The sequence below is a fragment of the Pituophis catenifer genome, unplaced genomic scaffold (genome assembly GCF_029215685.1).
Source record: "Pituophis catenifer annectens isolate HBS135680 unplaced genomic scaffold, rPitCat1.0.hap2 SCAF_2, whole genome shotgun sequence".
Classification (NCBI taxonomy): Eukaryota; Metazoa; Chordata; class Lepidosauria; order Squamata; family Colubridae; genus Pituophis; species Pituophis catenifer.
The window spans coordinates 158,142,153-158,264,626 of NW_027256882.1; the positions used below are offsets into that span (position 1 = coordinate 158,142,153).

The 122,474-nt window shown below is 40.3% G+C and overlaps 4 protein-coding genes, 1 non-coding gene and 1 pseudogene across 9 annotated transcripts; 3 read left to right on the plus strand and 3 right to left on the minus strand.

Moving 5' to 3' along the window:
* Positions 1–3,558: 3,558 nt before the first annotated feature.
* PTGES3 (prostaglandin E synthase 3) lies at positions 3,559–22,518 on the minus strand. The gene is made up of 8 exons (XM_070937879.1): positions 22,220–22,518; positions 12,643–12,756; positions 12,437–12,506; positions 11,525–11,623; positions 9,549–9,638; positions 8,913–8,975; positions 8,592–8,616; positions 3,559–5,010 (listed from the first exon to the last, which is right to left on the minus strand). Coding segments are annotated over exons 1-8 (483 nt in total). The 5' UTR covers positions 22,222–22,518; the 3' UTR covers positions 3,559–4,990.
* A 10,224-nt stretch (positions 22,519–32,742) lies between these two features.
* On the minus strand, positions 32,743–55,545 carry NACA (nascent polypeptide associated complex subunit alpha). Of its 5 annotated transcripts, none has more exons than XM_070937882.1 (11): positions 55,479–55,545; positions 53,459–53,530; positions 47,024–47,131; positions 44,608–44,685; positions 40,313–43,108; positions 38,304–38,389; positions 36,719–36,796; positions 35,116–35,262; positions 34,610–34,738; positions 33,457–33,579; positions 32,743–32,850 (listed from the first exon to the last, which is right to left on the minus strand). In XM_070937882.1, the coding sequence occupies exons 2-11, from the start codon at positions 53,526–53,528 to the stop codon at positions 32,836–32,838; spliced, it is 3,630 nt and encodes a 1,209-aa protein (XP_070793983.1). In that variant the 5' UTR covers positions 53,529–53,530; positions 55,479–55,545; the 3' UTR covers positions 32,743–32,835. The 5 variants fall into 5 exon arrangements, with proteins under 5 accessions (XP_070793983.1, XP_070793982.1, XP_070793981.1 ...); XM_070937881.1 differs by having other exon boundaries at positions 40,313–43,105; positions 55,399–55,489; XM_070937880.1 differs by having other exon boundaries at positions 55,399–55,489.
* Positions 55,546–58,607: 3,062 nt separating this feature from the next.
* Positions 58,608–79,491, minus strand: PRIM1 (DNA primase subunit 1). Its single transcript, XM_070934897.1, has 13 exons — positions 79,389–79,491; positions 76,935–77,092; positions 75,122–75,228; positions 72,933–73,006; positions 70,277–70,413; positions 67,854–67,915; positions 66,680–66,789; positions 65,473–65,549; positions 64,252–64,372; positions 62,633–62,702; positions 61,890–61,981; positions 60,333–60,431; positions 58,608–58,856 (listed from the first exon to the last, which is right to left on the minus strand). The coding sequence occupies exons 1-13, from the start codon at positions 79,489–79,491 to the stop codon at positions 58,837–58,839; spliced, it is 1,230 nt and encodes a 409-aa protein (XP_070790998.1). The 3' UTR covers positions 58,608–58,836.
* On the plus strand, positions 61,166–61,265 carry LOC139313542 (U6 spliceosomal RNA; annotated as a pseudogene).
* On the plus strand, positions 78,224–78,328 carry LOC139313535 (U6 spliceosomal RNA). The gene has a single exon (XR_011600137.1). It is a non-coding gene; the product is annotated as a U6 spliceosomal RNA (small nuclear RNA).
* A 4,031-nt stretch (positions 79,492–83,522) lies between the features above and the next one.
* Positions 83,523–87,256, plus strand: LOC139312793 (17-beta-hydroxysteroid dehydrogenase type 6-like). Its single transcript, XM_070937886.1, has 4 exons — positions 83,523–83,974; positions 84,376–84,634; positions 85,305–85,468; positions 86,400–87,256. The coding sequence occupies exons 1-4, from the start codon at positions 83,662–83,664 to the stop codon at positions 86,618–86,620; spliced, it is 957 nt and encodes a 318-aa protein (XP_070793987.1). The 5' UTR covers positions 83,523–83,661; the 3' UTR covers positions 86,621–87,256.
* Positions 87,257–122,474: the final 35,218 nt, after the last annotated feature.

A 122,474-nucleotide genomic window follows, 5' to 3' on the forward strand; every position in this document is an offset into this window, starting at 1 on the left:
CGGCAGTTTTAAATTTAAGCCCAATTGAGTGATGGATGGTATCTTACTCTGGACAATTTCTGAAGCCTAGAACAATAAATAGGAATTAGACCAATCCTTTCTGTTTACTTAGAAGTACATTTTATTTTTTTTGTTTATTTATAAAATTTATTGGCTTCCCATCTTATCATAGGGTAACTTACAGTTACAACTTAGTTAAAACATAAAATGTTAAAACCAAACCTTAAAACCAAAATCACATGGGGGGGGGCAGGGGTGGAGTGGGGGTGGAAGGTGAGATGTTATTACTCAATCAACCACCTCCATTGCGCTGTTCCCCCACTCAAGCCTTTAAGCCCTTAGGAAAAGTTAGGAGGGTTGAAGCCAACCTCACATTGGCTGGGGTGGGGGGGTGGGGGGGGGGAGAGATGTTCCAGAAGGCAGCAGCAGCAGCAAAAAAGGCCCTCTTCTGGACACCCACCCCCAGCAGGTGGAAGGGACCCGCAGCATACTTCCTCTCTCAGAACGAACCAATCCCAGTGGGGTGAGAAAATCCCTCAAGTAACCTGGACCCATTCTATGAAGGCATTTAAAGGTGATCACCAACACCTTGTATTGCACCCAGCAGACTGGTAACCAGGGCAGCTCGTGGAGCAGTGATGTTACAAGGGCCATTCTTGGGGGGCCCAAAACTACCTGCGCTGCCACACTCTGCACTAGCTGTAGCTTCCGAATGGATAGCTCCATTTAGAACTATTCAAGGAAGTTTAGTGGGATTACTCTTGGAAACCAAGATTACCACAAACATCTGTGAAAGTTCTTGGCTGTTCAGGTTTTTTTGCAATTTAGATGAATAGGGGATTTTTCCTATTGAGCCTAAATATCTGTAAACTGAATCATCTTCTCTCCGATAGAGGGAAGTGAAAGACAGCAAGAAGGGCATATTAATAAAACCCCTATTCCTGTCTTGTCTGCTGCATCTTTCTGAATGGTGAATTCTCATTCCCAGCTCCCATTCATCTGTGTTTTTTTCTTTTTTGGATCTGAAAGCCAGTTTTATAGGTAATCGTTTGGTATTAATTCCACAAAAAGTCATAATATTGTGACTGAGCACCACTGGGGAATATGTCCTTTCCTATTCCTTTTTTAAAGCTTATGTTAATATGTGCAATCCTGTAGAGCAGTGGTGTCAAACTTGCATTGTCATGTGATGTATTGTGACTTTTCCTTCACTAAACCGGGCATGGCCGTCACCAGTGTGCGGGCTGCGAGTTTGACAGCCTTGCTGCAGAGAATAAGGAAGATGACATAGATGGAAATATGCAAAAGCCATTACCAAAGCAAAGGAGGCTGAAACATTTTTTAAGTCCTAAGAAGGTAATGTTTAGAATTAGCTCAGGTGGACACTTTCCTGATTCACTCAAGTATAAGACGGGAGAGGACTTGCAAGATTCTGCTATTATAGCCAATCTCAAAAGTAGGCTTCTAGCTTCCCTGTAGAGTTGATATCTAGGTGCGACTGACAAATCCAAAATTATGTATTTATTTGGAAGTAGAATTTTGTTAAGTGATTCAATAGATGTATTTTTACATGAGAGTTTCTGGTAGTGTAGCATGCAGTTAACAAATGACAGAGTGGTCATATTTATCAGACCTTCCATATCCGTTGCCCTCCATCAGAAAGACTGGAGCAAAGTCCTTATCTTCCCACACTGGAAGGTGTCAGGCCTTCCTTAAAAAGGGAAAACTTTGTTAAGATATATTTGTCAGGATACAAGGAATCAAATGAAAAAAAAATATTGTAGAACTCTGAAATCATGATGAAAGAATTCCAGCAACTGTCATGTACCATATGCAAGCTAATACCTGTTCAGATTTTTCATTCCAAACTGAAGCCAAGTTCTGTTAGGTGGGAGGTAAACTTTCAATCTGGTCCTGGTCCAATCATGTATCAGGCTGCTTAATTTTGGCCAGGAAAGACTAGCTTTCCCACAAGAGCTGTTATAGTTCTAATCCTACAACAAATGATGTCAAAATACTGCAAAAACTGGCTTTATTTTCAGTATGACTGATCCAAATATATGAGGTGATAACATTTGCATATCATAACAATGTCATCTTTCCTCTCCAAATGCCTCTTCTGGTAGCATCTATAGCAGTGGGTCTCAACCTTCCTAATGCCGCGACCCTTTAATACAGTTCCTCATGTTGTGGTGACCCCCAACCATAAAATTATTCCTAAAACCATTGAAAATGTGTTTTCCGATGGTCTTAGGCAACCCGTGAAAGGGTTGTTTGACCCCCAAAGGGGTCCCGACCCACAGGTTGAGAACCACTGATCTATAGGGAGGCTGTGTCCCAAGAGATCAAAGCACTAGTTTGTCATCCCTTTGATGCATGTAGAATAGGGGTGGGATCATTACTATCATTGTGACTGTTTTGACTCCCTTTTTTAGGTATCTGTAGACTACAGGAAGTGAGGGACGGACTTGGAGTAGGAGGAATCTCAGAAAGTCAGATGTTTGGCAGTATTATTAAGGAGGTAGGAGAAAGGTAGACAGGATTTTTTAATACTTGGGTTACAACATGTACACAATAGGTAAGTTCTAGTCAATAAACCCGGAGGTGAGTGGGCTGAATTTGTGTGTGCTAGGAACCCAGAGCTGGGAAAATTCTGAGTCAGAATGTGAAGTTTGAGTTCAAAGGAGTGCTTTGAATTTTGCTGCTCAAGCCGCAACTTCTGCTTAGCTTTTGGTTAAAATAATTAGATATTAAGTGAAACGATTGCTTTGAAATTGGCTATAACGGCATCCATTTTGAATGAACATTCCTCATAGCAACTATTTTCAGAGGTAGCTCACAGCGGGTAGAGTTCCAACTACGACTGTTGGGGTTTTAGGTTAGTGCTTAGAAGGGAAGAAGAGCTGGATGAGAATCCAGCAGTTAAAGGGATTTGTAATTCAACAGAAGACATATTTTTATACTCCCCTTGAACAGCCAGATCTGCAACAAGAGATTTCAGGATTTTGCTAGATGATCATGAAAGAGGGTCTATTTCTGAGGAATTCAAATCTGAACTAAAGTATACAGTACCTTTGTTGTATCAACACTGAACAATTGCACACTACGTAGTCTTGTTGATCCAGAGAATAAAAGCCAAGCTGTTACTGAATATGCTCTCATGGAAGTCATGGCAGTTAACAATTTATAATTTATACCATTTATAAGCTCTGCTTATATGATAGCTACCCAAATGAGATGTGAAATATTTTTTTTGTCAGTACACACAGGCTGTTTATCCCACAAATGAAATCCAGCGAAACATCGACTTGACTAACCTTCAAACTAAAATAATATAAACTATCCCAATCCATAATTTAATTTTATAGTTTCTTCAATTCTTAGTTTAAATTACAGTTAAAGGTTTGTTGCCTAACCTGCTGGTGCTGAAATGGAAGGACGTTTGTCCAGGCTAGGAACTTATTTGCCAGCTTGTCAAGCAGAGAGATGACTTGTGCCAACTCTACATTCAAGATTGACTATGAAAACATATCCAGCTGAAAAGACAGGATTCCCCCCTTGATTTCCAAGTAATTTTATTCCAAATACCTTCGTCTGACCTCCATAAAATGCACATAAGATTACAGCTTAACTGAAAACACCAAAAACATTAACCAAAATATGGAACTGGGAACAGCATATAACAAGATCTTGGGGCAGAGTGCATTGAAACACACATTTAGAAATGCTTCTCTGTTCAGAATTAGAGTCTATATTCAATATTCTTCTGTAAATTCTTGTGCGTCAAACTGCAGTCACATATGCTCATTTTAAAAAATAAGAATTGCATAAATCATGTGTGAAATGCAGAAGCTCAACATTTTAAGGGATGACCGTTTTTATTTTAATCAAATTACAACACTTTTTTTAAATTGCTGTCAGTATTCAAAACTTACAAGTCCAATTTTGTTTAAGGGGAATCATTTGGGAATATTAATTTTTCCCCGCCTTCCAACAGCTTGAACAATCCTATATTATTATCCCAAACTTGAAATAAAAGTACTTCATTCCAACAAATAGTAAGAATACATGAAGTTACAGCCAGCCAGACAGTTGACAGTCATGAGAGTCTTCAACAGTTTATTAGAAATAATGTAGACATTAAAAAATCCCCACTGCTTTGAACACAAATTGAGGTTTTCAGGCTTATAAGCTGGTCAAAAAAACAAAAGATCCAATAGTGTATTAACATTTTGTCACTCGCTTTCATACCAACAGTGCAAATACAATTTGGTCTAAATGTACAGATTGATAAGCAACAATGTACAGGCTCCCATCTCCATCGCAAGAGATTTGTGAGCTCTGAGGATCAAACAACCAAGTGTACACGCTTCACCCATTTTAAATTTTAAAGGGGTCGCTAGTTTTAGCTAGGATATCTTGAACACTAACTAGTGATTAAATACAACAAAGTGAAAAGCATTAAACATTAGTGGAACATACCCTGAAGACACCCCTGGAGGTACAGTATTTTACCAACTTAAATTTCAAAAGCCAATTAGAACATTGCTTCAGCCAATTTTGTTCCAGCTACAAAATCGGAAACTTGAGTTGTCTGCAGTCCACAATGTAAGAGGGAAAAGTATACATTTACCACTTCATGTAAATTGAGTTTACCCATTGTGACATTTTACAATGAGGCAAAGAGACCTTATAAACCCTTTTATTGCAACTGATTTGACTGCCTATACCTCAGATATTTGTGTGATTGGGTTTTTGTTGTTCCTTTTTTGGAAGTCTGGAAAACTTTCATGCTAACATTATTGCCTCATGTAGCTTAAGACTGCCCTGAACAATGGTATGCACCAATCAATGAAGCTGCTTAAAACGGGTTGAAGATGAATTAAAGGATGCATTTTCTGTCTTTAGAGCTATCAACTCAGGAATTCTTATCTCAATTATGAAATGTTGTGATGAAGTCTTTCCCCAAACCCCAACATTTGTCAGTTTTTTATTCCAGGTCTGGCATTTCTAAAGGAAAAAGAGAAAAAGATATGGGTTGTGGCTTATAGCAATAGCCTAATTATTGTCAAGAAAAACATCTATAACTTTCAACCTCCAAAAATATGACAATATACCATTTCTAGTTAAGCTAGAATACACAAGGTTTGATAGCTTTCACAGAATATGTCCCGTTGCATACAGTTAATCCTCAACTGGTGTTTGGTCATTTAGCAACTGTTTGAAGTTTCAATGGACCCCAAAAAAGGGATTTATGAGCCAGAATCAACATTTCGATGTCCACCCCATGATCACATGACTGCATTATGGATGCCCAGCCCACTTTTGTGGCCATTTACTTCATTTTCCAGCAAAAGCCACCCTACAGTGAAGAATGAGTTCATGAAACAACTGTGCTATTTGCTTAACAACTGTTGCATTCTCTTAATGACTGCTGCAAAAAAGGTTGTAAAATCAGCCAGTCACATGACCCACTTCATGACCATCAACATTTCTGACTGAAATTGTGAATTCAATTATAGTCATAAGTCAATGACTAATCATATCCTTTCCCAAATGTGCTAAGGTCTGGATATATAATGGCAATTTCCCACTATGTTTTACATTTTCCAATTACAGTGCAAGACACACTAATCCTTTCCTATTCCTCCAGAATTATTATTCCACAGGACTGGGGGCCAGGGAAGAATAGATTGGTTTGCAAATACAAGAGAGGTTACCTAAACACCAAAGGCAGTCTTTATAGGCCCTTGTAGATTTTACATGGGCAATATATTTATAATTCCAACAAACTCAAAATGTTTATTACACTGATGGGTAATGCATAATAGTTTATGATATCACCTCTGCTAAACCACAACTTGAAAAAAGAAAGCCAATCCCACATTAAATATTGGGGGAGGAGCAGTTAGCTGTGAAAAGAGAATTCTACCATTTGGATACTAGTGAGTATTGTCAGGTTATAAGGAAAGGAACTCACTAAACATATAAATAAAGAAGGAAAAAATATAGGTGGTAAAAGAGATTCAATTCTAAACATAATAGTCTAACCTGGTAGATGTACTGATATCCACTCAAACCCTATATAAGGTACCTTAGTGAGCAAGGGTGATGTAGAATGTAAGCCTCAAGTACTACCTCTGCCCATGAAGTGTCAACAGACAGAGGAAAACTGAAAATAACTGTTTGCAGCACTAAAGGATTTGTAACCAAGTAGACCTCAGCAATAAAAATTATTTCCATGCTACCTAGAGTCATTTTATCAGTGAGATCAGCAGCATAGAAATTTAATAAACAGGAATAAAAAGAAATATGTTAAAAACCAATTAATGTTTTCTTACTAAAACAGATTTCCTGCTAGGCCTCAACTTTCATGCTTAAAATTACTGGCTCCTGGATCAGTGGTGAATGAGGAATTCAAAACTACAGTGATAAACCAACCAAAAACATATTACTTTTGAGCTCATTTGCCATTATTTGGTTTCCAAAATATTGGTCATTAATCTATAAAGCCCTGAACAACTTGGGATTTCATTTCCCAAAGTGGCCTTCTCCAATCTAATGTACTCTAAATCCTATCACCTGCTGAAATTTATAGGAGTGTGGAATCACTAACCCATGTGCAAAATCTATCCCAATGGTTGACTGATGATTTAAAATAGGTTAGAAAAAGTACTTGATACATAAGTTGCCTTATATACAGTGGATATTAAAAGTTTACATATCCACTAAAATGCCAATTTTTGAGATGTAAAAAAATCAGACTAAAAATCAGACATTTCAGCATTTTCCTACCTTTAATCTGGCATATAAACTGAACAATTAATAGAATATATAAGCTCGTGATGGCAAACTTATGGCACACGTGCCAGGTGGCACGCAGCGCCGTCTCTGATGGCACATGAGCCATTGCCCCAGTTCCGCTCTGTCGCACGTGCACAGCGCCACCCAGCTAGTCTTTGGGTCTCTGCCACACATGCGCGAGGGCCGGGACCCATGTGGGGGGCTGCGCGCACATTGTATTTTGGGGGGTCAGGTGTAGCCATCACTGATATAAGCAATACAAGCACATAAGCTGTACTTAAATCTTTTAAGGGGAAAAATAACATTAAAAATGAACAATAATGTACTTGCGTAAGTGTGCATACTCTTAAACTAATACTCTGTGGAAGCGCTTTTGATTTTATGATAGCACTCAGTCTTCTGGAGTAATAACTTATCACCACAGTACATCTTGCCCTAGGAATCTTTGCCCACTCTTCCTTGTAAAAGTGCTCTAAATCTATCAGATTGCAAGGGCATCTCTTGGGCACAGCCCTCTTCAGGTCACCCCACAGATTTTCAACTGGATTCAGGTGTGCCATTCCAAAACATCTTCTGGTGAAACCATTCTTTTGTTGATTTGGAGGTGCTTTGGAACACTGTTGTGCTGAAAGGTGAAACCCCTCTTCATTTTAGTAGAGGCCTGATGTTTTGTGTTGAAATTGACCGATATTTATAACTGTTCATAATTCCCTCCACTCTGACTACAACCCCAATTCCAGCTGAAGAAAAGTAGCCCCAAAGCATAATGCTGCCACCACCATGGTTCACTGTGGGTAATTAGATGATGTGCAGTGTTGTTTTTACACAAAACATCCTTTTTGGAGTTCTGGCCCAAAAATTCAATCTTGGCCTTATTGGATCATAGCATATTTTCCCACATGCTTTAGTTATTTGATGTAGGGTTAGGGCTAGGGTTTGCAAAATGTACTCAGGCTTGGATGTTTTTCTTTGTTTGAAAAAGGCCACCCAACCTAAAAGCCCAGATATATGAAGAATACAAGAGATTTCTGTCACATGTAGTGCACAATCACTACTTGTTACAGCTCCTTTAATGTTGCTGTAGGCCTCTTGAACTAGTTTTCTTCTTGCTTTTTCATAAATTTTGGAGGAATATCCAATTCTTGGTAATGTCACTGTTGTGCTAGATTTTCTCTCCTTGATGACTGTCTTCACTGTGTTTCCTGGCCTTGGAAATTTTTTTGTACTCTTTTCCTGACTAATACCTTCCAACAAGGAGATCCCTGAGGCAACTGAGTAAATGTCAGAATAATCCTACTAAAACAGCTGAACTTTATATGGGCTTGATCAGAGTCACTTCAATTGATGGCAGGTGTCTACTGATTACTATTTAATATCAGTTTGATTGTGATTGGTTAATTATGAACACAGACATAGCCCTACGCAACCATGTTATTGTATGCTTTTATTGTCATTTTTCCCCCTAAAAGGAAATTTGTTTTGCAATTGAATTGTACCACTTCTAAAGGTGGAAAAATTCTGAAATGATTTATCTTGGTCTGATTGTTTTTTTACAATTCAAAAACCTGACATTTAACGTGTGTGTAAACTTTTTATATTCACTGTACAAAGAACTTTTTAAAAAATAAAATTACCTACAACAGCAACATTAATTAACTATCCTTGATTGAAATAAAGGATGAGGTATGGGAGAAGCAAACCAGTAAATATTAACAAGTTCCCAGTATTTTCTTAATTTTACTAGAAGTAGAATACAGTAACTGAATGTCTTAAAGCAATCAACTTACTTTCATCATCACTATCTGGTGAATCCTGTAACAAAAAGAGACAAAGTTAACAAGTAAATTCAATGTACTGCTTTAAAAAGCCATATAGCAGTAGATATAAAAAATTATTCTGTGGCCTCCGTAAAAAAGCATTTTTAACATCAAATTTAATATTGCAAAATGTGCAAGTATCACTTTTGTTCCAAATTAAGTTCATGTAGGCATTTCCAAAAGAAGTTTCTAGTATGATGTCCACAGAAATTCCTATACACGTTTACATGGTGTTATCAACAATCATGGTTAATACTTCAGGTGAAATATGTCTTATAGAAAGCTACTCACATCATCTGCTCCATCTACTTCTGGCAAATCTACATCTTCATCACCACCCATGTTGTTCATCATCTAATTACAAAAGCAATATAATATTCAGTAAGGTTTCAGATTGTTGTTTTGGAACTGAGCAACCTAAAGCATGGGTGTCAAACCCGCCGCGTCACATTGCTGTCATGTGACATTTCACGATGTTTTTCCCCTTCGTGGAGCTGGGGAAGGTGTGGCCTGCGTGTGACCCATCCGGCCCGTGGGCTGCCATCCGGCCCGTGGGCTGCCAGTTCGACACACCTGACCTAAAGGAAGTTTTACTCCTTTTTATACCAAGAATTAAACTTTACCATCAATAATAGTGCTTAGTACCTATTAAGCCATCCTAAAGCATTGAAACCCTTTTCAGGTTCCAATCAATATCACAGAATCTCTCATGATCATATACATAAATGATTAAAATATCTCTTAAATAAAAATGAAATCATGTGAAACTGACATTCTTATGTGAAATTTCATGAGATCACTTCAGCCCTTTTTAAAAAAACAACATTCTGTGTTACAAATATATAAATGTTCTGCAACAGCATTATAATCAAGGACTCATTGAGGCCATGTTGTCAGCATTATTCTTATATAAAATATTCAACTTACTTCAGAAAAGCGATCAAAATTGGACATATCTTCATCAGAATCATCTTCCCAATCTTTCCAGTTGTTAAAATCCACACTAAGCCAATTGAGCTATGGATATAGAAAGTAAACATTTAAATTCAGGTTCTTTGTAATCAAGTGAGCATGTTAAATAATGTGAAAAGTTTAGGAACCTTCAAATGGAAAAATGCTTATTTGCTTCTCTTCTACTGGTAAGTTTTCCATCCTTAGGAAAACTAAGAGGAAAAGGAAACAAAATCACCTCCTCTCCACTTTGCTTATTAGAGCAAGCCTATATATCACCAATGACATAGAAGTCTTCTCTTCATTAATGCCTTTGCCATTGTATTGTAATTCCTTAGTATTTATAATTTCAATCTGATTATGAGAAAAGCAGTTTTAATAGGCCTGCCTCAACATTTATACTTACAAATATGTTCAACAAGTAAGGAAAGGAAGAATTAGACCAAAGACCACCCAATCTCTTTGTTAGAGAATGAATGTTGAATATGCACCATGGAACATGCAAGAAATGAGTTTGCACATGTGACTGCTTATAAAAGACATGGAATAAACACATATAGGACAGTTGTACAGTAACTGATAAATGTTCTAATCTCGAAACAACTGTTTCAAATGTTCTGAGTTTCAAACAAAGCACAGGAGTTTCATATATTGTGTTGTGATTTATTTCCAGGCAGGTAATATTTTATATTCAAACACAAAGACATACACGTTAAGGTTGTGTAAATGCAAAGCTTTGGACTGGTTGATTTGTTGAGCTTTGTTTCTTTTTATCTTATTGATGCTGTGCTTCAGGTTGCATTGTTGGTTTAAACTGGTTTGTTCTACTAGGCAGGCTTTACTCTATGTATATTTCCATGTCCTTTTTGTAATTTCTAAAATGCTTTTAAATATATCCAAGACTGAAGAATATCACTGTGGAATTGTCATTAGGCAAGTTCTCCTTTTAGCCTGTATTGAGCTTATGTAGTTTACTTTCCACTGACTCAGTTCTATATTACTACTTTTTTCAAAATGTGTTAGGCTGGCTGATTTAGAGCTTGGGACAGGTACTTATTATTGCATTGTACAATATAGGTAGTCCCCAATGAACGACCACAACTGAGCCCAAAATTTCTGTTGCTAAATAAGACATTTGTTAATATGCTAAATGAGACATTTGTTAATGACATTTGCCCCATTTTATGACCTATCTTGCCACAGATGTTAAGTATATCAATGTAGTTGTTGATTCACACGGTTAAGTGAATCTGACTTCCCCATTGATTTTGCTGGTCAGAAGGTGTCAAAAGATGAACACATGAACCTGGGACACTGCAACTATCATAAATATGAGTCAGTTGCCAAGCTCTAAATTTTGATCACATGACCATAGGGATGCTGTAGCGGTCATAAGTCGCTTTTTCCAGTATTGTAACTTTGAACAGCCACCAAATAAACTGTTGTAAATTGAGGACTACCTGTATATTAATGGAATATATAGAGGATTTCAATAAGCACACCTGCACTGTAAACTAAAAATTATTTTTAAAACAATAAAAAGTCATAACAAAGGCTATCATTTTATTAGCTGGGTGGTTTCTTTAGTTTTTCCTTCCTGGGGCAATGGAAATATATTATTATTTGAATTAAATGCTAAATGAAATAATGCCGAGATTAGTTCTCTTTGACCTATGTTAATGCATTTGCCAAGATTCTAGGTATTTAATTTAAGGAAGAAACTGCTGAAAACGGGATAACAAGCATGGGTTTTTAAAAATAATAAATCCAGGATGTTGAAGGATTTTAAATTTTGAAGCTTAGCTATTCTTTTCAAGCTCAATTAAAATATATTTCTATTTGATACATATCCCAACATGTAGGGCTGAGTATTCAAAAAATGCAAAGTGTGTTTAGAAGGAGGGCTTGTTTTAATAGAGTGGTACAAAATGGTACAGTGAAACAGTTTTTACCTTAGCTTTCTCTTTTGTTAACCGTGGCCATGACTGGCCAGATTCTCCTTTTCGTAAACAACATAAAACAGATCTGTCTGTTCTTTTATGCTTGGATTCCTAAAAAAAATTAAAAAGTTCCTTTATAATCAATGTATGTCTAGTTCTTATAACATGAGATAGAGTAAAACTATTCCTAGGTTATACTATAAAGAAATCAGATTTACCCAATTAAATGGCCTCCCACCACATATTGTTTTTTTATATAATTTGCCATTACATGGTTTTTTTGAATGTAAAAAAATACCATTTTAATACGAAAGTGAATTCAATCACATGGCTCCCAGCCTATAGTATAGTACAATAAAAATGATGCAAATGCATAAACATAATAATACACTATTGAAAATACATAAGATCAAAACTCAATTTCCAATTGTATAGAAGAGCTGCTCTGCTTAAATCCAACCTAATGAATTCCTGAACAGCACAAACTCTTCAATGTATATTACTCAGTGTTAACAGAGACAGCCACTAATAATTCTTTCCCAATAAAATAACCATGCAATCTGTAATTAGTCACCATCTCTCTAAGAGGAATGGCAGTAGTTGAGATGTAAAAGAAATACTAAATCAAGTGCATCAGTGAAGGGGTTTCAAACTAAAGTGCCCTGGAAATGAATAGCAGTAAAAAAAAAATCAAATATGTATGCAGAATTCCTTGTGGTAACACAGTTCTAGGAATTTTACAAACAAGCAGGTATATATAATGAGCTTTGTTAAAAATTTGGCATTATACAAATAAATGAGAATAAACAATAAGGATGAGAATTTGGCAGCTTAACTTTTCTACATAATCATAGGCTTGGCTGTCTAAAGTGTTAAAGCAGTGTTTCTGTTAAAACTAAATGTATGATTAAGAAAGGAACTTACGTTTGGATCAATGGAATTATAAAGATCAATTTCATTTAAATGTTTGTAGTTATCATTTCCTCCAAGACAACTGCAAGAAAATAAAAACCAAGTAGTCTCAATATCAACAAAAGAGCCAATGTATTCGTATCAATGCAGTTCATGCTCAGTTTTCAGTGGGAGTGGGCAGCTATAATAAATTTAGTGAAATAAAATGATTTACTTACGTGAATGTAAGTTTGACTTTGTCAAATTTTACATTAACATCTTTACTGTCTTCAACACAAAATTCAATAAAGACGTAATCCCTTCGGTCATACCACTTTGCTGAAGCAGGCTGCCTAAAAATAATTTGAGAATTAGATTAATACCTTTATCCAACAACCATCTGACATACAATAATACAATACAATATTGGTTGCTAATATAACTACTAATTTTTCATTTTCCCTGATTAGTTTTTTAAATACAGCCCTATTGTTTGTTGTTGTTGCTCTATATTTTACATGAAATTAAGACTGCTTACAAATTCTGTTTTAGTTTTGTAGAGTATACAATTATGGCAACTTGCAGTTTGGGACTGGACTAAATTGACTGTCAGTTAGGCCTCCCCTGCAGCTTTGGCTAAATGCAATAAGAGCAATAAAAGGAAGTGTTTTTCCTTTTTAAAAACTGCTTTAAGGTCAAGCATAAAAGTAGGCCAAAATCTATGGATGTATTTGAACAATTTGCAGTTGATCCCTCTCAGTCAAACTATTAAAATACAGAAACTGGAATTCTGTAGATGAGAATATTAATACTGAAACCAGAAAAAAGACAGTTTGTTCATTAACCAGAAGCTTGTCTACTGCATCCTCCATTCTTCTTTTGTCTCTAGACTGTTGAATATTGGGACTTGCATTAAAACAGCAACCCCCAACCTTTTTGAAGCCAAGGAATGGTTCTGTGGAGGGCATTTTTTCTGTAGACCAGGGGAGCGTGGTTTCACACATTGCCTAGATCCTGAGGGTATATGGATGAGGCCCAGTTTCTGGCAGGCTGTGGACTACTGCACTAAAAAATGGAAATTGAAATGAAGACTTCAACTTATCCTTAATTTATAACCATCTACTTTTGCCATATTTATTATAGGTAAAATTTAAATTTCCAAAGTTTGGTAGTTAAATAATCAGTTATCAGGTAGACTTTTTTTGGAGTGGGTGGGGAAGCACCATAATTTTTTATCTAGTTCTGAAGTTACCAGCATATATTTAGGAATCCTATCATTTTTATAGCTAAGTAAAGTATAAGTTAACCATTTCTCAAGTATAAGAAACTTATAACTTTTCTAAATAGAAAAGGAATGAAATTGAGAGGGAGGGAGGGAGGGAGGGAGAGACACACAGAGACAGATTACTACAGATATTCTTATAATGCTAGGAATATAAATATATATGTATCTTCTAAATCCTGACAAATTGAAAGTTATTTAGAAGATACAAGAATCTATAGCCAATTTATACTAAGTGGCACACAGCACTTTGTCTTTCTCCAAACGCTAATTCCTAAACTATAGATACGGCAGAATTTTTTCTTATTATAAACATCATATCCAATAAAAGAGAGTACATATAGTTCAGGGTTGAATTGTGAAGTCACTTGGTGCTCTTGGCTCTTGGTTATTTCCTTGCAGATGTTTCATTACCCAATTAGTTAATCATTCTTAGCTTTTTGTTGTCTCTTTTAGAGTCTGTGGATGGGATTTATTCTTATGTGTCTATTGATAGATGAACATACCTCAATGGCTTGATAACTAAACATAAACACTATTCAAAAGATAATATTTAAAAAGCTAAGGCGGAATAAAAAGACCAGAACACAGTATTTACAGCAGACAACACCAGACAATCAAGCAGATATAGAGTATTCTACCACAGGGAAAACCACACTCTTACCAACTGGGCAAGCAACTTTATAGAATCAAGGAGCAAACCCCCCACTCACCAGCACTGATGATGTTACCTAGTGGGGTAATGAAATATAAGAAAACAGCCAAGATCAAAGAGCATCAAAAACTCCACATATCTTCAGATTCCTTATTCAGGGAAACTCCAAGTAAGTGCTATAGAACTACAGCACAATTCTTACTGAGTTAGTTACTGCTAGTGAGAGATGAAGCATTCCTTCACATTTATGCTATTGTGATTCACATTAAGGTAATAAAACCTCTTGGTTCCACAATAAAGCAAATACATGGCGATGATCTGGACAATCCTTGCATTAATGTGCTAGCTCTAAGAACAGCTATGTAAATACTTTTAGGACTGGATTAGTTATGTTCATAAAGGACTTACAATGGGATCCTAAGTTTTACCCAGGAGACCAATTATACAGTCACATACCGTATTTTTCGGAGTATAACATACACTTTTCTCCCCATAAGAGAGGGTGAAAATTTGGGTGCATCTTATACACCGAATGTAGCCCCGCCCACACACTGGCCTCCTGGAAAATGGGGCCGCAGAGGCAGCAATAGGCTATGGCTGTGATAGTGAACCTATGGCACATGCGCCACAGGTGATTTTCAGGCCTTCTGGGCCCACTGGAAGTAGGGAAACAGGCTTGTTTCCTGCCTCCAGAGGGCCTGGGGGTGGTGGGGAAGGCCTGTTTTTTACTCTCCCCAGGCTCCAGAGCCCTCTAGGAGCCTGGGAAGGGCGAAAACGGCCTTCCCCACTCCCCCGGAGGCCAGAAACGACCCATTTGCTGACTTCCGGTCCCACCAGAAGTTGGCAAATGGGCTGTTTCAGGCCTCCGAAGGGCCTCGGGGGTGGGGGTGGGAGGCTATTTTCGCCCTCCCCAGGCTCCTAGAGGGGCTCTGGAGCCTGGAGAAAGCAAAAAAACGGGCCCACCATGCCATCGCATACCAAAAGCGTGGGTGCTCGCGTGCACGCATGGAATTATGGGTGGGGCATACGCGCCCCCTGCTTTTGGCACACGATGGCAAAAAAGTTAGCCATCACTGGCCTATGGCAATCCCTGCAGCCTGAAACAGCTGACCTTCGGGAGGCTGATCCAACTGACAATCAGCTGCTTGTGCTAATCAGGCTGTGCTGAAGCTGAAATTGAAATAGGCTGTTTGCTGCAAGAAGGCAAATTGCTGGGATGAAGAAGATGATTCCCCCCCCCCGTTTTCCTCTCCAAAAAAAGGTAGGTGCGTCTTATAGTCCGGAGCATTTTATACTCCGAAAAATAAGGTACTAAATATAGTGAATAGGAGGCAAATCTATAGAATGTCACAAATTTCTAACATACAACTTCTATTAAACAGTTACTCATGTCACAGCATATAGCTAAGTTTTGTTGCCATGGTCTTGACATAAACAAGACAAAGCCACCACTTCAAGAGAATTGCTGCAATCAAAGCAATAAGCATCAAAAGGCAGTATACAGCTATGCACAATTGCATCCTCTTTTACTGATTATTTTACACCAAGTTGAATACTTCATATTGACTCTGATGTACAATTACTACAAGGACAACCATTACCTTGAGACCAATGGTGCATTTTCTTTTTTAGAAGGATTCTTGAATCTGGAATTTCCATATTTAAAACAAAATCTGTTCAATTCCAGAATGGTCTTCAGATTGTCTTCAAAAAGATGAGGGATTTTTTTTTAAAAAGGCTATTTCGATTGTAGATTTTTTTTTTCAGAATTCTCTGTAATCCACAGAGGTGCAATAATCCAGAATTACTGTAAACTTTTTGCTTAGTGTTCGTAAGAACTGTGTTGCTCAGGTTGCCCAGTCACTTATTTCTTCTCAGTAGGAGGCAAAAACTTTCCATTATGCCTGAATTCTTGCAACTGTTGTGCCCTACAAACTAGACTGAAATTAAATTTGAATTTGACTTCTAATTCCTGGTTTGGGAAGGGTAAAACTAGTTTGCCTCCTCATTAATTTTTTATTGGTTTAGCAGAAAGAACCAAGTAGGGAGAATAGGGAATGGTAGAATTTTCAGCAATTGTGGCTTAATGTTAAATTCAGAGATTTTTGCTACTTTTAAGCATACTCAGAATTGGGACAAATTTGGAAGAACAATGCTACAGTTTTTCAAATATTTAATTCTGTAAGAATTTATATTTTAAAAAATTATACAGTCTATTTGTCCATTTAACCTTACTGTTCTAGTAAAGCCGCACAGAGTCCCTTGGGAGTTGGGCGGCATAGAAATGTGACAAAATAAAGAAATAAAATAAATAAATTTAAAATGTAACCATAATTCTAAAGTTTTATCAATGATTCTCATTTTAATTAGGACTTGTTTTGAAAAAAATGATGTGGAATATATTTAAGCCTTAAAACCATGTTAACATAATTATAAATGGGAAAAATACTTAAGACCTCAAAAAACAACTGGATTGCAAACAGGCATATTTTTATTTTAAATTATTAAGAATTTAAGTCAATTCAAATTGGGCTTAGAGTATCGGTAGGAGTTTTAATGTTTCAGGTTATATAAACTTAATCTTTCAATCAACTGCTACCATCACAGTTAAGCAATTTACTTTCCTTGATTATCAAGTAAACTTTTATCTTTAAGAAATCCTATTGCCTTGTTCATGAATTGTAGTCAACTAGATGCACAATATTATTTCCCCAATACTAAAAGAAGTCAATTCTATCTCAAATGTATTTCAAAAATTACTAAAAATATTTGGCATAACATGTAATTTTCAATAGTACAAAGTACTCCTTCATATTTTGACAAAGATTTATACTCTAAAAGCTGGAGCCTTTCAGATTACAATGGACAATCAGAGTTAGATTAAATATGATGCTCATAAAGTTAAACAATTTCAGTTTTTTGACGTCAGCATCATGCAATTATTGTTTAATTTCCTTTACCCCTTTTCTCACTTAAATTATTTGTGCAATGTATTAGTTTCTGAAATCTGTTATGGCTGAACAGTCAAAGCATATGGATTTTTTTCTCAGTTGTTAGGCCCTGTTGCCATTGTATAGGACCCATATAGCACCCATATTTTCTTATAGATGTATACATGTAGTCCTCGACTTATGATCATAATTGAACCCAAAATTTATGTTGCTAAGACTTTTGTTAAGAGAATTTTGCCCCATTTACGACATTTCTTGCCACATTTGTTAAGTGAATCACTGCAGTTGTCAAGTTAGTAACACAGTTGTAAAATCAATCTGGCTTCCCATTGACAAGCCAAGTGGTTCCCCACTTGGCTTGTCAGGTTGCAAAAGGTGATCACATGACCCATTGTAGTCATCATAAATGAGTCAGTTGCCAAGCGTCTGAATTATGATCACGTGACCATGGGGATGCTGCAATGTTTGTTAAGTGTGAAAAATGATTATGTCACTTTTTTATGTCATTGTAACTTTGAACACCCACTAAACAAACTGTTGTTAAATCAAGGACTACCTGTACTGCAAGAAGATCATTAATAGCAAGGGTTTTTTTTCTGAAAGCTTATCTAACACTACTGATATTCTTCAGTGAAGGGACTTTCCAAAATGGTTCAAAATAACTTTCTTATATGAAGTATTTTTAAGCACTCAAATGAGATTTAAAAATGCAAAACAATCAAACCCACTCTAGATATTGATGTACATTGCAAAAATAGAATTTGATATATTAACCAAGTACCAGAAATGTACGTGCTGCTATTCAATTCAAATTCAACAACATTGTGCCAGAAAGGAATTATTTTGATTTATGCTTTACATAGTTTAGGAAACAGTTTACCTATTGTCTCCTCAAGATTTAATTTAACAAATCTAACCACAAAATAACAAAAATAAAAAAATAAAAAAATACTGAGTTCATTTCCTGGACTTTAAAGCACCAGACTGTATATAGCTAAGATGCTTCGACTTGCATTCAGTAGGGTTAACAATACTAGATGATCTTTGAAATTATCCTTACAACAAGGACACAATTTTTGCTTGGAATAAAATAGAAAATAAAATCTGGTCAGTAGAAATTCAGTTACAGGAAGATTTCAACAAACTACCAAGCAACAATCTTATATAAAAACAAATGGCAAGAAATAGGTGTCATCAATACTTAAACCTCAAAGAAGTGAATAGTTACTTTTCACCCTGTTTTAAGAACAATACTTTAAATTTAAGAACTGTTAAGGATTACTGAAATATACTAATTTCGTCCTAATGTCATACTTTCAACTTCTTATATAATGACAAAACTATTGTTTTATAAGGTACTAAATTCTCATCATCCTAAATTCTCATTTGAATTGCTATATACAAGGTTACTATTTCATTCTGGAATACCTAGCAGCAAATACTGTTAACTGTAATTCAATACAACAGTAAATCTTAAAGTTGTGATGCATGTGAATTAGGGAAGGGAATGTGGAAACCACAGCATGTTCCATTTTCCTTACTACCTATGCATTCCCAACTTTTGACACATTTAACATTGGGACGTTATTTTGTACAGAAACTCCGTTCTTAAAGCCACAAGTTGGTACAACCCTGTAGGAGCATCCTATTTCTAAACTATGTTCCTAACAGCATTATATGACAGCAGCTAATGATTTAATGTGTTTTCCATTAAAGACTCCAGATCCCTATAAAAAGTCCTACATAGGACTTAGTTGTTGGTACTTTCAATTATCAATTATGGCAGTAGTTTGTCTTTAAGAGAGGTTTTAAGTGTGTAAGCATAACTAATATAAAACTTATGTATGGGCTGCAAAATTAGCCCCAAATGAATAGTTCATCTCTTGATATGGTGAATATGTAATTTATCTCTGCATCTAAATCACACAAACCATAGTTTACTTTACATCTTACCCCTAAAACATGAAGATCACAATTTGAAAATGGCTTCCAGTTCTATTTGAAGACAAGGCTTATACAGTTTATACAGAATGACTCAAATATACCATGGACTAGTTTATCAAACCAGAAAGTGAATAATGCACAACCCTTTTCAACTTGGCCACCCTTGAACTTCGATTTCCAGAAGTCCTATTTCAGCATGGATATTACTAAGAATTCTGAGAGCTGAAATTCACACTTGAGGATAACTGAATCAAAACATTTTCAGGGAGGAGATAGGAGGAGTATATCAGCTTGCAGACACAAATGTATAAACAATACAGATAATCTTTGATTTACGACAACAACTGACCTCAAACTTTGTTACTAAGTGAAATATTTGTTAAGTGAAGTGTGCCCCATTTTACTATGTTTCTTGCCACAGTTGTTAAATGAATCACTGCAGTTGTTAGTAACATGATTGTTAAGAGAATCTGGCTTCCCAATTGACTTTATCAGATGATCATAAAAGATCACATGACCCCAGGACACTGCAAGTGTCATAAATATGAGTCAGTTGCCAATGGTCATAAGTCACTTTTTTCAGAGCAGTTGTAACTTCAAATGGTCACTAAATGAACTGTTGTAAGTCAAGGACTAACTGTAGTGAGCACCATGTGGCTGTACATCCTGTTTTCACCAGAGATCAATAAAATTTCTTATATTAACCTTATTATTTGAGAGTGATACAAATAACAAACGGCCATGACCACTACCAATTGTACTAAGCCAAAATGCTTCAATCTTTTAAATATTCCAGGTACAATTTCAGAACCATCTCAAAACAGTATGTTTAATTGCATATTACACCTGCACAGCAAGCAGCATTTTGCATTTGTCAGTATAAATTTACTTTGTCAAATGTCATTCTCAAAAAACTTTGACTTGATTGAGCTGAACTTCATTCCACAATCAAGCAATAGCAATATATTCTAAATATAAAAATCTTCACTCCCTCCCCTCAAAAAAGTATTCAGCCCCAAAACATGTGCCAATAATGATATTTAAAGAAGACATTTCTAAATGTTCCTAAACCATTAATGCAGAGAAACCACTCTTTTCATACTAGTTTGGATAACAAGCAAACAAGGGAGCAGTCCAATGTGGAGTTTTAATCTGGAGTCTAGCATAATTATTTCTGTTCTTGGTAGAAGTTTTCATCTACACCACACATTCTCTCCTAGAATTTTGCTTCCCTCAACTGTTTTATGCCAAACTGAAATCCACTTTCAGCTTGGACTAAAGCTGCTATTCTATTAGAAACTAAAGAAATTCATTGGAGAGCATTTGGAAGGTGAGGCCTCCCCTCTTACACCTACAGGAAAAATGAAAATGATTATGTGCAAATAATAAGATAGTTATAGCAAACCCTTAGGCAAAATCAAAACTGTAATATAACTTCCAGATATTAAGATTAAATCTTCAGTTATAGCATAATTCTTGTTGACTCCATGAACGTATCTATGTAATTTTCTTAGGAGTATGATACAAATTGTATTTTTCCAGGATTTCTGATTTTCCCATCTAGCATACAATTATGGTATATCTCAGTGGTCCAGTCACCTAGAATCAACACTCAGACACACATATTTAGTACTAATTAGAATCTTTAATATTTAAGATTATTTAATATTTAAGATTTAAGATTTAATAGAATATTAATAGAATTTAGGTTCTATTCTATTTAACTTTGAAATAAAATAAGGTTAACTAGATACCACCAGTAACCTGAGCAAAACATAAATTCTTATATTGGCAAGCCCTCTGAACCTTTCTAAAGAATCTTAAAAGGCTAGGTAGATTTCCATCATCTTATGTCAGAACAAACTGTTTCCAGAGCAACAAAACTCATTCAAAAACGGATTCACAATTTACTTTGAGATTATTGTTACCAGCACTGCAACTCATCCCCAAGTATTCTCATTTGTTATAAATCTACCCATGAGCACTCCAGGCAACAGTAAGTAGGATTTGCCTTTGGTTTTCTCTTTCACTATTGCTCATGGGAGTTCCCCACCACCACCACCACCACCACCAGTACAGTATGTACAAGCACATTCTTCAGCCTGATCTCCATTATTGTTCCTTTTACAAGCCCACAAGTCTTATTCCCATTTTTAAACATATTTCAGTACAGTACAGTAAGGAATACTGTGGGGGAAAAAAAAACCAGTTATGTTCTAACCCATCCCAGTAAACCGCAAGAACTCCACGCTATTTCATTCACATTTTGATCTCCTTGGCTGCATTATTCCCTCCCTTCACAGAAATCTTGTCTCCTGTATGACCTTGTTTCTCTTAGCTTCTAAAATAAAAGCTGCTTTAAAGCTCTCTTCCCTACGTGTAACTCCCCACCCCACCCCACCCTACCTCCCGTTTAGACAAGTAACCATTTTCCTCACAATTTCGCCTGGCACATGCCGTTTAGTTCTCTATACCAGATATTACATAACACAACCAGGTTTTAGTTCGCCACCTCCCCAAGGATTTTGACCGCTCCGGCAAGAACCACCTTAGTCGGTAATTTCGATACCGATTAAAGGAAAGGGAAAAGAGAAAAGAGAAGGTCGGTTTAAGTTGGAGCCTATGACGGTGGCGAGGTCTTCGAGGCTCCGCACGTGCACAGAGGCACTCTTCTCCTACCGATTTAAAGAAGCAACGCCCGGGTAACAGAAGGAAGAATGGGGGGGGGAGGAGGGGAAACCCGCCCCACACGCCAGAGCAAACCCCGCGTTAGGCCGCCTTTCTCTCACCGCTCCATCATTAAATACTACCGTCCACACACCCGCTCCTCTACCAGATCTAGGCTCAATAAAAGGCACGGGCGGGTCTCTGAGGGAAAGATTTTCGCCATTTCCAGATAATACACATTCATCCATCCGGCTGCCACACGCCAAGGGACCATCCGAAGCCACTTCGACCGTTCCCGGCCCGCCTCACTCACTCACATGGCGAGCGATGTTAGCAGCGACGGCGGCTCCTACTCGTGCTCTTTCCTCTTTCTCCGTCTCTCCAAAGGGCTCGGGCCTGAAAAAACGAAGGCGGGACTGAAGGTCTCCCGGCTAGGACGAGGTGGTGGCAGGGTGGCGATGGGAGCGGCGGCGACGGTAGGAGCGGCGGCGTCTCGTCCTCGGGGCTGAAAGGCCTGTTACCCACAATGCCGCGCGTGCGCGCGCTCTCTCTCGCTCTCTCGCTTCTCCAGCAACGGCGGCTTCCAGGCAGCTGGTGACGCAGCAAAATACTCACCCCCCCCCCGCCCCACAACCACCATCCCTTTCAGTCATGTTAAAGTGCGCATGCGCACTACTCGCCACCACCTTGCCGCTTCGTCGTCCTCAACGGCGCGCTTACCAAAAGCCGCCGGATGTTTTCTTCCGCGCATGCACGTTCTCCCCCCCACCACCACATACACACCTTCCCAGTACGCATGCGCAACGCTGTCCTTCGCGCACATTCTCTTGCACGGCCCGCCGTCACAATTCAGATAGTGACGCATGCGCGTTTTTAACTTTCGCGCATGTTCTCGTTTTTTCTGGACCTTCTAGGCTAGGGTGGGTTTGACCCCTATTTTTAGCGCATGCGCGGAAGATAAAGGTTTACAGTTATAGTTGCCAGGCCACCGCTGGTTGGCTTAGGGTTGGCAAGGGTGATATACTTGCTTGGTTTGATTTAGGCCGCTCTATTATAAAATGTTGCGATTTAATTTCAGAATCATTGAGCTGTACGTGAGAGAAACTCTGATTCCCAAAGCACATGATTAAACTTGTGCCACTTGAAAAATCCTGAGTTCATGATATTGTATAAGCGCACAGAAAAAGAATCCTATTGTACATGTCAGAAAGTGAGAATAAAGGTGATATAACCATATTTAAACTGCAATTTCTAGACAGCAGCAAAGGGAAAGAGCAAATTATAGCTGCTGCCACACTCAGGTTCTGATTTTTGTAGTTAGGATCTGAGCCCTTCCTGTTTTATAAACCTTTCGGCACAATTTAAGACAGGGCCATAGGGTGGTTTAGCAGATGCGGAGCCCAAAAGTACTGTAGCTAAAAAACCCTAGAACTAAAAGTGCGCACAAGCAAATGTATTGTTTCAGTTTTATTAAATAACTGCAAATTAAGCATACTTCCAAAGCAGTAGGACCAACTGAATAGTATAGAGTTTAATTTGGACCATGAACACAACTGTTGGTCAGAAGCATCTATACTTTTAATTCCAATGAAAAAGTTGATAGGTGCTCGCACACAGCTTCATTTCACCTCATGTTAAACTGCAATTTGGCTTAGCATGAGATGGGGACTCGAGACACTGACTGCAAAACCAGTCACGTGGTAGTCCAGTCATAGTTTTCCATTCAAATGAGACTCCTGAGTTAGTGTGATTGTGGGGAAAGTTACACAATCAGAAATACTTCTCTACATGGTAGGACAGACGAACCCAAACTGCAAAAATCCTGATGGCCAGATGGAAGCAGAGATGCAGAAAATTGTGGCCTGGTTTTTTTATTTATTTATTTATTTATTTTGTAGCTTGCATTTGATAGCCGCCTTGTAGGCTTTATATTGCAGACAGTTCAAAATAATGTGGTATTTGGACATTCAAGGTGAGGGCTAGCAGCAAGACATTGGTCCCAGAAACTATGCCATGGTCCTTCATTCTAGGCTGAGGTGTATATGATTTCATCAAATCCAGTGGCGCAAGTCACATGTTTTTCTGGTAACATAAATGCAGATAGTTTTAGAGCAAATGGATCCTATTTATCAACCACCGCTATAGTGGTTAAATTGAAATATTTTTTTAAAGATCTTTTTATCCAACCTTTTTCAGTTTTTATAAAAAGCTAATTTTTAATACCTTATTTTCCTAGTCATATTCAAACCAATTGAGCCTGAGTGGCGCAGCAGACTAATGCTACTGTTAAAGGTAGTATTTAGCTTCCAGCTGCCTGCAATTACTGCGAGTTCAAATCTCACCAGGCTCAAGGTTGACTCAGCGTTCCATCCTTTCTAAGGTAGGTAAAATGAGGAACCGGTTTGTGGGGGCAATAAGCTGACTTTGTATAAAATATACAATAGTATGAAGGCTATTGCTTAACGCATTGTAAGCCGCCCTGAGTCTCCGGAGAAGGGCGGCATATAAATCAAAATCAAAATAATAATAATAAAAAAAATCTGAAATTGGAAAGCATTTACAACAGCTTCCTAAAGTTATTGCTTTCCTTAAAATAATTGTACGATAAAGCCTTCATCCCCAAAGGAGAAGTGAATTGAGTGATCTGAAATGGTTATCCCTTCTCCCCATTTTACATTTCCTTTGAAACTGACAATACAATGGGACACAGGATGTGCAGATATGCAGAGCATATACATACGGGCAAAAGAACAGCCATTGATTTGAGTCTCAACCTGTAAAAGCTTATCTTATTTTCTTTTTGTGATGGTTAGGAAGATATATAAATGACCCCACTAGAAAGGTGCCACATCAGCAATGGACAATCCTGAATAGGATTTGCAGCTCACATGGCCTTTTGCTGGGACTCTCTGTATAAATGGGGCATAATATTGCCCCTTCAGTATGACTAAGGGATTCCGTCAAAATGTAGATCACATCGTGATCAAAGACATATACCAGTATCTGATATTTTTAATATAAACAATGCTGCGTTTCAATGAGATGGTCAAGACATTGGTATTTGAACATAGATCTTTTTTAACATTTATATTTTATTTTATTGTATTTTACTATTGTTTTAATCTAAATGAAATGTTAATATATATTGCTAGTCCATGTATGATATGCCATACACTAAGTAAATAATTTATGATTGTCTTCTTAGCCCATGCCATGGGTCACTCACATTCCATAGTTCCATGTCATATGAAGAACCTGCATAGAGAATAGTTTAATTCTTTTGAAACTGGATCAACTATTAGAATAGTGGTTGTAGGTTGCAGTTTATAGCCATAGCTGGAGTTCACTAATGCGGTGAAGGTATGTAGATAGATAAAATTGCCACAGTGCTGTGTGAACTTCTATCAAAGGAACTCCCCCACTTAAAAACTAGTTTACAAAGAAAACATTTAGTGTGTTGTCATGATTTCTGAAATGTCTTGCATTCTTGACATTCTGCAGGGAGCAGTGTTTGTATTTCAACATAACACTTGAAACACATCTATGATGCCCTAATTCAGTGGAGAGGAATGAAACTGGGGAAACACTTTAATTAACTTCCCTGTAGTTTGTGAAAACAGATCAGCCAAGGTTAAAAGAAGAAACAACGGAGACATTTAAGAATGTATTTGTTTAAACAAATTTATAAAAGAATGGAGTAAAATCTAATAGTCAAATGCAACTTTTCTTGAGCAAAAAGTCATATTTTCCCTTTATGTGGTCTGCTCGGGGGTACATAAATAGGCAAGTTTAAGGATTTAATCTTTATATTTAACTTATAACATCTATCCCACTGCAATTTTATGGCTCCTTATTATGGTGATTTTAGTATGGTTTTATCTGAATTTAATATTGGAAATAAACTCTAGGTATAGGGAAGTGTTAGTAGCACTGTATTGTGAAAGACGGAGAAACAGTGTACTGCAAAGTCTTTAGCTCTGCATAACAAAAATTCATTTTAACAGGCCATTTGGGGGACAGGGGTATCTGTCATTTCCAAATGTTCAATAAATATGAAAATATATTATGACAGCAATTTACATCTGTACAATGTTGCAGATGTTATTAAATTCAGAAGACTTTAACATAAATTTAATTGTCTTGTACAGATTAATTCAGATACAATAGATTTGCCATTTTGGGAACAGGGAGGGCTGTCTGAATGGAAATGTTTTTTTAAAAAGAATTTTTAAATCCCACCTTATATTTTTTATAAATAATTCAAGATGGCAAATATACCTTACTCCTTCTATATTTCCCACAATAACCACCTTGTAAGACGAGTTGGACTGAGTGATTGGCTGAAAATAACTGAGCTGGCTTTCATGCCTCAGGCACGACTAGAACTCAAGTTTCCCAGTTTCTAGCTGTTGCCTTAACCACTGCACCAAACTCCCATAGCATCTAAAATCCATTAAAAGGGGCTTGGTTAAATTGAGGTTTTATTGTATTCCTCATTTTATCCTACCACTCTAACCTATTGTTTGTTAATAGTTATTGATAGGAGTTCCTATTATGTGTCGGGAACATCAACCTATATTCTTTCATAGTCTTAGAACTACTGTGTTACTATAATGTTTACTCTATTAAATGTATTCTCTGTGTAAAGCTTATATATATTTCTTCACTGTAGTCTGAAAATAATTTGATAAAAGAAAGCAAAACAAAACACATTACTGTAGATGTGTAAGAGAATTTTTCCTGCCACTTCCTTTCTTTGGGAGTAGAAAAAAAAAACAGTACGGCATCTCACTTTGTTTCAGTAAATTATACTCTCCAGTATTTTGTATTAATGTGAACTTGTAGATAGGGCATCATCAGAATTTGGGAATCATAGGCAGATTATTGTCCCTATCTGAGGTTGTAACTGCTGCACCAAAAGTTGTTTTTGAAGCAAAAACAAAACAAAAAAAAGCCCACTTTATCCAAGCCAGACCATCATCCTATAACTGTTCCTTAGTAAGATTTTAATCTTATTAACTTTTTTGAATGATAGCTTCATAATACATTGTAACAATTTTTTATTTATAATTTTAAGAAGTCAATTTTAAAGAAAATTGATTTCTTAAACCACAAATCTCGCTTGATATTTAAGTAGGGGATGGGCAACCTTTGAGGGTTTGGAAGTTGCATCTAATACTTTTGAGAGGTGAGGGCCACGAAGTACATGTGCTCCCTCAAGGGCTGAGATTTTGTCATTGGAAGGGATTTGGGGTGGGTCACATAACACAATTTGATTAGAGTAGTTTAGTGCTGACACTAAACTACTCCACACATTTCCAGTTTTGCTAAGGACAGGAAAATTTCAAGTTGACAAGGGTCAAAAAGAGGGAAATTGGAGGGCATGCATATACAGCCCCTATGGCCACAGATTGGTCATCCCATTTATTTTAAGTCATACGTATTAGAGATTAATTTTAAAATTGTCCCTATAACTCATTGTTTCTTTTGGTAGCTGGGAAAGGTTTCTAAAGTGAGAGTTGTTGTCAGAATGGGGTTAAATAAACCCAGCCTCTCCTCCTGGTAACTAGGTAACCATGAATGCTGACTTGCAATGGGAACAGAAAACATTGAAACAGGTGCATTTTCTCTCATGGAGCCTGACATAATGGCTGGGCAGAATATCAGGCCAGGATTTCAAGGTCTGTATGACATTATTATCAGGTCACTTACCAGTCTCACAAGAAACCTGGATTATTGATGCAGACAACTGCAAATGAATTTGCAAAGTACAGGAAAATTACCTTTTAATTCAAGAAAGTGGGAGGAGTGCTAGAGAGAAGAGCCTTGGTAGTACAAGGGTTTAAGGCACCCTGTTATTAAGCTGCTTAAGACCAGCTGCCTGCAATTACTGCAGGGTTCGAATCTCGCCAAGGCTCAAGGTTGACTCAGCCTTCCATCCTTTCTAAGGTAGGTGAAATGAGGACCCAGTTTGTGGGGGCAATAAGCTGACTTTGTATAAATATACAAAAGGATGAAGGCTATTGCTGAGCACATTGTAAGCCGCCCTGAGTCTTCGGAGAAGGGCGGCATATAAATCAAATTTAAAAAAAAAAAAAATCAGTTGATCATGGCAGTATCCAGTGGATTGGGAATGATGGCTTCCTTTTGGTCTGTTCTTTCAACTGACTTCATCACCAGCTTTCCATTGCCAGGACATTCGTAGTTATCATCAATACTGTACCGTATTTCTTTGACATCCATTAGAAATCAATGACATTAATTTAAGCTTTTAACCTAATTATTAGCTGCACTGTTATTTCCTCAACCTGTTTAGTCTTACCCTCCACCTTTGCTAGATAGTAGTATAACATGCAACTGATACTTTATGCAGCAGATGAAACCACTTAAAATGTATATCTAATTCATTTCTTCATCTTATTTAGAGTCCAAATTAGAAACTGAGTTTACAGACAAGCTAGCATGTTTATACCCTCATAGAATTTAAAACTATAATGAGAAGCCGGAGACTACCCAGATGTTCTACTCTCATCTTTTTCATTCTGGATTGCGACTGATAGGAACCAGGGATTCATGGTAGAGGTCCCCCACTCCCATCTTAAAGACCTGAATTATGATAGGTAGTATAAATTAATATCCTTGATACTTTTCAGGCTATGAAACTGGCAACTTAATTTTGCTTCTTCTAGGCATCTGCCATTATTTTTGGTACATTTAAGCAATAGGATTTAGAATATTTTTCCTTGTTAAATACAGAGTGCATCTAAATATGCCTTCATTAACACAAGTGTGTATTCTCTTTTGTTGCTAACTCATTTGAAGATGACCTCCAAGGACCATACATATGGGGATGTATTAAGAAAACTAAAAAAAATGAAGGCAAAAATGTTACCCATATGTACAATAGTAACTTTTAATTTTTTTAAAAAAAATAAATTTTATTTAGCTATTTATTTAAACATTTACTAATTTTGAAAATTGCCTTATAGATGGTCTTTGGGAAAAAAATTATGTTACTTAATCTTTCTAAAGTTCTATATTATACAGACATGTAAGCATACAAAAAACACTTCTCCAAATAAACACCTTGCCTGGATCAGGTTACTTTATCATAAAATGACTGTTCATTTGGTTCATATAATAAGAGATATTAGCAAACATTTTACAAATACAGTACATTGGGAAAGTAAAAACATGAATTCTGACACTACAGGACTGTACTTTAAAAAAAACCCCTGTATTTTAGTTACATTATATTTTAATGTAACTCATTAATTAAATCAAGTACAAATTTAAAATTTGTGTATATATATATATATATATATATATATATATATATATATATATATATATATATATATATATATATATATATATATATATATATATACACACACACACACACACACACACACACACACACAATTCCAGCCCTGCCTTAGATGTAAAGCCAACTGAGGAACTTTGGGCCAGTCATTCTCTCAGCCCAACCCAGAGTTCTGGGGAAAATAAGAGAGTAATAGTGTGCATTTGCCACCTTGAGTTATTTATAAAAATAAAGGTGGGATATGAATAAAATACGCAAAGTGTAAACAAGTTCCTACATTCATGTTTATCTAAACTTAAAACCCTTTTTGCAAATGGCTTCAGTCGATGACTCTCAATGTTTTGAAAACCCCCAAAGTAGATTTAAAAAACCCAGAATAAAACTCTCTAAACCCATCCCTTATGTTAGAAATTAGTCAATCCTCATACTCTCAGTAGAAATACGTAATTTCAACAGTAGATTAAGTCAAGCCATTTGAATAAAATTAGACATTTTGGAACAAGCAGAATTTTTGTAAATGGTATTTAGAATGTAAGAATTATGAAGGATTTAAAAATAATTATTTCAACTGTATTTTTATAGGCTTCAGGGTTGGATGGTTGGAGTCAGCCTGTGTAATTGTGGTTTTCAGTTTTTATGTTGTTTTTATATTATTTTAACTGTTATCTGCCTGGGGTTGCTACAGCAAGATGGATGGTCATTCAAGTTGAAACAATAAAAATAAAATAAAATGTTTTGCTATAATATTTCTGTTAATTTCCTAAAGATTGCAGAACAATCTTATCTGGAAGGGCATTGATGCAAAGGAGATCCAAATCATTTTTCTACCTATTCAGTGGTGGAATATACATAAGCGATCCAGATTTATCAACAGGTAAGGATATAGGTGATGTTATAATGCTTTGCTAAGGTCCACAAAACAATAATCCTGAATAGTTGCTGTCCTACCAATTTATCAACAGGAAACAAATGGAATCCACAAATGAAGAGCTGTTCCCAACAATGCAAAATCTCTGAGTTGCACATACTTGTCCACTTTGCCAGGTGTTTTTTTCAAGCAGAATCTTTCTCCTTTTACGTGACTGGATTTATTGCAAGTGAATTTATCATCCTGAAATGTTTACATTTTTTGTACTATAAATGAATTAATTCCATGCGGCAAAATACCCAAAGCATCAGATTTTTGAAAGGCAAATACAGATATGTTATCTAAAAACAACCCAATTTCTAGGGTTACATATTATATGCCATATGTATTGTTATCTCAACATTTTTAGAGTATCTTTAGATACTCTGATTCCATTGCTAATAATTATAGACGTTTGCTGATTTGGATTACTCTTATAAATGTAAAATCAGGTTTTAATGAGATCTTTGCTAACACCACCCTCAACTTCTACAGTATTAGTTAAGGATAATTTTACATCACACTGGTAAGAATCATTTTAACAGCGTTAAGATTTCCTACACAATGTTCTCGACTTTGTGTAATGTGTTTTACAAGTAAATAGAGGTAATAGCAGACTCCTCTTTATGGACCTGCAGATTTAGTTCAGTAATAAATAACAAATGAATTTGTAAGCTACCCAAAGCCACCTGTTTGTCAGTTGGATAGCCATATAAATGTGTATAATGAAATAAGTAGTTCAAGATACTCTGTATTTTCCTTTACTATAAACTTTGAATTGATTACATGAGCCACTTAACCACTATGACCAAGGGCATCTGTATCAAGCCACAATGGTGCAATTACTGTATGCAATTATATTTAAGTACCAAAATCATGTAATATGCATATTGACATCTTAATGCATGTGTCATTTGCCACTCTAATCCCCCATGAATATGATTGTAAGAATCTATCCTCTTCAAGAGACCTGGGAACAAATACTGTGTTTGCAGTTCATTCTATCCCAGAATATTAAAAAAAAAATTGTTTGAACAATCCATACTGACCAAAATTTGTATCATCATAAAGCATAATGGCTTACTAGACACATGTTAAACTAGAGGAAAACCACATTAATTAGCTTGTTGGGGAACACAGAGTTGCATTCTAAAGCCAAACATTTTTTTTTATCTAATGCCAAATAAAATCATTATTCACATCCATTAATCACATCCATCATTATTCACAGCCAGCATAGGACAATGTACATAAGCCAGTATCTTTCTCTACTTTTGAGTGGTTCCTTGCATGTTTAAGGTAATGATGCTTTATGAAAAATGTGGATCACTGAGAACTCTAGAAAATGAGATTATGAAACGTATGTACTGATGCACTAGCTGTTTGAAAGCTCCATTTACAGCAGTCCTGTCAAACTGGTGGCCCATGGGCTGGATGTGTCACACCTACCTCAGCTCCACAAAGGCAAAAAACAGCACATGATGTGATCGAGTTTGACACCCATGATTTATAGTATTTCTATATAAAATGGATCGACAAATGTTTATAAGGTAGCTGAATAAAACCCCAAATATCAGAAAATCATCATATGCATGATTATTAAGAGCACCAAAATGTCATACTTTAATATGTCTGCTTATATTGAAGACTTTTTTCTATTTTTTTCCTTATTTTTTAAAGCCACATTTTTAATGTATCTGAAAAATGTGCAGTTAATTAAGTAATTTTCCAGGGGGTAGAAAAATGGCACATACTTTACTCCTAACAAAACAAATGTAAAAATCATAAAATTATGCAAATTTATTTATAGAAGGGACAAAATCTGTTTTCCCACTGAAATTTAATACTCCGCATGACCACTCAAACCAATGTATGATAAAGAAATATTCAAGATAGGAAAACAAGCAAAGCTGTAACTTACTGCTTCCTTAGCATGGGAAAAGACAAGCTATCATTCTATCATATTCACTGCTTAAATTTCAGTTATTTGTAAATCAGTATCAATGTTGCAAGGATGCAATCTGACTGTTCAAGAGCATGTCTTTCACCTACTTTTCTGCAGGATTTTTTTTCTTTGGTTCTCTTTCACAAATTGGTTCTGCATAAACAAAGTTAAGTAGTATTCACACACAGTAATGCTACTGCTGAATTTCTAATAAGAAGCTATAATGACAGCTACAGTATTGTTTGGTTTGCCTTCTAGGTACAATACTTCATATATGTATTAATCAATAAGGATAAAGAACGGAAGGAGTTCAAATTATGAATCAGCATTATAGTAAGACCTATTGTAACCACAGAAACTGTAGCAAAATCTTTTCAGGGATTGCTGAAACAGAGACAACATTTCTCTATCAAGTATATTTTTAGTGAGATCATTAACAGGAAAATTGTGATTCACAACCACTGTTTCTATGATTGCAGCTTCATCTACCAGTATTAAAAAATGATTCACATCAAGCCATTTCTTTGGCACTCTAGCAAAATTTCAAAGAATCAGTAGAAACTTTCCAGCAAATAAGGAATTCAAACCAGGATCATTAGCCACTATTTTTTTTTCCAATTTGAGGATTCTAACTTGTTGTGGAAAGCAAATAGGTGTAAAATCTTTTTAAACCACTACTTTTATTTAACTGATAGAAATAGTACAAATTTTCAATTCAGCTGTAATATAACACCAAAAAGTCCTTTCTGGATGGCTACATCGTCAATTCCTGGAAAGAAACAGAAAAGAGCAAGTGAGAAACAATCTTTTTGTTTATTCCCTTAGGTGGTGGGATGGGAATGTTCACAGCAAATTGTTTAGCCACCCAGCCCAGCCAAATGACCCTGAGGGCTATTATTGTAACTGCCTGTGAGGTCAAGGAACAGCAAGGGTACAATTGTTGCTGTGACAAAGCACAGGCAAAGATACAGTGCCTAGTTCCTGAATAGTTGCCTAGGATATAACATTGAGCACCAAGGCATTTATGTAACCCCCGAGGAAACAATATTGCTGCATTTGTATTAGAAGCTTAAAGAGGTTTAACTGGACTATCTGGAAACAGATGTTTCTCCTATAAGTCACTTCTCTGTTTCACTGCATAATCTATAGCAGTTAACCTAATTTTTAGAACATATGGCATCTTGATATCCATTTCCCTTGTATTCTAACAATTACTAGCAAACATACTGAATAAAAACAGAACAATATTCTTGTAATGAGCTGGATAATCAAGTGAAATAACCACTTAATATGCTGATGGTCAATTCTCCCAACTATCTTCTACATTTTGGGGTACAGTAGCCTAGTCACATATAGCACTCAATCATGCACTTACCATAATTGCATTTACGATATCATTACTGTTATTCTTTAGGGCACGAACTGCTTTTGCCCGGGAAACATTTGCTTGGGACATAACTAATTCAATGTCTTTCACCTCAACACCAGTCTCATCAACCTGGAAGGAAGAAGATAGATAATCTCTCAAGGCATCTGCCAGGTTTTTCTGTCAATCAGGAAAGTATTACTCTTTAATCCTCAAGATTTTACAGTAACTATAAGAACTTCTTAAGATGCCACAAAATATAGCCTAATGAAACCTTACAGATTGTTACAGACATTTTGGTAACTTTAAAAAACTCATCTGTTTTCATTTTTCAATCTCATGAGTAGAACGGAATAACGAGCTTTCCTGGACTGGTGAAAAATATACCAAAATAGAGAGTTTGTTATAAAATCCAGGGAAAACAAATCAAGAAAAAGAGCAAAATGGAGACTCGTTGCTGTATGTAATTGTGCTCAAGCACAATTATAGTTATTAGGATCATGCACGGCAGATAACTTAGTTAACAAATGGATGCCTCTAGCAAAAATTCACTAGAGATAACAACCAGCACTGTTTTTTAAAAAAAATTCACAGTATTCCATTCAGATGCTGGAAGGGAGATACTGAAGGAGAATATTCATTGATAAATAGGGTCAGTTTCTTTCTGCCTGCCACTTAAACAGAAGAAAATATTTGAAAATGATATTTGAAGATTCAAAAAGGATGTTGAAAAGCTGATAAATTAAGTGGTATAGCACTTTCCTGGTTGCAAGAATAGAGGTACATGTATACTGTAAGTACTACCGTGACATAACCATGAAAGAAATCTGGAATGAATTATATCACCTGCCTATTGTGGATCTGGAGATATAAAGGAAGCTAGATGTTTACAAGAGATGGAAAAGGTCAGCATGGGCAGGCCAGTATACATAAATAAGATACAAAGCAGTATCAGGCTCTTTTTCTCACTGCCATTTCAGTTTGATACCTCTTTTTAGCCGGATACTACCCTCAGTAAGTAATTTTATATCCACAGGTAGGGTCTTCTAACCATACATGTTTCAGCAGACAAAATTAGCAGCAGTGATTTAGCATAAACTGCTAGATACATGTCTCAAACTTCCTGGAAAGTCCACCTCACACATTCAAGAGTGATGCTTACCTCCTCCTCCTCACTTTCTTCTTGTACAGTAGGAGTCTGTGTGTTTTCCTGAATGTTTGAAATAGCTTCTCCTTGCACTTTGAATTTCTCAGCAGCAGCCAGCTGTGCTTGCTGAGAGAGATCTTCAATCTGGTAGAAATGGATGAGGGGGGAAAAAAAGCCAATGACTTGTAGATTTTTTGATTATCTACAATCAGGTAGTTTATAACTGACAATGCTAGTGGAATGCACGCAAAGAAAGCAAAATAGACAACTTTATAAATAGTGATACTGATAGGCACTGCAGTTTGGAATGAATTCTTCCCTTTCACAAAAATTTTAACCCTTCTCATGAAACAAACCACACTGATCCATATGAACCTGCTGTCAGAAAAGTCCTGCAGAGCAAATGTTCTTTGTTTATTTGAATGGTAAACCCAAAATTCTAACTGGTAGCAAATCTACTGATAGTTGCAGAAACAAATGGTAAAGACTTCCTTGCTGGGGATTCCCTAAATTCAGCTTACCTTTGCTTCTCCAAAAACTATATAGGTATCCGACGCAGGACTTTTATATACATCTGGCTTGGTGATGACAAAAAGGATGTTCTTGGATTTCCTGATGGTAACTCTGGTTACACCTGTGACCTGACGAAGGCCAAGCTTGGACATCGCCTTAAAAACAAAACATAATTGTTCGAGGAAAAGATTTAGACACAGAGCACCTGAGCTAGACTAGTAAATGAATTGCAGATAATGAGCCACAGTGAGATCAGAACACTGGACTTATCAAAAAGGTCCCTTTTCTACAGCAGGTGGCCTGGTTTTCACGATTCCTTTCGTCATGTGGGGAAAAGTCTAATTCATTGCAAAATTACTCCTAGTATTTTATTTCATTATTTAATTTATATAGCCACCCACTTCATACCTGTGACTCTGGGTGGCTTACAGTAAAATAGACAAAAGCTATTAAAATATATAAAAGTGCATGGCAGCTGAACTTCATAAAGTAATCGTCAACAAAGCCAAGAGGAAGCCTCCATCACAGTTTCGGGTTCCAGGCTGGGCACAAACCTAAGTTTTCAATTTTAAAAAAGGCCAGCAAAAGGGTCAGGGCTAAGGGGGAATAAAGTTCCATAGTTTAGGTGCCCTGGCATTAAATGCCTTCCTCCTGCATCCTACCAGCTTATACCTGCTCAACTGATGGCACTCAGAGAATGTCCCTCCTGCTGGACTGGATGGGTACAAACAATTGGGGAAAGATAGTCCCATAAGTTAACACAGTTGTGAAAGGCTTTAAAGGCAACTACCAACATCTTGAATTGTGCCCAGAAGCCAATGCAACTTGAGAAGCACATGCACTGAAAAAACAATGCCATTAACTATCTGTGCCACTGCATTTTGCATCAGTTGAGGCTTCCAATTATTCCTCAATGGCTTCATGTACAGCATATTGCAATGGTTATGATCTGGAGGTCATAAGGACTACAAGATGGCCAGTGTAATGGAAGACACACTCTTTACTGTTTGATGAATGTAGAACACCTAAATAATCCTTTCCTGAAAGAGAAATGGCACCTCCCTCTCAAAACCCAGAATTTTGTGCCAGTAATGTGGTCAACCATGGGTTCTCTCTGTTTCACCTTCTATAAAATAAAGACTGCACTTCAGAGCTTGATTGTTTTTAGAAAAATACTTCTTTGGGCACAAAAATTCTCTGAAGAGAAGCCAACAGAGATGTATTCAAATATATTCCTTTCTCTGATATTATACAAAAATTTGAAATTTTTGACAATTTGAGTGTAAAAGTTTATCTCATGCCCTAAACATTTCCTAGTAGGACAAGCAGGGGCTTTGCCAAAAGGAAATGGAAGTAATGGGTTCATTGGTATCTTCTAACTCATCTTAAGCCCTCTTTCGATCAACAGCTTTTGCAAAATAAGGATGTGCTGTAAGAAATGACTTGTAGAAACAGCAACAACAAAAATCGAAGTTTTGAGAGTTGCAGTAGAACAGGCACTGCAAGACAACCCTAGCTGGTATATGTTTACATGATTAAAGATTCAGGGGTACCAACAGTTTTTGTTGGCTGAATCAAGCAAGCCACCAGGAACTGTTAATTTAATCTTACCTTCCGTGCTTTCTTTTCACTCCGGCTCTGTTTCGCTTTGCTAACTGGTTCTTCATCTATTTCAGCTGCTGCTGCAAGCTGCCAAGAACACCACATGCTTTTTTTAAAAAATGCTGATCATCATGAGAATGTACATATGCGTAACATCACCAAAAAGCCTCCAGATTAAAATACAGGGCCAGAGTTTTGCCAGACAACTCCCAGTTTGTTTAATTACTCCCAGCTTCTTGCACAACTTCAAATACTGAACTGTTATTTCTATACCAACTCAGATCACAATGGTCTGTGGAGAAGCAGGTTTATTAGATAGTGTTCCCTGTGCATTCTTCAGAAGAGAAACAAGTTCTGGGTAAAACTGAGCGAGGTCAGAGATAGGATGACAAACATTACAATCCACAGCAGGGAAATTCCTCATTTACAATATTATCTATAACTACGGCGCTCAAAATGCTAAAACAAAGCCAACAACAACAAAAAAGATAATGAAAGGGAAAGGAAGCAGGGCATAATGAAAAACTCAAGAATAGCAATAGCTGTATCTCCATATTTTGGAAAAAATATATAGCAGAAACAAATTCAAGAAACTGCCCAGTTAGCATCCATCTCTCTAACTCCTGAAATGTTCTGTTCTTCGCATGATTTATTCAAAAGGAAAACACCCACTTTTCACGATGTATTATATATATTGGATATTCTTCCCCTAGTTTCATGTTTGAAAATCATAGCATACCAATTTTAGATACATATCCATTGTATTTACCATTTCTCTAACTGGTATAGACAACATGGATAAAAATTGTTATAACTCCGGCACAAATTAGAATGTGCACTGATGTGCAAAACTAATTATTGCAAATCAAGGTATACAACCTTTTTTTGAACTGATGTCTGCACATTGCCTTTGAACTGATGGATACAATTAAAGCTAGGAACAGGACAAAAACTAAAATTCCACTGAGCTAATCATGGCTAACTTTTCATAATTTTTACCTCCATGCTAGGTAGGAGGCGATACATGAGAAGAACTGAGATGTAGAATGAGTAAGCATTATCCAAACCTGATATTGCTGACCCTGACTGAGTAGCTGTGCAATTTTTTTTTTTACATTGCATGTTATTTTTAAAGAGTAGTTGAAAGTGTCAGCCTCTCAGCAGCTGGGAGTCCATCAAAGATAGCTACCATCTGACCAGGATATTCCAGAACATCTATTATTAATTAGCAGATAAGTGTTTACCTTGGTCAGAAAAGCACAACTGCAGTTGTGCCAATGTAATAGTATCATCTCCTTATGCATTTACTAATTTTCTTGGTCTTAATAAAAACTACAATGCGGTGGCTAATTTTGGAGAGTGCCAGGGCTACACCCCAGGATTTAGAGAGTGGTGTTTACATGCAGCTTAGATCTCAAGTTGTGATCACCTGTTATAATGGATGTTTTGAATATTGTGGTGTTAGATGTTACCTAACTAAATTATGTATTCACAATTGCTATGTGAGTTTTTTGAGGTTGAAATATACTTACTTTTACAGCCCAGCCCAAGCATATGAAATACAGTTTATAGTGTTCTTCGTTCCCTTTCTCACCTGCGCCTGCTGTGTGGTGGCCTGCGTGGAGTCCTGTTCTTCAAGTTCTGGCACTGATTCATCGCTGTCGGATTCTGTTCCAGAACCTACAGAAATCAACACACATAATTTCTTTCCAACTTGGTCGCTCTTGGGAGTGGCAGGCAGGCCCAGGCAAAACATGCAGAGCTTTGCAGCTTGGTTCATGAAGAAACTATTGTTCTTTTATTGTGCCAACATTGTTAAAAAATACTTTGAAGCCAACATACTTCAGAAATGTCTGATAGTAAAAGAACATATCCCCAACATTCTCCACACACATAGAAAAGAAGTAATTTGTAGACAACAAAATTCTGAAATGGCAGTGATTTAATATAATAGTGGTTTAACTTATGTGGCAATAGGGCAGGGAGTTTATCTTTGTTCAATCAAGGTTCCCAGGAAGAACAAGTTTCTTAGAGCAAGATGTCAATCACATTCTCAGGGTAAGGATATTGTTTGATTTAACTAGTACTTAAAAAAAAAAGAACATGACAATTTCATTCTGGCATAATTTGGCCCATGATTGTAGACTAGAAATATGCTATGGACCTGAACACCTTTCCTCATTATACATAGTTTCCCTTCCTTTTCACAATTTGTGAGACCTAGGATCTAGCATGATGTGTACACAGGACAAACAACAACTAGCACCAATTAAGACTGCTTCAAAGTGGATTCAGACATCCATGTTTTAATTATGAGTTACTGAAGCAGCTGGGTACACACATGGTAAGCCAAAGAAATACCGGTTTAGTACACAGTATGTCATTCAGAAGTAGGGTTTAAATTTGTTCTGGCAAACTGGTTATCCTATATTAAAGAACAAAGGAACGCGAGCAAGAGAGAGGAAGATGGAGAAAGACTGCTCAAGTTCATGGCACGTTCCCAAGGTTTTAAAACAACCAAATTTATGAAAGATGTTTGCAAGGACTAAAGTGAACACTAATTGATTACTCACTTAAAAAGTAAAAATATTTTAAAATCTTGTAATTATTTTGTATTTGTATCTTTCAGAGAGATAACTTCAAGACAATCCTCCCCACCACCATTATATGACTGCCATCTCGGGATGCAAGTTTCAGTGAACTGCTAGCTCACATGCCTTAATATCTGTGTGACTGCAATGCAAGAAGGGAATAAATGTGATTACTGACAAGAAAGCATGTGCAGGGCAGAGTTTTTCTGGAACAATCACAACTGATATCACTGTCTGTCTCACTAATACTATGTTAATTCCAAGTGATGCTAAATCCTGACACCTTTACCCCAAATTGCATATGCATGTGACTACATTTAAGTGACTGAAAACTGGACAGAAATACCAGACTACTCATTTCTACTCTCTAACAGACAACACATGAATTTAACACATAGTATATGCAAGTATTTAACAGAAAGCTTCCTATTTATACATACCCACCCAAAATGCAGTTGCAAATATAGACACTGAACAATAAACTGAAGGAGGACATCAACATTAGACCACAAATTCTTCTAGAATGAGGGTAAAATACCACCTCGTAGCACAGAAAATATCATGAAATGCATCTGCAATTAACAAAATCTACTAGATATGCAACCACAGGCAAAACACAAGAAACAAAAAAGCAGGCTGAAATGAGAGTGTGCCATTGAAAACAAAGAGGTGATTACAGTTTCTAGGTTAGTTCTCTCTCAGAGATATCAACTCAGACAAGGCTTATGACACATCTATTAAACACACACATCATGCCCAGTGATTCAACTTTCACATTAGTAGTGTATGCTCTTAAACATAAATCACGAATCACAGTGCGCACAACAAATTTCAACTATGATAACTTAATCTAGGTTTATTTTGATTTAGTAAATTTTAAATCCTAAATGGCGTGTTTCTAGTCTAACAGTCAAAGCAGAGGGAATTCACACTCCATGCCTGAACAACTAAGTTAGTATTCAGTGAGTGGTGTTTGATATCCATGCACACAGCAAACCGAAGAGGCAAATACCCTTGTCATTCTTCAGGAAAGGCTGTTTGACAGGAAGAGGAGGAGGTGGTAAAGGAGCAGTTGCTGGAACCTCAGCAAGGGGCACAGCTGTCTTAGGAGAGAAGTCCACCAGGACTGGCTGCAGAGGTGACTCCTCAACATGTACCTCTGGAGGGATCAAGGGTGGCAGCTCGTCGTCTTCAAAGGTAGTAGAGATAGGGCTGGGGGTAACTTCAGGTGCTAAACCAGATGCAGGTGCAACAGGGGATGGCTTGGGAAGCACAGAGGAAGGCTCTAGCTTTTTCACAGGGGTAGAAGGAGAGGGTGCAGGAGAAGCCAACTGAGTGAGACTGCTTGCAAGAGGAGGAGTAGAAACAGAAAGATCAGCAGGTGTAAGAGGCAAAGGTGCCATTTTCTGGGAAGGCATCGCCTCCCCAGTTGAAATGGAAACCTGGCTCATGTCTAAGGCCGAGACAGGGGGCAATTTGGGGCTAGAGACAGGACTAAGGGTTACTGGAATAGAAAATGCTGCTGCAGGGGAAATGGGAGGAGTCACTGCAGAAGACAGAGGCGCAATGCCAGGAGGAGGGATGACAGAGGCTACAAGGTCAGGAGAGGAAAGAGGTTTAGGAAAAGTAGCAGGGGTTCCAGGAACGGTCACTGGTGCAGGCACCACAGAGGGTGCTGTGTGAGAAACTGCCATTGTTGGGCCCACAGGAGAAATTATCGGGGCAGGTGCAGCTGCTGTCACTGAAGCTGAAGCAGTCTCTGCTACAACTACAGGTGATGCCTGAAGTTCAGGAGGAGGTACCTCAGAAGCTGCTGCTGGATGGGAGGCAGGTGCCAATGAGCTAGGAGTAACCCCTTCAGAGGCCACAGGAAGGGCTGTGGATCCAGAAATAGGTGCGGGAATATGGGCAGTAGGTGTTGCAGGACTAGAAACATACTCTGCCATAGACAAAGAGCTAGAAGCAAGTTCAGAAGTTGAAAATGGCTTCATAGCAGATGCTGGTGAAACAAAAGCAGGCTCTACTGCAGCCACAGGGCCAGAAACAGCTGCAGGCTGAGAAACAGGTATCCCTGGAGTTACAGAAGCAGATACTGAAGGGGCAGGAGCTGGTTCCAAAACAGATGGAACCATCGTGGAAGCAGGTGGCGAAGGGCCTATGGGAGGCATTATCGGACTAGAAACAGGGGCTGAAAGGGGAGCAGCTTCCACAGGGGGTCCTGTAGGAGTCACAGGACTAGATACAGTTTTCACAGGTTGCCCTTTGGGTAGTCCTGGAGCAGAGATTAGTCCTGATGCTGTAGCAGAAGGGAAAATGGGCTCAGGAATAGGCACCGAAGGAGGAGATTTCATTGGGGGTGATGGAGGAAGTGGAGGTGTAAGTACAGAGCCTGATGAGGACACAGGATCTGAAGAAATATCTGAAGAGGAAGCCGGTTTTACAGAAGGAAGTACCGTACTCAGTTCTTTAGGCTTAGACACTGCCGGGCCCAGTGAAGTAGAGCCAGAAATAGGAACTGAAGTGGGACTCTCTGGCTGTGAAGAAAGTGGCACAGGACTGGAAGGGCCTATTGGTGTTCCAGAAGGGGCTACAGACCCAGAAGCAGGCTTCATTATTGGACCTGCTGTGATTAGAGCATCAGCAGGATGTTCTGAGGGAGAAGGAGGTTTCCCAGGGGACTTGGCAGGAGCCATCTGTTTAGAAGACAACATTGCTTTGTCTAGAGAAGTAGTTACAGAGTCGGGAACAGGTGCCAAAATAGGAGTTTGTAGCTGGGAAGAAACAGATAGTGGACCAGACACAGGGCATACTTCTGGGGCTGCAGGACCAGATGCCAATTTCACAGGTGGTAGAGAACCAGAAACAAGTTTGCCATGAGGACCTTCAGGTAACAATGGTGTAGGAGCAGGCTTTGCTGGGGACATGATACTGGATTCAGGACCAGAAGTAGACTTTGCAGGTGGTATTGCGGGAGCAAGCTTTGCTGGAGACGAAGGATCAGCCCCAGAAACCTTAGGAAAGGAAGCCGGGATCTCAGAACTGGAAATAGGTGCCAAAGGAGTCACAGGATGAGATGCAGATTCTGTAGATGACCCTGCAGGACATCCCGGAATTGATACAGGCATTGGAGAAATGATGGGACTGGGAACGGTCATAGAATCAGGAAGAGATGGAACAGAGCTGATGGGTATGGAAGGCTGGCGAGGGGGAAGAAAGGATGAAATGTGAGCCACTGGATCAAGAGTAGGGGTTGCAGTGTTAAGGATAGGAAGTGTTGGTGATAAGGCAGGAGCACCTGCAGAATTTGGAGGGAAAGGAGTTGGACTAGAGGGTGAAGCCACAGTAGGAGCTGGAACTTCAGCGGGAATGGGAGCTGTAGTCATAGGAGGAGACACAGGAGCAATTGGGAGAATGAAAGGAACTGGGCCAGGAGATGATGGAACTGGAGAAACTGAGGCTGCAGAAGTTGTCCCTGCTGGGCTTATAGGAGATGTTGATGGAGCAGAAGTAAGGGATTCAGAGGAAATTCCTGAGGCTGGGGGAGAAGTTACAGGCCCTAAAGGTAGGGGTATACCAACAGGTGCAATACCAGTCATAACTGGTGGTTTCACGGGAGAAAGGGTCTGAGATAACATAACTGAGTCAGCAGAAGACAAGGCAGCATCAGGAGTGGCTTGTACCGTAGAGACAGAGGTAACCAGTTCTGGTGGAATAGTAAAGGGACAGAGGCTAGCAAGGGGAGAGTTAGCATCACGGCATGAAGAGGAAGGGTGGAGGGGGCTATAAGTAGAAGAGGTGGAAACAGCTGCTAAAGGAGAAAAAGTAAATCAGCATTGGAAAAAGAACACGTAGGAAGAAAAATGAAGTTATCTATAAAGCCTCCCACATAGAAGCGCTATTACATGTAGGGGAGAAATTATTACAGCTGTTGCCAGAAAATATTTTTTTTCTCCCATCCCAAGCAACTTTTCTTGGATACATATTTATCTTTAGCCAATATATCAATGGCTTGCTCTTGTGTATCGTATTGTATTATATTACTCTTTATTATGTAAAATATTATTTTAGTGTATTCCAATTTGGCAGCATGCACATTTGATGAATAAAACAAAACTGTCTTTGCAGCCATAACATTTCAGAAAGACTCAACATTTCCCATGAAGACACATGTAGAATTAAGCACTCGAAAAGCAAAAGTATAAATGTTCTTTGAGTTGAACTCATTTCCTAGTCACTTTAGAGAAATATCCATGTAATTCTTTCTTTTGAGATATTACTTTCTTATTCTAGCCATTTCTCATAGTTTCCCACCCAACTTAGTTTTTTTGACATCAGCTAAAGTCAGCTTGATGCTGCCAAATAGCCGGGCAAACTACTATACCATAGCTAAGCTATTCAGGTAGTCGTTGGTTAACAACAGCCTAATTCTGCATCTCTTCAAACTTGTGCACAGTCTTGAAAAAGTAGATTATGACCGGTCCTCAAAATTATGGCTGTTGCAGTATTCTCAGTCATTTGATCATGACTTGGGCATTTTGAAACTGGTGGGCATCTACAATGGTCACAGCATCCCATGGTCATAGTATTGCTAGTTGTGGCTCTTACTGGCATACTTACTTACTTATTGACAAAGTCAATGGGGGAAGCTGGCAATAAGCCACAAGTTGTGGTCATGTGACATCAGGTTTAATTTGCTTAATAACTGCAGTGGAACTGTGTAAGTTGGATACAGTCATGTGAAGTTTCACTTAACCACATTGCTGAATGCTAGAATTGTCAGTCCCAATTTCGGACATTACGTGAGGGTTAATTGTAGTTATCACTCCTGGCACAAATGAATCTTATCATAAATCCAACCCTTTAATATTTGCTAGTAATCTTTTATTTTTAGCGCTTTCATTTTAAGATAGTAAACCTGCTAGTTCAGGAAACAAGTTGCAGCATTTAAGCTTGAAGCATTGAGTCCTCTGTGGTGCACTGGAATTCAGAAACTTTTGTCATCTTTTTAAATGAGGGAAGCCTCTGTGATTTCAAATTAAGTTTATTGAAGAAGCCTTAAGTAAATCAAATCATACTGTATCAGCATGAAGCATTCCCATTTCAGGCAAAGCATTATAATCTATGAACCTAGGCATCTGATAAGCTAAGATAAGGACAGAACTTGAACATAGTTTTGGAGCCTGGGTTCAAGTGCAGTGATACCAACTACCATCCACTCCCATCAGACTGTATGCCATATTAAAGTAACTGTATTAGTCCAACACCGTAAATATACTGTTTAAAATGGCATATGCTAAGAACAAATACCTGATGCTAGAATGGGAGGCTGAGAACAGACTGGAGGTGCTTCAGCAGCACCAGGAAAAGAAGCAGGAATGGCAGATGCTGAATAAGCAAAATCAACAGTTATTAAACAACACATCGATAAAACAGGAGCTAGAACAATTGAGAAGATTCTATTCTTTCAGCTCGATCAATACAACCAATAAGACCTTCACAATTAAAGGACTTTGGATCAATTCATGGAAGTTGTGAGGATTCAAGGCTATTAGTTTTGATGGCACTATAAATGCCTCTGAAGCCAATCTACCAAGAGACTATGGGTTTCCTTCTACAGTTGGTTGATTTTGAAAACAGATTGCTGGACTAGATGAGCCAGGGTTGTGATCCAATAGGCCACTTGCCTGTGTTCTTATATACTTCACATACAACAGAAAAGCAAATCATTTGTGCATTAGTGACCTGCAAGTCTCTTTGGTGAAATTATATAGAAAAAGCCAGAAGCATGGGACAAGGAATCTGATGTGACTTAAGGGCTCTGGTAACTTCAAATCTTCCTCTAGTTTATTTTATTTGACTTATTAATAGAACTTATATGGCTATCTAACTCATAGTGACTCCAGGTGGCTTACACAAGTAAAATCCCAAATACAAAACCCAATATACAGTACATTACGTTGGACTGGCTTTTCCAAACTAAAGCAAAAAAAAAAAAAAAAAAAAAAAAAAAAAAAGGAGAAAGTAGTTTTATAATGAGGATTTGCAATTTCATTTTAAAAAATAATACAATCAAGAGTCCTTTATTCCTTTATCTAGACCAGTGTTTCCCAAACTTGACCCTTTGAAGATGTATGGACTTCAACTCCCAGAATTCCTCAACCAGGCATACTGGTTGGGGAATTCTGGGAATTGAAGTCCATGCACCTTAAAATAGCCAAGTTTGGGAAACACTGATCTAGACTAATGAGGCAGCTGAGCAAAACCTTTTGCTAGTGTAATAACTCTAACAGTGTGAGTTGGGATGACAACAGGACTGGGATGACATCCAGAATTCAAGGCAAATATAGCAAGAGTGATGTAAAAGCTAGATCAAGCATGTGCTCAGATTATATCAGTATGGAAACCAAATCTATGAAACTCAATCCTATTCCATCTTGAAGAGTATGCCTTTCTGCTGCTTGCACTCAAAGCTCATATCTTAATTCAAAATATTCCAGAAAAAATGCTGGAATCCACAAAATGGAAGGGATTAGCCTCAATCTCGTCATAACTGGCTGTTTTATAAACTATGAACTCACCTGGTCTTAATCCTATATCTTTCCATTAGGCAAATATAAGAGAGAAGGCAAAAAGGCACACTTAACTACTCTTAACAGCTCATTTAATAAGGAAAACAGTCACATTAAAAGATTAGTGCTTCATGTCAATGCCTGTGCATCAAATCTTAGCAAAACTGGTGCAGCAGTTATAAGACATGATCGTAGGAGAATTGAACATATATTCCAAAATAAAGAGTAAAAAAAGTTCTGGAACAAGGTAGCAAAGCAGCCCAGGATACATACACTTTCTATGTACAAGAAAGTGAAAAGGTTGATCTTAGTAAGTAGAACTATTTCTCCATGAAGGACTGTACATAGACATGAGTCTAGCATTAATTTGAAAGGATTATTTATTGATGCTTCCACCATTAGAAACATTTTAGAAAAGATTAAGATACAACATTTCATCTGACTTTCCAAATAAAATGCCTATTGGAAATGAAAGGAGGCAAACCTAGTACGAATAGTCCTGGACTTACAAGTCACTCAGCAACCATTTGAAAGTATAACGGACCCCCCCCCCAAAAGGTACTTGTGACCTGGATTCAAAGTTCCGATGGCTGCCCCCCCATCATGTGATCTCATTTTGGGTGCTTGGCAACTAGCCCGCATTTATGGCTATTGGCAGTGACCTGCAATCACGTGACCATGATTTATTACTCTCTCTCTCTTTTTTGCCAGAAACCGGCATTGACTTCTAGCTTCTGGCAAAAATGCCCATTGGGGACAATGGGTTTGCTTAATGACCATGAATTCACTTAATGATTCTGGCGATTCCCATAATGACTGCTGCAAAATGTGTTTTAAAATTGGGTCAGTCATGTGATGACCCATTTAACGACTGGCACAATTTACAAATGTCATTCCGAGCTTTCAGTTATGAGTCAAGGACTATTTGTAATACTTTAGGAAAGGATCAAATACAGTACTGAACAGCTGAAGAGCGTCTATTGTTTTTTCAAATTTCTGCAGTTTATCAAGAAACAGGAAGAATCAAATCTAAGGCATCAGATTAAACAGAGCTGGCATTTCAGAAACACTGGTGTGTTACAGTGTTTTTCTTTCATTTTAAGTCAGATGTTATGCGTGGCAATTCTAGTCTGCTGCTTTAACTTCAGACCTACCTGAACACTCTAAAGCAGTCCCAGCCTGAGAATCCTTGCCTCCTACCTCAGGATTCTTGGCAGCAACTGGCTTGCTCATCGTTTCCATGGGGGCCCCAGGAGCTGGAGCTACAACAATAGTTTCAACCATTCAGAAATCCTACAAGGCCGCTATATATGCCTTTTGAGGTCAGCTGCTCAAGTGTAAATATATTCAATCATGCAGAAAGATGTGAGTTAAACTCAGTTGCAAAAGACAAAAAGCACAGGAATAAAAAAAAAACACTATAGAAAATGTCAATTCCGTTTATATTAGAAATGAATTTGACAAATCAAATCATCTTTCTAACCAAATTAGTGCCATTGTACTGGCAGTACTGGCAGTTTTGAAATGGAAACAGTCTTCATGGTTTCCTCAGATTGTGACAAGATGTTTACATGCACTCATTTGAACTCAAGTTAACAGCAGCTGCTGAATGTTAATAATGATGCATCAAAAGCCAATCTAGATGAACTCATGGTGCGTTAGCAGGCATGAATACAACACTTCAACATAGGATAAAAGACAGGAAAGGATAACTTTAAAAAAAAAAGTCGTCAGAGACCGCTTCCTATAATATATACTGAAAACCAAAGTAGCTTGTTTAGATTTGAATTATCAGCTAGAAATCCATTTTGGATTTAGAATGAGTTTTTTTCCCCCTGTACCAGAGATAGGCCAGTTTAAAACCAATCCTTGCATTTTTTATCTTTGCAGGCCTGTGAAGCCAAGCAAAGCTGAAGATTATAAGCAGAATCATAGTTACTTAGCAACTGCTTCGCTTAATAACAAAGTTGCCAGTCCCAACTCTAGTTTCTAAAAAAAAAGACTACTTATACTGGTAGGTCCACTAATCCAGTGGTCCCCAATCTTTTGGCACCAGGGACCAGTTTCAAGGAAGACAATTTTTCCACAGATTTTGGGGGGGGGGGAAGAGAAGGAGCAGATAACCTAGATCCCATGCATGGGCAGTTTTTCTTGCCTGCCGCTCACCTCCAGCTGTGCCACAGATTGGTACCGGTCTGCAGGGAATTTTCTGGGATAGAAGTCCATCTTGGGCTCTGAGGATGGGGAAATCATGCTTACTGGGAACTATTTTCTGCATTTATTTATGTGTTAATTGGCCAAATGATTGTTTGATGAACTTTAAGTACTGGGCAAGTACTTCTAGAGCTAGCGGAAGGTTTGATCATGGCCATTCATAGATAGCAGAGAAAACTTCCTTAAAAATATCTTGAGCGTGAGATTGGCAAAGAGCTCTTCATTGCTAGGATTGAGAGGGACAACTCCTACATACAGAGTTTGATTACATTACCTTGTTGAAGTCCGCATGTAGGAAAGGCAAGACCTGGGAATAAAATCTGATGTTGTAGAGCAGGGGTGTCAAACTTGCATTGTCACAGCATTGTCACGTGACGTATTGCATGTTTCCCCCCCTTCACTAAACCGGGCATGGACACGGCCTGTGCGTGACGCATCCGGCCCGTGAGTTTGATAGCCCTGTTGTAGAGCCTCCCTTCATTTTGGGCTCAGTAGTCGAAAGCTTCCCAGGTGAATTCATGTGAGTAGATGATTGAGTCACTTGGATTCTATAATAGTATGTATGATTTTGTAACTATTTCTAGGTTGGTGAGATAAATCCAATCTCCTGGCACATAATTGTAACCAGGTGATCCCCCTTGATTTAGTCTATTGATGTCCAGAAGCTATTTTTAAGAAACTGATAGGTTGCCTAGATTGAAGTATCAGTTTCCTGGCACAGTTGGGTGCTATTAGCATACTCAATATAATTCTATTCTCCAGTTCTGAACTAGCCTCAGGAGCCTGAGTTAATGGGGATAGTGAAGGTATGTAGCAGGTCTTTGGGCCATGTGGATTTAAAGATGTTTACTGTCCACAATTCCTGAGATAGGGAGTTTGAAATGAAGTTATTTTGCCTTGAGCTGATAGGAGCTATCAGAACATCCTTGTTAACTCAACATAATTTGCTTGAACATCCTGAGGCTGAGGTCCTTACCTGAATTCTAAACCTCAGCAGTTGAACTTATCTGATGCCCAGCCCAGAAATTTGTCTTATTCATAAGCTTTGATTTGCTCAGTTTTGGTGGTGCTATCTTTTCAAAAGTTCTTTTAGATTGTCCCAGAAGATAGCAGCTTTGTGTTTCCTATACTTAAACTATTTCTCCTAAGCAATCCAGCCTCCTCTCTTGAGGGTGATGTCTCTGATCAATAAAACCTGGTCAGAAAGCCAATTTTCCCTACCCAAGAGTCACAACCTGAGAGATTTCAGTGGAATTGATAGGTAGGAAAGGAAAGGAAAGGAAATGAAATTTCAATAATACATTGATATAGGCAATTATCGAACCCTGGAGACTATGAAAATCATAAGTTCCAGGCAGCTGGTTTGGAGGAATTATGTGACCACTTGTTGGATGGTCTCTTCTTTGCAAGGGAGATCAGATCTCTTTGGTGCCCAAGAGCTGTAGGGCATGTGCTGGTTAACATATGCTCTTGACTCTTTGATGGTCTAATCATGATTCATACATCCCCCTTTGCCTGTTCAGGCAAAGGGAACTTGAGTAGTAGGTTATTTACCTAGAGGTACACGTACTCCCTATGATTTGAAGTGGACTATGGTAGTTACTGTTCTGACCTAGGCTTCCTGAGAAAGCATAAATCACAATCTTAGTCCCAAAAAACCTCTTTTATTGAGACGGTTCACAGTCTGTGAAGATTCCGACAGATGTCTGCTCGAGTTGACTGTCTTTCAGGGTAATGTTGATAAGCACCCAGCTTTATCTTCCTTGAAAAGCTGCCAGAGACCTAAATGTCAATTAGTTTTGCAAGGCCAAACTGAGCAGAGCTTGAATTGACTATATGAACTAATTGCTTCCTGTAAAGGCTCACATCTGTTTGCTCCTCTTTTATGTCTTATGGAGGGGCCAATCATCTCCAAGCCTTACTCCCAAGTCGCCCTTTTTTTTCTTAATTGTTCTTGCCTTTTGGCAGCTCTGCACATGCGCACACAGGCTTACAATGTTCTTCTGCCTCGGTGATGTCAGATTCCGGAGGCAGCACATAACTACCAGATGACCCTGGCCCCCTCTCTGCCTCCAATGTAGACCCCTCATCCGAGCCTTCCCCAGACTCCAGGACTGGCCCACGTTCCTCCCCAACCTCCTCACTGTCCAAATCTGCTGCCAGCTCTACAGTTACTATCTCCTTCGTGTATATTCTGCGAGCTGACTGGCTAAATGAGAAATTTCCTGATGCTGAAGCCCAAGAAATGTTCTAGATTGAAATGTGTAAATGGGCCACCTGTTAAGTCTAGAAAAAAAAAATATGCGATAGGCTTACTAAAGACTCACTGGCTATTTTTTTTAGATATTATTAATATGGAGAAGAAACCACAAACTCTTTTATCCGTGTGATCTCTAAGGCTACTGAAGAGGCCACGTGGGTGAGAGCCTATGATTTGATGATAGCTTATAGTAGAGGTTTTGTTGGTTTATGTGACCAGGAAGAAATGACATTCTTGGGAGGGGGCCTGTTAAATGTGTGAGATTATTTTTAGGAATGTGGTATGTTATATGAATTCAAAAGTAGGGCAGTGTGGTGGTCATTGTTGTTACCTAAAGGAGCAGTGATAAATCTGCTGGTTCTTGGCAACACTATGTTGGCTTAATTCTCTTGAAAAGATTAAGCGTGGACTTAGAAAATTAGAAATTAAACTTCTTATTTGGCCTCATAAACCTCATAGAAAGCTCCAAGGAATCTCCAGACACTATGTTGATGTTCATTACATTGCTGACTACTAGGTTAACATCTCCAAAAAAGGAAAGTGAAAGCCACGAAAACTAAAGAAAGGAAAAGGAAAAAGAGTCATCAGGGTGATTCTAGCCATGGTAGCTTGCCGGTTTGTCTACTCTCCAGAGAAAGCCAGGATCAAGGAAACTACTGCCTTCCACAGGAAGTGACTTCAGAACCCTTTCTAGATCTCTGGAATCAGGAGAGGTGTATCTATTTCTGAATGCCCTTGCTCTGGTGTAGGAGTAGAAACAGGTACTTTCTGACTGCCCAGAAGAACATCTCTGCTGCCCAGACCATTCTTCACAGAACACTCAATGGAACTCCAAAGTTCCCCAAAGCTTTCAAATCACACCTGCCACCGTCGGGATAGAAACCACTATATTAACAATTCAGAACTGGACAGTAAAATAATGAAATTTAGGTTTTATTATACCTATAATTTATAATTATAAATCCTATCTTTAATTCCTGCCATATTACTCTATCAGCTAGGTCTCCATCTCTCTCTTTGTAGCTCTCCGTTTCTTAAATGTTTCAATAAATACATTAACTTATTTACAAAAAAGAAATAACAATCCAGTAATGGACAACAGCTCCACTATGCATAGGATGGGTGTTGGCAACCCGCGGCTCTGGAGCCGCATGCAGCTCTTTGGGCCCTCTGCTGTGGCTCCCTGTCCCATCACTGATTGGCCCAGCCCCTCGCCCCTTTTATTTTGGTTATTTTTGGAAATCCGGGCTGGCTGAGGAACGATTGCCAGCTGCAGCAGCTTCCCTTTGGGCAACCCTCCTCCCCTTGTTATCCTCTGGCGGGCTGTGCCTGAGCCAGGAGTGTGCACACGCGTGGAGAGACCCTCCTCAAGTGAGCGCCAAAGCTCAGGAAAGGCATGCGCGGGTCGGGCGGCCACTTGCTTAAGGAGGGTCTCCCCGCACATGCACACACTCCTGGCTCAGCCACAGCTGGCCAGGGAGTCACGAGAGGAGAAGGGGGGGAAAGGAGGGGGACGGTTGCCTGAGGGGGACGGTTGCCTGACAGGAAGCCTCCACTGCTGCTGGTGATCTTTCCTCAGCCAGCCTGGATTTCCAAAAAGAAGAAATAAAAGGAGTAGCGAAGCACCCCAAGAAGAGCTTGCTTGCTTGGCCCAGCGGTGGCTTTCAGAGAGAGAGAGAGAGAGGGAGGGAGGGGGGAGAGAGAAAGACAGAGAGACACGCACACAGTGATACACAGAGGGGGGGGAGAGAGGGGAAGATAGGAAGAGGGGGAGAAATGGGAAGATAGGGAGAGGGACAGAGAGATACAGAAGGGGGAGAGAGAGGGGAAGATAGGGAGAGGGATACAATTGGAGAGAGAGACACAGGGGAGAGATAGAGACGGGGAGAGAGGTAGAGGGGCAGAGATATAGAAGGGGAGGGGGAAGAAAGAGAGACATAGAGAATAGTTTTGTGGCGGGGGGGTCATGTGACTGGGTGGGAGTGAGTGACATTGAGTTGGCCATGCCCACCCAGGTTTTGAGGCTCCCTGTGTGTTTTTTTCCCTGTGGGAAACGGGTCCAAATGGCTCTTTGAGTGTTTAAGGTTGCAGACCCCTGGTATAGGAGAAGCCAAGTCATACATCATGCAGTATCCCTTAAGCTTTCAGCCAGAAATGTGGCAAATAATGAAATCAAATTATTTGCTATCCAGCATCCAAAATTCCCTCAAGACATATCACTTGAAACATAATAGATAGTATAGTTCAAAGTTAGTAAATCAAATATAGTAAAAGTATGCACACAACACAGCCAAACACACTAAAATATAACCAGGATTTTTAAAAAGCTCATAGTTCACAATTCTAATTCATCAAAAATGAGGCACACTTTTTGCCAATCTCATGTATAGCCGGGCACAGCATGCTTAATAAATGCCAATCTGAGATTTTTTGAAATAGAGTTCCTGATTTCTTTAGAATTTAAAAATATGGTTATATTTTTCATAATTATCACTTTTCTTTCCTGAAAAAAAATCTCAGACATTTACTAGCAATAACATTTTAAAGCATCCCAATTATTCTGTAAGGTCACTCTGATATAAAAGCTAAAATGTTAAGCGAGTGTCTAACATCTAACGTGCGTTATAATATTAAAACAACACATCTGATAACCCCAACAAATAAATATATGAAGAAAAAAATCCAGTAGCTTAGATTAGTGTTTTCCTTACAATATACTTTAAAGGGCCTAATGTCTTCCCATTGTTCTGGATTAAAGCACAAATTAACATTCAGTTAGCATTTGTGGGGAGTGGAAGGAAAGCTGTTCCAAAATTTCAATGAAGCAGAGCATCTAGTTCCAGCTTGCTCACTCCAAAAACATTGTATCCAATCCCCCAAACATGTATATAGTCATTTCTAATGTTTGCCCTAAATTAACCATACAACAGCTCTATATGGAAAATCTCTATTTTTAATACCACTACTACAGATAACGAGGATGAAATTAACAGATGATTTCCTTGGGCAAAGGCATGGTAGAAAGCATGGAACTCTCTCCACAAAGGACTTCTATGGGTCTCCATGCTGATGGAGAATGTATTCTAAAGGTATATAAATCATCCAAAATACTAACCTGTCTCAGCCTGAGGCTGGGGCAGCTCCTGTTCTGTTGCTGGGACAGTTTCTGTGGCTTCTCCAGGCATTTCTGATAGAACAGGAACAAAATAAAAGGTAAGTTATTTTTGCCCTATTATCTTATCTATTATAACATTGTAGAATACTTTAACTACAATAAAGTCTTAATCTGTTGCAGTCACAATACCCAGGCAAACCACTTATATGGGAACTTTAGGCACTGTATTAAGATATTAATCCTAAAAAAAACAAGTTACAGGTAGTCCTTGACTTACCACAGTTCGCTTAGTGACCATTCAAAGTTACAACGGCACTGAAAAAAGTGACATAACCATTTTTCACACATGACCGTTGCAGCATCCCCATGGTCACATGATTTACATTTGGATGCTTGACAAGTGACTCACATTTATGACGGTTGCAGTGTCTTGGGGTCACGTGAGCATCTTTTTGCAACCTTCTGACAAGCTAAGTTTATGGGGAAACCAGATTCACTTAACAACAGTGTACTAATTTAACAACTGCAATGGTTCACTTAACAAACGTGACCAGAAAAGTTGTAAAATGGGGCAAAACTCACTTAACAAATTTCTTACTTAGCAAGATAAATTTGGGCTCAATTGTGGTTGTAAGCTGAGGAGTACCTGTATTTCTATATTCATCTAAAAGTTTTAAAGTATTCAAAAACACTGATCTATTTTTCATTTTTGTAGTCTTATAACTGCCTTATTATCTCAGTTAAATGGTCAGGTCCAATTATTGGTCTGAAGTTACTAGTGTATATTCTGCCAGTTCAACTGTGGAAGTTGTATGCACCTAACACAAGCCTCCACAGCCAAGTTTCATTACTTGATATTGCTCATAGTTTGAAAAGCCTTTATACCAGTGGTTCCCAACCTTTTTTTGGCCATGCCCCACCTAAGTATCTCTAAAATCCTAATTGCACCCCCCCACACACACACCACATATAATTCTTACTTTACTCAAAAAGTGCACTCTACTCACATGGAGGAAGCCTAAAAAGCCATTAACTTGGTTTAAACAAGGTTCAAATCGCCATTAAAAATCAAATTGCCCCACGTTGGGAACCATTGCTTTATACCCACAACTTCTACCCCTTCCCTAATGAAGCCTGCTTCTGATTTAGCAAAGCTCCTTGTTTTTAATTTTATCACAGCACCATCAAGGTGTACTTTTTACCAAGCCAACATCCCTTCGCAGGCCACTTCAGAAAGACGGGCTGAACAAGGGGACAGGTTCAGTATTCTCTCCCTTCCACTAAATATACGATGCCTGCGTGTTTCGCCATCATTACAGTATTCCACTCATCGTCCTGCGAGTTTTATCACTAAATTTTTGCCCTGTCTTCGCTCAATACCTTGATGTGACAGGGCCGCCTTCCAAGAACAAAGTTTGTTGCATGTGTGAACAGCAAGGAGATTCACTCTCCTGGCAAAAAAAAACCCGTCGCCCTGCTTGGACCACATGCAGAAACTCTTAGGCGGTCGTGAAAGAATCCAGCCCAACTCTGACCACAACTTCCCCCTTTCAATTCTTTATATAAAACAATATTCAGGGAAAAGGAGGGACCGTTTAGCAGAGACCCCAGTCCAGCCACCGACCACAATTGAGCACAAACCAGGACCGGCCCAAGAATGTTAAGTTCTCCCGTTTCCAAGGGGAAGACCTTATTGGAAGCACCTTACTGGAGTCTTCCTAAGGGACGGCTTCCTTCTCCCTGCGCTTTCATTACCGAACATCCTTCTTCCGTCCCCAAACTCCAAGGGAGCCTCTCCCCTTGAACGGCAAGGCCGCCCTGACGCCGCAGAACCCAGAGCGGAATGGCCCAAGCGGCCTATTCGGAGCCCCCGCCGAATCTAACCGTCCCAGGCCGCCCCGCCACCCTCGGCCCATCCCCTGGAACCACTTCAGCTTTACCCATTTTAAGGGGCTCCCCACCGGCCGGGTTACGGAGCCGTCAGAGGCAGATGCCGGCGGATATAAACGGCGGACCTTACCGTACGAGACGATCCGGGCGCAAGATGGCGGAAGAAAAAGGCAAGAGAGGGGAGGGGCAGCCGACTTCCGGTATGCGTTGGAACAACTTCCGGGTCCTAAAATAGTCTGTGTTTACCTCGTGCTCTTTCGGCAACGCTTCCGGACTCTTCAGAAGGTTGCACGTTCAAACTTCCAAGCAAAATTTGGTAGAAGTTCCTGACTCCAAACAAACCAAACAAACAAACCAAACAAACAAAAAACAAAACAAAACCCACCCATCAGTCATCCCAAAGGTGCTTTTTTTCAAGAGGCAACTGGACTTTGTTTTTTTTTTCTTTGAAGACGTTTTGCTTCTCAATCAAGAAGCTTCAACCCATCATCCAGTCAGAGCCGAAGAAGCTTCTTGGATGAGAAGCGAAACGTCTTCAAAGAAAAACCAGAAAGTCCAGTTGCCTCTTGAAAAAAAGCACCTTTGGGACAACCATGACCTGGATGATTGAGAATCTTCATAGACGCCCATCAGTCATTGACAGTAGGAAAAATAAAGATGAATTAGTTTGTTTATGAATAGATGGGTCTTAATATTTGCTTTATTGTGTAGCATCCATTTACTTATCCAATTGTTGCACCGCCCATTTCACTTAAGTGACATGGGAGTTTAAGTACAAAAGTATAAATGCAGAGATTAAAAACAATGAAAGCCAGGTTAAAAAGCTGCTTAAAAGGTTAAAAGAAATGTAAGGAATACTCTCAAGCCGCCAGGGTTGTCTATCACTCTTTAGACCTCCATGCTAATTGGCAGAGCCAGGGTCCTGACAGTCTTCCGGAAGGCCAAAAGAGTGGGGACCGTCTCATCTTTGGGGTAAGATGTTCCAAAGGGTGGGAGCATCAGCAGAGGAAAGCTCTCTTCCTGGATCCCATCATTCAGAATTCTTTAACCAACGGGATCCACAACTTATCTTCTCTGCCTGACCTCGGCTGGGATGGATCGATGTAACAGCAATAGCAATAAGACTTATATACCTCTTTAAAGTGCTTTACAGCCCTCTAAACGGTTTACAGAGTCAGCCTATCGCCCCCAACAATTTTACCCGCCTCAGAAGGAGGGAAGGCTGAGTCAACCCTGAGCCTGGTGAGATTTGAACTGCCAAACTGCAGGCAGCCAGCAGTCAACAGAAGTTTCCTGCAGTACTGCACTCTAACCACTGCGCCACTGTGGCTCAGGACAAGATGGTTCATTTCCGAACATTAGTTACAGTGGTGATGAATGCATTGTTGGGAGACTTGACCAGGTTAAGGATAAATCCTGGAGAAAATCGATGTAGTTGCTAGGAGCCAGAAACAACTAGCTGGCATTAGTCAATTTCCAAGATTGAAGCCAGCCTTTGTTTTGGCTGTGAATTATGAATAGAAGAGTTATAGTTAATCATCTCTGGTGGTATCGTAACTGGCGGAAGCTGGGCTAGAGTATCAGAAAGATGCGCTTGTCTCGAGAAAGTCAGCAGGGAGATGTTGAATCGGCGAAGAAAATCCTAATGTATCTTACAGTGCGGTTGTGAAGATAAGGGGAGAAAAAGCGGGAGAATATACTGTTTTCCTGCGCGTTTTAAATAGATTTCAGGCAGGAGTTACTATCAATTTCATGTCCGGAAAGCTTATCTTGGTTACAACAGAACCAGATTCAGCCCCCCCAGCCTCAGGGATCCAAATGGGAGACCCCCCAAGTGGATCCTGTTTTTTCTTGACCCTGGGAGAACTGGACAGAAGTAGCACTGTCAGGTTTACTTTGAAAAAGTAAAAGTCACATAGCATTGAGGTGAAATCCATCTAAAAGTGGGCTGCTTTAGCTTTTTGGTGAAGGACTAGATGATAAAAATCAGATCCACAGGCTATCTTTGGCAAAGGACCATTCGTTCATGACTATTTGACATTATAATGGCATTATGACAAGTCCTCAGAATTCCAGACATCCCAGGATTCCTGCTGTCATACGATCACAATCTGGGCACTTGGCAACAGGTTTCCACTTACAACTAGTTGCACGCTATTTACAATCTTCCCCGCCGGCTTCCCCAGAAAGTCAGTGGGGAAGCCAGCAGGGAAGGTCACAAGTCACTTGGGTAAGCCTCTCCTACCTATGCACTTCAACCCCTCTGTGCTTGTGCTGGTCGCTTGTGCACACCTGCATATCCTCCCCCGTTTTCCCCATGCCTCCCTCACATCCAACACAACACACACCATGCCTCTTTCGCACCTCCTTACCTGTTATACACTCAGACTTTCCACCCACCCCCTCCCCAGCAGCAGTCACTTACCGTATTTTTCAAAGTATAAGAAAAAAGAGGATGAAAATCTGGGTGCGTCTTATACTCTGAATGTAGCCCCGCCCAGCTTCTCAAACGGAGGTTTCAGAGGTTGAAAAAAGCATCAGAAACAAAGCTTCAGAAAAAAAGCATCAAACAAGAGCTTCAGAAAAGAAGCCCCCAAACAGAGCTTCAGAGGCTTTTTTTTCTGAAGGTGTTTCAGAGGCTTTCAGAGGCAGGAATTTTTTTTTTCTAAAACAGAGATTCAGAAGTTTCAGAGGCAGAAAAAAAAAAGCAAGGCACAGAGCTCACAACCAAGGAACCTGTTGCTAAAATTCACCTCTGGGAACAGCTGATTGGGGGTATTCCGGGAGGCCAATCCACCTGCCAATCAGCTTTTTTCTTATTTTCTTCTCCAAAAACTAAGGTGCGTCTTATACTCCGAAAAATACGGTACCTGCCTGCCTGGGACTTGCAGCTTCCTTCTGGCCTTTCCACTGACTTTTGTTGTGGGAAGTGGGCAGGAAGTTGCCTCACCTAATGACCTTGGGATTTAGTTAACAATGGTAACTGGGACTGCAGGGATTGCTGTTGCTAAGCAACGCTAACGCACTTCCTAACTGCATTGCTTAGCAATGAAAATTCTGGTCCCAACTGCCATTGTAAGTCGAGGATTACCCGAAATTCTTAAAAATCACAGTCGCCAGTCAAAACTGCCTGATATTCGCTTGTAATGTCATGTCAAATAAAGCATAAATGTGTATGTTACATACTGTATGCTGCAATATAAACCCCTATTGTTTCCTGTTTGACAAATGTGTATCCCACTGATTATACACTCCCATGTTAGCAAAACCAAATATTTATTTTATGTGGTGCAAGGCTGTTGAAACCTGAATGGCTATTAACACGTTTATCGCCTCTTCTTCAGCAAGAAAAGCCTGTTTCAACCTTGTCTGTAAATGGCTGATTTGTGCACAAGTCTAGCAAAACAGTCAAGAGTTCTACTGTATTTGAATGCAATTATCTGGCCACATGAAGCTGCCTTGTGACAATGCACTGTGTCTTCAAAACTTCAGAAATCCATCTGCATGTCTTTAAGGAAAAAAAAGGAAAAATAATTTTAAACACAATTAAGGTATACTGTGAAGAAACTTAGTATGTTATAAAACAAATTATGTTACCCTCCTCCAAAATGTAGAGGAATTAACTACAATTCCTTTTCTGCGTGGCAATTGATAGGGGTCATAGTCTAGCATACCTGGAAAGGCTTTTTCAGTTACAGGCAGTCCTCCACTTACGACCACAATGGAGTCCAAAATGTCTGTTGTTAATTGAGACATTTGTTAAATGAGTTTTGCCCCATTTTATGGCCTTTCTTGCCTCAGTTGTTAAGTGAATCACGGCAGTTGATAAATTAGTAGCTTGGTTGTTAAGTGAATTTGGCTTCCCCATTGACTTTGCTTGTCAGAAGGTCGCAAAAGGTGATCACATGACCTTGGGACACAGCAATGGTCATAAATATGAACCACTGGCCAAGCACCTGAATTTTGATCACATGATCATGGGGATGCTGCAAAGGTCGTAACTGAAAAATGGTCATAGATCACATTTTTCAGTGGTGTAACTTTAAATGGTCACTAAATGAACTGTTGTAACTCGAGGACCATCTGTAATTGTTAATGTTGAAGGTAGTAGGGAGGGGAAGTATATTTTGCAAAAGTTTTCTTCTTTGAACTTGAAAACAAATGATTTGGAAACATCTACAATTTCCTCACAATAAGTGGAAACCAGAGTGTATTAGGTATAAGTATTTATCACGTGAAGCCAAAATTACTGTGCAATACTTTGGATTAAATTTCTAAAAGTGCTTTAGTGTGGTACGGGATTGCAAATACAGCACCTGCTTACAACTCTTTAAAGCAGACCCACCCTTTCCTGTGCTTGTACAACTGCCCTCTCTTGATGATTCATTCAATTATCCAAATGTTCTGAGCTAAACATGATAGCACTGAATCATAAACGGATCATATGATTTATACAACCGACACAGCTACAAAATTGACTTTTGTGATTCAATGTCTTGCATCAATAGGCTAAGAGTTTCTGTCCCAAGTAACCTCAAGTTGACATCTTTGCTCTGTAATATATAATACATTTCCTGATATTGCTCCCCAGCCACCCAGTTCACAATTTGAAGCAAGAATAGAAAAGAATAATAGAGTAGAGTAGAGTAGAGTAGAGTAGAGTAGAATAGAATTCTTTATTGGCCGACTGTGATTGGACACACAAGGAATTGTCTTAGATTGCTTAACTGTTTCATTAAAGAAGCCATAGTTGCCTGATTCCCATATCCTACCATTTACAAAGTAGAATGTCAAGTTCAAAAAAGCTACTTCATATTTAATGTAATGTGTGAATTTAGCTTCTCTCTGTTAGCAATAGCCAATAACAAAGAGAAAAAAAAACAGCATATTTTTTGTATCAAGTTATGTTGCTGCCCATGTCGCCATCATGACCCTGATGTCACTGAAACAATTTGGGGAGGGGGAGTTGAGTTGGCACCCTTACCGCTTTCTTTCAAACGTTGTCCTTTGTAAGATTTCTCCATTTCTTCTAAGAACTGTTCGAAGACTTTCACGTATGGAGCTAGACTGGTTTTCTTATAATCTGTTTAAAAAAAAAAAGATTGGGAGGGAGGAGAAAAGACTCATTTTATTTCCAAATTTTAAAATCACAACTACCCTGTTTCCCTGAAAATAAGACATCCTCTGATAATAAGCCCAATCGGGCTTTTGAGCACATGCACTAAAATAAGCCTCCCCGCTGAAAAGCCCTCCCCAAAAATATTTAAATGCAGAGTTGCAAATCAGGTAAGATGGCAATAGGAGCCCCATCTTGCTCCATGCGCCCCAAAATAATAAGACCTCTCTGAAAATAACGCCAAGCGCTTATTTCGGGGTTCAAAAAAATATAAGACAGGATCTTATTTTCGGGGAAACATGGTACTTAAGCAGAATTAAGGAATTAAGTTTGGCTCCCAGCTGTCCATTTGCTCCAATCAATATGAAAAAGATTAACCTCACTTCCAGGTCAATGCTTTATGCATTCCTGATTTGACTCCAAAGACATACCAGATTTAATTCTAATTATGTCATATTTTTCTATTTGTAAACATTTCAGAAAACCGACCTGTTACATCTCAATTAACCACCTGTCTTGCTATGCTGCTTATTACTATTATTATTTATTTTTACAACAAATAGGGTAACCTTCATCAAATGTCTATCCTTCACACACTTCCCAGAAAGGCAAATCTCTCACAAAAGATGTCCCAAAGATGCTTTTCTAAAAGGCAACTGGACTTTCTTGTTGTTCTTGTTTTTTTTTGAAAAAAAAAAAATGCTGACTCTGGCAACACATACTAAAATTGGAACACAGAAAAGATTAGCATGGTCCCTGCGCAAGGATTACATGCAAATTCACGAAGCGTTCCGTATCGTTTTCAAAGGAAAAAACCCCCAAGGAAGTCCGGTTGTCTTTTGGATAAAGCACCTTTGGGACAGCCATAACCTGGATGATTGAGAATCTCCATAGACTCTCACAAAAGATACGCTCACTTCCCTTTCAATTCAAATACATAGGAGAGAAAACAACTACAATGTTCCTCTTTTTTGCACTACTGATATTCAACAGCAAGTCACCAAATGATAGCATTGGGGCAGAAGGAAGGAAAGGCATTAAAACCGAAGTAGGCTTGGTGCACTTATAAAGTTTGGTTTGATTTGCTGATTACACCGAGGGGGGAAGTTCCAATGAGATACAGTGGTATCTAAAATTAGCTGATTGGATCCTTTGGTAGTGAAAATAATTTTAATAAATGGTTGTAATCTTGTTTTCAAAAAGCTTTACACTAAAAACATTTCCAGTCTATAATTTTGCAGGCCCTTTATACAAGGGTATAAAATAAGAGTAATTACACACAACTGAAGAATTTAGTGCTACCAACATGGCATTTTAACCTGTTCCTCCTCCTTTCTATCTATGCATCAAGGAAATGACACACATTCCCAATGACAACGGAATTGGCTAAAGATTTGTCCTGATCTCTTCTACGATAGCACTCACCTCGGCTTTTACGAGAGCTTTCCGATAGACCTTCAGTTTCCTTTCCATTTCCTTCATCTTTCCCAATCATGTCCAGCTCATGACAGAGGTGGCTAAGGAATAGAACAAAAACATTGGAAATCCCACAGAATTTGGCCAACCTATATTGATCACGATCATTTCACTCTGGGCTCGGCTCCAGTAAATTGACAGTTTATGCAGTGGAACTGATCGATCCACTCAATTTGTGTTTGAAGAGACCGATTGGGTACACCTATCACATTAAGTGATATTATGCATTTTCTTTTGCTTGAGCCACTGAGTGAACGTAGGCACTATAATGTTTAATCCAGGGGTGCTACTCAGCAGGTTCTGACAGGTTCTGGAGAACCAGTAGTGGAAATTTTGAGTAGTTTGGAGTACCGGTAAATACCACTCTGGCTGGCCCCTGAGTGGGGTGGGAATTTGCAATATCCTTCCCCCAGGAGTGGGGTGGGAATGGGGATTTTGCAATATCCTTCCCCTGGAGTGGGGTGGGAATGGAGATTTTACAATATCCTTCCCCTGCCACGCCCACCAAGCCACGCCCACAGAATGGTAGTAAAATGTTTTGAATTCCACCACTGGTTTAATCCTACCAATTGTTGATTATGCAACAAAATAATGGATAAATAGCTTAATGTGTTGGGTGAACCTAGGCACCATCTCATTCCTACACTTTCTAGATGCATGTTTGTCATAAATCCCAACAAGATGATCCATACCCTATAGTGGGGACAGAAAATGGATCGAAGTCATCCAATTTCTTCAGGTCAATTGGAACTGAAATGCGTCCTGAAAGAGATCAAAAGCAGCATTACAACAGCTTCCTTTAAAGCAGAGTTCCCCAACCTTTCTGGCTTTGCAGACCGGTCCGGGGGGGAGGGGGGAGAGAGGAAGATAGGGGACAGTTCCATGCGAGCGATGAGTAAGTCTGCACACGCACAGCTCCATTTGTGTGAGGGGTGGGCACGCATGCATGCCGCTCGCGCAAATGGAGTGTGCACATGTGCTTCCTTGCTTCTCACACAAGTGGAGATATGTACCCATGTGTGAGTGCTTGCCCGCCACTTCCGCAGCCCGGTTCTGAAGGGTTCAAGGCCCAGTAGTGGGCTGCGGCCTGGATTTTGGGGACCCCTAGTTTAAAGACCACTAGCGGGAAGAGAAAAAGTGTGCAGCAAGGGACTACATTTCCGAACAGCTCTGTGAACTGGCTAAATGTCCACATAGGAACTTTTCCAGACCTTGGAAAGGTCCGTCTCAACTTACAACAGTTAATTAGTGACTGTTTAAAGTTACAACATCACTGAAAAAGCGACTTATGACTATTTTTCACACATAACAACCATTGTAGCAGCCCCATGGTGATCAAAATTCAGAGCCTTGGCAATTGACTCATATTTATGACAGTTGCAGTGTCCCTGGGTCATGTGATCTTCTTTTGCGACCGCCTGACAAGCAACGTCAACGGGGAATCCAGATTCACTTAACAACCATCTTACTAACTTAACAACTGCAGTGATTCGCTTAACAACGTTGGCAAAAAAGGTCGTAAGGTGGGGCAAACTCATTTAACAAATGTCTCACGTAGCAATATAAATTTGGGGCTCAATTGTGGTCATAAGTCGAGGACTACCGGTACTGTCCTATATTCAAAGCACACGCTGGGAAACTCAAAACAACAACTTCACGATTTAGTCTCTTAATACAGAAGAGTAAAAAAAAACCAAAACGTTTATCTGTTTTTTGGCTCTTGGATCCTGTTTGTTCTTCCTAAAATGACATAGTAATATAGGACTTATTTAATGCCTAACAGGATTCTCAATCTAAAATATTGCTTTAGAGTCATTAAAAGTCACAAACTCCAGAGACAACATGCCCATTTCTATAGCTACAATTTTATCTTAGCATTAAATGCAGTACCCATTTGTTTTTCACAAAACGACACCTTTAGGCATCAAACATTTTGTATTTTAGCATTATTTCTTCCCACTGCTGATGACTGAAAACACTAACAGGGAAATGTACATTTCAGAAGCAGCAGAAGGAACCACAGATACGATAGACAAAACAGTATGATGCTACTAATGATGCTTACCAGTAAATCCTCCCTGTTCTCTATGCTCAATTTTGCATACATAGCATTACCTTATTTTATCTTCCAAAAAGCCTGAAAGTAAACCAGGCTGAGAGATAGCAAGTGGCTGAATATCAAATAGTGATCTCCACGGTTGAAATGAATTCCCTGTGTTTCCACCTCCAGCTTCAGCATTCCCTGTCATTTTAGGCCCTCGTTGGATTTCCATCAAAAAGAAATATGCGGGAGCATTGTTCGGCAACTGACCTGTTTTGGGGTGAACGCTGAAAGGGCTCTTCAGCAAATGATTGATGCCTTTGCTAACGTTCATATCCAGGCGGGGAAAACAGTACTGTAGCATAATCTCCATTTCAGAGTGTACCATTTTCTTCAGAATGAGAAAGAGAAAAGGATTAATGCAAACTGGCCTAACTCAAGACAATGCCCAGGTCTAGCTCACTCAGTATAGGTAGTCCTCGACTTACAACAGTTCATTCAGTGACTGTTTGAAGTTACAATGGCACTGAAAAAGTGACTTTATGATGATTTTTCACACTTACGACCGTTGCAGCATCCCCATGATCAGGTGACCAAATTCAGATGCTTGGCAACTGGCTCGTACTTATGACGGTTGCAGTGTCCCAAGGTCATGTGATCATCTTTTGCGACCTTCTGACAAGCAAAGTCAATGGGGAAACCAGATTCACTTAACAACCGTGTTACTAATTTACGTAACAAATGTGGCAAAAAAATAAATAAATCGTAAAATGGGGCAAATAATTAAATTTCTCACTTAGCAACATAAATTCTGGGCTCAATTGTGGTCATAAATTGAGGACTACCTGTATTGCCCGGGCAAATCAGCTTCTTGCCTTTCTAAGATTTCAAATCCGAGACTTTGTTTCTTGTTTGGAGAGCTTGGAGGTTGAACTTTGGGTGTTTTAGTACACCCAAAGCACTTCTTGTACTAAGATACATCATCATCATAATTTTATATATTTCCACATTATCATCAACTGAATTTATATGCTGCCTCACTTCTTATAACTCTTCTCCAATCACTGTTTGGGCTTTTTTTTTGTAATTCAGCAGCCAAAAAGCTTTAAGAATAGTTGTAGCTCCCTCTTTAGACGCTCAATTTTCAATAAGCTATAAATAAACCTTTTACGGTGGAAGAAAGTGCAGCAGGGAGAATCAACCTACTAAAAATAGAAAGTGCTGTTGCATTCTGGATATGTCAACTTTCTGTCTTGATGACTCTCGTTTTATCTCTGCTTATTGATTTTTGCAGGCCCACAAGTGTCCCTTGTGCTCTCAAAATCCAGGGCAACTTCAGAAGGCAGAAGCACCAAGGTTTAATCACAAAGCATCCTCCAGTCTTGAGTTATTGACCTTTTCAGCACTACAACTTAAAATAAGAATCTCACTCACCTATTAGCAAAGTTCTACCCCAGTGTTAATTTTGCATAAACGTACTATTTATTTTACCTTTTTTTCCAGAACTTCCCAGCGCTGCTCTGAATTATGCTTTTTACGGAATTCGGAACGAAGACACTCTTGCTCTGGTGGCAGAATGGCTAAGGACTTTCCAGGTTAGGCTCTGAAGCAAAATAGCCAACTTTTTGTACCTTCTCTGAGGGGGATAGCTTTGCCTTCTTTCAAAAAGACTTGCATGTCAGTCTTCTGTTCCTGGTATACAGTAGGTCAGATGGGCCCACTTCCAAACAAAATCAGTTCTCTCTAAATTCGGTGTTTCTCAACCTTGGCAATTTTAAGATGCAGGGATGATTTCAACTCCCAGAATTGTCAGGGTTGAGAAACTCTGCTCTAATGGGACTTACTTGCAATTAAGTCTGCTTAGAACTGACACTTTAACTTATATACAAACCCTTGTTATGTGTGCTACTGAAGAAGATGGGAAAAACAGACTTTTTCCCCCTGTGCATGTGAAAATATCTCCCATTTTGGAGCAGTCCTCTGGAAAAGCTCTCTTCAGGAAGAAAATTAGACCAGCACGGAAAGCACAGGCCTGATTATTCTTGACCTTTTCTAGCTAAACATCCTGTTCTACTGCCACAAATAATTTGGGGAAAGGTTATCTCAGGAGTTGATTCCTTTTAGGATATCCATTGGGAACCATTATTCCTTCTGTTGTTGCCGGAATACAATTGCTATGGGAGTTGTAGTTGAGCATCAGGAATAGATTTCCCCCCCTATTGCAAATAAGCCATTTATCCCGTTTTCAAACACTGATGGTTTCTTACTATACTTCCTCCCTCCATCTTAATCTTCTCTGCTGTCTCTCAGAAATAATGTCCCACAACCAAAGACCAAGTATAACCACACACTGTCTATTAGAAGGAAAAAGAAGGCAGAGGCGAAGAAATTGTCTAAGGAAGATGTTGTCCAAGAAGCTTACTTGCTTCTGCCTGAAAGATGCCTTGGCCAATTAATGGATTCTGTATTGATGAGGGGTTTTTTTTTGAGAGTGGGAGTTTATTACATTCCCATTAGAAATAATTTTACTTCCTGGCTACTGCAACAATCCAGATGCTAGTCTGTAGATATCTGGATTATGTTTTACACATTTTCTTGACCATTTATCGGTAGTCTGGCCAAATAGTCGTACAAAAATACTCTCTTTGCCTTTTTTTGTATAACCTCGACTCCATCTTTGACAATCCAAAAAGGATATTCTCTGGAACCAAAGCTAACAGCTTTTCCCATTTTTCTTTATTTCCAAGTATGTCCTGACCAATGAGAGCATATTCTTTGAAGTAACATTTCACTATATCCAATGATGCTCTGAAAAAGAAGAGAGGAAAGCATCAGAGAGACAAATGGTTCCTGAATGTTTTAGGATTTTGTAAGAGAGAGAATGTCAGGCAGATGCAACTTTCTCATGCAGAGAAAAATAAAACAAGTTCTGCTGAAGTCATTTCATCAGCATTTAATTTGCTCCTGCTTGAAACTGGAGGATTTAGTTTATAGCAGTGTGCAAAATAGCAAGTCCTAATTCTACATCGACACCACTTTTAAGTATAAGGACAAAAAGGCATGGGAAGAGCAACACTTTATTCTGCAGATTTTTGCCAATATGCTAAGCACTTCTTTCAGGACCTGTGCGCATAAGCAATAAAGTAATGTAAAAAGTGCCAAACAGTATTATATATCATCTGAGAATCCAAAATACACATTTAAAGGTTTTTAAGTCTAAGCTAGTTTCTTCATGTCAGCATGGGGCGAATTAGCGAAAAGATTTTAACCAGCACTTTAGTATCACTGCCTGGAGACCTTTATCCACCTGCTCATTCAAACCAGAGCTGTCATCAGGATAGTATTAAGTATAAGTAAGTCACCCTTGGCAATTGCCAACAAGCTTACCTGTGGTTAAAAGCTTTGGATTCTATACTAAGTTTTGTCAATGCTTCTTCTAGAAAGCGGTAGCTGAGTTGGAAACAGACCGCAGCAGTAGGTGGTCTCCTCTTTAGCCACATCAAGAATTGCATCTATCCTGATTCATACCGCCACAAGGCAGAGTGCTCTATTTATCTAGATGTATTTATTTGATCTGATGCAACTCGAGTCCAAATAATGCTAAGCTCTTGCTTAGACCACACTTCCTTAAACCCTACGATTCTCAGTTCAATTCAAAAACTGTTTCAGCTTGGAGTGTGGCATCCACGGCCTCTCACTATCGTTGAACAGTAACCATTGCCCAAAACAAGGGAAATTGCAATTCAACAATTTTTGGAAGGCTCCCTACTCAAATTGCTAAGATAGATTTTAACTGGAAACCAGAAGGCACCAAGTTCCACTTCATGGCACCTGCACACATTATTGAAAACCCAAAAGTTACATTAACTGACCTGATAAAAGGATGAATGTGTTTATCTGAGAGAGTTACTTTCTTGATGGTTCCTTCACCTCCCTAGAAATGTTCAAGGAAAAACAAGGTTAGAGTCTGTTTATGTCTGCTTTCCTCCCCTTTGGACATGAAAATCTCAGTGGTACTTCTGGCTACACATGTCACAGAATTGGGACATAGTGCTGAATTTTTTGCCTCACTTGTCTCTTTTCCCAACATTTCAGTTGCCCCTCATGGCACCATTTAGTTCATCAATATTAAAAAAAAAACAACCTGAAGGAAAAGTTAAAGGTAAATTTCAGCTAGTGAGCAACACAGTTCTAGGCTGCATAAACAGAGGGATAGAATCAAGATCACGTGAAGAGTTAATACCACTTTATAATGCCTTGGTAAGGCCACACTTGGAATACTGCATCCAGTTTTGGTCACCACGAAGTAAAAAAGATGTTGAGATTCTAGAAAGAGTGCAGAGAAGAGCAACAAAGATGATTAGTGGATTGGCAGCTAAAACATATAAAGAATGGTTGTTGGAATTGGATATGTCTAGTCTGATGAAAAGAAGGACTGGGGTAACATGATAGCAGTGTTCAAATATCTCAGGGGCCACCACAAAGGAGGAGTCAAGCTATTCTCCAAAGCACCTGAGGGTAGGACAAGAAGCAATGGGTGGAAACTAATCAAGGAGAGAAGCAACTTAGAACTGAGGAGAAATTTCCTGACAGTGAGAACAATTAATCCGTGGAACAACTTGCCTCCAGAAGTTGTAAATGCTCCAACACAGGAATTTTTTAGAAGAGATTGGATAACCATTGTCTGAAGTGGTGTAGGGTTTCCTGCCTAAGCAGGGGGTTGGACTAGAAGACCTCCAAGGTCCCTTCCAAATCTTGTTATTCTATTTCTATTTCTAAAAATACTGGAGCCTCATCTTTCTGGGCATCTAGGCAATCTGATAAAGCATACAATTGGTTTTAATTTAAAGAGTTCCCGCTAAGAGCTAAGCTAACAGCATTTTGCGCTGTGAAGTCTAAACAACATATGCAGGGAGTGGGAGAGAACACTTAAGTCCCTCTTTACCGATTCTCTACTTTTCCCATTAAACAATTAAAGAGGCAGAAAACCTTTCCTTAAATGATTTCCATTCCGAGTAGCTGTGGTAAAAATAGAAACAATGCAGGCCTGTATTACAGCAGATAATTATACTGTGAATTTTATTATACTAAGAATTTATTTCTCTTGTTTTCTTGGTTCCCCCGCTCCCATTTTCTCATTTTGTGTGCTCTCTGTTAGGATATGGTTTGAGCCTAACAAGTTGTCCAGGCAATATATGTGTTCTGTGACTTTAACATGAATATGTATTGTGTGACTTTAAAGTTTTACTGCTGATTCATTGTAATGCTGAGTCATGCTGTAATTAGATAATCACTGGTTGTAAACGTATTTAAGAAAGGTACTGCAAAGTATTCAGTTGACGATAAGCTACCATAGTGTGTGGAGTTGCTACCATTGTGCTATCATCGTTGGATGGATCTGCTACCATCGTGGTTTGTGAACCAGAGTGAGTTTGTTATTCTAACCAATTACTGTTTGTGTGGTAAGAAGATTTTTGTATCACTGGACTGATTTAACTGGCAAAGACTTGGATTATTTAAAGACTATGAGATTGTTTTTTCACTATAAAGTAAACTTTTGATAAACCAGTTTGCACATCTCTTATTCATTGCTCTCAGCAACGTTTCTCTGTGCTCTACATTCTGCTGGTTGGTAACACAACAACAATATCCTTAACGCTCTCTTTTCAGTTTGAAAAAAGGATGGGAAGGGCAGATTTTTATGGATCCATAAACCATTCTAGGAATCTTTGTGGTTGAAGAATGGATTAAATATAATGTACGCAAATCAATAGCACCTCCATTTACTGTCTTTATTCTTTCCAGATGCAGGCTCTGATATAACAGCCTATTGCCAAGACTGTACTCATGCGTGATTAATCAAGGTTGACTCCGCCTTCCATCCTTCCGAGGTGGGTAAAATGAGGACCCAGATTGTTGGGGGCAATAGGCTGACTCCGTAAACCACTTAGAGAGGGCTGTAAAGCACTGTGAAGCGGTATATAAGTCTAAGTGCTATTGCTATTCCCTCACCCTTTTGATGTGAGGGTCTACTTATTTCTTCCGGTAAATGACAGATAGGTAACTTGAGTCCACAGGATAATACCCAAGCTGCTGTTCTGTAACTCCCAGCATCCACACTGAATTGGTGCCAATTGGAAATCAAAACTGCAGCTATTAAAATCTGCCACTTCAGACCTGGGAAACTGATTTTTTTTGAGTTGCATCAGCTGTGTGGTTATTTTGGAGAATTCTCTCCTGGCCCTGCCCACTGCAAATCTCATTACAAAGTTCCTCTCTCGTTACAGGAACACACCTTGACTAGGGAGAGATATTCCACTGCGGCAGAGCGGAGAGTTGAAGACCACTTCCTGACAGCATCGTCACACACCCAGCAATGGACCCCTCTGCGTCCTGAATACACCCACAGTCTATGCTGAATGCCAAAGTCCTCTGCAGGGACAGAAGAAAAGCCAAAATAAATAAATAAATAAATGAATAAAAAATACACTATTTACATTACCAAACAAAACTTAAGAGCTATAAAAATTTACATTTATTCTGTTCAATACAAATCTGTGACACAAACTATGGCAATCTGTAAACAATGACTACTTATAGAATGTGTTGAATGAACCCAATTACGGCTTATTTATAGTTAAAGCCATGGCTGAAGACAGCCGATCAAAGAAAATAGCAGCTTGTTTAACAGCTACAGCAAAAAAAAGCTGCACCGCTGAGTCAAAACAATGCAAATAAGAACAATAAACAGGAATGCTAGGAGCCAGTTTGCCATTTATTTATAGCTTACTTGATACTGTACATTTCTGCGTTTTACTGTATAGTTTAGTCTTCTATTTCAATTTTTTTGAGTTTGATTATAAAAAGCTTCAAGATTTTTCTGAGATGAAGCAGTAAAAAGATGTTTGAATAAAGACTCATAAATACTGAAAGACCACTAAATATGACTATTTAAAAGAATACATGTATTGTTCTCCGCTATAAAACATTTGATGAGAACCAGTGGGAGTAGACCACACAGCTCTTTATAAAGGTAGCGGCCCCTGACTGATTCTGGCTGGTCCTGAAAAACCTAAGCAGAGTTGGACTTCATTCATCCTTAGATGGGAGACCACCAGGAAATCCTGGGACTAGTGTAGAAAGACAATATAGTCCCAGAAGGTGGCAGTGAGATACTGTTTCTGAGTAAACTACTGTATTTTTTGGACTATAAGATGCATCTAAATTTAGAAGAGAAAATCAACAAAAAAAGTTTTTGGCCTCCGCGCGCCCCATTTTCAGCTCTTTTTTCTGCTCATTTTCTAGGCTTTTTTCAGCATGTTTTCAAGGATTTTTTCAGGCTGTTTTTTCCCAAAAATTTGGCCAAAAAAACCCTCAAAAATGGGCCAAAAAACCCTCGAAAATGGGCCAAAAAGCCTCAAAAACGGGCCGAAAAGCCTCAAAAACGGGTCGTAAAAAGCCTCAAAAACGGGCTGAAAAAAGCCCCGAAAAAGGCAGAAAAAAGGGCATGCAGAAGGAAAAAAAAAAGCGGTTGGCAGGTGGGTGGGGCTTCGGCAATATTCGGTCTATAAGATGCACAGACATTTCCACCCCCTTTTGGTGTGTGTCTTATAGTCTGAAAAATATGGTATGTATCCTATCCTGACATGTTAACATATTACCAAGAATGGTGCTCTATTCAAGAACAGGCAGAAGCATCCTCCTTCAGATGGGAGCTAAGACATGTATGAACTGAAGGATAGAAGAGCTGAGCACTGCAAAGAAAACTCAAGGAATGCGCCAAACCAAAGACTATTTGGCACATATCTACTAAAAAATAGAAATGGGTCTATCCATCTTTCCTATTGTCAAATGATAGATGAGGTCAATTCTTCTCAATCCGGTGCACTCCAGATATTTTAGAATTGCTGCTCCAATAATCTCCAGCCAGCATGACTATAGTTCCCCAAAGCGCCAAATTAGGGAAACCCCAACTAGCCACTGTCAAGAATATTTGCCAATTCACTCAGAGAGCCATGAGCTAATATCTGTTCTTCCTTTCTTACGTGTAATGGGCATGCAAATATATAGGTTTCTCCTCCAACTGTGCAGGACCAAGATTAAGTAGCAGGAGGCTAGGAATAAATTAACTTTGATATAATTTTATAATAAGGGACGCAGTGGCTCAGCAGTTCGAATCCCTAGTGCTGTGTAACGGGATGAGCTCCCGTTACTGGTCCCAGCTTCTGCCAACCTAGCAGTTCAAAAGCACGTAAAAAATGCAAGTAGAAAAATAGGAACCACCTTTGGTGGGAAGATAACAGCGTTTCGTGCGCCTTTGGCGTTTAGTCATGCCGGCCACATGACCAAGGAGACATTTTCAGACAGCGTTGGCTCTTTGGCTTTGAAATGGAGATGAGCACCGCCCCCTAGAGTCGGGAACGACTAGCACATATGTATAAGGAGAACCTTTACCTTTTTAATTTTACAATAAATCAAAGAAATATAGTTCACATGATTATCCCCGTACAGTTAATACATTTCCTACCATATTAAAACTTGCACTTGGACACTAACATGTTTTGGAGGGATGCCTGGAGGCAACTGAGGTAATTAATTGCTGTAAAGGGAACTATAGAACCTAACATCTGTACATCCCGCAATAATCTACCTTTCTATGACTCACCATTAATGTCAACTTGCGCAACATGGAACACGATTTAAAATTTGTTATCAATTAGATATAATCCCCCCCCCCCGGCCCTATTACTAAAGGATGGGGAACATCATGAAACAAAGACATGCCTTCTCTTTTCTTTAGGCCAGGCACCTTGTGCAGTCAAGAGGGTTGACGCAATCACATAATTCTGAGATACTTCTAGGCTGCTCAAAGGCGGTTATGTTCTAGCTTTGCTAGAGGAAGGGGGTTCGAGTGGACAGCCATAGGGATTAGAAAGCTATCAGCCACTTACCTACAAGGGCTCGGTCTATAACGCGGATGGCAATGGTCATGAGAGTCCAGCATTTGGAACAGATCTCTGCAGAGCTGAAGGAGACAAAATGATTCCTACTCATAAAAAGGACCTAAAGATCATGTAAACATCGTAGTCAGTAGGTAATCTTTCACTTACAACTATTCGTTTATAGTGACCATTCAAAGTTACAATGGCACTGAAAAAAGTGACTTATGATTGTTTTTCACTCTTAGGGCCATTGCAGCATCCTCATGGTCAGTGATTAAAATTCAGATGCTTGGCAACTGGTTCATATTGGTGACGGATGCAATATTCTGGGATCACGTGATTATCTTTTGATAAGCAAAGTCCATAGAGAAGCCAGATTCACTTAACAACTGTATTACTAATTTAACAACTGTAATTGTTCTGCCCCAGCTACGGACCCCAAAGAACGCAGCACACACAAACTCTATACAAAGCTTATTTTACTCAAAAATCTTAACAGCCTACCAGAATTCTAAGGTAAGGTAATCACAGTCTTACTAGAGTTGGCAGAAAGCCCAGAAGCAATTTTGCAGAGAATCCAGATGCGAAGGAGAATGAACTAAAGTTGTTCCCTACAGCTTGCTGCAAGCGGCGTTCCTCCTTAAATAGGCTAAGAGAATGGCCAATTAGCCCCAAGCCTTACTCTCAAGGAGACCTCCTCTTGAGGAGCCATTCCTGCCTTTTGACAGCTCTGCGCGCCTGTGTATCGAGAAGAGGCTCCTCCTCTTCGTCCTCTTCACTTAAAGGAGCTTCTGAAGGCCCTGGCTGAATCCCTGCCTCTGGCACATCTTCTCCAGCCTCCTCACTGTCCGACTCGAGCGCCAGCTGCACAAGCTGCTGGTGCAGCACACCAGCCTCCTTGTTGTCGGAATCAGCTATAATCTGCACAGGCCACTGACGGGCCACAACAGTAATGATGGACTTAACCGCTGTGGCAAAAGTCATAAAATTGGGCAAAACTCACTCAACGGTCTCGTTTAGCAACAGAAATTTTGGGCTCAATTGTGGTTGTAAATTGACCTGTACTGTACAGTCTTGAATTCTCTTCCAGCTTGTCAACATGGCCAGTGGTAAGGATGGGATTTTTAGTGCCACACTATGATTTAGGTAATTTGTGCTAATACACTTACCAATAAGTGCACTTTATTTCCAAGCACTGGTTTGAATTGCATATGTTGACTTAATCACATTGCTTAAAAAAGAAGGCAGAAAAGCAGAATGCTTTCCCACCAATGTCTTGGACAGTGTGTGGTAGAATTGTTGCCTTGAGATTTAAAATATAAATACAGCTAAACGAAGCTGGGAATGAGAACTCTTTGTTCAGAATGGGAAGATCTAGTTTCTCAGAGGCAACTGGCAATACAGGCAGTTGTTTTTATTATCTTGTCCCCTGGCAATCTTCCTTGCCTGTTGACATAAATGATAATATATCATAAAGTTTGGAATTGAGTACAACAACCCCTTGTATGTTTGCGTGAAAATAAGGTCCATTGTGTGCAGTGTGGTTTACTTTTGAGAAATACCGTATTTTTCAGAGTATAAGACGCACTTTCCCCCCCCCAAAGGTGGTGAAAATTTAGGTGCGTCTTATACACCGAATGTAGCCTCGCCCACCCACTGTCCCCCACCCTTTGGTCTCTGCCTCGCAGCAGATACCTCCTTGCAAGCAAACAGCAAGAAAAAACAGCTCCTTTCAGCTTCAGCACAGCCTCATTAGCACAAGCTGTTTTGTGCAGGGCTCTGCTGCTTGCTGCAAAGAGGTAAATTGCTAGAGCAGATTTTTTTCCCCCTTGTGCTAATCAAGCTTTGCTGAAAACAAAAATGAAATTAAAGCAGGCTGTTTGCTGTAACGAGGCAAAATTGGGCAGAGGGATATTTCTTTTTCTTCTTTTCCTCACCAAAAAAGGTAGGTGCGTCTTATACTCTGGTGCATCTTATACTCCGAAAAATACGGTATTTATAATACTGCTGCCCAAGGGATTTCATTATTCAGAAAACCGATCTTTTTGTAGCTAGAGGAATAGAGACTTTGCCAGGAAGGACCATCTGAACGGTCTGTAGATCCAAGTACAGTACATCATGTTCTTTCTGCATAATATTTTTCCCATTACGAATTGGCTAATGAATATCAAATAACGATCGCAGAAAGATAAAGCTACCTGCAGCATTGCCTAACATCATCATAATCCGTCAGGTCTATATCAAACACCAATTCCTTTTCCTGAGCTTGAAAAGCACCCATGTGGACGGTGTTATGCTGGACAGGCTGCAAAGAAACAAACAAAACACAACCCAGAATGAGCTCAAGTATTAGCATCATACTATAATTTATAATCTAAATCTCATTCCTTCATTACATTTCAGGCTTCTGCATTTTTTTATTTTATTTTATTTTATTGTTAAAATCATGCTTGGCCACCGATATGCTGTCAAGTCATTTTCAGCCATTTAAACAATACATCACAGAGGAATAGGAAGTCTGGATAGGAAGCATTCAGGAATGGCTGCAGAGGCTTTTCAGGATCATTCGCTGTTATAGGAGGTTGGAAAACAGTTGTTTGATGTTCCAAGTGACATATGAGAATAAACAATAAAGAATGATAAACATTCCAAGATTATATACTGTTCAAAAAAATAAAGGGAACACAAACAGAAGATATCCGAGATCTGTATGAATGAAATAGCCTTATTAAATACTTTGTTCTTTACATACAGTAGTTTATACACTGCTCAAACAACTAAAGGGAACACAAAACTACTGTATGTAACGAACAAAGTATTTAATAAGGCTATTTCATTCATTCAGATCTCGGATGTCTTCTGCTTGTGCTCCCTTTATTTTTTTGAGCAGTGTATATAATCGCTGCAAAGCCTTTTCTAAATTCTTATTTAGAGTATAAAAGCTGAATAAGAGCACCACTAAATACCTATTTTCTGTATGTATCCCAATATAGGTAGTCCTCGACTTATGACCATGATAGAGCCCAGAATTTATGTTGCTAAGCGAGAAATATGTTAAATGAGTTTTGCCCCATTTTACGACTTTTCTTGACACATTTGTTAAGTGAATCACTGCAGTTGTTAAGTTAGTAAGACGGCTGCTAAGTGAATCTGGCTTCCCCGCTGAGTTTGCTTGTCAGAAGGTCACAAAAGTGATCACATGACCCCGGGACACAGCAACCGTCATAAATATGAACCAGTTGTCAAGCATCCGAATGTAAGTCATATGACCATGGGGATGCTGCAACGGTCGTAAGTATCAAAAATGGTCATAAGTCACCATGGTAAATTTGAAAGGTCACTAAATGAACTGTTGTAAATCGAGGACTACCTGTACTGTATATTAGTGAATAGTAAACGCATGGATGTTCAGGTAGCATATCAGGACAGCTTTCATCTGTTAATCCCCATAGGTTTGACATATTAATAACATCAACAAAGGAAAATAGGATACTTTATTTGGCCAAGTGTGATTAGACACACAAGGAATTTGTCTCCAATGCAGAAGCTCTCAAGTGTACATGCAAGTGTACATGTGCCCACACCCATAATTCAATGTGCCCCACCCCCCTGTGCATGCGTACGCTCCCCCCACTTTTGGCATGTGATGGCACAGTGGGCCCAGTAGGCCCATTTTTTTCCTCTCCCCAGGCTCCAGAGGCTTTCTAGGAGCCTGGGGAGGGCGAAAACAGCCTTCCCCACCACCTCAGAGGCCCTCCAGAAGGCCAGAAACAGCCCGTTTCCCAACGTCCGAGGGCCCGGAAGGCCGGAAAATCAGATGGCTGGCACGCGCATGCACGTGGAGCTGAGGTAGGTCAACACTCGCATGCCCACAGATATGGCTCCGTGTGCCACGCGGGCCATAGATTCGCCATCACGGCTCTAGGCACTTTGGGGGGCTGTAATTTGAATAGATTTTGTAGGCACCTGGCTGAGGAAGACTGCTTCATATCAGAATATTCCATTCCATACCTTGTGCGAATACACGGCTCCAATGTCAATTTTATATGGACACAATTTTTGGATTTCTTTTTCCAATTCCTGTGGGGTGTTGAAAGACTGATACCGCACGTAGATATCATCACGGAGTGTGAATGAGAACTCCCGTCGCTGAAAATAGTTCTTTGACACTACAAAAGGAAAACACACAATCCCATCTTGGTTTCATGGCAGAACATAAGAGTAATTTCCTCACATCTCAATTCTTCCACAAATCCATGAGATGGTCAGTCACTAAGTATTAGATTCTCTACATCAAGCTTTCCTTAGAGGGTCGTTTCAAGTATATAAGCAATGCATATGATGCAAATGGAAAGTTCTGAAAAATGCTACTTATCTACAGTAGTGGCCAAAATTGTGGAAACCTTTTGGGAAAAGTGTATTTTTGAGGTTTGATGGCTAATAACACCACTTTTTTTTTGGAGTTTCAAGATGATCATATTCCACTGCTGGAATGGCCTGTGAATAGCCCAGACCTTAATACAACTGAAAATCTATGGAGCTGACTAAAGAAACTTGTTAGTCAGAAGTGACCCACCAATAAAACCCAGTTAATAGACGCAATCATTCAATCTTGGTATTACATTATAACAGCTGCAGAACTAAAAGATTTGGTTCACTCAATGGGAAGACATTGTAAGGCCGTAATTCATGCTAAAGGTTACCCAACTAAGTATTAATTGATGTGATTTTTGTATATCTCATTTTTTCTTCGTGTTTCACTTTTCTTCTTTATACTGTAACTTCTATTCTAATAGCAAATCCTTCATAAAAGTTATTGCATTACATTCTTGTTTAAATTATCTTTTCATTGATATATAATTTAATGGCACTACTCCAAAAAATAGTGTTATTAGCTAGTTTCAGAAAATACACTTTTCCCAAAAGGTTTCCTCAATTTTTTGTCACTACTATATTATCCCAGGTCAGTCCTTTGATATAGGCCAAGTCAAGAAACAGACTCTATGGGAATTCTAGAACTCCTTGTTATTGATACACCTGTAGGCTATAAAAACAGAATCTAGCTTATACTAAAGTCAAGCAGGCTAAGTTTATGTCTCATGCTTTTTTACTGTTCAGACCAAGCCCCCATTTTGCTAATAGTCTCTGTATACTTCCATTCTCTATATCTTGGTGGGTAATGATAAAAAATGCAAACTGGAAGAGGTGCAGAGGACAACTGATCAAACCTATTATTTGCAGTAAGCTGAGAGACCAGATTGTTTGGGTTCCTCTTTCAGAGTTGCTCCCAAACAAACTTTATAAACTTCGGCAGCACATATACTAAAATTGGAAAGATACAGAAAAGATTAGCATGGCCCCTGTGCAAGGATGACACGCAAATTTGTGAAGCGTTCCATATTTTTAAAAAGAGCCTGGTGGCGCAGTGGACTAAGTGCTGTTAAAGTAGCACTTAAGTTGCCAGCTGCCTGCAATTATTGCAAGTTCAAATCTCACCAGGCTCAAGGTTGACTCAGCCTTCCATGCTTTCGAGATAGGTAAAATGAGGACCCGGATTGTGAGGGCAATAAGCTGACTTTGTATAAAAAAGAACAAGGGGGGGCCGAAAGCCCTACTAAGCAGGTATATACAAAAGTATGAAGGCTATTGCTTAACGCATTGTAAGCCGCCCTGAGTCTCCGGAGAAGGGCGGCATAAAAATCTAATAAAATAAATAAATAAACAACTTTTCAAAATTACCAAAATCCTTGTAAAATGCTTTACAGCTGCTAACCAACGTTGCTTCTCCCCACATTTGATTCTTTTGTAGCATATATTCTAAAATGTTTTTTTCTTATATACCGTCTCTAAAATCCAGTTGTAACGAGGTCTCTTTCTACTTGTTGTGTAACGTACCTGGTACTCAAAAAGATAGTGCCTCCAAATTTGCTTTGTTCCTGGCTTCAAGTCAATTTAAGTGGTTTGGGGAAAAAAAAAACCACCAACACATCTTGCATCAGTGAACACATCCACACAGTTAGAGGGTATGTAAAGAACACAGTGTAAAGAACAATGTAAAGTCACCTAGCCTGATCAACAGTTCAGAGGTTCGAATCCCTAGTACAGGTCTCCTGCGTGAGCAGGGGTTTGGACTAGATGACCTCTAAGGTCCCTTCCAATTCTGTTACTGTTACTGAAATCTGGTCAGCACTTGTTGCAAAATGTCATTTAGGGACCCACTAGCCTGCTTGCGCCAACATCAATGCCCATGTCCCTATCCTTACCTTAAGATCCCACAAAACGCGTGTTGATCTCCCTTAACCCACTTAAAGCTCAATCCCTTCCGATTTTACAGAAGTGGAGCGTTCAGCAGCCGAATTTTGCACATGCTCGGAGTCACGCATGTTTCAAACTGATTGAACAGTTTCCTGCGGACTTTCCCTCGCCCTCCCACCGGGGTCCCGAAACGCCTCTCCCCTTCCTCACCATCGCCGTAGCGGAGCCACCGGCCGTAAAGGCCGAAGGGGAAGAGGCGGCGGTAATAAAGGCGCAGCAAGTCAGGCAACGAGCCGGGATCGAAGCTTGCCATGATCACAGCAAAACAGGAGAGCGCGGGAGAAGTTAGGCACCACCCCCTTGCCGCTTTAGAGCCAATCCGAACAGCGGACCGTCTTGTCTGACGGGGACGTCTTGGTGCTTCTGGGAATTGTAGTTCCAGAGGGGAAGAAAAAAAAAAAGTCGGACAGAAGGAGCTTGCTGGTTCTAAAGTGGCCTCTGTCGACCTCCAGTGGTTTCCTCACATTGTGAAGTGTGGGTTTTGCCTGAGAGTTTGTCTATTCATTTACATTCCGACTTTCTACTTCAGTGAATACTCAGTGAATACATAGGACCAGTAGATTATTTGAGGATTTAAAAACCTGTAACCAGAAGGAAGAACACTCGCAGCACAGCCGAACTTTCCTTCTGTCTGTGAAGGAGCCTTTACCATGGAAGCGTAATTTTGCTGCGTCCTTCAGACCAGTGTTTCTCAATCTTAGCAAATTTAAGATGACAGCACTTGTTAAAGTCTGGAGATAGGTGGATTTTTGCTGGCGGGAAGAGCATCCATCCATCGTACTTCTTAAGCTATTCTAATATAGAGAAAAAGCACCGGAATTTTTTAAAAGGATTTTTTGCTGTATCCTGCGGCATTTGCACCTAATCTCAGCACAAAGATGCTCTGATAACATCTTTTTTGTCTGCTTTGTCCCCATGACATGGTTTTAATTTCATTCCCAGCCCCATGAGTGATGCAGGCTGAAGTCATATATACCTGAATATTTTGACTTAAGGACAATTGTTTTTGTACATGGTAACTGCATTGAGACTATTTCATTCATTCATTCTGGTGCCAAAACAGCTTCCTCCTCCTCTTTTTTCCCATGATAATAACCTCTCAGTTGGACTGAGAGAAGGTGATCCGTCCAAAGTCACCTAGCTGGCTTTTGCAGCTAAGGTGGGACTAGAACTCATGGTCTTCAGCTTTCTAGCCTGGTGCCTTAACCACTATGCCAAACTGCAGACTAGCAAAGTGGCAAACCTGCACAAAGATGGGAAGACTCTGAAATACCCACACTGGAGGAATAGTTGGTGAAGATGACACAATTTGTAGAGAGGGCAAAATTGATTTGTGTGATTTAGGGAAAAATTAATTAATGATTAAAGTCCACTTTATGGACTTAAACAGAAAAAGTGAATTTGTAATTTATGGGTCTGATGATTAGAAAGGTAGAATATGGAAAGAAGGGAATCATGATTTAACCTTAGAGAATGAAATATAACTGTAACTGCTGTAAAGAAAATTGGAAGCCGCTCCTTTCATGTCTTTTTTCATTATTTTCTATTAATCATTTTTTCTTTACTTTCTTTTTTTTAAATCTGTATTGTTTTTACTTTGTAAAAAAAACCTGCAATAAAAATCGACTTTAAAAAATGTTAGCTATTTTTACAATATGTAGTGTAGACTACTATGACATTGGAATGATTTTAATTTTAGTATTGATTGTGTTGGTCAATGACCTAAATAAATGACGACGATGACAATTGAATGCCAGGCACCTATTAAAATAATATTTTCTCTTCTAGTCTAACACCATCGAAATGAAGCTTCAAGATGCGTAACATTTGCTGAGCATTGCCCCCTTTTGCCTTGGAGGGACTGCTGTGACTTCAAACAAAAGCAGGATAGGAATCGGCAATGGGATCAGCAAATCTTATGCAGTTGTTTTGTCAGCTCAAGGATAACTTAGCAATTAGGAAAGGTTTGAAGTCTGGTGAAAGATTGTTTGAGGCTTTCTGCCAAAACTGGAGTTTCAGAGCTGCAAGGAAGCCTCAGGGAAAACCAAATTGGCAAATTTCTATCCACCTTGAAATGATATATGGGATTATGAAACTGGAAAGAATGAATTGTGAAATTGACTATTGATGTACTTAAGTAAGTTTAACTGCTTAACAACCAGTATGTGCACCTTTTTAATGATTGAGTACAAACTAATTATAAAAAGGGTGACTTGTGTATCTTTGCTAAGGGTACAAATTCCAAACTGTAAATTGTCGCTTTCTGCTCTGCAAGCACTCATTCCCCAAATTTTCTTTTTAATATAAACACAATATAAAAAGTTGAAAAGATAGATTAAATATATCAATAAAACAAATAATGAACTCATTTAATGGTGAAAAGTCTAGTGACAGGCATGCCTGTTTACAGCACTCCTAATTTTTGAGAAAGTGCTGACCAAACACTTCTTGAGGAAAGACATTCCATGATGGCTTGGGAACAACTTCAGAGAAACTCTTTCCCACATGCCAGAGTGGCAAACCTCTGACAATGCAGAGGCCTGTTTCTGCTGAGCTAAACAGCCAGGTTGATATCAGGACAGCCAGCCCTTTAGGTCAGAGGTGGGCAACTATGGCCTTTTTATGACTTGCGGACTTCAACTCCCAGAATTCCTGAGCTAACATGGCTGGCTCAGGAATTCTGGGAATTGAAGTCCGCAAGTCATAAAAGGGCCATAGTTGCCCACCTCTGCTTTAGGTAGTCAGACCCCAAACCATTTAAGGCTTTAAAACTGAATAGAACACATTTAATTGTGCCCACTAAGCAACTGGCAACCAGTGCAGAGCGTTCATGTCAGGCATCTCATGCTTTCAGTGGTTAGAAACCTGGAAGCTTCATTTTGCATCAGCTGCAACCTCTAGACCCATTTCAAGAATAACCCTGTGCGGTCCACATAGTGGCGCATTTCAGTTTAGCTGTGACCTGTACATTATACAGATGGATAATAGTGAGATCTACATGTCTAAAGTTCAGCCTGACTTACAACTGTAATGGAGCCCGCCCAGTACAGACATAAGTTGTGACAGTTGTAAAGTGGATCACCCATGTGATGGGACTGACTGATCCAATTTTATGACCTTTTTTTTTGGCGGTAGTCATTAAGCCACCGTGGCATCGTCAAGTGGACCAATTGTTCACTAAGGGCCAGTTTTACCAAAAACCAGAAGTAAATGCTGGTTTTTGGCAAAAATAGCATAAAACACAGTCGTATGATTGTGGTTGTAAAATGGTTGTAAATGTGGACGAGTGGACGAGTGCCTGATGTGGTCATGTGACCACAAGGGGGGCAGCTGTTGGAACTTTAAAACTGGAATGGAACTAATCCCAGGGAGATCCATCATAACTTCAAACCAATGGTGAAATCTAAAATTTGTTACTACCAGTTCTGTGGGCGTGGCTTGGTGGTGGGGGGTAATGTGACTGGGTGGGCATGGCCAACTATTTTTTTTTACTTTTAAACCATTTTTTCTACAACCTCTTCGGCGAAGAGGTTGTAAAAAAAATGCTTTTAAAAGGCTCTGACAATCCCAGCTGAGCCGCACGATCATCAGAGGCTTTTTTGTTTTTAAGAGGCTCTGATGATCCCAGCTCCGAAGACGCCGAAGAGGTTGTAGAAAAAATGCTTTTAAAAGCCTCTGACGATCCCAGCTGAGCCGCACGATCATCAGAGGCTTTTTTTTTTAATTTTTAAAAGCATTTTTTTCTGCTGAAGAGGTTGTAGAAAAAATGCTTTAAAAATAATTTTAAAAAAGCCTCTAATGATCGTGCGGCTCAGCTGGGCATGGGGGGTATGGGGCAGGGATTTTTGCTACAGGTTCTCCGAACCACCCGCCTCCATTGCTACCAGATCAGGCGATCCGGTCTGAACTGGGAGCATTTCACCCCTGACTTCAAACACTTGCTAGATAACCAATTGTAAATTGAGGACTACTTGTACAAAAATACCAAATTTCTTGACATGGAACGGTAGTTCATTGGTAGCAGGAGAACAGTGAAAATCCACCTCTAGTGTGTCTGTGGAAATTCTCAGTCATCAAAGTCATAGTTGTCTCAAAAGCACCTTTCACCTCTAGTAACATTTCAGCTGTGCTGATTTATTCCAGGTAAAGTTGCATAGACAGAATTGGTCACACTGCTGAGGAGATTGTTTGCTAAAGGGAAGGTGCAATGAACTACAGAGCAGCTATAGCAAACATCATTTTATTAACCATTAATCTGTGAATTGGATGTTCCATACCAGTTCACATGGGAACACATTGCTGCCGATTGACATCAGAAGGACGACAGATAGAAGAAAAAACACCAGGAAAGTTGGTTTAAAAACGAAACGAAACAGGAAACCCAAAGACTTTAAATTTTGACTTGTTTTAATACACAGCAAGCATGTGGCTCTACCTGGCATTGGCAGTTTTGCTGTACTTTGTGATACGGTCCTATCGGGAAAGACAGCGGGTAGACAACCTGAGAGAGAAATATGTCTTCATTACCGGCTGTGATTCTGGTTTTGGAAACCAGCTGGCCAGGCAACTGGATGCCCAGGGTCTGCGGGTGTTGGCTGCTTGTCTCACCCAGAAGGGAGCACAGGAACTGGAGAGACTCACATCAGATCGTTTGAAAACCACCCTGCTGGATGTCACCAGTACTGAGAGCATTGAGGCAGCGACTATTTGGGTAAAAGAATGTGTGGGGAACAAAGGTACAGTAAACAGCTTCTCAATAATCTGGAACAGATTATAAATTGATTAGGAAAGTCTCTTTATGAGATTAAATATCTCAGAAGGCTTATGATTAGGGAGAAATGATACATTTTAATGATATATTTAATCCTAGATCATGGGATTATGTAGTGCTGATTAAAACATTATTTCAAGGTGTTTTGGCTCTTAATTTAATTTTATTCAAGGAAATTTCCCCTTAGGCTAAGAAACACACATAGAAGATTTTTGAGGACTCCCAGTTAAACTAAAGATATTGACATGAAGAGGAAAAATAAATTTGTTTTTATATTGACTGATCCCCCCCCCTGCTCAGTGTGGGCCAGATTTTCAGTCTTTTTCTTGTGTAAATTTTTACATACTTGCTGTCTTTTCTTTGCAGGACTCTGGGGCTTGGTAAACAATGCCGGAATTGCGTACCCTGTCTCCCCCAATGAATGGCTGACCAAAGAGGATTATATAAAAGTGCTGAACGTCAATCTAATTGGGCTGATTGATGTGACACTGCATATGTTGCCCTTGGTGAAGAAGGCCAGGGGAAGAGTGGTCAACATGTCCAGCATCATGGGTCGACTGAGTACCATGGGAGGTGGCTACTGTCCCTCAAAGTATGGAGTGGAGGCTTTCTCTGATAGTCTCAGGTAATCTCATGCCGCTTCAAATAGCAGATTTGAGCAGATATCTGAGAAGGAGTAAATGTTTCCATGTCCCTGTCCCAGATAGATGACGATGAGGAAAGTGGAACTCAATCAAGGGATTTTCTAGGTGTGTCTATTATATCTGGTCTGATCTAGGAAAATAGGCCAAGCTTTTATTTGGTTAAACTGTTGAGGAAAATAGTTTATTTTCTGAAAATCAACCTGGTTTGAAAAGAAAAGTTTAGCTATACAGTTAATGTATTTATTTCCTCATCTTTTGAATATATAACATGCCTTTCCTTCAGGAACTTAAACTGGACTATATACATAGTACCCAGATATCATTGCCATAATAACCCTGTAACATAGGCAAGGCTGAAAAAGGTATACTAGGTGACTTTAGTTCAGTACATGCTTGCCAAAATAGATGAATCTCTGCCCTGAAATCCAATGCAGAGAGCAATAATTTATTAGTATTCATTAATAATCAAGTGAAACAAAAGATGGTAATTGCTTAAATGGCAAAGAGAACATTTCCATGGCAGGATTGATGTAGAAATGGTATTGTCTCACCAGATGGAAAATGGTCAGATTGCTTGAAATGTCTCATGCTCTGCTAGAGGAAGAAGCAGCAATCCCAGGTAGTGACTCTGAACTGATAATTTCTTTCTAGGCGTGAGATCCACCCATTTGGGGTGTCAGTAGCCATAATCGAGCCAGGCTATTTCCGCACATCCATGACTGACATCCCAAAAAATCTTGAGATCCTGGAGCAGCAATGGATCAAAGTCCCAGAAGAAATCAAAGAAAGCTATGGCCGGCCTTACTTCGATGCATGTGAGTCTTTACGTGGCTTGCAGGCTAATTGGGGGAACCTTACCAGGAGTCAGAAGTTGGGAGGGACTGTTGCTCAGCATCACTGGCACCCATCATATGGGTGATTGAAGGCCACCCTTTTATCACATGCATTGAAGTCCATTTTTTGGGCCTCTTGGTTGGGTGTCAGTGCTCAGCTGTTATTAACACCTCTGATCTAAGGTTGTCCTTTTTTTACCTCCGGTTATGAAAAGAACTGTCCTGCCCAAAGCAATTGGCACTTAGGTTCCTGATATAGGTGTGCATGTGAGGGAAGAAGCACGGGAATCCACCAATCGGGACCATGTTCACTCAGATCTGGACAGAAGCCCCAGACATCATGGTGGCCAAAGTGGATGAATGAGTTGAAATCTGGAGGGGATTTTTTAAAATGGTCTTAATTTCCAGATGCTTTATAAAGTCACGGGGTGAGGAAAATTCTTCTGGGCTATTGGATGAGGAAGTAACGCAGCCTGGGAGAGTCAGCCAAGAATGACTTTGAGTTTCTTGGTGTCCTAACCCTGGATGTCAAGGCATCAATTGGATCATTCATGAGCTTGACTTTTCTCCTGGTCTGAAAGTCCTCTTCTAAAACACAATTCTGCTTTTCCATGCTGAGCTGCAATAACAGAGCTCATAGAGCTTAACTGTGCTTTGGTTTTTGTAATAACTCTGGGGAGAGACTGACTTTTCCCATCTTAGAAGTCAGAGAAAGCTGCCCTTAAATTTAAAAGCTATCACTGTCTTATTCAGGTAGTAATGAGAAGGTTTTTTTATTTATTTTTATTCTCTCTGGTATTTTGACCCCACATCTCCATACTGACTTCCTTTCTTTCCCTTCCACCTGCTCACTCTCCCTCCCTCCCTCCCTCCCTCCCTTCCTCCCTCCCTCCCTCTTTCTCTCTCAAAACAGTTTACGAGATGTTCAAATACAACCTTGCAACTCGTTGCTGCACAGACCTCTACATGGTGACTGACTGTATGCAGCATGCTTTGATATCCAAGTACCCTCATACACGCTATTCTGCTGGATGGGATTCCCGGTGGATCTTCATTCCTCTCTCTTACTTGCCCACTTCCATCACCGATTTTGTGCTGACTCGATCTTCTCCTAAACCCGCTCAAGCTCTGTAAAAGGAATAGGGTGGAAAAGTTGGGAGGAAGGAAGTTGATGAATAGAAGTTCCAACTGCCATCTTTGGCCAATCCATGCAGTTAAAAGTATGCCAGTGCCAGTCTTTGCCCACTGTAAGAGTGATTCCAGACCAAGGGCACTTAGCTCTTCCAATCCAGCCACACTGAGGCCTGTCATATCAGCAGAGTTCCTATTGACCAATCATTCACAAGGCCCCTTTTGTTCACCATTTGCAGATCTCCAATGCTTTAGGCATAGTGGCATCCGTAGCTGTGTGTGTGTTTATGGTCTGGATCTTGCTAAGAAAATCTTCAGCCAATTGTAGTTCTCACTTTCTTCATCCAAACTAGCCAAGGATAGAGAATGCTAGCTAATCATTATTTGAAGTTTCTCTTCTAAACCTATTCAGTCACTGATATTCGGCCTCTGAACTTCCAATTGTCCATGGATTAATGCATATCCTTTCTTCGCAAAAATATCAAATAACTTACTAGCATCTTCCCTTACACACACACGCTGCCCATGGATTTCTGTATGTGTTATTTACGTATGTTTACATTCTGGTAGGCTGATATGAGGATGGCTGCAAGAGAAGAGAGTTGTTAAAAAACGAATAAAAAAATACCCTGAAAAGCCTCAAAATGCTTCAGTTTATAATTATGAAAGTAGAACAAACCACATAAAGGCAGACTTTTTGCAAACCCTGTGACAGTAGTCTAAATACGTCGTATACAGGTAGTCCTCTACTTGTGACTACAATTGAGCCCAATATTTCTGTTGATAAGTGAGACAGTCGTTAAGCGAATTCTGCCCCATTTTACAACCTTTCTTGCCACAGTTGTTAAGTGAATCACTGCAGTTGTTAAATTAGTAACATGTGAATAAGAGAAGTTTGGCTGAGGCTTTGGTTGCTGCTTGGAATGAGTAAATAGCAGCCTTGGATTGGGACACACCAGTGGTGGGATTCAACCAGTTCGCACCACTTCGGGAGAACCGGTTGTTAACTTTTTGAGCAGTTTGGCAAACTGGTTGTTGGAAGAAATCATTCGGGCAGAGAACGAGTTGTTAAATTACTTGAATCCCACCACTGGGACACACTATGCGGACTCTCCACGTATGTGGATCCCAGAGGGTCCACTCATTTTCGGAAAGACTACAGGAGATGAAGTAGCATAAGAGGTATCTATGGCGATTCTCAGTCATCCAGGTCATGGTTGTTTCAAAGGTGCTTTTTTCAAGAGGCAACGGGACGTTCTGGTTTTTCTTTGAAGATGTTTCGCTTCTCATCCCAGAAGCTTCTTCAGCTTTGACTGGATGGTGGGAAATGGAAGGATTTACACTCCTTGAAGACAGATGGTCATTTGCATTCTTTTAGTGGGTCATTAAGACCAGGGACATGGTGGCTCAGTGGCTAAGATGCTGAGCTTGTCGATCGAAAGGTCGGCAGTTCAGCGATTCGAATCCCTAGTACTGTGTAACAGGGTTAGCTCCCGTTACTTGTCTTAGCTTCTGCCAACCTAGCAGTTCGAAATCACGTAAAAAATGCGAGTAGAAAAATAGGGACCACCTTTGGTGGGAAGGTAACAGCGTTCCGTGCGCCTTTGGCATTTAGTCATGCCAGCCACATGACCATGGAGACATCTTCGGACAGCACTGGCTCTTCGGCTTTGAAACGGAGATGAGCACCGCCCCCTAGAGTCAGGAATGACTAGCACATATGCGCGAGGAGTACCTTTACCTTTACATAAAGCTACTTGGAGTTTATCTGTGTCATCAGGGTCACTTAAGAGATACCTAGAGAACCACTGGAGGAAATCAAAGAGTGAGTCTGACCAAGCACAGGTGGAGAACTTACATTAAGGGCTACCTACTGGTAATAAGGGTGGCATGGTGGAATCTCCAGTTGAAGTGAGGGGAGGTGTGAAGAGGGGGCTGAGTTTAGAACCCTTGCACAGCAAAAGGAGTGCAGGCCTTACCTCCCCCAAAGACCCTGAAGTCTTACCTGACTTCCTAAGAGAATGAAATCAGTCTGGTGAGACTCTTGTAAGAAGGCATTGCAGCAATAAGAAAGTCCATTTCATCAACTATGGTATGGCCTTGGTTTTTCTGAGAGGTGATGAAACGTATGTATTGCATATGACAGCTGCCTGACCATCCTATTTCAGGAGATTTACCTTTTGTAAATAAGAAAAGGTCATGGGAAGCTGGGCAGGCTGTTCTGAGGATTATGCAAAGCATCTGTCAGATATTGGCTCAGATCTTCTCAGTGTTAGCCTCAGGTTGTGGTGAGCATTTCCACAATCCTTTGATACTGTCCCAAAAGGAGGAGGAAGAGAATAAGAAGAAAAAGAAGAAAAAGAAGAAAAAGGAGAAGAAGAAAAGGAGGAGGAGGAGGAGGAGGAGGAGGAGGAGGAGGGGGAAGGGAAGGAGGGGGGAAGGGAAGGAGGGAGGAAGGAAGGAAGGAGAAGGAAGGAAGGAAGGAAGGAAGGAAGGAAGGAAGGAAGGAAGGAAGAAAAAATGCTTTTGAGAAGTGGGCAGGGGCGGGGAAAAAAAGGGGGAGCGCCCTTGTCGTGATAAATCAAGAGCAGATTAAAAGCAGGGTGAGGGAGGTTGGCAGGAAAGCAGCCACAGCTCCAAAATGGTGTGTGTGTGTGTGTGTGTGTGGCCACTTGACCCAGTTGCTTGGCTACCAGAATCTGATTGATTGACATTGTCACAGCGGCTGAACTTTGATGAAAAGGAAGCCAGAAAGAAAAGAAGAAGAAAAAAAAAAGGGGGTGGGGAAGTTGGGAATCATTTTAAAGTAAGCCAGCAGCATGCTGAAACCCACCTTTCCATCCAGAGACGCGCACCAACAGACACATGCACACCCTTCCATGGCCAACTCCAAAGTTCATCCCAGCCAACCAACCAATGAAACGTGATTAAACATTAACGTTTCATTTAATCTACGGGTGGGTTTCAAAGCCGGTCAATACCTGTTCATTCGTGGGTGCGCGCATGGGCTTGTGTGCATGCGCAGAAACGTCCGGGTGGGTGGGCGGAGCCTCCTGCCACTGCCACTACCAGTTCGCCCGATCTGGGGCAAACTGGTAGCAACCCACCACTGATTTAAACCTACGGAAGGGGTTTGCGCGTTGGTGCATGTCTCTTGCTGGAAAAAGGAGGTAACAGATCCCAGGAATAAGAATAGTACATTCCAGCCACTCTCTTCGTCTCCTACCCAGCGCTATCCAAAGGCTGCTGGCAAAGCCTCTCTGTCAACCCCCACCCCCCAACCTCACCCACCAAACACTGCTGGCAAACGTGACACCACAGCCCTCCCTAACCACTATTGCTTTCCAGTATTTCTGCTGCTATTGCCTCCTGTGCCTCTCCCCATCAGGCATGTGCCAGAAGTTAGAAGCCCCAGAGAGGTGTGTTTAATCGTCTGCAGGGGGGAATTAGCCGTGAAGATTTGGCTTGTGGTGCACCGGTCACGATTAGGCAGCTTCAGAGAAGTTGTGGTGGCAGTATATCAGCGGTGGAGGACCAGCTGGGGACAAAGGGCCGTGGTGGGTCAACCGTGCTGGAAAATCCAGGGTGAAATGGGCAGGGTTGTGTGGCCATATCAAGGCCTCCATGGAGATGACACATAGCCGGATCCCGTAATGAGAATGACCTGAGTTATTTAGTTGTTTACAGTTTTTATAGACAATGCAGTTCAAAATGCTCTTGGGTGGGTACAAGTGTTAAAATTCTATAAGCAACAGTAGAATAAATCAAAATGATTAAAAATAATAATGGCAATAAATTAATCTTCCTCAGGTGAGGGCCAATAAACATTTAGCTGGGGCTGAAGTCCTGGTGAAAGAAAAGTGTCTTTAATGATCTTATAAAAATCCATGAGGGTTGGAGCTTCACAGACATCTGGGGGCAGTGTATAGGGGCCAACACAAAAATGTTGTGTTATGGACTCCATCTGCAGTCAGTAACTCAACAAGGCCTGAAGGGAGAAAAGAAAAGAGGAAAAACAAGCAAACTGAGCTGCCCTGAGTCTCCGGAGAAAGGCTGCATATAAATTGAACTAATAATAATAACTGAGCAAGAAGACAAACAAAGAACAAAGCTATCCAAAGAAGATGGTGATGCAATCCAGTAAGTGGTCTAATTTAGGCCAGATGAAATCAGAAGATGGCCCAACGTGAGGTACTGATCACCAGGCAAAAAGCAAAGCGTAGGTATACTTAAGTTGCTGACCAAGCCACCTTGGGAACCCCAGATATAATTGCTTTCAGAGGGCACCAGGTGCTCCTTCCCTATTGGTTAACAATTCCTGCAGCATCCAGAGACCTACTATACTTTCCTCTGACCAACATACTTCAACAACACTGGTAAAATACACCTCTGTGGCCTGCCATCAACATCCACCCTTCTCTGTCACTATGTCAATCCCAACCCCCCGCCCCTCCCTTCAGTTGGAGTTTCTCCCTTTTGCCTGATGCAACCGCTATTCCAGAATCCCCAAATCTTGCTCTGGACAGAGGAGGTGCTCTAATGTTTTCCCTTCCCTCCTTAAACCAATCAGAATCGGTATCAGATGCCAGAGTCAGAATATGTGCCAATTAAGTAGTTTGGACTTTTAAGAAATGGAGCTGCCAAACATTGTGACTCTTGGGACAAAAGGAGAAAGTACAAACACTACCTGAAGCATCCCAACTTCTTTCTGTATCAGAGTAACCTTTCAAATGAAGTACATTGAGTATGTACTTTCCCCTTTTGTCCCAAGAGCCCTAAATATATTTCTCTTTGAATTCTTCATCCCCTGCATTGAGAGAAGTGTGGCAGGGCAGGAGTGTGCAAGGGGGAAAAACACAGTTCCAAGTCTAGGAAGGAATGGTGGAAAACAGGACATATTTTCAGAGTGGGTAGAAGCTATAAGTGAAAGCTGATGAGATTAATCAGTACAAGTATGGAAAAAGGTCTAATAAACTTGTCTGATTTCTTAGACAGATGTAAAGGGGAGACATCTGGTAGAAAGTTAGACATGCTGTTGAAAACTCTTGGTTCTGGTGTTGCCAATCAACACAATGTAATAAAAGCCCTTGGCATGATCTACGTAATCCCTGAGGAGATCATGAGTAGCCTACAATTCCTGTAGAAAGGGGGAGAGCTCTGGAATGAGGAGGACCACAAAGCATTTAACATGGCTGGCAACTATACATGGCCTGAAGCAGTGACATAAGAGAATAGGCTTGAATGGCATTAACATAAGTGAATTCAGAAACAGGTAAAAGATCAGGATAATTGTCAGCAAGAGAGGGATTGCTCCAAGGTGACATTCATCTTCTCTACTTTGCCATCCAATTGTGGAGGATGGGCAGAAGATGGATGGGATTTTACATTCAATAAATGAAGTAGAACAAGGGTGTCAAACTCGATTTCATTGAGGGCCACATCAAGGTTGTGTTTGACCTTGGGGAGGGGGTGGAGGGGCATGGCTAGGGGGCATGGCCAGCTCGACATCACTTGTGGGGGGGCTCCTGTGGTGGCCTGGCTGCTCTGTTATAGAAAACGGGCTCCCGAGCTCTGTTTTTGGCTGTGACAGCCTCCTGCAACCCTCTGCCAGCGAAAACTGAGCTCAAGAGGGCTGCATGCAGCCCTCCCGAGCTCTGTTTTCGCTGGCAGAGGCACCCCCGGCCAGTCCTTCATTGTTTCCAGGGCGGCCTCATGGGCCAGATCTAAGCACCCCATAGGCAGGATCCGGCCCCTGGGCCTTGAGTTTGACACCCCTGAAGTAGAACTTTCCAAAAACAAATTCATGGCCTCTACAGTTATGAGATATGAGGTAACTGGGGATATGAGGTAATTGGAGAATACCCAAAGGTGCTATTTTCAGGAGGCAACTGGACTTTATTTTTTCTTTCTTCTTGGAAGACATTTCGCTTCTCATCCAAGAAGTTTCTTTAGCTCTGCTTTTCTCTTCTTGGATGAGAAGCAAAACATCTTCCATGAAGAAAGAAAAAATAAAGTCCAGTTGCCTCCTCAAAAGAGCACCTTTGGGACAACCATGACCTGGATGACTGAGAATCTCCATTGTTGCGGAAGTGAAGAGGAACGAAATGAACCCTTTTAGTGAGATGGTCAATGATTCCTAAAATCACAACTTGTCTCTTGGTGCCTGGTAGGTGTTTCTTCTGGCAAGCTGGAAAGGAAACCAAGAAAGTATTCTGTAAGAACCGATTCTCAGAATGATAAAAACTTAGTCAACCATGAATTATAAAAACCATATGAATCATATGAACCATGAAGCTTTGCCAAGCTTCAGTTAGAGCCACGGTGGTGCAGTGGTTAGAATGCAGTACTGCAGGCTACTTCTGCTGACTGCTGGCTGCCAGCAGTTTGGCAGTTCGAGTCTCACTGGCTCAAGGTTGACTCAGCCTTCCTTCCTTCCGAGGTCGGTAAAATGAGGATCCAGATTGTTGGGGGCAATATGCTGACTCTGTAAACCACTTAGAGAGGGCTGTAAAGCACTGTGAAGCAGTATATAAGTCTAAGTGCTATTGCTATTGCTATAGTTCAATTTTGCACTGTGGACATTTCATTGCTTTTCCAAGTTTTTGTATACTATAATCTTGCTACAATCAACATATACATCAGGGGTGTCAAACTGGCAGCGGCACATTGTCGTCACATGATGTATCGTAACTTTTTCCCTCTTCATTAAACCGGGGGTGGGGTGGCCAGTATGTGACGTATCTGGCCCATGGGCCACGATTTTGACACCCCGATATACAATATTAATTCCCCATATTACTTTTTTAATTCCATAAAGCACAGCAGAAATAATGCTGCTTTCATCATGATGTTGGTCTGTAATATCAGTTGCAGGCATTCTTCTGGAGGATGAACACTGCTGCACACAATTCAAAATAAATTTGATTTATTCAACCTCCCTATATTTAGAAGAAAACTGCAAATACCATGAGAAACATTTATAGGTAGTCCCCATTGTGTTATGTTGTCAATAGTTTTATGATCACTCAACACATTCACAAATGATGCAGGGTATTGTGGTTACATGATCACTATTTGGTGCTTTGCAACCAGTGTGCATTTATTACCACAGTCATGTTTGCAATTTGCTTTGCAACTTTGATTCTGAGAAGCAGAGTTAATAGAGAAGGCAGAAGGAAAATAATAGGCTGCAGTCATGTCATGTTTCATGTAGAATGGAATTCACGTGCTCCTGTTGTGAACCGGTAGTAAAGGTAAGTAGAGCCCATCCCTGAGATGTTCCCAACATAGGCCTGGATGTTACCAGCAACCTGGAGGGCCTGTGTACAAGTAAGTTCATTCTTGATAGATAGTGCTAAATTACCTTCTTTCTCGAGTTTCCTGTTCCTCAAAAACAAGATACAGGTAGCCTCGCTTAATGACCAATTAGCGATCTTTCGAAGTTACAACAAACTTCCCCAGATCTATTTATGTTGTGATTCTGGAATTACAAGAGCTGCACATACCTATGATGGTATTTTGGGTGCTTGGCAATTGGCTTGCATTGACAGCCGTTTGCAGCATCCATTAGTCACATGACTGAATTTTTTACCATTTTTTGCAGGTCTGGTATTTGCTTCTAGTTTCTGACAAAAAAAAACACCTATTGAAGAAAACAAGTTTGTATAATGACCATGATGTTTGCTTAACAACAGTGGCATTTGCTTAACATCTGTTGTAAGAAAGGTTGTAAAATCAGGCACAGACCACATCGTGGTCCGGTTTGCTCAATGATCATTACAACTTATAACTGTAATTCCAGGCTCAATTATGTTAGTAAGTGAAGGGCTATCTGTGTGCCCATCAAACCCAATGGTTCCTAGTGGCATTCATCTCAGTATTCTTCTGCACCAGTGGTGGGATTCTACCAGTTCAGACCGATTCGGGACACACCATTTGCTCTGACTTACAGCCGTGAGCGAACCGGTTCTCTCTTTCTTTGAAATGGGCCCACCCGTCCACCCCTGTGTTATACTCACCTTTATTTCTGCTTCTGAAGCCCAGCTGATCGGGGCAGCAGAGTGGATTGCTGCTTTTCAGCTGTTTTCCTTGCTCTCAGCAACATGGAAGTTCAATTTTCTGCAAACTGCACATGTGCACGCACTCAGCGAATCAGTTGTTAAATCGGTAGGATCCCACCACTGTTCTGCACTCCCTATATCATAGTTGCATTAATATCTAATGACGCCCTTTTCTATTTTGTCTGGCTTTATTTTAATAACAGCAAGCTAATAGCTCTACCTCATGTAGGTGGTTTTGCTGTATTTTGTGATATGATACTATTGAGAAAGATAATTGATGGACAACCTGACAGGGAAATACATTTTCATAAGTGGCTGTGATTCTGGCCTTGGGAACGAGGTGGCCAGGCAGCTGAATGCTTGAGATCTACAGGTGTCGACTGCTTGTCTCACCTCAGGAGGAACACAGCAGCTGGAAAAACTCAGATCATTTGAAAACCTTCCTTCTGGATGTCATCAGTAGTGAGAGCATTGAGGCAGTAACCAAGTGGATGAAATAATGTGTGTGGGGAAAAGGTAGAGAAGCCGAATTTTTCCCGGTCTTTCAAAATATGGGCTGAGTGGCCAATATTTCCTGGACTTATAACAAAGAATCATCCCTTTAAGTTATGTTTGGCTTTAGATTTGAAATATTGTCTGAATCCAGCCATAATGACCTGAAAAATGATGGGTTGATAGCAGCGGTGAAATGTACTTACCTTTGCTACTGGTTCGGAAATGTGACCGCACATGCCTCTTCTGCGCATGCGCAGAGCCTTCTGCACATGCTCAGAGGGTCAAAAACGGGATGTAATGATGTCCTGGAAGGTGGGCGGAGCCTCCCGCCACCGGCCCTACCGGTTCATGTGAGCCGGATAGATTCGGCTGGATTTCACTGCTGGTTGATAGCTATGTTTGTTATGACAACTTAGCCAACTATGTCTTAGTCATAAAAGCACAATTAAACAATGAATTAGCATGATTTGCAAACCAAGCATATCATTCCTAGCATCTGTCTACTTAACTACTATAAAGAAGCAAGTTAGATAGAGAACCAATTTGGTTTGTGGTTAAGGGGACATTTCCAGATGCATTTAAGCAAGCCCTGGTTTGCCCCCTCCTTAAAAAACCATCACTGGATCCCACCTGCCTAGACAATTTTCATCCAGTTTCCAAAGGTGCTTTTTCAGGGAGCAGCTGGACTTGCTTGTTTTTGAAGACATTTCGCTTCTCATCCAAGAAGCTTCCTCGGCTCTGACAGGATAGTGGGGAATGGAAGGATTTACATTCCTTGCAGACAGCTGGTCATCCTTTTAGCATCCTTTTAGCGGGTCGTTACAACATTGGAGGTTTATCTGTGTCCTCAGGGTCACCTGAGTAGTGCAAATGGTTCCTATAAGTCTGCATTTTTTTCCTCTGGAAATCCATTCCTACTCCCAACAACACCATTCCAAGGGTGTTCATCCCAAATTGTATAGCTAAAAGTCTGTGGAGATTCTCAGTCATCCAGGTCATGGTTGTCCCAAAAGTGCTTTTTTAGGAGGCAACTGGACTTGCTTGTTTTTTTCTTTTGATTCTTTTCATTCTTAGGGAAGTTTGTGGAAAAGGTGGTGGCCTGGCAGCTGCAGAGGGTCCTGGATGAAATCTGGACTCCTTTCAGTCAAGATTCAAGGCTGGTTATGGCATGGAGGCGACATTGGTCGCATTTGTCTATGATCTCTTGTGAGAGCGAGATGGGGATGGTGCAATCATCCTTGCTCTGCTTGACCTTTTAGTGGCTTTCAAGACCATTGTCCATGGTATCCTTTTGGGCCGGCTGCAGGGGCTGGGGCTGGGTGGCCCAGTTATGGGCTGGTTCAGCTCCTTTCTCTGTGGCAGGTCCCAATCGGTATTGATAGGGAGTAAGAGGTCTCGGCCCTCAGCCGCTATACTGTGGTGTACCAAAGGGCTCGGTACTTTCTCCAACTCCTTTTCAACATCTATATGAAACTGTTGAGGTATATATTGTATGCTGATGATACCCAACTCTATATTTCCACTCTTGGTGACCCAAGTGATGCTGTGGCTGTCCTTTTGCGGTGCTTGGAGGCTCTAGGGGCCTGGATGGGGGGACAACAGGCTTAGATTGAACCCTGGTAAGACTGAATGGCTTTGGGTATGCCGGGCTCCGGGATCCAGGACTTTGTCATCTTTGACTCTGGATGGAGTGGCATTGCCCCAGAAAGACCCAGTCCACAACTTGGGAGTTCTCCTGGACTCGTGACGCTGTTTGAGGAACAGGTGGCAGTCACAACTGGGAGAGCCTTTGCACAACTTCATGTTGTGAGCCAGTTGCGGAGAGGATTCCCTGGATTCAGTCATTCAGTCGCAAGTCATCTCACGACTGAACTATTGTAATGCACTCTATGGGGGGCTATCTTCAAAGAGCATTCAGAAGCTACAGCTGGTGCAGAGTGTCAGATATTGCCTGCATATGATGCACCAGAGACTAGAAGGGGTTAAGTCTTTACAGACATCACATGTGACTATATCAGCCAATGAACTCTCTTATTGGACTCTTACCTAGAAACCACTTGGATATCTTCCCTTTTTTTCCCTCTCTCTCCCATCTATCTCTCAGCGAGACAACACATGAACTTCTCTCTCCTCTCAACATCTGAGTCATACAGTTAGGGTAAAAAAATGTAACAGGACACCATGTTCATTATCGTATGCATGTATATATTTGTAAATAATAAAAACAACCTTTTGAACCTGAAGCTGTATTGACCAAATAACTTCCTCATAGAACCAAATGAGCACGACCATCAATATATATCTGATACAGAGCGCGGTAGCATGGGTAGTTTTGGGGGACTCAAGAATGGCCCCTGTAACACCATTGCTCTGCGAGTGTGATGACTCCCTTGGATGCTTCCCCAGATACCTCTACAGATGTCAGTTTGGAGTAAGATGAACCAGTTCCAGGCACATCTGGAGGGGAGTTGGTCAATGACTTAGAGTAGCTGTCTGAGAGGGATTTGGCTGGAGCGCAGCTGCAGCAGGACAGTCCTGAGGCTTCAGGTGGGGAAAGCATGCAGCTGCAGCCAGTCAGTGATGAGGAAGGGGAACTGCACCTGATCCAAAAACACGCAGGGCAGAAAAAAGGCAGGAGCAGAGAAAGTCAGCCAGATTACTTGCAAGGAGAAAGCCTCGCCTTTCTTGATGGGCTGCACCAAAAGTTGCCTATATAGCGATGCTGGGAACAACGTGTTCATTTCCTAGCTGTGTGTGTTTTTGATCATTGTGATTCTTGCCTTGCTTTGGATTGACACCATGCCTTGACTTGGATCGTGAACTCTGGACTTTTCTTGCCTCGTGAACCCTCTTGTATTGTTGATTTAATTTTGTCTGCTGGGTTTATTTTGATTGGGAAACTTCCAAATGCCTTGTGGACTCATTGGCCATTGCTCTGTGGACTAGCATTGGTCTGCTTGTGGCTGGACTTAATTGGGACAGTTCTGGGTTTTTGGTGAAGGGAGTTGCGGGGGAATATTAATAAGCTCACTAAACAACAGTTACATGTGTATGTGTGTGTGTGTGTGTGTGTGTGTGTGTGTGTGTGTGTGTGAGCGAGACAGCACAGCGAGCTGCACCGGTTACCAGTTTGCTTCTGGGTGCAATTCATTTTTTTTAGATGTTTTTTATTGAATTATAAACAAAAATATAAAGACAATACAAAGACAAACGAAATCCCATCACCTACATACCCACACCACATTCTACATATATGTTTTAGTCATCAACAGAATATATATTATGTTACTTTATGGATTAGTATAGCCATACTAATTCTGGGTGCAATTCAAGGTGTTGGTGATCATCTTTAAAGCCCTTCATGCTATGGGTCCAAGTTACTTGTGGGACTATCTCCCCGCACTGGGATGAGATAGCCGTACCACTCGTGCGGGCAGAGGAGCTATGCAACGGGTTTTGTCAGTCTGATTATTCTGGATGGCAGGGTCCAGGAATAAGGCCTTCCTTGCTGTTGCTCCTGCCCTCTGGAACATCTTGCCCCCCGCCACATGAGGTTGGTTCCAACCCTCCTAATGAAGGGACATAATAATAATAGAATAGGTAGAATAAGTGGGACATAATAGTAGAGTCAGTAGAATTGGTTTGACTTGCTGTTTTGCTTCTGTAAAAATTGCTTTGCTAAGAATTAGAATTGTGTTTCTACCAGTGATCTCTCTGGGGATCTAAGGATAAAAGGATGTAGATTTAGGGAAACAGAAACTTTTTCTTTCTTTCTTTCTCTCTCTCTCTTTCTCTCTCTCTCACACACACAAACACACATGGAGGTGAACTTCCAAGTGTATCTGCCTAACAAATTCTAGCAGAAAACTGATGCAACTGATCCTCTGATAGGCATAATTAGTGAAGGTAAAACTCGTTGTCTGGTTATTCTGGCCAATATTAGAGAGCGTCATACTGCACTTATCTACACCCAACTTGGTTGATATATAGAATGAAATCCTCTAAGACTAACAAGCGTAAAAGTCCCTTAAATCTCTAAATCGCCTTTGGGTCTCTTCGAAGCAATTCCCAATCACCTGATTCAATCTGAAGATATGACTGAATGATTTGTACAAATTTAAACGCTTATAATTATGTGTCTCATTTAAATAATATTGTTTAGAATCCTATGTTTCATGTCATGAGTGAGGCAGTCCATGCACTTGCGTGAAGAAGGAAATAGGTATGTAAATGTTCATCAGGAACATCTGAAAATTTATTCCCTTCTATTTTAATTCAGGAAAAATAATCTGACTATCGAATTGCATGAGCAAAAATATTTTTTAGCTAGTGACACAAAAATTATTATTTCCCTTCCAAAATGCAGCTCCTTAGACACCCCAAATCTAATCCACAGAATGCCGTAAACATTTAAGGCAGATTCTGAGGCTACCCAGAGCTTGAAACAAGGAGAAAGAAATTAAAAGTTCTGATTACCATCCAGTGTTCTAGTTGTGCAACCCTGGGTGCTGCTGATAAAATTTTATAATCATTGTCATAAAGAAACACATCATTGTGTTTCTGGAATAATAAAGTATAAAAGGCACAAATACCTGGTTTTTTTTAAAGACAGTAGTTAATTGTTAATTTGTTAATGTGATGTTAATGTGACATCAGACACAAAAATGAGATATGTGCTAAAGGGAGTTAGTGAGCAAAGCAAGAGAATAACTTTATATGCAAAGTATAATACAGACATGAAATATACATGGGTAAGGTAATGTTCGATTATGCAAATATGAAACAGAATATCACATATCTCTGTTCTATTCTTTTCAAAAGCAATAGCAACAATCCTCCAGCTTATCCTGATTAACGTACAACAAATATTCCCAAATTGGCCTATGATGAAATTTGATGTTCCTGAATTTATTTAGTATTCTATTGCGATTATTCATCCTTCCAATTCAGACTATCTCATGGCTGTCTTCTTAGTGAGACAGCTGTAAGATATTCCTAGGGTTGAAATACCCTGTTTCCCCGAAAATAAGACATCCCCTGATAATAAGCCCAATTGGGCTTTTGTGTGCATGCGCTAAAATAAGCCTCCCCCTGAAAATAAGCTCTCCCAGAAAATATTTAAACGCAGAGCTGGAAATCAGGTAAGATAGCAAGAGAAGCCCCATCTTGCTCCACGCACCCCAAGATAATAAGACCTCCCTGAAAATAAGGCCAAGCGCTTATTTCAGGGTTCAAAAAAAATATAAGACAGGGTCTTATTTTTGGGGAAACATGGTAACGTTTTTATGTTATTTATTTAAATAACTTAAATGGTGGCCTATCTTGCATAGTGATCCTAAATCATTCACAACAATCAATAAAAACAATAGACTAGAACCAAGCACCAAACCAACCAAACGATTGAGTGCCTGATTCAACCCACTTCCTAGCTCAATGCTTAAGGAAAGAGCCAGATCTTCATGATCTTCCAGAAGACTAAAATGATAGGAATCCCCTGAACTTCAGGTAGGAGTCTGTTCCAAAAGCTGGGGTTGCTACTGAGATGGAGTCCCTCTAGGGCCTCATCAGATGAGAGCATTAAAGGGAAGGAATCTGGAGTGCCACCACACAAACTGACCTAGTGGGACAAGCAGATCTCTTGGGGAGAGACAGTTCCACAAATAACCTATCCCTATGCTGTGTATAGTTTAAAGATGATAACCAGCACCTTGAATTGTACCCAGAAGCAACAGAGAGCCAGTGTAGCTCACACAATAGCAGTATAACTTGGATAAACTGTCACAGGGAGAGGGGGGCAAAAATGTGTGTGCAGTGGTGGGTGGCCCCCGGTTTGGACCAGTTTGCAAGAACCGGTAGTAAAAATGGCAGAAGGCTCCGCCCACTGACCCGGACGTCATCATAGGTGATCTGCGCATGCGCAGAAGCATATGCGCTCCTGATGTGAACCAGTAGTAAAGGTGAGTAGAACTCACCCCTGTGTGTGTAGCTGTATTCTGCAACGGTTGCAATGTATGTATGGTTTTTAAGGGCAACCCCATGTAGAGTGGATTGCAGTAATCCAGTCAGGATTTTCTCTCTCCTTTGGACATCATTTAAAGGCAGCCTCAATATGTGTAATATCTGTTTGTCACCTGTTCCCATGGAGCAAAATCAGGGACTGGAAATGGAAGTGATAGGGTAGGATGGGCATGAGTAAATGAGGGCTGCAATTTTTATGCTGGTAAAAGGTGGGGGTTTTTTTCTTCCTGAGTTTAGAATGGATGGAGAGCACTTCAGTTCAGCTGTGGGGAAAGGCATGAAGACAAAGCTGAGCAAAACCAGAGACTGAAAATAATGTGACTTATCTCAGCCGCCCAATCAGATCTGTGGTATTCCCAGAAAAATAAGGAAACTAAAAGTTAGCCTTTAGTGTTAGCGTTAGTGTTAGCCTTTCAAACTGTCTCACCTCAGTCTGTCAGTCCCTTACACGGACATAACAGCTGGTGACGAGGATGGGATTACCCCAAACTGAGGCGCAGAGATGAGAGTGAGTCACTAAGCTGAACTGTGACTACGAGACCTGAAGCCGCAGTCAGCGACAAGAAGTCATCCAACGATCCTATAAGAAACTAAGTCCCCCCCATCTATGGAAAATGGCGGCCTCGACCATTTTTGCCACTTTCAATCCAGCGACAGAATCATGGGACACTTACTTGGAAAAGTTCAAATGCTTTTTAATGGCAAATGAATATACCAGCATTTTGAACAATAGAAAGAAAGCGTATTTCTTAACTTATTGCGGGAATGAGGTATTTGAAACAGCAAAAAATTTACTGGCCCCACAGAAATTAAGAAACAACTAGGAGACAGAAAGGTTTTGGCTATGTTGGAAGTTTGGTTAAAGGGAGGAACAAGTAAAGTGAAAGCTTGAGAATTGTTAGGCTCCACTGAATAGAACACTTCATGTACAGTATATTGGTGGAGAAAGAATTCTCTGTATTTGTGGCTAATGATTGTCTTTTTATTCGAAAGCCCTCTAGGCTAGCATGAATGAAAATGTTCATGCTTCCTATTGGCTACATGATGCTCTTCTGTGCTGATATGGTGGTTCACTGAACGTTGACATGTAATGGAATCAATCAACAAGCTTACTATGATTACACACACGGCCTCTGATAGTCATTCTATTGTTTGAAACAGCATATGTGTATAATGTTTACTTGCATTTTAGTTTATATAGTGACTACGTCACTTTGCGATGTGCAAATATTACGGTTATGCAAGCAAGAAAGAGCAACAGCAACATCCCTTGCTGACTATTCCTATATATAGATCATACTAAGGTGGATTGTTGCACAACAACATACCATAATGCTTTCCAAGGAGAACAGAATTACCTATCTCAGGAAATATGCTGTATGGTTTCTTGACCCTCAAAGGGGGAGAGAGTCATGTGTCCTCTCAACTTACTCACATTATAAACCAGGTCCTGCCTCTCTACAGTGGTAACTCAGAAGTAGAGCAGTGGGTGTATCTACTCTAACTGTTATGATGCCTTGCCACATACAAATGTTCTGATCTTAACATCTTGCATGATGTTCTACTCTGGAGCTGGATAGGTTACTATATTTGACCTGTACCTGCATTTAAGGACATCTAGTTTCTCCATTCTCTGTCATTCTTCCAAGCAGGGTTCAGCTATGTGGCTCTTTCTGGCTCTGACGGAGAAATACGTCTTCATCACGGGCTGTGATTTTGGCTTTGGGAAACAGCTAGCCAAGCAGCTGGATGCTGCAGATATTGGCCTCTTGTGTCACTCCAAAAGGGGCAGAACAGCTGGAAAAGATCATATCGGACCGGTTAAAGACGACTCTGCTGGATGTCACCAACACTCAGAATGTTGCAGCAGCAACTGAGTGGGTGAAAACCTGCGGGGGAACAAAGGTGATCGACTCTGTTTATTATCCTTTTCATGTGGGAGCAGTGTGAAAAAAATGGGCTCATTTCAAGCCATCAGGTTTTACCTCTCTAGGAGACATAATGCTATTTTTTTCTCAGTGGGTTGGGCAAGTTCATACTGTACATTAAAATAGCTGAAAAGTGCGAAATTGCCAAGCTCTGGCTCATCAATTTGGACAGAATGTAATGTAAAGACCTAACAAAGCTCTTTATTTTATTTTTTTTTAGTTAGCACTTTTCGACTGCCAGTCCCAAATCATCATTTAGTTTTGAATTTTCTGTCTTCTCTTTTCATGAGAAAATTCTGTGATGCAGAATTTTTTATTCTGCATAACAGAATAACAGAGTTAGGAGGGACCCTTGAGGTCTTCTAGTCTTGGATTCACAAGGACAGTAAAACACAAACTTAGATCACTCAAACCAGTCAGCCAGTCAAGGCAGTGTTACTTAACTTCAGATGCTAGAGTAGCACTTTAGCTGGATAGACGGTTAACCAAGTGACTTCTGTATCTGTTACTGTGCAAACTTTTCTCAGCGGACTGGACACGTTCATCGATTAAAATAGCTGAAAAGTACAAAATGGCCAAGCCCTGGCTCCAGGGGTGGGTTCTAAATTTTTTTACTACCGGTTCTGTGGGCGTGGCTTATTTTGTGGGTGTGGCTTGGAAGTTATGTGACTAGGTGGGCGTGGCTAGCTGGTCAGAGTCATTTCTGGAAGGTCCTCGCACTTACGACCAGTCCTCGCACTTACGACCCGACTCATTTGTTTGCTTTTAACACTGATCAGCTGTAGAACGGCCCTTTGAAGCCCCGCGGCAAGAGTTTAAACAGTTTTTTTCCCTCTAGTCATCAGCTGGGACTCAGGAGGCAGCAATAGATTGGGGGTGGGACCAAATAAAAGGTAAGAATAACGTGGGTGGGTAGGGGGGTGGGAGGGCGGGGGGGGGGGGAGAACCGGTTCGGTGATGTCATATTGTCACCGCTACCGGCTCGGCTGAACCGGACCGAACCGGGAGGAACCCACCACTGCCTGGCTCATCCATTTGTAATCTAATTGTTCCTGCTTAATATACTTTCCAATGAATAAGTACTGCCATGGAACCAAAGAAGAGATTGGACTGCCATTTGTCAGAAATAGTGTAGGATCTTCTGCTTAGGTAGGGGGGAGTTTGGACTAGATGACCTACAAAGTCCCTTGCAACTCTGTTAATCTGTAATAGGGTTATCAGTGCTTGTAACATAGATGTTTGTGCAGGTAAGAATATCAACCTTGCTAGCAAGGAAAATCAAGCTTTTGATAGTGTGTGCTATACCATATGCACTAATCAAACTGGTGGTAAGGAATTAGGGGAAGTTAGACAACAAACAGGTCATATAGAAAGTAAACACAGGGTCAGTCAAATGTTTATATTCTGATACACAGAGTATGAGGAATAAACATGGTGAATTAGAAATTCAAGTAAATGAGAACAGATATGATATTGTTGCCATTACAGACTTGGTGGGATGCATTTGGGTCAATATAAAAGGGGAAAAATGACATTGCATAGGTGTATATTATAGGCCATGGATGTCAAACTCACCACATTATGTTGCTGTCACATGATGTATCACAACGTTTTTCCCATTCACGGAACTGGGGGGGCATGGCCTGCCTGTGAAGCATCCGGCCCGCAGGTTGCCAGTTTGACACCCCTGTTGTAAGTCACCCAACCAAACAGAGGAAATAAATGAACTTTTTGCTAGTCAATTAAATAAAGTATATAGGAAGCACATAACAATAATAATGGAGGACTTTATCCCTGACGTCAACTGGGAGACAAATTCTACACCAAGTGAAAGATCAAACAGGTTCCTGACAAACCTAGCAAACAACTTTGTCTCCCAAAAAGTAGAGAAGGGAACTAGGGGATCTGCCATATTGGCCTTAATTCTCACTAACAGATGAAATCAGTGGTGAAATTCAGCCAGATCTATTCGGCTCGCATGATCCGGTAAGATTCTGGAAAAGATAACCAAGTAATGAATTAGTGAACACCTCCTAGAGGAAAAAAAGTCAAAGTCATAACCAAAAGCCAGCATGGGTTTATCAAAAACAGATCATGCCAGACAAATCTTATTGTATTCTTTGACAAAGTAACAAAATTAGTGGACCAGAGGAATGCTGTGGATATAATTTACTTGGCATTCAGTAAGGCGTTTGATAAATAGACCATAAACAACTACTTGATAAGATAGAAAAATATGGGTTAGACAGCATCACCACCAGATGGATTCGTAACTGGCTGACCAACCACATTCAATGTGTAGTCCTCAATGGAACTGCATCTACAAAAAGAAGAAATAAAAGGTAGGAATAACACGGGGGCGGGTGGGAGGGCCCAGCTCCCGGACAAAGAGAACCGGATTGGTGATGTCATATCGTCACCGCTACCGGCTTGGCCAAACCGGGCCGAACCAGGGGGAACCCACCACTGGCGCACACACTCTTCTGCGCATGCGCAGAAGCATTTTGATGATGTCGGGGTCAGTGGGTGGAGCCTCCCGCCAGTTTTACTACCGGTTCTATAGAACTGGTGTGAACTGGGGGCAACCCACCACTGGTGCTATCTAACAAAATGAAATTCAATGGTGAAAAAAGTAAGGTTCTACATTTAGGCAAGAAAAACCAAATGCACAGGTATAGATGGTACCTGTCTCAATAGTAGTAACTGTGAGAGGGCTCTTGTAGTCCTAGTGGACAATTACTTAAATGTGAGCCAGCAGTGTGCTGCAGCTGCCAAAAAAGCCAACACAGTTCTAGGTTGCTTTAATGGAGGGATAAAATCAAGATCACTTAAGTTTTATGTTTACTCTCCAGCCAGGAATACCATTTATTCCATATTAAATAGTACTCGGTGTCCTCCCTCTCCTTCATTTCCAGAGATAATCTGTCCATCTCTGCACATTCATATTTTTTTTTTATTATGATTTGATCCAGAGGGGTGTCTGATTGTTTCCAATTTTGTGCTATCACAAGTTATTAAAGTTTTTAAATACAACTATAAAAAATATAAATTAGACAGAAAGAAAAAAAAATGCAAGGAAAAATTATAAAAAGAACCCCGCTCCCCAAAGAAAACAACCTCCCATTATCATCATAGCAAGAATAAACAATTCTGTGATTTTTTCACTTCCTCTTCAGTAACAAAACCCTTCATCTCATAACCCATCTTTTAACCACAGGCAAATTGAATAAGTAATACCATTCGTCAGTCAGTTACAGGTAATTCTAGACTTACAATTGGGACCAGATTTTTTTGTTGCTAAACAAGGCAGTTGTTAAGTGAGCTATTCCTGATTTCACAACCTTTTGTTGTTAACCAGTTGTTATGCGGTCTTATGGCTTCCTCCATTAACTTTGCTTGTTGCAAGCTGATGATCACATGACCTCCGATGCTACAACTGTTATAACCATGGAGACCTGGTTGGGGCAGGAGCGGGGAATCCCTCTCTCTGATTTATGCCCCTCAGGCTTTCGTGTGCTGCATCAGCCGCGACACCAGGGAAGGGGCGGGGAGTGGCAGTGGTTGTTAGAGAAAGTCTTAGTCCTAAGGAGGTCACTGTCCCTCAGATAGGCGGTTGTGAGTCTCTTCTATTGAAGTGGGACCCTGGAGTTCAGTCGGGCTTGTTGGGCATATACCTATCTCCCAGCTACGTTGCCACAGCCCTTCCCGCACTGCTCAATGTCTTGACTGAAGTGGCACTTGAATTCCCCAACCTTTTGGTTGTGGGAGATTTCAATCTGCCTTCGATCGGCGAGTCATCTGAGACAGTCCGGGAGTTCACGGCCTCCATAGCAGCCATGGACCTGACTCAGGTTATTCAGGGCCCAACTCATAGGGGAGGACACACACTCGACCTGGTTTTTCTCTCTGGGCAGTGGATAAATGGTTGTGGTAGTGGGGAACTTTCCATCGCCCCCCTGTCATGGACTGACCATTCCCTCCTTAGACTGGACTTTCAATCTGCCAACCCTTGCTGCTGGGAGGCGGGACCCATAAAATGGTTCCGTCCCAGGCACCTGATGGACCCAGAGAGGTTCTTGATGGAGCTTGGGAAATACCCCACCTCTCAATCCTGCGATTCGGCTGAGGCTCTGGTGGCATCCTGGGAACGGGCGGCTACCAACGCCTTGGACAGAATTGCACCTTTGCGGCCTCTGACCCAACGCAGATCCCGGGTCGCTCCTTGGTTTTCCATGGAGCTCCGGGAAATTAAACAACGGAAAAGACACCTAGAGGAGAGTTGGAAGTCCTCCCGGTCTGAATCTGATTGAACACAGTTAAGAACCCATATTACGTCTTATCTAGTGGCGATGGAAGCGGCGAAGCGAGATTACTTCGCTGCCCTCATTGCATCTGTAGAAAACCGCCCAGCAGCCCTGTTTTGTGTGACCCGCTCCCTCCTCAATCAGGGAGCGAGGGAAGACCCTTTACAGGGCAGAGCTGAGGATTTTGTACAGTTTCTGCATGATAGAATCGCTCAGATCCGGATCAGATTAGACTCTGACTGGGCAGAATCCAATGGGGAGACTAGGGTAGGTCTTGAGAGTAATATCTGGGTTGAGTTTGACCCTGTTTCTGTCAAGGAAGTGGACAGGATTATGGGTAAACTTGGTTCCTCCACTTCTTATTGGATCCCTGTCCCTCCTGTTTGGTTTCAGCTGCCAGGGAGGTGACTAGAGACTGGATCCAGGCAATTGTCAATGCTTTGTTGAAGGAGGGGGTCTTCCCTGCCTCTCTTAAGGAGGCGGTGGTTCGACCTCTCCTCAAAAAGCCTTCCCTGGATCCAGACTCACTTAATAACTATCATCCCATCTCCAACCTTCGCTTCATTGCGAAGGTTGTTGAGACTGTGGTGGCGCAATAGCTCCCACAGTTCCTGGAAGAAATGGAATACCTAGACCCGTACCAATCGGGCTTCCGACGTGGGCACAGCATGGAAATGGCATTGGTCGCTCTGGTGAATGATCTCTGGCTGGCTCGGGATGGTGGTTGTTCCTCCATCCTAGTCCTACTTGACCTCTTAGCAGCTTTTGATACCATCGACCATGGTATCCTACTGCAGTGACTTGTGGGGTTGGGGGTGGGAGGCACTGTTTTACAGTGGTTCTCCTCCTACCTCTCAGGTCACTTGCAGTTTTTATGGGCCAGGGGGCAGAGGTCTACCCCAATGCCCCTAAATTGTGGGGTGCCTCAGGGGTCGGTTCTCTCCCCCCTGCTCTTTAACATCTATATGAAGCCACTGGGTGAGATCATTCATGGCTTCGGGGTGAGATATCATCAATATGCTGATGATACCCAGTTATACATCTCCACCCCAGACCACCCCAGAGATGCCTTTTCCATGATGTCCCGTTGCCTGGAGGCGGTACGGGCCTGGATGGGTAGAAACAGACTCAGACTCAATCCCTCCAAGACTGAGTGGCTGTGGATGTCGGCATCTCGGGTTTCAGAAGCCCCATCACTTTTGATGGGTGGGGAAAAACTTGCACCCGTTGATAGGGCTTGCAACTTGGGTGTCCTCCTGGATGCTCGGCTGTCCCTAGAAGACGGCCGTGACCAGGGGGGCCTTCGCACAGGTTCACCTGGTGCGCCAGTTGTGCCCTTTCCTGAACCGAGATGACCTTCGCACTGTCACTCATGCCCTGGTTACTTCCTGCTTGGATTACTGCAATTCCCTCTACATGGGCCTGCCCCTGAAATGCACCCGGAGACTCCAGCTGATCCAGAATGCAGCCTCACAGGTTGTTACGGGAGCCCCTCGTTACTCCCATATAACACCTTTCCTGCGTGAGCTGCACTGGTTATCAGTGGTTCTCTGGGTCCCCTTCAAGGTACTGGTTCTCACCTATAAGGCCCTACATGACTTAGGTCCGGGATATTTGCAGGACCTTCTCCTGCCTGCCTCCCACCGTCCTGTTCGCTCATATAGGGCTGCTCTCCTCAGGGTTCCGGCGGTGAGCCAATGTCATCTGGCGGTGCCCAGGGGTAGAGCGTTCTCTGTGGGTGCTCCCACCCTCTGGAATGAATTACCTACCGAGCTCCGGACGGCTCCTGATCTCCGCTCCTTCCGTTGGGATCTGAAGACTTGGCTGTTCAAGCAAATAGGCTGACTCTGATTCTGGGTTTTATTATTTATTATTTATTAGTTAATTTGGTTTAAAATGGGATTTTGTTGTACATGTTTTTAACTTGTGTTCGCTGCCCTGAGTCCTTCTGAAGAAGAGTGGCATATAAATACATGAAATAATAAATAAATAAATAAATAAATAAATAAATAAATAAATAAATAAATAAGTGAGGGTTGCCAAGCACCTGAGTTTTGATCATGTGACTTGGGGATGCTGTGACAGTTGCAAGTGGGAGGAATGGCCATAAGTCATTTGTTTAGAACAGTTGCTAAATAAATGGTTGTGATTTGAGGACTACCTGTACCAGCAAAAGATCCCAAAAAATCTGTAGGAGGTGAGCAGGCTAAGCCCAAGGGGAGGGTTAAATGCGTAATTGATTTGGGATCCCTGCACAGCCACCATAAACCAAGTCGAGCAACCCCATGAATTCTGTTGACCCTTATTTTACTCTACTTATGGCAGCCGATGCCCTGCCACAGAGAACCCCTGACTGTTAACCTGAGAGGTTTGCAGGAGACTCAGACAAAATTTGGCCCCATGCGACTTATTCATCAGCACCAGACCAATGTAATTTCTAATGATCAGATCACGAGTGTCCTTCGCTGTCAGCCTCTTCACAGCATCAGCTGCCAGATGGGTGTTCCCTATAATTTAGCGCAATGACCGATCATGGATAGCCACCAAAACTTTATAGCAAACTTATGGACAATATTTTGGAAATTTCATCCAAAATATTGTCCATAAGTTTGCTATAAAGTTTGCCACACGCACAATGCAGAAACTTCAAGAAGGCAACTGGAGAATAAGACGCTAACTGAAGAATTCAAATTAGTTGCAGCAGATTTGAATTGGAATGAGCCTTCCCCGATAGCACAATTCAGATGTGCTATCAGATGAATGATAGAATTGCAAATGAATTCATCAGGCAGGGGAATTCCTCAGACCCTGAAGCAAATCTACAGAACCGGAATTGTAATTGACTCACGTTTAGAAGAGATCTGGGATGGCTCCAACTAACCCAAGCTACTACCTCCTCATTTGCCATATCCACCTCCCTTCCAGATTCTAGGCTATGAGCAGGCTGAGCCTGAAGAAGATGGGGTTAAATGCATTATCAGTTTAGAATTGCTGCACAGCCACAAAAGACTCATGTCCATCCCCCTGCAAATCCCATTGATCCTTATCTAGCACCAGTTTGGCTTGACTGTTAATAGATCAGATTCTTGTGTTTCGGTAGCATGGAAATAAACTTTTAGTGCTTTGAACTCAACTCTTGTTCTTATTACTTTGCCTGACAAAAGCTCTAAGTGTTTAACATTAATTAACATATATACAATTCAACATCCCACACCTCAACTGTTAAGTATAAGAAAATCACATTTAAAAGGCACAATATATTCTCAATATCCTAATGTAAACAAACTGAAAGAAAATCCAAATTTAACATCACAAAAAGGGACCATTTCTTCTTTATAAAAGACAAGCTCCAAAATACATTTCAATTAGCAATTTATTCCTTTTAACTATACATTCCACATCACCAAACTAAGCAAGCCCATCATTAATCTGTAATCAATACTTTGATTGTATCGATATACAGATTAGGGAAAACAGTGGGTGCCATGAACAGGATACCAAGAGAGTGATGAACTCAGGGGAAAATGAAAAAAAGAATGATTAGGGACTAGTGCCAGGATGGCAGTCCCTGACATACAAATGAGGAGGATTTTACAAGGAGCAAACCAAAACAATAACTTCAGCTGCAAAACATAAAGCAGACATGAAATATACACAGTCAAGGTAATATTTCATAATGCAAATACAAAACAGAATCTCACATATCTCAGCTCTATTCTTTTCAAAGGCAGCTTATCTGGATTAATACACAACAACTGTTCTCAAGTTGGACTATGATGAAGCTCATGGTGGTGGTGATCAGTGGCGATGGCAATAGGTAGCGATTGGCGGTGGTAGGTGGCGATCCCCACAGCCTAGAACAGCTGATCGGCGGTATTCTGAGAGGCTGATCCAACTACTGTACCAATCAGCTACTCAGCAGTGAAGGCTTCATTGGTTCCCAGCAACGGTAGCAGCTCAGCTCAGTTGACCGGGGTGGGTACAACGGAGCAGAGCCCTGATGAGCCACATACTACCGTCCAGTCTCCAACCTTCGCTTTTTAGCGAAGGTTGTTGAGTCCGTGGTGGCACAGCAATTCCCTCAATTCCTGGAGGAAACTGACTACCTGGATCCTTACCAATCTGGTTTCAGGCGTGGCCACAGCACGGAAACGGCATTGGTCGCCCTAGTAAATGATCTCTGGCGGGCCAGGGATGGGGGTTGCTCCTCCATCCTGGTCCTTCTTGACCTCTCAGCGGCATTCGATACCATCGACCATGGTATCCTGCTGCAGCGGCTCAGGGGGATAGGGTTAGGAGGCACTGTTTTACAGTGGTTCTCCTCCTATCTCTCGGGCCGTCTGCAGTCTGTTTGGGCGGGGGGTCAGGGATCCTCCCAGAGGCCTCTCACTTGTGGGGTGCCTCAGGGATCGGTTCTCTCCCCTCTGCTCTTTAATATCTATATGAAACCGCTGGGTGAGATCATCCGTGGTTTTGGGGTGAGGTATCATCAATATGCTGATGATACCCAGCTTTACATCTCCACCCCTGACCACCCTAGGGATGCCCTTTCCGTGATGTCCCACTGCCTGGAAGCGGTGCGGGTTTGGATGGGGAGGAACAGGCTTAGACTCAACCCTTCCAAGACTGAGTGGCTGTGGATGCCGGCATCCCGGGATCTGGAGGTTCCATCTTTAATGATCGGAGGTGAAATCCTTGCTCCCTCCGACAGGGTCCGCAATTTGGGTGTCCTCCTGGATTCTCGGCTGTCTTTAGATGACCATCTGACGGCCGTAACCAGGGGGGCCTTCGCACAGGTCCGTCTTGTGCGCCAGTTGCGCCCGTTCCTAGACCGGGATGCCCTCGCCACGGTCACTCACACCCTTGTTACCTCTAGGTTGGACTACTGTAACACCCTCTACATGGGGCTGCCCTTGGGATGTGTCCGGAGGCTTCAGCTAGTCCAAAATGCAGCCGCGCAGGTAGTTACGGGGGCGTCTAGATACTCCCGTGTAACACCTCTCCTGCGTGAGCTGCACTGGCTGCCGGTGGCACTCCGGATATGTTTCAAGGTGCTGGTGCTCACCTATAAAGCCCTTCATGGCTTAGGCCCGGGGTACTTGCAGGACCATCTCCAGCCGTTCTCCCATCGTCCTGTGCGCTCTCACAGAGTCGGCCTCCTCAGGGTGCCGTCGGCTAAACAATGTCGGCTGACGACCCCCAGGGGGAGGGCGTTCTCTGTGGGAGCCCCGACCCTCTGGAATGGATTGCCCACTGAGCTCAGGACAGCCCCCGACCTTCTTTCCTTCCGTCGCGAGCTGAAGACGTGGCTCTTCCGCCAATTAAACTGATCCGTTTGGGGGTACACTGGTATAATTTTAAATCGTTTTTAATTGGGTTACTGATTTTAATTTGGTATTGTATTGTGATTTGTATTGAAGCTGTCATTTTGTAAGCCGCCTTGAGTCCCTAGGGAGAAAGGCGGCATATAAATCGCAATAAATAAATAAATAAATAAATAAATAAATAAATAAATAAATACTGGGACTGCGATAATGTGCTGAAGCTCACCAGGCTGTTTGCTGCAAGGAAAGGACACTAGCCAGATGAATACCGGATGGATGCTGGGAGACAGAGGCATTTTTTTCTCCTTGTTTTCCTTCTCTAATGTGTGTCTTATGGTCCGGTGTGTCTTATAGTGCGAAAAATACAGTAAAACATCTGCAAGAAAACAACCAAGCTCAGAGAGCATCAAGGACCCCACAATACCTTTCTTGCCAGAGGGAGTATGGATGACTTCAGTAAAGTATTTCTAAAAGGAAGAAGTAACCCTCTTGATCCAGGCTGACCAGAAGATGAGAAAACAATTACAAGAAATAGCTATGAAGGGGAATGGAAGGAAATGTTGGAAGGAAAAATCCATATGGTTTCCAGCATCTTTCTCCAAGCTGGGAGAAAGATGCTGGAAACAGCATGGAGACTGATTGGAAAGAGTGGTTTATTGATGAAGCAAAACCACCAACTACATGTGATTTTGGGACAGCTGACAAAATGGGAGTTGAGAGTTGGTGGTTTTTATACCTTCTTTGGGCTTTGTATTTGAACTTCCTGTTCCTGTGCAAGAACATGTCCTTTAATATTTTATTGGCTGTTGTCAGATTCCTATAGGGGTCATATAGGGGTTATGTAGGGGTCATAGCTGGCTCTGTAGGCAAAAGAGGAAATACAAATCCTAAGTGTTGTCTGAGGTAATCTGGTCAACCTCTGGGTTTATTGTTTATGTGAGCTCCCAGGTTTCTGTGACTTTGAACTTGGGCAATTCCTATTGTGGCTAATGGCTTTCATCTATGTTGGATCTTTGGTGAGGGACTGCTTTCTAATCCTACCATTCTTCCTTTGTTAGTTGTGCTGCAAGGAGTTTCAAAATATCCCATCTTGAATGGATTTCTGCCTGCAGTGTTTGCTTTGCTTATGAATAGATAGTTCATAAGCATTCTATCTAGAATAGATCTAGAAGATAGTTGGCTTCTTCTTTCAATAAGCTCTTTATCTAAGTGCTAGCATCTTCGGTGGGCTATTAAGAAAAAATGGGAGATGCCTCCTATCTTTAAAACATGTTTCTCCATTTCTCCTTTAGGAAAAATAGTTTATCCTGCCTTTTTAATATTTCCCAAAATATTTCATTCTTCTAGGAGGGGGGGTGCTTCCTACAGAAAGAAGCCCAGAGCTTTTTAATTAGAACCATTTACTCATCCATGCTGCACACAAATACTGTATGAGAAGAAAAGACCTGCGGTTCTGTCTTGGTTTACTTTTTCCAATAAGCTATTGAGACGGAAGATCACTTAAAAGCAATTTTGTCATGTATAAATGCCTCATTCTTGAATGAAAGAAATATATATCCAGGAGTGTCAAGAGTTAACTCATTCTCCTCTTTCTAATGTATTCCTCACTAACCACTCCCCACTCCTAATCCCGCCTCCCTGGTATAAAAGATGATACACACTCATTTTCCCTTGCTTCTTTCTGCAATCACTCCGTGAATAAAGAATGCCTTCTGTAAATAAACTATCTTCTGTTTGAATATAAGAAGTCTGAATTTATTATTGAGTCTGATCCTCGAATTACGGCAATAATCTGGTAGCAGAGGATGGTTGGACTGACTCAATAAGAAACAGAAATGCCAAAGAAAGAAAACTCCAGAAACAAAAGAAAAAGACCCAACACCAGGGCACACACCAAAGAAATGGAAACAGATCAAGAAATGATCAACGAAACTACAATACAAATGACAAAAGAACCTGAAAACCTCACTACAGACGACAAAGAGGTAATCGATGAATCCAGCAACCAAGAAGCGAGCGAGACAGAAAACAACACACTCAGATTAGAAATACTAAGACTACTGAAAAGCCAAAAAGATGACAAAAATCTCATCGCGAACCTCCAAGACATCATAAAAGATAGCAGAGCAGCGAGAGAGAACTACATCAACACATCAGGACCAAAAGACCACGAAATGGTGAGCAAATTACCCATAGATGAAAATATAACTAAAGAAAAGACTAATGATCCCGCACAAAATTTTGAATGGCAGCCATCTTTGATTTGTCAGCCTGCCAAAATGACTGACCCAGAACCAATCAGAAAGCAGAGTTCAAAATGGCTGGCGCGAAAAACTCTACGCAACACAAGAAATAAAAAAGAAAAATTCTACTCATCAGAAGAATCCGATACAGACACCGAAGAAACATCAACCGAACTAAAAATCGAAACAGCTATGAAAACACTCTTCGCAGCCTTCGGCCCGAATTTAAAAATCACAAAAGAATCAACGAAAGTACCAAAGACAGTCGATCAAATAATAAAGAAAAAGCAAACTACACGATCCAATAACAAAGACACAGGAACGAACACACAAGCGTCTCAACATCAATTAAAGTCTACTCCGATCCGACCGAAGAGAGCACTAACGCCCGAACCCAGAGAGCCTTGCAAGTACTCGCCCACACCACAGACGCTTCCGGGAGCCAGAAACCTCAGCCGAGATGACTACAGTGAGAAGAAACAAACCCCGATCCACACATGGACACCCAAAGTCGAGCCAGAAAGCGAATCTTCAGAGGAAGAGCACTGCGAGGGAGCTGCAGCGGCGAGACCCTTCCCCGACAGTTTCAGGAACGAAATGATCTACGCGCATACGCAAATATGCCCAGACGAACTTAGAGATAATAAAAGACAGAGGGAACCATTCAGACTAATCGCGAGTATCCCTACACCATTCTGCAATTATCAGCATATACAGGACCATGGACAGCCATCATCTGTAAGTAATGCAACAAATAACATTGGAAATTTGCCTAACGATTTTCCAAAATTGAGAATAGACGGTGTTAACTTACAAGAATGGAGTCAGCAACTCCAGGTTGTTTTCTTAAAAGAAAATTTATTGTTTTTCATAACTAACCCTCCTAAAAAACCATGGGCACTGAAATTGGACTGCCTACATCAGAGAGCATTTTATTTACTAATCTCTAGTATCTCACCTGCTATTTATCATAGTATTAAGCATAACCTAACTGTCTCAGAAATAATTCATTGTATGTTTAAACTGTTTCATAGTGAAAGTGTGGCAACCACAACTAGAATGTCTAAAAACTTTTTCTCAGCCAGGATAAAACCTGGAACTACTGTAAGTGAACATCTACTATTACTAAACACAACTAGAGCAGAACTTCACTTAAGGGGAGAAATAATATCTGACCAGACAATGAAAAGCGTTATTATTAATTCATTAGACTCATCATGGGATAACTTCATATCACATCTAGATACAATTAACTTAGGCTATCTATCTATAGAGAGTTTATCAAACAGATTAATTGCTGAAGATAATTTGAGAAGAAGCCGCTACAGTATACATAAAGAGCATAGACAGATCAAAAGGGTAGCATTCCAAGACAGACATCAGGACACGATAGAGTGTTATAACTGTGGGTCTAAAGAACATTATAGGAGAGACTGTCCAAAACCTCCTAGAGAGAGACAAAGAAACAACACAAGAAACAGATATCATGATAGACAATCATCCATTGACAGATATAGACACAGAAATTCACCAAACTTTAGAGAACATAGAGGGGGCAGAGACAACTCAAGGGACAGGAAGTCCGAATCATTGTACGGAATAGATAAACACACAATAGTCAAAAATCAAGACTCAAAAGACAATGCTTGGCTCATTGATTCCGGAGCAACAAATCACACAACACACGATAGGAAAATATTATCTTCCTTCGTCGAAGATAAATTTGTGATTAAGGTAGCAAACCAAGAGGAAGTCCAAGTTATTGGAAAAGGAAATGTAGAATTACCCGGTCTAGGGAAAATAGAGGGGGTACTATTAATACCCAAAATACCTCACAACATTCTCAGTGCAATAAAACTAAGCAGGGACTCTAACATAAATATAATATTCTCAAAGGGAAAAGTAACTCTAGAGAGAAACAAAATAAACATAGGTAATATAATTACTAAAAGAGACCTACCATACTTAATTACAGAAGAAAAATGGTTACACAACATCAATTCAAACATAGAAACTAACACTAACACAGAAACAAAAAATGATATAGATAGTGACAATGAGGAACATGAATCAGAACATGATGATGAAACTGCATCTGACAACAATACACACATAAACAGAAAACCCATAATAGGAAAGCCAATTCATGATGAATGTGCACACTTATTACATAGAAAATTAGGGCACGCCAGTTTCCCTGTAATACAAAAAATGAGTGAACATGCTGAAGGTGTTAAAATAAAGGACTGTAAAAATTACCTGGAATGTTCAGTATGTAAGTCTTCAAAACTGAAAACTAAGCCCAGACCCAAAAAGGCAACAAGGTCATCAAATCATATTTTTGATCTAGTACATATGGATCTAGTTGGCCCATTAACTCCATCAATTACATACAAAAAAAGATATTTTCTCACTATTGTAGACGACTTCAGTCGTTATGGTTTTGTCTACACCTTAAGACATAAAGATGAAACTTTTCAAAAATTTAAAGAATTTCATAAACGTGTAGAGACACAACATCACATACAAATCAAACAAATCATGACAGACAGAGGGTCTGAATTCATGTCAAGAGAATTCTCTCATTGGATAAAATCAAAAGGAATGTTGCATTTCACCTCTAGTCCTTTCTCTGCTTTTCAAAATGGAGTAGTAGAACGACGAAACTCGACATTACAAACCATGATTAGATGTACATTAGAGGATGCAGGGTTAGGTAAGCATTTCTGGTCAGAAGCCCTGTTATATTCCAATTATACACTCAACCGACTTTGGTCTAGTGTCTTGAACAAAACACCATATCAAATGATGTATAGTAAAAAACCTAAGATAGCCCACATGCATGTGTTTGGAGTTACAGCAGATGTACACATACCGAAACAATTAAGGCGTAAGGGGGATAATGTGTCCAGAAGGCTTAGATTCATGGGTTATGAAACAGGTACAAAAGGATATAGATTTATTGACAGTAACAACAAATTCATAATCTCTAGGACCGCTGTATTTCACGAACAAACCAATTGGTCCAAAATACATCTCAATGAAATACTCCCAATAACTAGGCCCAATATTGAAACACAAAGTAAAACAAAACAAGAAGAACAAACTTGTAATTCACAAAAGGACAATACCAAAACGTGGACAGGAAACTATCCCAAAATCAAAATAGATTCACTAACACAAAAGGAGGCAAGATATTTACATGATAATAATGATACGCCAGAAAGAACAATTAGATGTAACAGAAATCAAGTACCTGAACGATTTAAAGATTATATAATGCACATACATAATGAAACACCAACACCAAACACTTATGAAGATGTATTAAAACTCCCTTTAGAGGAAAGAAACAAATGGGAACTAGCCATGGACAAAGAAATGGACAGCTTATGAGAACTTAACGTATTCACTCCAGCACCAGTCCCAAAGGATAAAACAGTTATAGGCACTAGATGGATATTTAAGATTAAAAATTTAGAAGAAGGTAACACACTATATAAAGCAAGATTAGTAGCACAGGGTTTTGCTCAAAGATATCCTGAGGATTATACCGACACCTATTCTCCCACAGTGAGAACTGAAAGTGTTAAGACAGCTTTAGTGATAGCCTCAGCTCTTAATCTTGAAGTTTTTCAATATGATATACAAACTGCATATCTACATGCCAAACTTGATAAAGAAATTTATGTAAGAGCTCCACACAGCAAAAACACAAATAGAAATGACACATGGTTATTGAACAAAAGTTTGTATTAAAAGATTAAAGCAATCCGGCAAATGTTGGTATGAATGCTTGGTCAACGTACTCAAGGCTATGAACTTCAATGCCACAACGGCAGATAATTGTTTTTTCATCAGAAAAGAAGGTGAATCATTAGAATTTGTATTAATTTATGTGGATGATATTTTGTGTATTGGCAAACATAAAGACAAGAGAGATATTTTTGTAGCAAAACTAGCAGAACATTTCTCCTTAAAGTCATTAGAGAAAGTAAACAAATATCTTAGAGTAAGACCGAGAAAGGATTTAGCTTATCACAAAAGGATAAAATAATTGAACTCTTGAACAAATGTAATATGAGTAATGCAAAACCTTGTGACACTCCAATGCAGAATGATTTAATAAAGAACATGAATGAATCATCTCCTGAATTTAATGACAATACGCTTTATAGATCAGTTATCGGTTCTCTTTTGTATATTGCTAATTGGACCAGACCTGATATTGCTCTACCCCTTAATTTGTTGTCTAGATATGTCAGTAAACCTCTAATTTACCATTGGGAAGCAGTTAAGAGAGTATTGAGATATTTGAAGCACAGTTTAGATTTCTGTCTACTATTAGAACCAAATAATGTTAAAGAGCCTATCCTCACTTGTTATGCTGACGCTGACTGGGCAGGTGACACTAAGAGTAGGAAGAGCACTTCCGGTTATGTGTTCTTTCTTAACAACTGCCCAGTCTACTGGTATACTGGGAAACAGAATTTAGTAGCCACTTCAACCACTGAAGCAGAGTATATTTGTCTGTCTAAAGCATCTAACAATCTCATCTGGTTCAATGACTTATTGACTAATGTTTGGAAGAGTCCATCACAGCCCATCACTATATATGAAGATAATAAGGCTGCTATAGAAATATCAAGAGCAGACGCTATCGGCCAAAGGTCTAGGCATATAGATATCAAATACAAACATGTAAGACAATTATCTGAAAATGGATTCATCAAATCTATCCATTGTGATACTACAGAACAAATAGCTGATATATTGACTAAACCTTTACAATCCAAACAACATAAATATTTAACCTCAAAATTGTGTGTTCAATATTATTCTAATTCTGAATGTAATTATTGTTGTGTGTCAAATCGGCATTTAGAGGGGGATTTGTCATGTATAAATGCCTCATTCTTGAATGAAAGAAATATATATCCAGGAGTGTCAAGAGTTAACTCATTCTCCTCTTTCTAATGTATTCCTCACTAACCACTCCCCACTCCTAATCCCGCCTCCCTGGTATAAAAGATGATGCACACTCATTTTCCCTTGCTTCTTTCTGCAATCACTCCGTGAATAAAGAATGCCTTCTGTAAATAAACTATCTTCTGTTTGAATATAAGAAGTCTGAATTTGTTATTGAGTCTGATCCTCGAATTACGGCAATAAATTTATTAGAGTATTCCAATAAAGTGGGGTCTCCCTCTGAAAAGGGGAAACCTGGAAAAATGGCTTCCATTTATTTTTATAGTTAGTGCTGTTGTGGAATGGAAGGACTAAGCAACATTCCTAGGTCAGCCAGAGACAGCTTTATTGCGCAAGGTTCAGAGCCAGTTTTTGTACATGAAGCTTTGAACAAAGAGAGAATTCTGATACAGCGGTTTTATACATTTCCAAGACAAAGGATTCAGTGAGATCATACGTTTTCCATATATGGTTAATCATGAGATCATACATCCGATTTTCCCTATATGGTTACATACATTGGATAATAAGTTCATCTAATTACTTAAAGCATTAATCTTAGTTTATAAAATTATCTTAGCCACACAACTTTTCTTAAGTGCTTGGAGTTGCTAATGGGAGAGTTACTACTGTCCTTGGGTAAGTTTATTGGATTAAGTAACTCTTTGTAACATATAGGTCTTTGTGTCATTCACAGTCAGGTCACTCAGATGTTTTTCCATATGGCAGTCCTTTCATGACATCTAGGTCTCAGAAGATATATTACCACTTAATGGGGTTTAACTGTTTGTTAATGTAATCTCCAACAAGTACTTTCCTCTCTTAAAATAATGTGAATAGAGAGGTTCTCTCAGAGTTCATGTATCTAAGCATGTCTTCCCTTATAATAATGTGAATAGAGAGGGTCCCCCAGAGCCCATATATCTGACTGTATGATTCCTATTTTATTCACATTATTTCTTATTTGCTATATTTACCTCAGTGCAACTAAAAACTTCAAAATAAAAGTTGATTGGTTTATAAATAATCATCTGTCCAGTTACATCATAAGAATTTATATGTAAGCATTTAGGATTGAAAAGAACATTGTATTCTGAATAAAAATAAAACAAACATTTGCAAGAGAGAAAAATGTGAGAATGTAAGATACGTTCCCAGTACTTTCCGGATTTGGGCTTGAATATTTGCTTTGTTCATGGAGGCTTGAAAATAGATGAAAAGGAAACCTTTATCTACAATGTATGGAATGCTTTCCTGCCAGTTATGGTTTCCAACCTTTTCTTGAAGGTTAAGGTTTATGTCTAATTATTGGCAATACATTTGCAAAAGGAAATTTTAAAATACAAGAAAATCCATGTTAGCTAGCCAATGCAACAATATACTACAAAAATTATATTTCAAATATTACATTATGGTGTGACCCTCAAGGGAAAGAAAAGTTTGCCATGGTCTTTCAGAACTGTAAAACTGTAAAACTGACTTCAGCCCAAATGGTTTGGCAGATTAATTTAGCCATTGAAATACTGTCATGCATCCTCTGCCTGGCCCATGCTTTTTTGCTTGCTAAATTCAAAAACTATTTCTCTACACATCACTTGGCTTCTATACAAATGGACTTGATTTCTCAGGCAGTTCTTGGCCTTATTGATGATGTAGACAGTCTGGAATATTATCGCAAAGGTACCTCCCTTCCTAGAATCACATGGGCCATTTAGGCAGGGGTGAAATGCTCCCAGTTCGGACTGGATCGCCTAATCCGGTAGCTATGGTGGTGGGTGGTTCGGAAAACCGGTAGCAAAAATCCCTGCACCCCCCCCACCATGCTCAGCTGAGTCGCACGATCATCAGAGGCTTTTTTTTTTTACTTTCAAAAGCATTTTTTCTACAACCTCTTCCGACGAAAAAATGCTTTTAAAAGTAAAAAAAAAAAGGCTCTGATGATCGCGCGGCTCAACTAGGATCCTCAGAGGCTTTTCAAAGCATTTTTTTCTGCAACCTCTTGGCCAAAGAGGTGGTTAAAAAATGCTTTGAAAAGTCTCTGATGATCCCAGCTGAGTTGCCTGATCGGCAGAGAGGCATTTTTTAAAATGCCTCTCTGATGATCCCAGCTGAGTTGCCTGATCACCAGAGGCTTTTCAAAGCATTAGAAAAAATGCTTTGAAAAGTTAAAAAAAAAAAAAAGTTGGCCACGCCCACCCAGTCACATTATCCCACCACCACCAAGCCACGCCCACAGAAGCGGTAGTAACACATTTTACCTTTCACCCCTGCATTTAGACCATCTATTCCAACACCCACTCCACTCAGAGCCTGAGTGGCGTAGGAGGCTAATGCCTCCTACTAAGGCAGCATTTAACATCCAGCTGCCTGCAATTACTGCGAGTTCAATTCTCACCAGGCTCAAGGTCAACTCAGCCTTCCATCCTTTCTAAGATGGGTAAAATGAGGACCCGGTTTGTGGGGGCAATAAACTGACTTTGTATAAAATATACAAAAGTATGAAGGCTATTGCTTAAC

Excerpts from the sequence above, each read along its gene's own strand:
- NACA (XM_070937880.1), bottom strand. Across the intron at positions 47,132-53,458 it reads CCAGCCTCAGGCTGAGACAG|CTCCAGCTCCTGGGGCCCCC; the intron begins GTTAGTATTTTG and ends CTATTGTTGTAG. Across the intron at positions 35,263-36,718 it reads GTGAAAAGAAAGCACGGAAG|GCGATGTCCAAGCTTGGCCT; the intron begins GTAAGATTAAAT and ends TTTGTTTTTAAG.
- PTGES3 (XM_070937879.1), bottom strand. Across the intron at positions 12,507-12,642 it reads AAAGTCAAACTTACATTCAC|TTGTCTTGGAGGAAATGATA; the intron begins GTAAGTAAATCA and ends ATTTTCTTGCAG. Across the intron at positions 8,976-9,548 it reads ATTTTGATCGCTTTTCTGAA|ATGATGAACAACATGGGTGG; the intron begins GTAAGTTGAATA and ends TTTTGTAATTAG.
- LOC139312793 (XM_070937886.1), top strand. The coding sequence starts at position 83,662 with ATGTGGCTCTACCTGGCATTGGCAGTTTTGCTGTACTTTGTGATACGG. Across the intron at positions 83,975-84,375 it reads AGAATGTGTGGGGAACAAAG|GACTCTGGGGCTTGGTAAAC; the intron begins GTACAGTAAACA and ends TTTTCTTTGCAG. Across the intron at positions 84,635-85,304 it reads GCTTTCTCTGATAGTCTCAG|GCGTGAGATCCACCCATTTG; the intron begins GTAATCTCATGC and ends ATTTCTTTCTAG.
- PRIM1 (XM_070934897.1), bottom strand. The coding sequence starts at position 79,491 with ATGGCAAGCTTCGATCCCGGCTCGTTGCCTGACTTGCTGCGCCTTTAT. Across the intron at positions 75,229-76,934 it reads GAGCCGTGTATTCGCACAAG|CCTGTCCAGCATAACACCGT; the intron begins GTATGGAATGGA and ends GTTTCTTTGCAG. Across the intron at positions 62,703-64,251 it reads CAGCGTTCACCCCAAAACAG|GACGCATTTCAGTTCCAATT; the intron begins GTCAGTTGCCGA and ends GATCTCTTTCAG.